This window comes from Dreissena polymorpha, chromosome 2, assembly GCF_020536995.1.
Source record: "Dreissena polymorpha isolate Duluth1 chromosome 2, UMN_Dpol_1.0, whole genome shotgun sequence".
Classification (NCBI taxonomy): Eukaryota; Metazoa; Mollusca; class Bivalvia; order Myida; family Dreissenidae; genus Dreissena; species Dreissena polymorpha.
The window spans coordinates 14,726,962-14,863,340 of record NC_068356.1 but is presented as its reverse complement, the minus strand read 5'-3'; the positions used below and the strand labels follow the sequence as shown (position 1 = coordinate 14,863,340).

Here is a 136,379-nt window from a genome sequence, read left to right as displayed (position 1 = left end):
AAACATGGGAATTCTTACTTCATCTCAAAACCCTGAGTGCTATTAAGACATGATGAATGATATGCCGACAGAAACGACTTAATTAATGACAACAAAACTGCCTAGTTTTTGCATTTATAACATATATATAATGAAAAAAATGTAGTGTTACATCGTAAACTAGCGTGATGTTGTGCAGTTGCTTATTATGATCCTCCTCAGAATGCACGTCGCCTACTGTATTAACAGCCAATATAGCATACACTTCATGCAGATCTATAAAATTGATTTCATGCACCAACAGAAAACTTTTACCACACGTAAATATGACTATAAGTACGCTCATCAATCCTACACACTGCTTTAAATGATCCACTGGGCTTTGCATATAAAATAATACTTTACTTCTTCCCCAAAGCAAAATGTCCGGTCGAATTGCTTGGTTAATTATCATGGAAATTCGATTGAATTCAAAATGAATCTTATTCGGGGCCACGGCATCAAACATAATTGTCTTGACATAAAGAAATCGTATAAAACATTTATTCCGACTTGCTGTCAATGAGAATTTGTTGATAACAGCGATACAACCCAGAACCCCGACCGGCCGCCAGTTTCTGTCCCGTTGATTTCTCTAACAGAGCGATGCCGCAAGAAGATTGCAACTCGTGCATTCTGTTGGCTTATGGCGCAGTGTTCTAGTCATATCTGTCCATACCGATCTGCTGTCACTAAAAGCCACGCTATTAATTTATTATACACGTTCGTAACTTTGTATAACGGAGTACTGATTTATTACTTATTATACATGGTTAAAGAATATAATATTCATATAACATTATTCTAGCGTGTATTTGACTATGCCTCCCGCTGTGTTTATCTTTTTAAACAAAGTTAGTTTCGATGAAGTGTTTTATGTATAATAATATTTATCATTTATAGACGACAGCTTCTGGACGCATGTTTATCTTTCGCTTGAAATCACATCAAATACTACAAAGAAACAAAAGTAGCAATTTAATATTATATTGCCCGTTATATATATATAACCATATAATGTAATGATTTTCACATACAGCAGCTTTAATTTTCAGACGTCTCTTGTGAAGTTTGTTTTAAAGATGAAATTTTCGGTGCATTGCAAATAACTTTCAATTGTTAATGTCTGTGAATAACGATTGCAATCATGAACCACTCGATTTAAGAAATTTAATGGAGTATCTGCATTTCAACGGCAAAACATGATGTCGGTCCTGTCTGCTGTAGCTGTTTTGGGGGAAGCCTCCTCTTACGGTATGGCCCCAATGTATGTCTACAAATATTGTAGTAGAAAAATTATATTGTGTATTACTGATGGCATCTGTAAAGAAATTGAATGCGAATTTGAACGAACCCATATATTTAGACGGTCTGTCTACATCTAAATCTGTCTCAAAAGTTAACGTACATGTGTCGGATTAAATTTGCAAGTATATAGTTCAGAAGTACTCAGACTCCTCTTCCTGCTGCAAACAGAATGGGAGGCAAGATCACACATGACATGCAGCATATAGGATGATAATAACTATTATTGTCTGCTATAATCTACAGCGAAGTCAGTTCGGCCAGATAAGATTCAATGAGCAAATGCCCTTTAATTTGAGGAAAATGATATTTAAAGGGCTAAGGAACACAAAACTCGCATTACGATGGTTATATTATATTTTGATATAAAGTACGTAACGTAAATTAACTCATCGATCGAAGTAACTTTCCTTTTAAGTATATGCATCATATTTTCCATAGATTGTCTGAACAAAAATACAATTCCCATGCCCATAAAATTTGGTACCAAATAACCATATATGACGGCTGATGGCCGATAACGATGATTTAAAGTCGTGTCCCGTGGCATTATACTAATCGTCCATAGTTAACCTCCAATAACTCAGTGCCGCCACCAAATTAATAAGCGAAGTGGGTCTGGTCGGGTTAAGGGTAATGCACTTTGGCATGTACGCGCTTGTCTTGACATTTTGATTAAATTAAATCCGGAGAATTTGTCGCCATGTCGACCAATGGACAACCACATGACAAAGTCACGTGGCTGAACACTTCATAGCCCGCATGTTTGTCGCCTGATTTAGGCGATCATTTTTAAGATGTTTAAAAAAAGGATGACTTGTCACAAGATGGTCAATGAGATACACTGCTGTGAAAATAACAGGCATTGTCAATGGCAGCGTTGGAGATTATATTCTCATTGTCCTACTGTTTGCAAACAACAAGGAAATGTGTTATCAATGTTTACACATTCGCATCGACACAAAATAATAAAGTGTTTTATCAAAAATTGCCGTATAAGTTGATATTGTTTTGCGTACATGCTTAATGACTCTTTATAAATACTTTCTTACTAAGTATATAAAATTCAAATCAGGTACTATCGCATGAACAGTATCGATATAATCGTTGATTAATAGTGCTCAAACTTCAGAATAAATTATACTGTTGTGAAACGCATTACACGTCTATACTCATTGTCAACGCATATATTACAACCCAAATAGTTGACATACCTCAAAAAGCCGGAATGCCACCCAACACCCGAGTACGTACGCGATAACCGCCTTCTTAAAGTATGAACAGAAGGCAATAAATTACATGGACAAATGACTGTCAGCCTCTGTCAGACGTTGGTCCAAGAATTGCCAGTTACAGATACCAAGGGAGCGACTTTGTAGAAATTTAATATCCAGTTCTACAATTCGCAATGACAGTCCACTCTAGATGAATGCGTGCGATTTCCATAGCTGGCCGCGGCAAGAATAAATATTACACATACATCCGCAAAATTGCTACAGAAGATCGAGTGAAGCGCCGTAAGTAGATGAATCTGACATTTTCACATATATCTTTCGTTTTTATTGGGTACTAAACTCTATACAAAATCTTGAGGGAAATTAACGGCGACATCTAAGTATTCTTTACTTACATTTTCTCCTTAACATGCTCAAAGCACTGACAGCTTTCTTAATATGTTTGTCTTCTGGAAAACATAAAACGATGGCAACGAATCTGTTTGGCCTTGGTAGAAGCGCATCAATCATCCGCCACATTTTTTATTCGGAATACTTCGGGCAAAATGACGGTTTTAATTAGCGAATGGCTACATCAATTGTGTTTCCAAGCTTAAGAGAGCAATTGTTTTTACTCAGTAAGTTTAACGTTAGTAAAAGGCGGCCATAAAGTTGCTCATTGTTCACTTTCGCGACGTCATCGGCCACCGGTTTAACGGCTTTACATGTAGCACGATGGTTACAAATTGAATTAGTGGAGTATCCGATATTTAAAACAATTGATCGAAGAGTAGTATGGCGTTTGTCTAGTTAAGTAAAAGGAAAACAACGACCACGATGGTTTGTGTATATGTTAATTATAATCACGATTGTTGTACAATTAGGTATAATTTAAAGTGAAACATGAACAATAACAGGTAATACAGCAAAATAAGTGTTCAAAACATCAGATACAGAACGTAAATTGAAACTGTACACACTTATATATTTGATAATAAAATCCTCTGTCATTTATATTTTTAAAAATAAATTTAGTGGCTTGGTTTAACCTCCAATAAATTGCATAAGCCTTTCAATGGATGTGGAATAAGCATCATCGTTATTTTTAATGTTCTGTTGCAAGTTGTTTCCTGTATTGTGGAGGCAACGAGTCACTAGCCTTTAATGAAAGCAGATTGCAACAAAAATGCACCTCTTGATATAGCTCACTGAGTTTCAGTATTCCTATATTTTATCCGCGTTTTGGTAAAACCGGGCGTAATTCATGTGTATTACGTGCGTACCCGAATACCCTGTGCAGTCGGACAATTTCGGCCTTAACTAGAGTTTCGTTTTGAAGTCCTTCCCATTTAACGAAAAAAAATCATAAATGCCGTAGTGTCATCCCTGATTAAGGACTGCGTAAGATAATCTTTGACGGTACTTTACGCACATCAATTAATCCCTGTTTCCTAGGGCGTTGCTCACTTTATTTATATGAATATCGTTTACATCAATATCATTTTTTGTACTTTTTTTTCATTCCATACATCCCATACTTGGAGATCATTAGTTAAACCTGATATTCTACTCCGTTTGAATGCCATATATCAGTTTTATTAATTGTCCTTACAACTTGTTTCTCGTAAAAGCATGTATGCCATCACTCTTTCTTTAGTCTTTTAAATGCACGCAGTATTTCAGTCATACAAAAAGTGACACGTGTTGCTGGATGAATAATATTTAAATTAATCATTTGTAGGCCCGTGCTTTGTAGCGGATGCTGTCTGACATTTAAGACCTCATGAACAGTTTATATGAAAAGAAGTTGACCATGCATCAAATGCTCGTAATTATTTATTTTTTCATACAAGCAAAGGTCGCAGGAACACAGTCATTATGAAGTGCACCTGTAAATAATGGACAGGAAAAAAGCACGTGCACATGTCTATGTTTTCGCGTTGTTTTTGTCATTCATATTTGGGTTTATAATTTAAAGTTTCAATAAAGTGCCACTACCAATGCAGGTCATGCTATTGAACAATTCTAGCACAATCTAAAAAATCTTGGAGGATTTCACTTACCACTGAGGAGTGTTTTTCGCGAGAATGTTCCTTTAAATTTAGTTCACGTAGTGTCCAGTTCTATTATACTGCTCGAATTATTTTTTTAAACGAATACATTCATTGTCAACGTCATCGTAAGCTCACACGCATGTTGATGAACAGGACAATCGTGTCGTGACAGCTGTCCTAACAGTGATGCATGCCTCTGACCTCCCACATGGTGGAATTTGTGGTCCAATGTTCTGGATTGTCGCCAAATATATGATATCTCAGCGTAATATGTCGTTGATCCTTTGTTTTTAATGATCAATTTGATCTACGATCCGACATGTAACAGATGTATGCCACGAATGGATGAACGATCAAAGAATCAAATAGTTTAAGTAAAATGTATCATTGTTTATAGCATTGCTTTATATCTTATTGTAAAGATATCCATGCGGATAACTTACCACCTTATAAAAAGCGCACAAATACATTGGTACAGTTCATGAAGATATGAAAATAATTGGAAGCCAAACAATAAGTTCAAATACTTATGCATGCAGTATTTTTGGTGCGACTTTTTATATCTTAAAAATACGCTACAATATGAGTTGTTAGGAGAATAAAAATATAATTGCTAAGTTAAACCTCCAATTGTTCACCCCCACAAGTATCCGTATACCTAACTGAATATTAAAAAACGCATACATAAAACAAAATAGCATACATTTTTACAAACACGAAGAATGGGTTGTGATAAATACGCTCAAGCCAAACATCAACAAATAAAAAAATCACCATTAAAACGCACAACACACTTCACACTTCACAAGGGAACTACATCCGTTATGTTGCGCCTCTAGTTGGAATTATTTACACGTAGTGTGCGTGTGACTATACAATGTTTTCTGTGATTGGCACAACGAAGATTTACAATCATAAATACGTAATACCGTTGTCAGATGAAAGTCAGCGTAATGACCGGGATGTGTCAGATCAATGGCCCAGTGTGTAATATACAGGCGGCAATTAAAGTTTAAAAGAGAAAATGTTGTTAACGCGGACATTGTAAGTCTTAAATGTTGACATTTTCATGGCCGCTCATTGCTTCCGCTGATGGGTTCTCTGTATTGAGCGCGTTTCCACGCCGTTTGAAATGTGTACAAAAACTTCTAGGAAACACATAAAGCGTCTAATTAATCGAACATCTAAGGGAGCGACATTCTACTGCCATGATTTACACCGAGTTCTGTTTCATGACCATTTCCAGACGCGCGCAAGGAAACTGGCAAATCGCAATTAAAATGCGAAGATCCGGATGCTGGCAAGCTTTTTAAAGATATAAACCTGAAAATACTGCTATTTTGTGCAACTAATTTTTTGCGCATTTTGAGAAGTTTATTTTTTTCCTGTACACATTTATTAGTTTATTCTGTATGCAATTTTTCACGTTAATTATTGACAAATAATCTTTTTGATAAGGGTTTCGTTAACCTTATTTATATTTGTGGAATCATGCCAAAAGTTACCAAAAAATTTGTTAATATTACGTTCGTATGGTCTGCTATTGCAGAATTTACTATTTTTGGTTCTTTAACGCGTATTTTAAGAAAATCATTGTTAATGTTATTGTGATACGCTTGAGATTGCATCAGCATGAATATGTGTTTTCAGTGTTCATTGCGTATTTCTTTTTTTTATTTGATAGGCAACTGTAGGTGAGACATTGTCATTAATAAACATTACCCATTCTTTCCACATTTAGACAGATTGTTCAAAGACAGTACCTTGATTTATCCGTTTTATCTTAAACATTTTTCAAATTGAATAAACAGTTAGAGTTTCTCAACACGCATAGCCATAGTATCGAATTCAAAGGCGGTGTTATGTTATAATGGACCCGAAGTAATCTTCTGTCATATCGAATAACAAACTCGAACAATTACAGACAATAGGCGCGTCATCTTGTTTTATCCACTGGTCGTCCCCGGTCACAAGGCTATTCAAAATTGAGAGATCGTGTTTCGTACTCAAGACATTTCGTAACAATACCGATGACATCTTAAATTATCTATAACGAGATAATACAAACAAGCCATACCGGGCTTATGCCAGGCTTTTCATAGGGAGGACATTAGTACATTATTTACTGCTTTTCCAGAGGTGCGTTATGGTATGCTGGTATTGTTTGCTATACCGGCGTATTATGCTATTGCCCATCGGCTTCGCTTTTTGCTTCTTTAACAGTAATATTGATTATGCTATTGATGCACGCGCATAATCTTCCAGAACACAAAGTTATCTCAGAGTTAACTAACCAATATATTCTTGCCAGTTTGAACGATACTGGTAACGATGTAATATTATTATTGTAGGAGATACATTTTTCGAACGACGCTGTTTATTGAAAATACAAGGCACAATTGTTATAGAAAACAGTTAGTTTAAAATGTTTCCGAAGTAAATGTTTTTTGAGTAAACACTCAAGAACAATAGTTTCAAAACTGGAACTGTTCACACTTATAACGATATACAAATAATACATTTTTTAAAGTGAACATTGAAAACAAAAGCCGACAATTCAACATACTAAGGATTATCTTTTTAAATGATACATAATTAGTTCGTTTATTTGTTAATTCTAAATCATATTGAGACATTAATAAACGTGTTGTGTGTTTGTTGTTTCAAGTACATGCGTTATGCTACCACCTGTATGCTAACAATTGCAAGTGCAGACACAACAAACATCTCGATGACGCTCATGGTTATTGACCTAAAGTAATTAAAATAACGTTACCAGGTGACGGTACAATAAACGTTGACATTAAACAGCATAAGCGGAGGACGTAACGTTGACAATATTTACAGTTTCTTGACGTTTTTGGCGTTATTGATTGTCCTACGTTGACAAATCAGCACATACCGCCATCACTCATGACAGTACAATAATTAATAAACGTTTATCCAACGTCTGTTTTGACACACGCGGTGTGACTTTGGTCACCCTAGTAACGTTAATATTTATAAAACGTAATAGCCGTATCACTCACATTGATAAATGATGTGTCAGAGTAAACGATGCAAATACTATACATTTATTATACAAATAAAGGTTTTGCGATCCATCACTTATGTGGTTTTTCTAAGAAAGTATGCTGTTTGCGAAAATCTATAATTAGACACACTCAAACTAAATATATATAATATTATTACAACGTTGTTTACGATTCATAACGTCCAACGTATATGTTGAGGTAAAACGAAGAACGGCTGGATGTTTTGACTACTGACTTATGGGTCTACGCTGTTTGTCAATGCCTTTTTTCTAGACACTAGGCATAAATGGGTCAAAATAAACACGGGTAAAAGAAATAACATCCCGCCTAAATAATAATTGTACTATCATACGCATACTCATGTGTAGGTACATATTGGATGTATATGAGCCTAAGAATAGTGCCTACATGCATCGGCATTTCATCTTTTCTAACACTTATTTTTTAAATATGTGCATTGAGTATAGACATTATCCTAACCGTGTATTATTTAAAAAAAGTGCCACCAAAGCAAGCTACTTATGATGTTCGTTTGAACATGAAAATGACGAAACAAATTCGAGAGACGAGCGGAATTGATGATTGTCTCTAAAGACCAGTCATTCAATGTTATTCTAGTAAGATCACGGTCCTGGACCATTCTGGACGGAACATTCCTAGCGTTTTGTTGCGCACGAAACGCCAGAGTGCGTTCGAGGTGGAAAGCTAAACCAGTGTGACAGATATGTTCCTTTAGGGAGCAGTAAATGTCTGTAGTCATGGAGATTAAGTGGCAGGTGGAACGGCTGTAGAGGATCAAAAGTTTTTATGTGCGTTTTTTATACCTAGACTTTTTCTTTAATCACTCTTCCGATGACTTCGGAGAAGAATATGTTATTACATTTACACCTGAAGAAGATGTAAACAATTTAACCATAATACAAAAAGACAAATACTCAATGCTAGTGGTTTCCTGTTGATTCCTTAGGAAGATATAATCCGCTGTATTTCTTTGTAAAACAGATTGACGTGGACAGTGTTTTGCAATAAAGGAAAAGAGAAGTAACTAATGTGAGTGCGATTAACAAAATAAGTGTGTTCCTGCAAGGTTTTATAATACAGTACATGTTACTTTTCTGGTCAAGCTCGATTTCAAACCTATCTATCCATAAACATAACGTTACTGGTCAGCATCTAATCCAAATAAAACAGATCTCAAATTGTGGATCAAAATTTCAGGAAATGTTGTATTTGTGGCACTAAATTGACAGCTAATATTCACGACAGTCCAGATGACGTTGAAATTCGGTTTAAGAGACAGGCCTAATAAGTTTGTCAGAAAATTAGCTCCGAACTTATAATTATGATGTCGTAAAATGACACGGCGTCCCTCCGGAGACCAGACGCAGAAGTCAATGCCAATAAATAATTTAATGATAACAAACGTTGTCAGTTCCATTTAAACACGATCCTAGTGCGCGATTGATTATTGAAGCATACCAGACAGACATACTAAGCCTGGACAGACGTTATAATTTAAAAAAGACTCACGATTATAAGAACGAAATACGAATCTATTTATCATTTGTATTGATGAAAACTTATGTTTTATTATCGTTTTACAAGAGATACATAAAATGCGATATTGTAGTGACAACATTAAAACAATACACATGCCATCAAATAAGTATAACTTACATTTAACAGGAAGTTTTAGCAACTTTATGTAAAACCATGTTTTTAGTTTTAGCATTCGCCATCTTTTGTCACATTAATATTTATTGAGCCATAAATTAGTCTCATAATTGTTGCTCTCTTTGTTTATGACATTCACGTTTATTAAAATATGGACCCATTCTCCAGAATTATATTGCTTCTTTAGTCAGCAATGAATATTCTTAAATCTGTAATTTGACAATTTTATGGACATTAAAGTTCTCATTTTATGAATAATCCTACTTAATCGACAATATTTATATACAGAATTAAGCCATTGTCTGCTTTAAAACTGCCATATAATCCGAATCCATATCTGAGTTATTGCCCATACAGTGCTTTTAATTCCATCGAGTTATTTTTGAAATAAAAAAGTCCCTCATAAACGGCGCAGGACTACATAACAAAAATCTGAAGTGGCGTCATGTAAATTTATTGCATGAATAACAATTAAGCAAAAACACGGTTTGAGTTCTTAAATATGTTCTTTAATCCAGCCATAGATGCGTTGACTTGACAAGTCTGGGTAATCGTATTAAAACAAAAATTAAGTTTGTAACAAATGGCTTTACATAATGCGACAAAGTGCATCTGCATTTATTTACGGGTGAGCAATTGGTCTAAATTCACTTGTTTAAGTATATTTCATGTACATAGAATTAGCTTGATTTCAATTTTTTGTCAAAATGAGCTAACGTATCAATTTAAATAGTTCTTAAATTAAGTGAGCTATAAATTATTAATTTACCAGGATAATAATTTATCAAAGTTTTCATTGATCACGAACTGAGCCTCCCGACAAACACAGAAAATCTCAAACATGTGTTTAGCATAATAAATGACAAAATTATACAAGTTCTATTAACGTTTTATCGATACCCGTTTAATTTACGATGTTTATAAAACCCCGCAATACAAAGCGCGTGCACATAAAACTGTCGGGCTATTTGAGAGGCCTGTAAATCACAGGGTTTCGCTTCAAATACTCAATTATTTGCACCTATATAAAACCTTTACCTCCCACTTGCAGATGCGGGGTAAAATTTACAACCACTTTGCATGATCCTAATTCAGACTTGATTTAGGGTCTTGTTTCAATTTCTTTCCCCTTCTTGTTACGAGGCCTGATTTATGCGAGCGCCTCAACGCCACCAACAAGCGAGGATCCTATGGGCGGCTGTATTGGCGTGACCCGGTGCGCCCGAACCGGCTACAAATCAACGGGCTTAACACAGAAAATAGACGAGATCAGTCAAACATGAACAGATTTACATGGGTAACCTCTAATCATGAAGACATAAATATCAACAAAAAGAGGCAGTTGTCAACTATGAGACTTAAATTTCGTAAATGTTCTGTTCGTCCAAAAGAAAGCGATTCAACGGCAAGATCTCTGCCGTGCCTGTTCGCTCGAACAGGTGACGGCTAATCTAGATTAAAATGTTCCTGCGGGTCGTGTATGTTACTAGGCATTAAACGTGGCCTCAAGTTGCGCGAAATATGGCTCGGTTTACAATAAAATGACACCACACCGATGTCACAACCTGGGTGATGTATAAGGAGTGACAAAATGTAAAAGTACTTCTGCAAATTTTGCTGTGCAACACAGCCCTTTTACGTTACTAGTTGCCTCATTGGTTGTGTAATATAACGATGTTTACATCATACCGTGTATGTCAATTATAACAGAAACGTCGTTATACCTAAAGAATTCATACACAACGGTTTGAAAAGTAACAAGCAATCGTATGTATTTCTCTTCCGTGTATTATGCGTTACGCAAAGACTGCGAAAGTAAACCCATACAAATACACATTTATTTACGGTGACGTAATTTTGTTTATTTTTGTTTTTCAAACCTTACAACGAAAACCCAATCTTCTGACAGGCACTCACATGTATTATAATCGATTGTATTGCCAGAGGATCTACTTTTTTTCTCGGAAAATGTTTTCGAATCGATCATTTGTAATAAAACTCGATATGGGCAATGAAATAAAACACGTATGTAACGCATTGCTATTTAAAGTAGCGCAGGGGCGGTTCCAGGAATTTTGGTTCGGGTTGGGGGGGGGAGCGGGATATTGAAAGATTTGCTGGGGATCTAGGGTGCCGGTAGGGCCTCTAATGGCTGCAGGGCAAAGCCCTGCTTGGGGAACATGGGGGGGGGGGGGGGGGGGGCGATGCCCCCGGAAGCTCCACGATTTTAGTGATTTTTTAGGCTTTGACAATCACTTCTCGAGCATGTCACGCCTTATGTACTTTCATCAAAGTACCTTCTTTGAATGCCAAAGTACATTGTTTATACGTAAAACGGATGGATATAGCCGGAAGAAATTCTATAAAGAAGAACACAAGCCTTCTCAAAGTATTCTGCATTTTCGCTCGTCTTGGCGTTGGCGCATCCATCTTTGTTGACATAAAATGCAGCGAAAAGAGAATCAATGTGCAAAAAGAGGGATACATCAGGATTGCAAAGTTGGATTTGAAAAACCTGGCGACAGAGAGTCCAAAGTTAAAACATTTAGCGATTGTCTGTGATTAGTGGGAAATGTTGTGTACGAAAAAGAAGAAAAATGAGTTTAAATAGATGATTTAGATATAGTTAAGTGTAAAACATCAAATGCAAATGGATCCGCCTGTGTAGCGTATTAGAGAGGCTTTACAAGATATTCGTCAATGATCAGCCGATTTGGAGCCTCGTCTCCCTTGTCATTCACTACAAACACCACAGTCTCTGAGTAGCAATGCTAGCATTTGATATTCGTTTTATCTGAGCTTGTTTTTAGAACATTCCATAATGGTCATTATTCCCCCCTTTGTTAACATCGTGTGGAAATATAGCTCAATTAAGACTTGTTTGGAACGTTATGTGTAGTTATACATCGCTTTATCGCTTGCGATCAGAGTTTTATTTCACCGATTGATTAACTGATTGCGTTAAAATCGTTTATTCCTCGTTTTCTCGACACCAACCTTTAATATTTAATCAGCGATTGACATGCATAATTTTCGAGTGTATTTCCCGGATCAGCAATATCGCCAGGGTATCCTAGGAAAGTCGGCCCCGCTGCTCTTAGAAGCCGGGATGTAATGTGCGAAATGTGCGTGATTAATGGCCGTAATTGCATGTTTAACTTGCATCACAGACAACCAAGATATCGGAATAATGCATTCTTCGAAATTGACACAACCTTTTCTATGTGAACACGATCTGGCCGTGAATATCAACAGCCTGCCGTGAAGATCAACAGCCTTATGTTGCTTTATTTGTCGGTGCGGAGTGTTCCGACCCGCCAGAGCCAGTATGAACCATCCGCCAGCTTTAGCTACGCGTGCACATAACACGTGTCTGTTTATAAACCCCGTTTAATCAACAAATATGATATGCATAGTCTTTGTTCGTGATTCACATTCTAAACGAAATAAATAACATATTATTTAAGGAAGGGCGTAGCCATACTGTAGGCAGTTTAGCCGAGTCAGTCTAAATTTCAAAAACATGTTAAACGCGGATTGAATGGTGTGTGAATGTCTGATTTCTTGACAGGAACTGGTCAGCCGTATTAGTAAAGCATAGTTTAGACATTTTAGCAGCTGAAATAATTAATAACAATTTTGTACATCACACGTTTATACACCGCTATTTGTAAGGAGGTGCATCACCACGTATCACAATCGTCCGTCCAACTGTTAATCAAGTATACATGCATTGAAGACGTATACCTGTTGAAAGTGAAAAACATCGGATAAATTAATCTCATTGAGTGACAAGTGTATTGATTTGTAAACGCTTCAATAACAAAAGCCTTTGCCATAAACTCTTGTTCATAAGTTCAGGTATAAAGCTTATTTATGTTTCGAGAAGTCAATGGTAGTTAAAGGGAGATAACCTCGAGCAAATAAACAACACTGCCTCTTAACATCGGGTTGCTTCAAGGGCCATATCGACGGTGCTCCCTCCCCCACCCTAAATATATAGGAATTAATTTAAAGAGTTCAAATGTCCTCTTTTCCATTAGACATTTGTCTTGTAACAGTGTAATGAATATATGAAATCTTAGAGAACACATGCTTACGATATCGGAAATATGTCCATGTACGTTCTTCTTGTCGTAACCACCTTAAAAGTATATTAGTGTAAAATTTCATAAACATTTCCTTTATATAAAAGTCGCAGACATTCAAGGTCATATTAAATTTGGATATCCAATGAAGTAACTATGTCATTTTTTTTTCGAATTGGAAAAAACAGGTCACAATTTACCTTTTACTTTCGAATCAGTTTATAATATTGAACATTCGTGAAACCTACTGATATGGAAGCAGGAATGGGAAGGAATGATCAACGAATATAGACTTTGTTGACCAACGTGAAAATGTTCAGACAAATGAACGAACGAACGATTGCAGCAACAAGAGCACGTGATACGCACAAGGATGTGTATGAAGCATCACGTGCAGATCTGAACATTCGCACGGAGATAAACCAGAAAAATCACATGATATATTTATATTTTGCCAACTGCAGACAAACACCTATACAACTCTGCTAAGGTAGACATAAATTGAAGCCATATCGCTGTGATAACTATCAAAGCTAACAGATTTTGACAGGTGCTGAGAAAACTCAGTAGTTCTCCTGACATCATTTGACATTTGCAATCTTTCTCCGTGTTCGTAGTGACAGGCCAGGGATATCAAGTTGACGTGTAAAACCAGGAACCCCCCATCTTGAGCCTATCGTTTACATCTCCTGAGCCGTTACGCTATAAATAAGCGTTAACACAGACGGGCAGCAGCGGCGCTGTTTAATTCAGAAGTCATTAGTTTTAATTATACAGATGGTGCGATAACGGGTAAGAAAATATACAGAGTGTAAAAGAGATACCCGCATATACAAGACACACAACTAAGCAGTAACATGAATCGTATCTACGAACGATAGGTTGGTGTTGGCGTGACTTGTCTGAATCTGCATATAATTGCAATTAATATTGACATCGCCCTTATATATTTCTCTCAAACATTTAATTGACTTTGCTATGGACTGCACAGTCACTCAATAGTCCGCATACGGATAATGTAATATTTCCGCTGTTGCTCGTTAGTGTTAGCATGTTCGACACTTACATATGTTTTCTGAAGTTTTGTTTCAAAAGGTTTACCTAGTAAAAGTAAGCTAACTGTTTGATCAGCATCCTCAAACATACACTATTCATTATAACATTTATGTAATTAACGTTTATTTTTTTCCACAGACCGAAGTGTTTTTCTTGCGAATTAACATGTTGCTGTTAGTTCTGAAAGATATACGAGAACGGTAGTCCTTTACTACAGGAATTAGACACACCAGATTCGTTGCAACACATTACCAACCAGAACCCAAAGTTTTGACCAATCGTCGATCAAAGGATTATGATAAAACCGCAATATGATACAATGAGTATAATAGAAATCATGAGTTCTATATTACATGGTTCGGTCTGATAAATTTCCAAATAACTACCAGACGTGCGTGCAGGGTTCGATAAAAGTTCAGTTTTCTATAAAGGGGGACGACTCCAATATTGACCGTGTACAGATGGACGATTTTTTTCATGCTTTGATTTTCATTAACAACGGAACTAAGACAGTATACACATACTATAGAAATAGTAAATGATAAACATCATAAAACCCTTTATCGATATTTACTACAAACATGACTGGTATAGCACGATGAGCGGATGTGTATTGTTTATTCGTTATTATCATGAGTCTTACTGAAGACAAGATGTTGCAAGCACAAAACTAAACAACTTGACATACGTGGAAGCTTTCTGCATACTTTGCCAATTTAGCGGTAAGTGCTCCCGTAATGCATTAACAACGTGTTACAGGATGGCGACCCCAGGTGATGACTTTGATCTCTACCATGGGCCAGTTGTTAAAACCCGTGTTAACAACTTCGCATTCATTGGAATAATTGTAGAGGGCAAGACTGCTTTTGCTGAGACGCGGTTTGTGTGAACTTTTTACACTGACAAGCAACTGTTGACAATTCAAACAGTTAAACACGTGTCCACGAGGTGTGGATCGACATCATCGTCTAAATCGACGGCATCTATCCCGTCATCACTACAATATAAACTAGTATATCGATCAAAAAACGTAGCGTATTCAACCGTTCGTGGGTTTAGACGATAGGAACATAAAGTTTCTCATTCGATAAAAGTGTAATTAATATTTTAATTGTAAGAAGCCGAGAGACTAAACGCTCTGCTAATCATCTGGTTATCCTGCCATTTATATTTTATGATGCAATGTCATGTCACAGTTCCTGTTCACATGTAAGTAATTCTGTCTGACCCGCCAGCAGGCCTTTCTCCATTCATTGCTCACCGTTCAAGACCCTTCCTCCCACCCTGCCTGTGATTCTGCTGGTTTCACTTTGATTGTTGACTTGTCTTGTGTCATCATAAGACGTTGATAATGAAGAAAACAGTTTCGTCTAGTGGTTGTGTATTTAATGAGACATATTTGATTGTTTTTCATGCATTTAAATGCGCTTCCTATGGACATATCATAGCAGTACCAGTTAACTGATATTGCTTTGCGATTGATTACTATTCGCACGCATTCCTACGACTTCAATGTCAATTTCGGCGCGCATTTGGTTCATGCAGTAGCGAGCATGTACGAAATAAGAGCTATATTTCACAAAGTATATTTGGCGTGGTCTTTCGTTTTATGTTTATGCACAGTTAAGGACTCTAGAAAACAAATTGTTCGTGAAAATTATTAATATTGTTCGTTTAACCTAATGCACGCAAATACTTAATACGACTTTCCCACCCGTTTGTATTATTCGTGTTTTGACATATTGCGATCGATTTTGTTAAATGCCCTTACGTCTGGCGATATATTACATCATAACATTTTTTACAAAAATTCAATCATTTGCACACTTTTCATTGCAAAATAATTATATCACAAGGTGTTTCATAGAACAAACATATGCGCATCGATTGTCACACACGATTAATTTGACGCGGATTTTGCAGCAAATGTATGCTATGCTGATGATAGGGTTATGAATTACCTTGGTAACAGGTTTGGAAATCATCAAAGAGCCTAAGAGCTGCCTCATTGACTCAGCATGCTGTTCGCTGTTGTAAACGTACATGTACTGTCATACTTTGGTTTATAAAAAAAGAACACTTCCTGTTTATGAGTTAGTTCGTAGTAAATATGAGCAGAGCCGCGTTCTGAGAAAACTAGGCATAATGCATAGTGTCGTCCCAGATTAGCATGTGCAGTCCGCACAAGCTAATCTGGGACGACACTTTCCGCTTTTATGCTTTTTTTCGTTCAAAGGAAGTCCCTTCTTACCGAAAATCTTGTTTGGCGGAGAGTGTCGTCCCTGATAAGCCTGTGCGGACTGCACAGGCTAACCTGGGACGACACTTTACGCACATGTATTAAGCCCGGTTTTCTCAGAACGCGACTCATATGTTTTAATCAGATATCGTATTGGAAGAGAACCTGTTTGTAACAATCCTGATGAGTTTTACTGCCGAACAACTGCAAACGAAATCTTTTATCAACTGTTGCTATCAGTCGTTTTCAAACAGTGTACCAATTCTGAACGCATTAACAGCTTCAATGTAGCCACGATCAATTAACCCTGATACAGCGTATATTTTGAGGCTATTAACACAACCAAAGAAACAATTACTTAGCACATTCTGTAAAGAAATGAATGAATATTTGTGGTAAAATAACTTGATTTTTGTCCCAGTAGTGAGATAAATACCCCGGACACTGAATGGAGTAATATGCAGAAAAATTCCACGATACACATTTTGACTTCGAACAAAGATTGTTGAGAACCATGTTGCGATAGAAAACATTTGGTCTTTCTAACACAACAAATACAACACATCCGTAAGTTTGAGTTTCAGAAACTTGTGTATCAGCCAATGAAAGTCTGTTGCAACGATAACAAGCAATTTTGTTGAATTGATATCCCCGCAAATTTCAAAATTTTGTGACAGACGGATGGACAACGCCAATTCTATAACACTCCGCCGTTGGCGGGGGAAAATAATATGGATGGACAACGCCAATTCTATAACACTGCGCCGTTGGCGGGGGAAAATAATATTAAAGTAAGTTGAAAAGGGGAACGCTTTTTGAATGTTTAATGCAGGATGATACAAAATCATAAGGAATAATGCATGCATGTTTAACTGTTGTAAAATGAAGGGTCACAGAACTTCATGAACAAATTTGTGTTTATTGACAGACTGACCGATGCCCATGGGGATTTAAAGATATCACATTTACTCTATATCAGGGGTTCAAAAACGCAAAACATCCACTGCAAGAATTTGCAAGGTAACGCAATATTGTGTAGAAATGTACGCAACATCGCATCAATGCATAACAGGGGTAATAAATAACAAACACGTGAATCAAAGTCATACTGTACATGAAAATAAGTCACATTTTCGTTATCTATATAACGCACATACAAGTCACGCAAAGAATAACGCTCTAACATACTTCAATTTAATCATACACCCGACATGCAATCAACCATTCAAAACAATTCCATTTAACGGTCAAAATTATACTTACAAATGAATTATATTTTTTTATACGAAATGGAACCTTGAACTTACTTGATTATATATGAACAAACCCAAACCGCTGTTCTAAAATCTGATTTCTGACGTAATTCATATTAAACAAAGTTAACAAGTGTAATACATGATTTTTTTTTCACAAAATAATAGCCACATTGAAACCCTCACAAAACTTACAATATTTTATTTAACTGATGCGGCTGAAGTGAAGCATTTTAACCTTAATAAGCATAGGAAACAATAACCATATCTGACACATTAACATGGAAAACATGCTCTTTCTGGTTTTTACAGTGTGTTTAGTTACATAAAACAACAGAAGAGTTTTGTTATACATGCACAACAGCAATAATTTAATTTACATTCAACAAAATGTATAATAAAATAAAACATAAAGAAGTTAATGCATAATTTGTGACAACTCATAACCAAAAGTTCTAAAGAAAAATACAGATGAGATTGATTTGCAGCAATTCATGCACTTAGTTTAATTGATGTTTAAACAATACAAGCATTTATTAATCATGATAACAAAACACTCCATTAATTGCAAAAACATATCACGAGTACAATATATCATCAAAAAATGGCAAATGTAACTGCAGTAACAATTTTGACAAATGAAGATCAATGATAATGGGACGAAAACAAAATAAGACAAACACCCGTTGATGCAGCAATGCTAATTTCTTAAACATGGTGAAGTTCAAAGTAAAGGTCAGGTTATGTGGGTGAGTAGGGAGTAGTCATATGTAACCACTGTGTTAAGTATCAATCAGTTGTATCAAGCAGCATTGATTCCAGACCAAACAGAACAATTTACTTAAAATATCACATAAGGATAAATTGAATTATGTCCAAATGATGTTATGTCAAAATGAGATCAAGGTCAAGGTTAACATGAAGTTTGATGATAAAGGGGGATTGGGGACAGTCATAGGCAGCAACCTATCAAAGTGAATTGGTGGATTTGCTGTTTCACGACATGTACAAATCTAGTTAACCAAGAAATAGCCTACTTGAATTAGTCGAGTCTGAACTAGGTCAAGGTCAAAGTGTAGTAAGGTTACATGGGTGGATGGGGAGCTGTCATTAGCAACAACTGTAGAAACTAATTTATTAACAAGATGTAGAAATCTTTGTTTGCTTAACCCTTTAAGCGCTGGAACCGGATTTTGAAGGCCTTTGTAAACAGTTTGGATCCAGATGAGACGCCACAGAACGTGGCGTCTCATCAGGATCCAAACTGTTTGCTATTCTGATGGTATTCTTTGAAAAAAAGCGAAGAAAATGCTTATTTTATAAATTCAGCAGACGACATTTTAGCAGACAACAAATTTCCCAGCATGCAAAGTGTTAAGACTAAATGGTAAAGGCTAATCTGACTAGCACAAAGGGATAGACGGACAAGAACATTGCTGTAAACAATAGGAAGCAATATGATACAAACAGAAACAAGAGCGCCTGAAAGGCCCAAAGTCGCTCACCTGAGATTCAAAGGAACTGACCTGTTCTGTGCAGCCCAAGATGTCATTAGAACAAAATGTTCTTACCAACTTTCATGACTAGTGAACACCCTGGCAGCCACGTTTTTTAACAGTCCATATAAGGAAAAATGCCCCGTCCACTGGTGGCCATGATTTTCAAGCAACTGGAACCATTTTGGAACTTGTCCAAAATATCATTGGGACAAATCCTCGACACAAGTTTCATGATGAGTATACAATAAATACGGCTTCTAAAGTGTTAACAAGGTTTAACTATAGCTATATAAGGAAAAATGCCACGCCATCTTGGCAGCCATGTTTTTCCACCAACCGGAACCATTTATGAACTCATCCAAGATATCATTGGGACAAATCATCTCACCAAGTTTCATGATGATCGGACAATAAATGTGGCCTCTAGAGTGTTAACAAGGTTTTACAAAAGCATGATATATAGCCATATTAGGAAAAATGCCCCACCCCCTGGTGGCCATGTTTTTAATCAACCGAAACCATTTTTGACTCATCCAAGATATCATTAGGACAAATCGTCTGACCAAGTTTCATGAAGATCGGAAAATAAATGTGGCCTCTAGAGTGTTAACAAGATTTTACTATAGCCATATAAGGAAAAATGCCCCACCCCTGGCGACCATGTTTTTCAACCAATCAACATCATTTTTTAATTTGTCCAAGATATTATTGGGATGAATCTTCTGACCAAGTTTCGTGAAAATCGGACAATAAATGAGGCCTCTATAGTGTTAATAAGATTTTATTAAAGCCATATAAGGAAAAATGCCCCGCCCCTTGGCAGCCATGTTTTTAAAGCAAACGTAACCCTTTTTAACTCATCCAAGATATCATTGAGACCAATCTTCTGACCAAATTTCATGAAGATTGGACAATAAATGTGGCCTCTAGAGTGTTCACAAGGTTTTACTATAGCCATTTAAGGAAAAATGCCCCGCCCCTTGGCAGCCATATTTTTCAAGCAAACGTAACCATTTTCAAACTCATCCAAGATAACATACAGACCAATCTTCTGACCAAATCTCATGAAGATTGGACAATAAATGTGGCCTCTAGAGTGTTAACAAGGTTTTACTATAGCCATATAAGGAAAACTGCCCCTCCCCCTGGCGGCCTTTTTTTTCCACCGATCTGGACCATTTTCGAACTTGTCAAATATTAATGAAACCAATGTTTTGACTAAGTTTCATGATGATTGGGCAAAAATTGTGACTTCTAGAGTGTTCACAAGTTTTTCTCTATAGCCATATAAGGAATACTGCCCCGCCCCCTGGCAGCCATGTTTTTTCAACGGACCGGAACCAAATTTTGAACTAAACCAACATATCATTAAGACAAACATTTTGACAAAATTACATGAAGATTGGGCATCAAATGTGACTTCTACATTGTTCACAAGGTTTTTCTTTTATTTGACCTAGTGACCTAGTTTTTGACCCAGCATGACCCAGTTTCAAACTCAGTTGAGGTATCAATGGGACAAATGTTCTGACCAAATTTCATAAAGATCAGACAATAAATGTGGCCTCTAGTGTTCACAAGGCAAAATGTTGACGGCGCACGACAGACAAAAGGCGATCACAAAAGCTCACCATGAGCATGTTGTGCTCAGGTGAGCTAAAAACTCCATGACAACAATTACAGCCAACATAAAAATAAATTAATGGCTTGAAAAATACTACAAATCAATTACTACATGTCTCTACCTGATAAAGGGGATAGAAATAAATGTGTTTCTAAACATAAATATATACTTAAATATGGATATAAAGTAACAAAGCTTAATTCCATACATTTTATTTGTTTTAGCCCAACAATCAGTGACTTACTGGAAAAAATAACAAGTTGTTGGTTTAATTGTCCATTTCACTGAAAACAACACACTTGAGGCTTTTTAAACACCTATTTGCATCACAATGTCACTTCTGATATTTTGAAAATGGCAAAATGCAATATTACCAAGAGTCCATAATTTTGTGAAATGAGTGTAGTGACCCATACTTGACACAGAATTATAAGGCCTTAAATAATTAATGTAAATGTGGTAGTGAAAATCTAAGCCTATATTAGAATAAAACTTTGAAGCAAAAAACTTTCAATACACCAGTTTAATATAAATAGAACAAAAAATGAAAAAGGAAAAAAGTTAACATCACCCGGTTTAAAATTATAAAAATATAAACATGATTGAAAAACTGTAGTCAATAAAATCTTTTTTTTTTAAATTTTTACCTGCTCTGAACTTGATATGATGAAAGATCTAAGAACACGTTAGCTTATAAAAAATCATGGTATTCCTTATAGATCACAAACAAACGCTGTTTTTTTTTTTCATTTCAACATTACCTCAGTACACTTTTAATGCAGCAATTCTTCAATATAATATATTACAACAGCAAATGCATTCTATTTATATGTTATGAGATGTAATTGAGCATCTACTTCAAGAAAACATTCATTTTGGGATTAAAGAAAAGAGATTAATCTAAGCGATAATTAAGAATGTGCAATAACTCTTCTTTTACTACCTATTAATGTCTTTAATTACCGACATAAAAAGCAAGGATCAAAGTGCTGCACTCAGCAAAAAAAACTGTTTACTATAAAAAATGGCAAGGTTTGAATTACCGTAAATATTGCTTCATGAGTCCCCCAGTAGGCATCTAAATACATAAGCTTCCCTTAATTTAACTGAAATTATTAATGGCAACTTGAACCAACTGATCTTGTTATTTTAGAGTAATAAACTCAGCAAAACTTAAATGGTTTTACTTGATATAAATTTTCAGTTCTGATGAACACTAACTAATGGTGGCAAATTTCAAGAAATTTATCCATGGCATTTTCTAAATATGATTCATGTTCCAAAGAGCCTTGGTTTCAGAAAGCATTATTTTTTTCGTTGTTAACATTCACTTATGAGCCTTGCACTGTGAAAAAGGGGTTAAATGCATGTGCGTAAATTGTCTTCCCAGATTAGCCTGTGCAGTCCGTTTTTTATATTTTTTGTTTAAAGAAAGTCACTTCTTAGCAAAACTCTTTTTAAAGCGGAGAGTGTCATCCCTGATTAGCCTGTGCGGACTGCGCATGCTTATCTGGAATAACACTTAACGCTCATGCATTAACCATCTTTTTCACAGAGAAAGGCTCATATTATATACATTTTTTTCTTATTATATTTTTTTTTAGAGTATTGCAAAATACAGTAAAATGCTGACTTAATTTATAACATTATCAGAAGAAATCCAGTTAATAAAATTTCAGACATGAAAGAATTTCATAGGTATGCATTTGAACCTTTCAATGCATGGAAGATGATGCACATAAAGGTGAAATATGGTTAGTTCGTAAATATCTAATCTGATAATTCTTGTAATTAACGCTGATATTCACAAACCATAAATTTTATTTCATTCTAATTGCAACAAACCAACTTAAATGTTTGATTAAATATGCGATTACCATAAGATTACAAAAAGTTGCTTTTAATTCAGAATTAATATATGTTATACTTCTGTGTCATAGCAATTTATGAAAAAAGCATGGTTTTAATAGCCCAACAAAGCTATATTTTATTCCCCATGAAAATCATATGACATCTGATGTGAACGATCTCAATTTGAAATTTATTTGTATCTTGGTCTGTCAGAGAAATTGACAATAAGTTAAAGCCATCACATATGACTATGCATATTCATTTCAAAGAGATTTTAACATGTGAACAAAATTTGTGGTGCATTTTTTATTACAACTGACATAATATGAGTGAATGTTTGTTGTTGTAAGGTCAGTCTTGATGCACTAATAACACCTAGAACACCTCACAAAGCTCAAGGGAGACAAAAAGTTCAATTATTGTTTTCAGAATATTGCATGTAATTAAAAACTCTGCTTTCTACACAAATTGGAAGCATAACTTGGTATTTGGACACTTCTTTCTTATACATCTGCAAGTTTTTCCCAAATAACATTTTGTTTAAACAAAGTCTACAGCATTTGATCTGACCTCTTCAATTGCCAAAATTAATAAAATTACGTAAAACTTTTATAAGGTTACACCAATTCTGTTTTTTCGTATCTCATAGCAAAGTAAAGCTCTGACTGCAAATTTATACAAAATCAAACTGCTTACAAATATTATTGCATGGATTTCGACCCTTATGCACATCTTGAAAAAATTAAGTTATGGATCACAAAATTGCAAGAGAAACTCTCAGTCAATTCATTAAAAATGAACATGCCCCAAAGCAAGCAAGATTATAATTATGATATGTAATTTATTACCATTACAAACTGGATAATTGATGAGTTGATCAAGTTGTAAACAAAATGCCCCATCTATCATTAATGATTCTTTTTTCAAATTATGCATGAAGCATTTATATGAAGTGTATTGCAATGTCAGTGAACATTATTTGCATTGTTATGCCTTACACAATGCTGATTTGTATATTTCCTCAAGGTGAAACACAAGATAAATGAGGTAAACAAGTCCTACAAATGAACAAGAGGGCCTGAAAGTCCCAAAGTCGCTCACCTGAGATAACAAGATATTATTGGGACAAATCTTCTGACTAAGTTTCTCAAAGATCGGAAAATAAATGTGGCCTCTAGAGTGTTAACAAGGTTTTACTATAGCCATATAAGGAAAAATGCCCCAATCCCTGGCAGCCATGTTTTTCAACCAACGGGCATCATTTTTTAAACTCGTCCAAGATATTATCGGGATGAATCTTCTGACCAAGTTTCATGAAGATCGGACAGTAAATGTGGCCTCTAGAGTGTTAACAAGATTTTACTATAGCCATATAAGGAAACATGCCCCGCCCCTTAGAAGCCATTTTTTTCAAGCAAACAATGATTTTCGAACTCATCCAAGATATCATTGAAACCAATCTTCTGACCAAATTTCATGAAGATTGGACGATAAATGTGGCCTCTAGAGTGTTAACAAGGTTTTACTATAGCCATATATAGCCATATAACGAAAAATGCCCCGCCCATGGTGGCCATGTTTTTAAAGCAACCAAAACCATTTTCGAACTCATCTAAGATATCATTAAGACAAATCTTCTGACCATATTTCATCAAGATTGGACAATAAATGTGGCCTCTAGAGTGTTCACAAGGTTTTACTATATAAAGCCCTAAAAGGAAAAATGCCCCGCCCCCTGGCGGCCATGTTTTTAAACCAACCGGCATCATTTCGAACTAGTCCAAGATATTATTGGGATGAATCTTCTGACCAAGTTTCATGAAGATTGGACAATAAATGTGGCCTGTAGAGTGATAACAAAATTTTACTATAGCCATATATAGCCATATTAGGAAAAATGCCCCACCCCTTGGCAGCCATGTTTTTCAAGCAAAGGTTACTATTTTGAACTCATCCAAGATATCAGTGGGACAAATCTTCTGAGCAAGTTTCATGAAGATTGGAAAATAAATGTGGCCTCTTAGAGTGTTAACAAGGTTTTACTACAGCCATATAAGGAAAAATGCCCCGCGCCCTGGCGGCCATTTTTTTCAACCAACCGGCATCATTTTCGAACTCATCCAAGATAGTATTGGGATGAATATCTGACCAAGTTTCATGAAGATCAGACAATAAATGTGGCCTCTAGAGTGCTAACAAGATTTTACTGTATCCATATATAGCCATATACGGAAAAATGCCCCGCTCCTTGGCAGCCATGTCTTTCAAGCAAACGTAACCATTTTCGAACTCATCCAAGATATCATTGAAACCAATCTTCTGACCAAATTTTATGAAGATTGGACAATAAATGTGGCCTCTAGAGAGTTAACAAGGCAAATGTTGACGCAGCACAACGCACAAAAAGTGATCACAAAAGCTCACCATGAGCATGTTGTGCTCAGGTGAGCTTAAAAGAAAGTTGATGGATGCATATTGATTGATACAAAGGTTTCAATTATGATAATTCATGACCATACATTAAACAACTTGAAGCAAAGTGGTCACTGTGACCGAGACAGATATCTTAATTTGGAAATCATATTGAGTCATCCTTCCCAAAGCCTAGCCAACATCAGAGTTCCAGATAATTTTTTAAAATAAAGAGTATTTCACTCATGACTTTTTTAGCTGATGAGTAAAATACAAAATCAAAGACTTTTGCTGGCGTATTTAAAACACTCCCGCAAAAGTCTTTGATTTTGTATTATATTATATTGTTATACATGAACATGCAGAAAACATGTATTAATAATAAAGAACATCTACTCTTGTTAACATAAACATGCATTTTGAAATGGCTGATCAAATAATACGAATTGGGGCACTGTTGGTCCAACTGATAATTGCACAAAATGCGTATGCCAATTGTAGAAGCAGTGTTAATGTTACAACCCCTTATGACCTTGATCTTTGACATGTTGACCACAAAATGAATAGGAATCCTTCTTTCATCCAGAGTAACCAGCATAGCCTCTAAGATGACCAAATGCTAGATATTGTGCATAAACAAATTACAGGATAAAGCCCTTGTGACCTTGACATTTGACCTGATTACTTTAAACTTAAGGTCTTTTACTTCCAGAAAACAACTATACCAATTTGCATGAGCATTGGGTCAAATTGTACTCAAAATATACTGCACAGATGAATTTCTTGTTACAAACCACTATGACCTGTAACTTTTAAATGGTTACCTCAAAATCAATAGGCATCTTCCCTTTCAACTATACATAGTTATCACTATACAAATTTGCATGATAATAGATTATAGAACTTTCAAGATATTGTGTTGAAACAAACGTACTGTGACAAGCCATTGTGACCATGACCTTTTCCCTCACAATCAATAGCGGTCTTCCTTTCCTCCCGAGTAACAGTCTTAGCCAAAGGAAAATCTACCAGAATCCCAAAACATACGCTAAAATGAGAAACTATGACAGGAATATACAGTTTCATACACAAAAAATAACATAGATTTTTATCATCCCTGAACTTTACGTTTAGACTTTATCTAAATATTTTACAAATAATAATGATAACAAAATAGTGACAATAACTGTTTTACAATCAGTGTCTTTAATTGTATTCAGCTACTAACAATCAATTATATACACATGACAAATATTCAGTTTTACTATAGTTCTAGATTCACTGTATGTGCCGTAGTTTATTTCTAACACCGAGTTCAGAAAAATGACCACCATTTTGTGTGTTGTTTGTCATTTTTTGCTGTATCAATGTGTAACCAGCATGCAAGCATTGGACCCTGGTTCTCACTGCAAGCACTGGAGTTCAATATACAGAATCAAAGAAAGCTCCCAACCGCAAAGTTCCACATTTTTAGCAAAACTAATTGTTCAGATTATACTAGTTCCAAACGATCACTACCATACAGTGTCACATGATTGGGTTATGTTTCAAGGATCTCTATCACACGCTGTATGGATCACTACCATACAGTGTCACATGATTGGGTTATGTTTCAAGGATCTCTATCACACGCTGTATGGATTTGCCTCCAGCGGACTCAGTTCCACTCTGAAATAGACAAAGTTTCTGATGTTCCAACTTCTAGAGACACTAATCATGCAATTACTATTGATACACAAACAATTAGGTGAGATAGGGCAACATGTTATTATTATGCTATTATGTTGTCTCTGTTAAGGGCAACTTCACATTGAGATTTGACATTTTATGACTCCTAAATTGATTGCAGCTAAATATTATCCATACACACCAGAAACAACCAAATAATTTACTATAAATTTCATATTCACTCATAAAGATTTATTTAAGCAGTGAAAATGATTCAAAGTGTACAAGTCTGCGTAATAGATACTAACTATGGCCTGCAAAGCTCACTTACTGTCAGGTTCATGAACCCAAGGAATTTTTTCAACATGAAGATCATTCCGTCAAATTTGTTATCAGGAAGGCGACTTTTGATCGTGTCCTTGCATTCCTGGAATAAGCCACAGATTTTTCATACAGCTTATCATTCATATTAGATTATGACAATGTGTAAGAAACCATTTATATATTTGATTTGTATTATAATGCTTTTTTGTGCAATAAATGAAATCTTATTGGCTTAATGCTGGATTAGGGCATTTTTGGTTGCAAGTTTTACAGACGATAAAGGTAGTAACCTTGGGTTAGACCCCAGGATTTGATATAAAAGAAAAAAGGGAGGAGACTTTTTATCCCCACGCTTTTTGAAAAGCGTGGGGATATTGTGGTTATCTCCGCCGTCTGTCCGGTTGTCCGTCTGTCTGTCTGTACGTCCGTCCTGGCCACTATCTCCTCCTACACTATACGCACTAGAACCTTGAAACTTACACACATGGTAGCTATAAGCATATGTGCGACCCTGCACTATTTGGAATTTTGATCTGACCCCTGGGTCAAAAGTTATGGGGATTGGGGCGGGGCCGGGTCAGAGATTTTCACTCATTTGATTAGGTTATTTTACTATAATTTCTTCATTTCTACACCGATTGTCTTCAAATTGATACCGAACCTCTTTAATGACAATATGGTCAATCTCAACTATGCATGGCCCCATTACCAACCCTGGGGCGCCCCGCCCACATAGGCCACACCCACCCAAAATTGCAGTTTTACTATAATTTCTTCATTTCTACACCGATTCACTTCAAATTGATACTGAACCTTTGTTCTGTCAATACGGTCAATCTCAGCTATGCATGGCCCCATTATCAACCCTGGGGCACCCCGCCCACATAGGCCATGCCCACCCAAAATTGCCTTTTACTATAATTTCTTCATTTCTACACCGATTCACTTCAAATTGATACTGAACCTCTCTTATGACAATACGGTTAATCTCAACTATGCATGGCCCCATTACCAACCCTGGGGCGCCCCGCCCACATAGGCCACGCCCACCCAAAATTGCCTTTTACTATAATTTCTTCCTCTCTACACCGATTCACTTCAAATTGATATTGAACCTCTTTTATGACAATACAGTCAATCTCAACTATGCATGGCCCCATTACCAACCCTGGGGTGCCCCGCCCACATAGGCCACGCCCAACCAAAATTGCCTTTTACTATAATTTCTTCATTTCTACACCAATTTACTTCAAATTGATACTGAACCTCTCTTATGACAATACGGTCAATCTCAACTATGTATGGCCCCATTACCAACCCTGAAGCACCCCGCTCATATAGGCCACGCCCATCCAAAATTGCCTTTTACTATAATTTCTTCATTTCTACACCAATTCACTTTTAATTGACTGAACTTCTCTTTTGACAAAACGGTCAATCTTAACTATGCATAGCCCCATAACCAACCCTGGGGCGCCCCTGCGTCAAACATGCGGCGTGGTGATACGCGTTGGCCTCTGCCGCGCCACTTTTAGTTTCCTTTAAAAGCTTTTTTGTAACAAACCATTTTCTGACAAATATATCTAAAAAAAAAATTGATGACAACATTTAAAACAAGAGCACCGCCTTGCGGGTGCAGACCGCTCATCTATTTTCTTTTTAAAGGTGAAGGGACTCTCATTTTCAATCACAAATGAGGGAGGGGTGGAGTGAAGAGGGGTGCATTGTGTGGGGGCTGGGACATTTATTACATTATCTTCGAAAAAAAGGAAAAAAAAAAATCGGGGGGGGGGGGGGGGAGGGGGTGGGAGGGGGGGGGGTGGGGTGGGGGTATTCTTGGGTGCGATGGTTGGACGGTATTTCAAACATAAAATAATAAAAATAAATATTTGTGTTTTTTAACCGTCTCAAAAAAAAAATGGGGGTGTGAGGTGGGGGGGGGGGGGGTATAGTGTGAGGGTGTGGTGGTTATTTGTGAGATGATCTTACAAAAAAAAAAAAAAAAAAAAAAATTTAGGGGGGGGGGGGGGGGTAAAAGGGTGGGGGGAGGGGGGATGGGATGGGGATTCTTGGGTGCGATGGTTGGACGGTATTTCAAACATAAAATAATCAAAATAAATAGGTTTTTTTTAACCGTTTGAAAAAAAAAATTGGGGCGGGGGTGGGGTGGGGGGGGGGGGGTATAGTGTGAGGGTGTGGTGGTCATTTGTGAGATGATCTTAAAAAAAAAAAAAAAAAAAAAAAATAGGGGGGGGGGGGGGAATTCGGGGGGGGGGGGGGGGGGGGATTCCGGGTGGGGTGGCACGGGCGATGGTTTGGGGTGGCGTCTATTGTGGTATGTCAGGTAAGAGTAGTTTTGTCAAAGTATCAATCAAATCTAATCATAAATAAAGAATCTAATCATAAATAAAGAAGTTATGGCAATTTTAGCAAAATTTAATAATTTGACCTTGATAGTCAAGGTCATTCAAGGTCAAGGTAAAATTCAACTTGCCAGGTACAGTAACCTCATGTTAGCATGAAAGTATTTGAAGTTTGAAAGCAATAGCCTTGATACTTAAGAAGTAAAGTGGATCGAAACACAAAATTTAACCATGTATTCAAAGTTACTAAGTCAAAAAAGAGCCATAATTCCGTAAAAATGACATCCAGAGTTATGCAACTTGTCCTTTTACTGTACCCTTATGATAGTTTGCGAGTGTTCCAAGTATGAAAGCAATATCTATGATACTTTAGGGGACCAAAACACAAAACTTAACCAAACTTTCAATTTTCTAAGTATAAAGGGCCCATAATTCCGTCCAAATGCCAGTTAGAGTTACATAACTTTGCCTGCATCGTCCCCTTACGATAGTTAATAAGTGTTGCAAGTATGAGAGCAATAGCTTTGATACTGTAGGAATAAAGTGGACCTAAACACAAAACATAACCAAATTTTAAATTTTCAAAGTATAAAAAGGACACATAATTCTGTCAAAATGCCAGTCAGAGTTTACATTACTTTGCCTGCACAGTCCCCTTATGATAGTTAGTAAGTGTTGCAAGTATGAAAGCAATAGCTTTGATACTTAAGGAATAAAATGGACCTAAACACAAAACTTAACCAAAATTTTCAATTTTCTAAGTATAAAAAGGGCACATAATTCTGTCAAAATGCACGCCAGAGTTATCTAACTTTGCCTGCCCAGTCCCCTCATGATAGTAAGTAAGTGTACCAAGTTTGAATGCAATAGCATTGATACTTTCTGAAAAAAGTGGACCTAAACGCAAAACTTAACCAAAATTTTCAATTTTCTAAGTATAAAAAGGGCACATAATTCAGTCAAAATGCACGACAGAGTTATCTAACTTTGCCTGCCCAGTCCCCTCATGATAGTAAGTAAGTGTACCAAGTTTGAATGCAATAGCATTGATACTTTCTGAGAAAAGTGGACCTAAACGCAAAACTTAACCGGACGCCGACGCCGACGCCAAGGTGATGACAATAGCTCATAATTTTTTTTCAAAAAATAGATGAGCTAATTAACACAGTTTATAGCATTTGCAAGCACTAAAACTGGTGATATACCATTATTTTTTCCTTTTTAACCCAAATTTAAATCAGCTTCGTGTAAAGCATGCTATATAAAATCAATTCAAAGATAAAATTTGAATGCGAAGCAATCCTTGACCCTTCTCGTGTGATGTAAACAATGCTGCTGCAACGAGAGTTTTAAGCATGCAGGTTTTATCAGCCTTGTTAATTACTCTCTTCCAGTTGGGTTTATATCAAGACCACTGTCTTCCAGTTGGGTTTATATCAAAGCCATTCTCTTCCAGTTGGGTTTATGTCAAGGCCACTCTCATCCAGTTGGGTTTATATCAAGACCAATATCTTCCAGTTGGGTTCATTTCAAGGCCACTCTCTTCCACTTGGGTTTATATACTCTATAAGTTTGGTTTATATCAAGACCAATATCTACCAGTTGGGTTCATTTCAAAGCCACTCTCTTCCAGTTGGGTTTATATCAAGGCCACTTTCTATAAGTCTTGTTTATATCAAGGCCACTCTCTTCAAGTTTGGTTTATATCAAGGACACTGATTCCTACTAAGCTGGTCAAGTCAGTTGAGCTTAACCTGTACTATTAGTAGCATTTACATCACAGCATTTTATTACATCCCCCCATCTCCACCAGTTGAGCAGATAAACCCAGCCCACTTGGATGGCAGTTGGTACAACTGCACGCTGGGGTTTAATGTTTCAGTGCAAGTGACAAATTGGTAGGTCAGGGTAAGTGGGACTAAAAACATAGGACCCTGTTTGTTGTGATGCATTTTATTTCCATGGATTTACTACTTAAATTAATTTGTGCAGTTATTTAGCCAAGAGGATCATACATCATGCAGTTTTGTACCTGATTATCCTGAATGAGGCAGCCCACTAGCAGGGCTACATACGCTGCTACAATACTGTTCTCCATGTGCTTGCCTGCCTTGTGAAGGGCTGCAATGATACAACACAATCACATACTGTGAAACCATTATTATTCGTCAGACATTAATTTTCGTCTTTTTCGTCCTTCGACTGATGGATGAATTCAAGATCTTAACGAACAAGCATGTCCCATATTTGAAACAAAGACTGAATTACCGTAGGAATGAGGCATTTAAATCCAGGGTAATCCACGCATATACACAGGGCTCGAAATAAACACTCGCAAAATGCGAGGAAATAAGATTGCAAGGTAAGTTATAAGCCACTAGTATTTTTTGCAAGTAAAGAAATAGTGGAAAAAAAACGAGTTATATTGCTAAATGCGTTCGACGGCGTGAACGCTAAACCGTAGGTCAATTTTTTGAACGTCTGAATACCCATATGCGGAAGCGCGCACCTTGTTTGTTGACTGGTATACTTATAGTACAGATACCCGTATGGTATTGATACAAAGAACATGAAACAGTCGACTATTCACACTCAAGTTAAATCCGGTTTTGACACAAAGGGGTGTACATTATACAGTGTACTGACAACTGACATTTCCTGTAAAACGCAAATGCAATAAGGCTTGGTCGAATGCTTGACTTTGTTTAGGTATAATAGTGTTGATTAGCGCTAATTGTTAACAACTTTATTACACATTGTGTGTATTGTGTTTTTCGGGGTGTTGCAGATTATACAGTCAACACGCGGCGAATCCGGATTAAAGACAATACTATTAAACGCAATTAAAATATGACGATGTGTGATCAACACCTGACTGAAATATATTCTGCGCTTTGATTACAAATTAATAAAGAACATATTGATTTGTGTTTGGTTGTCCGTGATTGTAATGGAAAATGACTAATTGGCAATTGGCTTCGTTGTTTAAAACACTCGTTAATGGTTATTCAGTCCCACTTATCCGCTAATCATAACAAAGAACGTGTCAATGACATTAAATAATAAGGGACAGTTACTATCAACTGAAATAACAGACTTGTTAATTGGCATATGCCAAACAAGGCCCACCTCCTGCAAGTGACTACCAAGTGTCACCCCTCTTTCCCCAGCACGATTTTTTTCGCAACCGCGTATTACATGTTTTACAAACATTACAAAAAATTTGGACGCTTTTTTTTTCTAAACCAGAAATGGACGAATTTAAGTGCTGACGAAATAGTCATTTTTTTTATAAAAAGGACGGAATTCTGTGCTGACGAAAATAAATGGTTTCACAGTAGATACAACAAGTAAGAACAAAAACTGTAATATAGAAACTCATCAAGAAATGCAAATCAAAACAGACAAACTGATAAAATGTGTAATAATCTTTGTATTTTTTAACATTTTTCTTGTAATTTTCAGAAAATATATTAAGATAATGATTTAAAAAATTAATTATTATAATTCCTTTAAATGTGTATGAAAATGCTTCTTCAATTACAAATTGATTATAAATAAGGTCTATATTCATTTGTATAGTGCCTAGAGGGAAAAACAATGACTTGACAATGTTACTAATATGTTCATGATAGACAGTGTAAATGTTTGATCACAATGCTAAAATAAAAAGTATGACAGTAGTGAATATTACATTTCTTCTGTATATACCATTTTTTAAGCATACCACACCCTTGTAAAACAAAGCCAGCCCATTATAAGCCCACCTTTAGTAAATGTTTCCTCATCTTCTAGATCCTTTTCCTTATTGTCGTCTCCAGGTCGTCCCGGCTTACGAGCTGAGCTCTTCTTGGCCGAGTCAACGATCCACTCCATGCCGGAGTCTGACTCGCGCCACTCCCCGCTCTTGTTGGGTGAGGTCTCAGGCGTCTTGGGCTCGTCAGCCTCCTCAAGGTTCTGGGCAGCTTCCTCCCGCTTCTTGAACACCTGGGGTTGTGTTGAGTATATATGAGCCTTACTCTGAGCAATGGGAGTCTAATACATGTGCGTACAGTGTCGTTGATGGGAGTCTAATGCATGTGCGTACAGTGTCGTTGATGGGAGTCTAATGCATGTGTGTACAGTGTCGTTGATGTGAGTCTAATGCATGTGCGTACAGTGTCATTGATGGCAGTCTAATGCATGTGCGTACAGTGTCGTTGATGGGAGTCTAATGCATGTGTGTACAGTGTCGTTGATGGGAGTCTAATGCATGTGCATACAGTGTCATTGATGGCAGTCTAATGCATGTGCGTACAGTGTCGTTGATGGGAGTCTAATGCATGTGCGTACAGTGTCGTTGATGGGAGTCTAATGCATGTGCGTACAGTGTCGTTGATGGGAGTCTAATGCATGTGCGTACAGTGTCATTGATGGGAGTCTAATGAATGTGCGTACAGTGTCATTGATGGGAGTCTAATGAATGTGCGTACAGTGTCATTGATGGCAGTCTAATGCATGTGCGTACAGTGTCATTGATGGCAGTCTAATGCATTGGCGTACAGTGTCGTTGATGGGAGTCTAATGCGTGTGCGTACAGTGTCGTTGATGGGAGTCTAATGCATGTGCGTACAGTGTCGTTGATGGGAGTCTAATGCATGTGCGTACAGTGTCATTGATGGGAGTCTAATGAATGTGCGTACAGTGTCATTGATGGCAGTCTAATGCATGTGCGTACAGTGTCGTTGATGGGAGTCTAATGCATGGGCGTACAGTGTCGTTGATGGCAGTTTAATGCATGTGCGTACAGTGTCGTTGATGGAAGTCTAATGCATGTGCGTACAGTGTCGTTGATGGGAGTCAAATGCATGTGCGTACAGTGTCATTGATGGGAGTCTAATGCATGTGCGTACAGTGTCGTTGATGGAAGTCTAATGCATGTGCCTACAGTGTCGTTGATGGGAGTCTAATGCATGTGCGTACAGTGTCATTGATGGGAGTCTAATGAATGTGCGTACAGTGTCATTGATGGCAGTCTAATGCATGTGCGTACAGTGTCGTTGATGGCAGTCTAATGCATGTGCGTACAGTGTCATTGATGGGAGTCTAATGCATGTGCGTACAGTGTCGTTGATGGGAGTCTAATGCATGTGCGTACAGTGTCATTGATGGGAGTCTAATGCATGTGCATACAGTGTCATTGATGGGAGTCTAATGAATGTGCGTACAGTGTCATTGATGGCAGTCTAATGCATGTGCGTACAGTGTAGTTGATGGGAGTCTAATGCATGTGCGTACAGTGTCGTTGATGGCAGTCTAATGCATGTGCGTACAGTGTCGTTGAAGGCAGTCTAATGCATGTGCGTACAGTGTAGTTGATGGCAGTCTAATGCATGTGCGAGCAGTGTCGTTGATGGCAGTCTAATGCATGTGCGTACAGTGTAGTTGATGGCAGTCTAATGCATTTGCGTACAGTGTAGTTGATGGGAGTTTAATGCATGTGCGTACAGTGTCGTTGATGGGAGTCTAATGCATGTGCGTACAGTGTCGTTGATAGCAGTCTAATGCATGTGCGTACAGTGTCATTGATGGGTGTCTAATGCATGTGCGAGCAGTGTCGTTGATGGGAGTCTAATGCATGTGCGTACAGTGTCGTTGATGGGAGTCTAATGCATGTGCGTACAGTGTCGTTGATGGCAGTCTAATGCATGTGCGTACAGTGTCGTTGATGGCAGTCTAATGCATGTGCGTACAGTGTCGTTGATGGGAGTCTAATGCATGTGCGTACAGTGTCGTTGAAGGCAGTCTAATGCATGTGCGTACAGTGTCAATGATGGGTGTCTAATGCATGTGCGAGCAGTGTCATTGATGGGTGTCTAATGCATGTGCGAGCAGTGTCGTTGATGGCAGTCTAATGCATGTGCGTACAGTGTCATTTATGGCAGTCTAATGCATGTGCGTACAGTGTCGTTGATGGCAGTCTAATGCATGTGCGTACAGTGTCGTTGATGGCAGTCTAATGCATGTGCGTACAGTGTCATTGATGGGTGTCTAATGCATGTGCGAGCAGTGTCGTTGATGGGAGTCTAATGCATGTGCGTACAGTGTCGTTGATGGCAGTCTAATGCAAGTGCGTACAGTGTCGTTGATGGGAGTCAAATGCATGTGCGTACAGTGTCATTGATGGGAGTCTAATGCATGTGCGTACAGTGTCATTGATGGGAGTCTAATGCATGTGCGTACAGTGTCATTGATGGGAGTCTAATGCATGTGCGTACAGTGTCGTTGATGGCAGTCTAATGCATGTGCGTACAGTGTCGTTGATGGCAGTCTAATGCATGTGCGTACAGTGTCGTTGATGGCAGTCTAATGCATGTGCGTACAGTGTCGTTGATGGCAGTCTAATGCATGTGCGTACAGTGTCGTTGATGGCAGTCTAATGCATGTGCGTACAGTGTTGTTGATGGGTGTCTAATGCATGTGCGTACAGTATTGTTGATTGGAGTCTAATGCATGTGCGTACAGTGTCGTTGATGGCAGTCTAATGCATGTGCGTACAGTGTCGTTGATAGCAGTCTAATGCATGTGCGTACAGTGTCGTTGATGGGAGTCAAATGCATGTGCGTACAGTGTCATTGATAACAGTCTAATGCATGTGCGTACAGTGTCGTTGATGGCAGTCTAATGCATGTGCGTACAGTGTCGTTGATGGCAGTCTAATGCATGTGCGTACAGTGTCATTGATGGGTGTCTAATGCATGTGCGAGCAGTGTCGTTGATGGGAGTCTAATGCATGTGCGTACAGTGTCGTTGATGGCAGTCTAATGCAAGTGCGTACAGTGTCGTTGATGGGAGTCAAATGCATGTGCGTACAGTGTCATTGATGGGAGTCTAATGCATGTGCGTACAGTGTCATTGATGGGAGTCTAATGCATGTGCGTACAGTGTCATTGATGGGAGTCTAATGCATGTGCGTACAGTGTCGTTGATGGCAGTCTAATGCATGTGCGTACAGTGTCGTTGATGGCAGTCTAATGCATGTGCGTACAGTGTCGTTGATGGCAGTCTAATGCATGTGCGTACAGTGTCGTTGATGGCAGTCTAATGCATGTGCGTACAGTGTCGTTGATGGCAGTCTAATGCATGTGCGTACAGTGTTGTTGATGGGTGTCTAATGCATGTGCGTACAGTATTGTTGATTGGAGTCTAATGCATGTGCGTACAGTGTCGTTGATGGCAGTCTAATGCATGTGCGTACAGTGTCGTTGATAGCAGTCTAATGCATGTGCGTACAGTGTCGTTGATGGGAGTCAAATGCATGTGCGTACAGTGTCATTGATAACAGTCTAATGCATGTGCGTACAGTGTCGTTGATGGCAGTCTAATGCATGTGCGTACAGTGTCGTTGATGGCAGTCTAATGCATGTGCGTACAGTGTCATTGATGGGTGTCTAATGCATGTGCGAGCAGTGTCGTTGATGGGAGTCTAATGCATGTGCGTACAGTGTCGTTGATGGCAGTCTAATGCAAGTGCGTACAGTGTCGTTGATGGGAGTCAAATGCATGTGCGTACAGTGTCATTGATGGGAGTCTAATGCATGTGCGTACAGTGTCATTGATGGGAGTCTAATGCATGTGCGTACAGTGTCATTGATGGGAGTCTAATGCATGTGCGTACAGTGTCGTTGATGGCAGTCTAATGCATGTGCGTACAGTGTCGTTGATGGCAGTCTAATGCATGTGCGTACAGTGTCGTTGATGGCAGTCTAATGCATGTGCGTACAGTGTCGTTGATGGCAGTCTAATGCATGTGCGTACAGTGTCGTTGATGGCAGTCTAATGCATGTGCGTACAGTGTTGTTGATGGGTGTCTAATGCATGTGCGTACAGTATTGTTGATTGGAGTCTAATGCATGTGCGTACAGTGTCGTTGATGGCAGTCTAATGCATGTGCGTACAGTGTCGTTGATAGCAGTCTAATGCATGTGCGTACAGTGTCGTTGATGGGAGTCAAATGCATGTGCGTACAGTGTCATTGATAACAGTCTAATGCATGTGCGTACAGTGTCGTTGATGGCAGTCTAATGCATGTGCGTACAGTATCATTGATGGGAGTCTAATGCATGTGCGTACAGTGTCGTTGATGGCAGTCTAATGCATGTGCGTACAGTGTCATTGATGGCAGTCTAATGCATGTGCGTACAGTGTCATTGATGGCAGTCTAATGCATGTGCGTACAGTGTCGTTGATAGCAGTCTAATGCATGTGCGTACAGTGTCATTGATGGGTGTCTAATGCATGTGCGAGCAGTGTCGTTGATGGGAGTCTAATGCATGTGCGTACAGTTTTGTTGATGGCAGTCTAATGCATGTGCGTACAGTGTAGTTGATAGCAGTCTAATGCATGTGCGTACAGTGTCATTGATGGGTGTCTAATGCATGTGCGAGCAGTGTTGTTGATGGCAGTCTAATGCATGTGCGTACAGTGTCGTTGATAGCAGTCTAATGCATGTGCGTACAGTGTCATTGATGGGTGTCTAATGCATGTGCGTACAGTGTCGTTGATAGCAGTCTAATGCATGTGCGAGCAGTGTCGTTGATGGGAGTCTAATGCATGTGCGTACAGTGTCGTTGATGGCAGTCTAATGCATGTGCGTACAGTGTCGTTGATAGCAGTCTAATGCATGTGCGTACAGTGTCATTGATGGGTGTCTAATGCATGTGCGAGCAGTGTCGTTGATGGCAGTCTAATGCATGTGCGTACAGTGTCGTTGATAGCAGTCCAATGCATGTGCGTACAGTGTCATTGATGGGTGTCTAATGCATGTGCGTACAGTGTCGTTGATGGGAGTCTAATGCATGTGCGTACAGTGTCGTTGAAGGCAGTCTAATGCATGTGCGTACAATGTAGTTGATGGGAGTCTAATGCATGTGGGTACAGTGTCGTTGAAGGCAGTCTAATGTATGTGCGTACAGTGTCGTTGATGGGTGTCTAATGCATGTGCGTACAGTGTCGTTGAAGGCAGTCTAATGCATGTGCGTACAGTGTCAATGATGGCAGTCTAATGCATGTGCGTACAGTGTCGTTGATGGCAGTCTAATGAATGTGCGTACAGTGTCATTGATGGGTGTCTAATGCACGTGCGTACAGTGTCGTTGATAGCAGTCTAATGCATGTGCGTACAGTGTCAATGATGGCAGTCTAATGCATGTGCGTACAGTGTCGTTGATGGGTGTCTAATGCATGTGCGTACAGTGTCATTGATGGGTGTCTAATGCATGTGCGTACAGTGTCGTTGATAGCAGTCTAATGCATGTGTGACAGTGTCATTGATAGCAGTCTAATGCATGTGCGAGCAGTGTCGTTGATAGCAGTCTAATGCATGTGCGTACAGTATCATTGATGGGAGTCAAATGCATGTGCGTACAGTGTCGTTGAAGGCAGTCTAATGCATGTGCGTACAGTGTCAATGATGGCAGTCTAATGCATGTGCGTACAGTGTCGTTGATGGGTGTCTAATGCATGTGCGAGCAGTGTCATTGATGGGTGTCTAATGCATGTGCGAGCAGTGTCGTTGATGGCAGTCTAATGCATGTGCGTACAGTGTCAATGATGGGTGTCTAATGCATGTGCGAGCAGTGTCATTTATGGGTGTCTAATGCATGTGCGAGCAGTGTCGTTGATGGCAGTCTAATGCATGTGCGTACAGTGTCGTTGATGGCAGTCTAATGCATGTGCGTACAGCGTCGTTGCAGATAAGTTCCGCGCAGGCTAATCAGAAACGAGTCTTTCCACTTTTATATTTTTTGTTCAAAGGAAGTCTCTTCTTCGCAAAAAATCCATTCTAGCCAGAAAGTGTGGTCCCTGTCTAGCCTATGTGGACTGCACAGGTAAATCTGGGATGACACATGCATTAAGCCCCCTTTCCACAGGCTGAGGCCCATATAAAAGCTGTGATTGTTGTGAGCAAAATGTTCATGGCACCAAATTTTAGCGTGCATATTTTAGCTTTGTCATAAATTTGTAGCTACTTTTGATTTGATAATATAAGAAAGACAAGGAGAAAAAGGCCAGAAGGCACTCCCATAAGAGCCCAGAGAACTAAACTGTTTTAAGCAGATAGTTTTTACTAGGTTTCACAATATAACTAAACAAACTCCTGGAAGCCATGTTTGGAACAAACTGCAAGCATTTTCAAACTAAACCCAGTTAAAACAAAACAAGGGGTTGTTAAATCTTTTTCGAAAGTTTCATGTGGAGTAGGTTACAAATGTCACTTCTAGAGTGTGCAAATGGCTTTACTATGGCCATATAAAAAGACCTCGTCTAATGGCCGCAATGTTTTTCAATGGACTGAAATCAAATCCCATTCGTATAAAAAATAGTTATACCAAATATTCAGAGCAAGTATCATGAATTTGGACAATACGTGTGGCCTCAAGAGTATTCAAAACATTAAATTAAACCTTGTGACCTAGTTTTTGATACCACAAGACCCAGTTATAAACTACATTGAGATGTAACTGGGACAAATGTTCTGACAAATTATCATTAAGATTTTGCATAAATATTGCGTCTAGAGTGTTCACAAGCTTTTTTCTATAATCATACCTTATGTCTGAGATATCATTAGAAAAAATGTTCTATACAAGTTTCATGATATTGTGCAAAAAATCAGACTTCTAAAGTGTTTGCAATAGTGGTTTCACAATAACAATATATGTATTTCAAAGCCTGGAAATATTTTCTTGACCGTTATATCATCAGGATGAATGTTCTAAGTAAGTTTCAAGAAGATTACTAAATAAGAAATCTAGAGAATTCCAAAGGTTTTACTTTAGGCATAGAAGAAAAACTGCCCCAGCCCTAGGCATTTCTTTAACAACTTCCTGGAACCATTTAGAACTGTGCTGAGATATCATAGGGGATGAATGTTATAAAAACAATTTCATGGTTATTTGACAAGAAATATAATTTCTGGAGTTTTCTCAAGCTTTTTCTTTATGTTGACCTAGTGATCCAGTTTGTTACCCCATGTGACCCACTTTTGAACTTTACCAAGATATAATTGGGAAAAATATACCCATCAAGTTTCATGGCGATTGGGCAATAAATGAGGCTCTTAATTGTTCCCAAGGCAAGGTAAATGTTGAAAACACACAACAGAAAAAAAGGTATCACAAAAACTAAACAATAAGAATGTTGTGGTCAGGTGAGCTTAATAGATGTATTTTCAGCAACTTTGTTGTTTTACTGGTAGCTTTTAATATTCTAATGCAAGCAAAATTCCCTCACTTATGAAGCAAGTTCTAGATACCTGTGCAATGGGAGAGAATATTTGCAATACTATTCAAGTTCCATTAGATAGTAACAATAAACATAAACATTTTTCAGTCAGAAGAAAATGGCTATGTGCAAACAGCATAAAACCAGAACAGCCTGAGAGTAACTCGCAGTCTGTTCAGGTTTTATGCTGTTTGCTGCTCATCAGTATCTAAGGTTTGGAGATAAAGCCTTTAATAGTTGAATCTAGTAAGAAAGGTCTTAAATTAAATATATCTTTCTAAGGGACTACAAATGTGTGACAATATGTATCTAAGTAGTAAAGGGTTGATGCATCTCTGCAGTCAGTTCTGGCTTCATAAGACGGTAACATGCAAAGGCACCATACAAAAATAAACTGCAGCCTGTTGTTACCTCAACCAGTGAAAGATAGGCCAGCATCTGTGAGTCTGAGTTCGAGTCCTGCTCGTACATGCACTGAGTCTTCATTGTGAGCAAGGCCACCCTGTTACCATCACTGTGCTCCACCAGGTTGATAAGCAAACCAAGCGCCTAGAAATAACGCTCTTGTAAATAAAATTGTGTTAACTTGCTGTAGTTATAAACAGTACTTCAGCCATACTATGGCAGTAAAAAAACTAACTTCTTGTGGGCGAAAAATGGCCCATTGAAGTGATTTCATAATATTAGAGTACAAACTTGTGCGAAAAATCTGCAATTTTCCATTGAATGCTTATCATTTAAATTTCATTCTTCAAAAGGAAAATAGTATACTTTTCAGTTTCAACTGCTTACTTAATGACTGTATATTTAATGGTATTTTGTTATTACACACTGTCATATTCAATAAGCAACATAAATAGACAATAGGAGTATTTTCATTCATACAATACAATATCATTATCTGCAATAATACAAAAAGTCATATATTTCGATTTTTCAAAAGTATTTATTTCAAACACCTCTCTTTATTGTAGTTTCAGTCAGCTATATGTTATTTGAACAAAATGCAATCAACACAGGGATTGATGAATGTCACAAACATGTATGATGATATCTATTGACTAGAGTATTACTTTGAAAACAAGACAATCCATTAACAACAGATGTGTTTGTCAGAAACACAATGCCCCCTATTGCGCCGCTTTGAAGCCATAAATTTGACCTTTGACCGTAAAGGATGACCTTGACCTTTCACCACTCAAAATGTGCAGCTCCATGAGATACACATGCATGCCAAATATCAAGTTGCTATCTTCAATATTGCAAAAGTTATGAAGAAGGTTAAAGTTTTGGTTAAAGTTTTTTAATTTGTTTGTTTTTTACCTTTGACCTTGGAAGGATGACCTTGACCTTTCACCACTCAAAATGTGCAGCTCCATGAGATACACACGCATGCCAAATATCAAGTTGCTATCTTCAAAATTGCAAAAGTTATGACCAAGGTTAAAGTATTGGTTAAAGTTTTGGGACACACACACACACACACACACACACACATACAATGACAGAAAGGCCAAAAACAATATACCCCTTATCTTTCGACCGGGGGGCATAAAAATTAAAATTGCCACTTTATGTGATGAACTATTTAAAGGCCAAACTGATTTTGGTCAATACAGTATGGGAGATTTTACATTTTTTATTTGGATCATGGTGTAGTATGTTTGCTATTGATAAACTACCTTATATCAAGACCTACATACATCATCTGTATATTTAAAGGATAATGATATTCAGTTACAGCAATCCATAAACCTACTAAATGTTAGCACAAACAGCGACCTACCAGCACATAAAGGTCAAATCTCAGGTCCACTGGTATGTGCTGTGGTAAGGTCAGGATGCAGAGCAGAACCGTCTCAATGGCAGAGCTCTGTTCTCCAATCTTTGTACAACCTGTGTCTGAATGAGAGAAACAATTACAAGATAATCATAATTAATTTCACCAGTGGGTTCTAGTGAATCAATGACTGAGTTTAGGAATTATAATTCCATACTTACGCAGTAAGGCCAACATTTTTATATGTTCTGTTTTACGGGACCGCCGACATAATTTTGGCCAAAATAAAATTCAATAACCTTTATTTTGTTTTCCTTTTTCCCGTCGACCGTGCAATTTCATAACGTTGAAAAATAAAATTCGTCAAAGACTTGTACCTATTCCCTGAAATGCCCGGATAAAAAATGGACTTAACCCGACGCTTGCTTAGTATCGGCTTTTCATTAGTCGTTTGACTTACGTATTGTTCGTGGATTTAGCCGAATACGATTTTACGTTGCTATCCACACACTTCTCTCTATATTGCGGAGGATACCCACGATAGTCAATGTATCCCGATGTTTTAACACACGTCCAAGATGGCGGCAAGCAGACGAGAAATTTGCAATGAGCGGCGGAAATGATAAATTACATTCAAATTAACAACGAATATCATATGGTTATTAGGGAATAATTTAATGCGTGTGTCATTTAACGCAAAATACCATGTTTGAGATAAGAATACAACAAATATTTATTAGAAATATGCAAAGTGAATGTGCGTCAGGGAAATCATTGTTGGAAAATTGGAGTCAAGTCTACTTACAAAGTTAAAGCATTTAAGATGAGTATCGTTCAAAAATGGAAAGAGACAAACATGATTTGATTTATATGTTAGTGGATCTGTGTATAATCAGATTCATATGCATATTCTGCTTTATCATATTTGTCATGCTGTACAGTTTACTGAAATAGCATTGAAATGAGGATGCCAAGTGCAAGATATTGAAAGGTAAACAAATTAAATGTATTATTTTAACTCCATTTAATACATCATTAACACAGCAAGAACACTAAAGCGTGTTTGTTGATATTTGTTCATGTTTTCACCATGTGATATTTAATTTAAAACAATGCTGAATTAATACTCTTAAAGAGGTTGTGATTAAATGGTGTATTGAAGAATCTATAGATTATGACAAGTTTATTATGCATGTGGGAGGATATTAACTAAACGCTGTCTTCATTGTAAGAAGACATTAAAGCAACACTTTATAATATAAAAATGCTGTCAAACATGCACTTAACAATTTTAATTCTGTTCTTATAATCATATTTATAATGTTTATCGTGCTAATTTTCCAAATCCAAATGGCACAGGCTGTAACAAAAAAAAGCAAATAAATAACTGACTTTTGTTGAGTGTTTATATCAAACAACATAGGATAGAAAGCCCTGACACTTGCTCATCCTTAACATAACGCTTGTTTGCTTGCTATCACACTGCTTGATAGTTAAAACTGCATAGTAAAATTTAATTTTTAAACAACGAACATCATTCAAATTAAAAAAAACACTTAAATAATGGATGAGATGTATGCCACAGCAAACCAGCATTTTTCAAGATGGCATTGCAGGCTTGGAACAGTCGAGGTGCTACATGTAGAAAATCTAGTGTAAGAAGTACAACAACATCACCACTACTTCACTATACTACACTACACGCCCGGCGTGTTTAGTCTCTATTAAAGTAATATACATGCAAAAGGTCCTTTACCTATAAATATATTTTAAAGTATGTCTACTATTATTATTAAAAGCTTCTACAACAGTGTAATTAGATATATAAAACACTTAAATGTAAATGCAAGTATACATAAGGTTAAATTGGCCGAGATTTTAATTAAAAAAAAATAAAAAAATATCGGTTTAGACAGTTTTATTTTTATTTTTTTGGTCGACTGCTCACTTTTCATGCTTTTATTCCCCCCCCCCCCGACTCAGTTGTTTTGAAAAATATCCCGTAAAACAGAAAATAAAAAAAAGTTGGCCTAAACAATAGGCTAGCACAAGTTTGCAAAATCAAATCAATTTACTGCCAACAATTTGACATACAAACATTTTCTGACTACTTTATTACCAAAGAACTTTATTTAATACACACAAATTTTAAAATCCACTGATTGACTTAATACAATTTTATTTTAATATGATATTTTCTTATTACAACATTACAATATGATCAAAATACAATGTTACAATCTATCATTCTTGTGCCAGCACAAGCTTATCACAGACCTGTTTACCCTACCAATTGCTTCTCAGTAGTATGGAGGGCATCTCTCATTAGTTTGGGGCTGTTGTCAGTAGTTTTAAACTTTTCAATCATTATGAGCATTAAAACATCATGACTTGGTCACATATCAGTTTAACAGTACATAAAGCATTAGATGAATTTACTTGCTAATAATAAAATTTGTTAGGTGATTTTTTTTTGCTTTGATGTTTTACAGCCTGTGCCATTTGGATTGGGAAAATTAGCGCAATAAACCATGAAATCGGAAAAAATAACTCGATAAACCATGAAATTTGTAGACATTAAGCATTATACATATGATTATTAAGTAACAAAATTAAAATTGTTTTTAAGTGCATGTTTGACAGCATTTTATATTATAAAGTGCTGCTTCAATGTCTTCTTAAAATGAAGACAATATTTAGTTAATATCCATCCACATGCATATTAAACTTGCAATAATCTTTAGATTCTTAAATACACCATTTGATCATAAGCTCTTTAAGAGTAGCTAATAATTTAATTCAGTATTTAAAAAAAAATATCATAAGGGGAAAACATAAACAAATATTGACAAACATACTTTAGTGTTCTTGTTGTGTTAATGATGTATTAAATGGAGTTAGAATAATATATTTTATTTGTTTACCTTTCAATATCTTGCACTTGACAACCTCAGTTCAATGCTATTTCATTAAACTGTACAGCGTAACAAACATAATAAAGCAGAATATGCATATGAATCTGATTATACAATGTTTGTCTCTTTCCATTTTCGAAGGATATTCATCTTATAATAATAAATGCTCTAACTTTGTGAGTAGACTAAACTCCAATTTTCCAACACTCGTTTCCATGACGCACATTCACTGTGCAGATTTCTGATAAATATATTTTTTAATCTCAAACGTAGTATGTTGCGTTAATTGACACACGTATTACATTATTCCCTAATGACCATATGATATTATCCGTTGTTAATTTGAATGGTATTTATTACTTTCGCCGTTAATCGCAATTTCTAGTCTGCTTGCCGCCATCTTGGACGTGTGTAAAAACAGGCGTGCTCAATCCTGATACATAAATATCGTTGGTATTCTACGCAATAGAAAGAGAGATGTGTATACTGGATAGCAACGTAAAATCATATATATTCGGCTAAATTTGTGAACCAATACGCAAGTCAGTTCGGTGACGACTCAAGCTCGATCAGCACTCGTTCCCCTGGAGGCTTGAATTTCAACGTTTTTGACTACGCATGCGCCAAAATGATTATGATTGATAAATTACCCGTTAAGACCGAAAATAAGCGGAAGTATGATTAAAATCTGAAATTTGACCATTTTGGTCGATTGATCCGTAGTTTTTCAGTACAAATCCGTAGTGCGTAGTTTAGCCAAATAATCCGTAGTAACTACGGCGAATCCGTAGAAGTAAACAGGTCTGTTATCAGAGACTTTCCGCTTTTAAGGAAATTTCCAATTATAGATAGTCTCTTCAAAATGATAAACCAGTTAAGCGAAAAGTGTCGTCCCTGATTAGCCAGTGCGGACTGCACAGGCTAATCTGGGACAACACTTTACGCACATGCAAGTGTTACCATTATCGTGTGTGAGGTTAAGCAGGACCCTGAGGACGGCCAGTATGCAGCTGTAGATGACCCAGCCGAAGGACTCCTTGTCCACCTTGTGGCTCTGTGGGTCCTCCACCAGTGGGTAGATGGCCAGGCACACACGGCTTGCACCCAGCGACCTGAACATTGCAATATAGCAATGTATATAAATAAGTAGAAATGAACGCAGGTGATGGTCATGACTAATCCATAATTTCCCAGTCATTGGTCAACACGTTCCGAGTGTCACTGATTTCAATGAATGCAGATACCAATTTTTTTCTCTTGTAACAAAAAAAGGTGACAAATATATATATCGACAGGGCAAGTAGTGACAATGAAATATGATTTTGGGGTGTTGCCAGTTTCACCCTAGGGTTATTATTCCAACATACTAAGTAGAGAACCAAAATACAAAGTAACATACTAAATATCAAACCTAAACCCCTTGTGGTCTTTGATGAAAATAGTTTATCATATTTTTTATAACTTTTGATCTCTTGAGGGGATCAGTTATGACCTCAGCGTCATGATGAAATTAAGTAAAGGTAGCCAAGAAACAATGATACATAACAAAAATAACAAATCTCGAAGTTGAATTTCTCAGATATCTATATTTTTTTCTATTAAAGTCATCAGAAACAACATTAATGTTTTCAAAAAATTCCATTTGGAAAAAATGGTATTATTTTGGTAATAAGTTCAGGTTAATTACATCACGGTTAAAGTTCAATATTATCCAATCATTGGGCAACCTATAAAATGTTGAGTTGTGAATTTGTTCCTACCGAAAAAACGAGGGAAATTTGTGACAATCAATAGAAAGATATTAATCCATCAACTTGCAAAAGATTGTAAGCCACATCAAATGATAGTTGATGTCCTTAAACTTGGAAACATTAGCACAGTAAATTTTATGATGAAACAAAAATAAATATACCTGACAAGTGATGGAATTAACACAGAGTCTTTGTAGGCTATCAAATAATTCTGGTTATCAGCATTCATGTACGTCACCTGTAACAAACAAACATACAAAGAAATCCCACAAGATATACATGTAAATCAAATGAAGACACATAAAAAACAATTATTGGTCTAGATGCCAGCAAATGCTGTACATATGCAAAATAAAACTTTGGATCACAGACAAACTGTGGACCCTACTGTCGTGCCAGATGTTCTCTAAGAATCTGTTGTATGCCAATTTGATACAGAAATATTTTGCATTTTCTCCTAAGAAACATTACCCACTTTGGCATCTTGACAATACTAATATTAAACATCCAGTAATATTTCAATGATAAACTGTTGAAAATAAAATTATGTCAGTTAAATCTATAAGAATATTCTTGAGGTAATCATAATCTCTTTAACCTTTAAGAAGTCTACAGTTGTTAACATCCATATTTCAAGACTGTTATCTGAATATTTTACAGCTATAAATATTCTTACTAAAATAACAGATTATTTTCACAACAAAATACAAGCTACAGCATAAGCATTTCATACTACACAGTGTGAAATCTGCATCTTTATTCAACTGCTAAAAAGCACAATAGTTTTATGTGTGATGTATGGTAAAAATCCATGAGATTCTGAATTAAATTTGGACTCAAACTTATTTAAGACATGAATGATATACCTTCTGAATTTTGAATATTATACTATGTATTCATAACATCTTTTTAAAACATTTGATTTGCATTCATGAGTAAATGTATCAATTTCAAATACAATTATTGTTATTATAATTTATTTTTTTTTATCATAAGGAATGATAAAATAATTTCATGACTTAGGTGTTCCTGTGTATTTTACTGGACTCATTGATTGTAAGCCATCATTTTCCACTATAACAGCACACAATCAACTCATGAGATACAATACACCGGAGCACCATAGTCATATATTATTTCATATGGGTCTAACATGTATGTACTTATGTATGACCTGCATCATGCAAAAAAGGATCTTATGCTATATGCATCAAGCTTAACTAAAGACGAGCCAGGGCATTTGCACTACCTGGTAAGGAGCTACCATGTTTGCTAATGAGACCACCATACTTTGTTTGACATTGTAGTGAACAGTGCAGCTCCAAACTAGAATGTGCTCATGTGCAGGTTTGTCTGGAGTTAAGCTGGCTGCAAATGGCATAAGGCCCGATTTTTGCATGGCATGGAGATTGTTTCTTTAACAATCAAGACATTGCATCTAATACAACTATTACACTTACATTTTCCATGACCCTGAGACATCTATCCACCTTCTTCAGATTTTCAATATTGCTGTTGGTCAGAACACTCACATTCACACCAATGGCTTCTATACATGAACACACTGAAAATACAGGCACAGTTAACATCTACTGAATAAAATAAACAATTTTCTAAATGTACGTCAACTATACAAATTACATTGTTTCGACTAACGCAATAAAACTTTTAAGATAACACAAGTTTTGTAGGCGAGTATGTTTAATCATGCATGCTTAGATTTTGAGTTATAATTTGGCAGGCAAGTACAATTTGTTGCTGTCAGTTACAATAACAACAAGCAAATTCGTTGAATTGATATCCCTCGTCAATATGCTTCTGGACACAAAAGTGTTATATTTGACACTCGGCTAAAAAGGCATTTTTTTAAGATACAAAGGGCCATATTTTTTTTTAAGATACAAAGGGCAATAACTCAGGTATTAACAGATGGTGTACAATGTCATCATCCTCTTATCCATATAAATACTCATACCAAGTTTCAATGAAATCCGCCAAAGCGCTTCCAAGAAATGGCTCTGGACACAAAAGTGCCGGATGGACAGACAGAAAGACTGAAGGACGGACAGAGATGGACAATGCCAAAACAATATCCCTCCACCTATGGCGTGGGATAACAAACTGCAAAAGCTTCCTCAACAATTTGCCAAATAACCTTTACATACAAAAAAGCCAATTTGACAAAAGGAAAATTAAGTTTGGCTAATATCCTTAAAAATCATCGAAATCACACACATTTCGACTTACTTTAAATCTGACCCCAACTGTGATTAAAGCAAATAAAGACAGGTCTGCCTATGCAAAATTTTGATGAGCAGATGACAGCTTGCATACACTACTTCAACCAGGACCCTACCAGTTGACCATTTATTCCCTTTTCCCCATGCCGTAGCTACCTGTATCCACAATGTGGTCGAGGGCTCCCAGTGTCCTTAGTTCCTCCTTGAACCACTCACCAGCCCGACGAGATGTGAGGCTCAACAACGACTCCATTGCCAGATTGCCCGTCTGGGGGGAAACAGGTAATACAGTAAGCATACAGATACACATTACAATATCAAACCAGCATCAAAAGATATATATCTTTGAAAATCTTGAATTTCAGCCATGAAAATATTAGCGTCTTCCAGCTTTCAAGTTACCCGACAACTTTGCAAAGCTATTTTCCCTGACAACAATCCAGTGGCACAGAAAAAAAAAAATTAATCTGTAGGCGTTTGAAGCAAATAAAGCTTTCCCAGTAATGATGTGGCAATTTTGTATTATGCTATAATGATAATGTCACAGAAATTTTAAGTTAAACAATACGTGTCCTTAGGAGACAGATGACCCTGCATTTCACTTTTGTTTGCGAATTTAACCTTTGACCCCTTGATGTGATCTTGACCTTTGAGGTAGGCAGTCTGTGGTTACATGTGACATGTTGTCTAATATTTTTTCAATTGAGCAAAGTTATTTTAAAATTCATGGATATGTCTAAAAGTTATGACTGAGACAGGTATTTTCAAATTTAACTTTTTATCTAAAAATGTGACCTTAACCTTCAGATAGGAAGAAAGGTGTTTCACACAATACAAAATTAATCTTATGATGGTTAACACTTGTGCCAAGTTTGAAAAAAAAATCAAGATTTTTCAATGTTACGGAGAAGACAGGAAAAATCAGGTGTATTTATGGCCAAATTTAATCTTTGACTTCTGAGTCTGAGGTCCAGAGGATTACAAATGGTTTACATTTCATCTTAATTTATTGTAAAATTCATCATTTTTTATATGGAACAAGAGATGTGTTTGTCAGAAACACAATGCCCCCTAATGCGCCACTTTGATTTTGATTTGTTGTTGTGGTTGACCTTTGACCTTTAAGGATGACCTTGGCCTTTCATCACTTAAAATGTGCAGCTCCATGAGATAACCTGCATGCCAAATATCAAGTTGCTATCATCAATATGGCAAAAGTAATGACCAAGGTTAAAGTTTTGGGACACATTTTATGACAGACACATACAATGACAGACAGACAAGCCAAAAACAATATACCCTGAATCATTCGATCCGGGGGCATACAAATCTAGGTTAAGACACAAACTTATGGATGGACATCCCGACAGTGTGACAGACGCAAAGTGCATCTGATATATACTTTCTTGTTTGAAGGGGGCATAAAAATGGGCACAGTTTGCAATTTTTAAACAAGAGGGCCATGGGCCCTAAGTTGCTCACATGAGATCCAAAGGAACTAGACTATTCTGAGTTCATGCTGATTCATAAAGATTGGACCAAAAAGGTGACTTCAAGGTTAACAGACATAAGACTATCACAAAAGCTAACCAAGAGCTTCATACTTAATGCCCCCAAGTTCATGTCGGCATAACATCACAACAGTTACAAACAAGCAAATTCTTTCAATTGATATGCCCCGCCAATATGCTTCTGGACACAAAATGGTTATATTTGACACTCAAAAAAGCAATTTTTCAAGATACAATGGGCCATAACTCCGCTATTAACAGATGGTGTACAAAGCCATTTGGCGTGCATCATCCTCTTATCAATATATATACTCATACCAAGTTTCAATGAAATCCACCAAAGCACTTCCAAGATATGGCTCTGGACGGACGGAACGACGGAGGGAAAGATGGACAGACAGAAAGACGGACGGATAACGCCAAAAAGATATCCCTACGCCTATGGCGTGGGAAATATCCCTCTGCCTATATCGCGGGATAACAAGACATGATGTGTACGATCACAAAAAACAACACCACACATACTGATAAACACTCAATATCCAGTTCCTGCTTGGTTCCAGACTGCTGCAGGAACTCCTTGTAGACCTCCAGCACGCGGTCCTTGTTCCGCTTGAGCGCCCTCTCGGCGGTGGAGCTGAGCGTTGTTGCCATGTCCTCTTGCTGGTCCACGCCAAGCAGCCGCAGCATCAGGTTGAGGCTCTCCTGGTCCAAGTCCATGTTCAGCCGGTCACGGCTCAACATAAACATCAGTGCTGAGGTGCACAGCGCTAGACTCTGCAATCAGGAGGTTAATACTAAAGCTGCGTTCTGTGAAAATGGAATTAATTGCATGTGCTAAATCTTGTGTCTCACATTAGCCTTTGCAGTAAACACAGTATCATCAGGAACACACTTTCCGATTTTATTTAGTTTTTCTTTTAAAAGGAATTTCTCCATAGCAAAAATCCTTTTTAGATGGAGTGTTGTCCCTGATTAGCCTGTGCCCACTACGCAAATGCATTAAACCCTGTTTGCCTAGAGCAAGGATCACTTATGTCTTTCATTCAATGTTCATCAGCGTCAACATGTTTAAGTTAAGAAGTACTATTGATTCACTAACATAAAACTCAAAATCCCAGGCATGAACATACTGGTTTGATGGACATTACAACTTTAAAACTATTTTTTTCTACACTCAAAAGGCTCAAATTCAACATATCAATTTGGAATTTGGGTTGGGCAAAAAACATTTGCAATTGTAAATATGATCAAATTACAGCTATAAAATGAACAACAAGCCCTGTAAATGTATAGTTGCATCAGAGGCAAAGATTTCTTTGCGATTTTTTTCTCAATTTTATAGTGAATACCACATTTATCACAGTTTACAATATAACCCTACTTTATGTTGCACAACCCATGCAGTGAGGCACAGAAAGGGACAGTTAAGTCTACACAATGTGAACTCACAGGGTCACTAGCAGCGTCTTGCAGGCATCCAAATATCTTGGTGACAGTGCCGTGGGCCCTAAGGTGCATCCGGAATGCTGGAATGGTGCACTTCTGGGCCAGACCCACACAACTGGGAAAACAAAGGAGCACATTATCATCAATAACTTACCCCACCACATACAAGATAGACAACTCAATTATTTTAATTGATATCCCCCGCCAATTAAAGTTTGTTTATGGATGGGTGCAAATCCCATGATATATGGTATAATCATAAAAAAATATTTAAGTGTAAGGTAATTGTTTTTATGCATTGCAATTCTCCTCACTAATATTGATACACCCATGAAGTTTCATGTCAAAAACTTGTGGCTTATCTGAGATATAGCCCTGAAAAGTTACACAATACAAAAACAACAAAGGGCAATCACTCTTATTTAAGAAAGTGTAAGGTTGTGGTTCTTGTGCATGGCACTTCTCCTCATCGATATCTATACACCCATAAAGTTTTATGTTGATATCTTGTAAAGTTTCTGAGATAAAGCCATGAAAAGTTTTGTAACTGACGGACAGACAGAAGGATAGACTGACTGACGGACGGACAAAGCCAATTCACCTTTGGCGGGGTATAAAACAACCTAACTTCCAAAATTATATATAAACCAAAACAATCTCCAATATTGAATGGTTATGATGAAATAACAGTATAATTCTTATTTGATGCCACAAAAGTAGATCTTTGATTCTTGATAAAAACTGCCAAATAACATAGTAACCAACCATTTGATTAGTCAGACAACTTCAGGGCCTTAAATACCAACTGAAAGTTCAATGTAAGCCTTATTTTTCACTGTTTAATTTTTTTTGTCGCTTTTCTAACTTCAACATACCTGCCAACAAGATATAAGAAGGAGCAGCATCCCTATTTTAAACATCTTGTGAAAATGATTTTTTTAAACTGAAAGCTGAGAAACATTTGCTAACACAACACAAGGCATTCTCACTTACATTACGCAGATGCATATGAAATACATCTAAATAAATAATAAAAGTGCTTCTCATATTAGTTTTCAGTTATAGTCTGTGCATGTGTGTCACAAGTTAAATGACTACATACCTGTATGTTCAGTGTGATACTCTGTTTATTTTATTTTACTTGATTCAATTACGGAAAGTAATGTGTTCATCATGCTGGCATTAAACCCTTAATCACTTCCATAAGTATTTTGACTCATGTGTAGTCTCTTAGAAAGTTGAATTCAATTGAAGACCTTTTTTTACTGACTCAAGTTGTTACGGCTTCATATCCAACCCTTAGATACTGATGAGCAGCAAACAGCATAAAACCTGAACAGACTGCGAGTTACTAAGCCATTTTCACCTAGCTTCTGAGTGGGAAAGGTTTAATACATTAATGCATAAAAGCTATAGCTGCAAACAATTTATTAGAAATTGAGCCGTGTTCAGGGAAAACTTAGTTTAATGCATGTGCGTAAAGTGTCTTCTCAGATTAGCCTGTGCAGTTGCCACAGACTTATCAGGAATGACACTTTCAGCTTTTATGGAATATTTCCTTCAAAGTAAGTCTCTTCTTCATTAAAATCAAGTCAAGGCGGAAAGATGCGTCCTGCACAGGCTAATCTTGGACAACACTTGACACACATGCATAAAGCCTAGCTCCCCCAAAACGAGGCTCATTTCATCAGCAGCATCCGTACCTAAGGCACCTAGTGGACATTGGTTCGATGGACTCAATACCGGCCAGGAGGTACTCAATGTCATCATCAAACTCCTGGGTCTCTCCGTGCTCCTGGCACTCATGGGCTTCCTTCACGTTCTTAACCACTGTGAAAAGCTGAAGTAACACGTGAGTGGTTGAAACAATTCTAAGACTTAAGTAACAGTTAATGGGTCAAACAATGTCTAAAACTTAAGTTACAGGTGAATGGTTTAAACAATGTCTAAAACTAAAGTAACAGGTGAATGGCTGAAACCATGTCTAAAACTAAACAGGTGAATGCTTTAAACAATATTGATAGCCATATTATCAGATGAATGGCTAAAGTAACAGGTGAATGGCTGAAATAATGTCCATGGCTGAAGTAACAGGTGAATGGTTTAAACAATGTCAATAGCTGTAATATCAGGTGAATGCATGAAAAATGTCAATAGCTGATGTAAAAGGGGAATAATTGATGTAAAGTTGAAATAATATGTTTACAAATAAAGTTAATCTGCAAAGAGCATAATTCCAGACATGATCAGCTGAAGCAAGATGTTAACAGCTGAAGTTAAGATGTTAAAAGCTGAAATAATATGTGAAAAGCTGTAGCAAAATGTAAGCACCTTAAGCAAGATGCAAACATATTAGTAAAATGGGAAAAGATAAGTAAGATGTGAGCAGAAAAGTAAGACGTGAACAGCTAAAGCAAAGAAACAGATGAAGCAAGGTTAGGACAGATTAAGTTAGATCTGAGCAGCTTATGTAAGATGGGAACAAGTTAAGTGATTAATGTATGTTAACCTATTCAGTAAGATAAGGAAATGCGAACAGATGAGCACAATGTGTACAGATAAGCTTAACTGAACAGATGAAGCAAGATGCAAACAGATCAAGTAACATGTGAAAAGAAAGCAACAATTAACAGCAGAAATAAATTGTCAGCAGCTTAAGATATAAAGAGCTGACATTAGATGTGATCATTTGAAGTAACATGTGAAAAGATAGCAATAATTAACAACAGAAATAAATTGTCAGAAGCTTAAGATATAAACAGCTGACGTTAGAAGCAACAATTTGGAGTTAAACTTGAACAGCTCAATAAAAATGTTATCAGCTAAAGTAGATTCAAGCAGGTGAAGCACTCTCAGCAATGGAAGCAATATGTGTAGCATTGTGTGCAGCTGATGTAAAATGTGAACAAATGTTGTAAGATGTGAACAGCTGAAATAAGAACAAGAAATGTGTTTGTCGGAAACGCTATGTCCCCTTCTGTGCTACTTTGATTTTTTTTTTAACCTTTGACCTTGAAGGATGACCTTGACCTTTCACCACTCGAAATGTGCAGCTCCATGAGATAAACATGCATGCCAAATATGAAGTTGCTATCTTCAATATTGCAAAAGTTATGGTAATGTTAAAGTTTGCCAAAACAAACCAACCAACCAACAGACAGGGCAAAAACAATATGTCCCCCACTTTAGTGGTGGGGGACATAACAATAGGATATAAGTCTGCTGAAAACAAACCTTTATTCTTTTTAGTTATGTCCAACACAAAAATTTACAAACAGGCAAATCTATTTTCTAATTATCCTCTCCGAAAGGCTCAGCACAAAAAGCATGTAGCATTAGAATTTTGTATTTACAATTTTCCTTTAAACAAGGTATTTGTTATTTTCTGCTACAGTGTCACTACATGCTTACATCCTTATGCTCCTTGCTGACGTGTACAGATGTGTAAGCATCATCATCATCATGTTTCTGCCAGTGCACAGCCCGGGTCAGTCTTGGCATCTCTGGCTGACTCACTCGCGCAGGAAGACTGACGGCCTTCTTCACAGCAGGCTGTGTACCGGTATACCAAACAGATATACTGCACTCCAGCATTTATTGTTTTTTGACTGGTAGGTCCTCAAAGTGTTATAATGTCTTTAAAACTTGTAAAATCATAAACTATATTTCTTAAATAGAACCTGTTTTTATGTGTAACAAGAGTGCCAAACTGTCACAAGATGCTACCGTTTCAAGGCTTTGGACAACTTGATAACTTGACCATGACCCATATTTGAACTTGACCTACATATCATCTAAACACAACTTCTGACCAAAGTTGGTGAAGATCTGATGAAAACTACTTCAATTAGAGAGCGGACACCTTGCTAAATGCTTGAAATGCACTAAGTGACCTCGTGACCTAGTTTTTAACCTGGCATGACCCATATTTGAATTTGACCTACATGAAGATATTGTTTAGACACAACTTCTGACCAAATTTGGTGAAGATCGGATGAAAACTACTTGAATTAGAGAGCGGACACCATGCTAAATGCTTGAAATGGTTTAAGTGACCCTGTGACCTAGTTTTTGACCCGGCATGACCCATGTTCAAACTTAACCCCTAATATTGTCTAGATACAACTTCTGACCAAGTTTGGCGATTATCGGATGAAAACTACTTCTATTAGAGAGCGGACACCATGCTAAATGCTTGAAATGCACTAAGTGACCCCATGACCTAGTTTTTGACCCGGCAAGACCCATATTCAAACTTGACCTAGATATTGTTCAGATACAACATCTGACCAAGTTTGGCGATTATCGGATGAAAACTACTTTATTTAGAGAGCGGACACCATGCTAAATGCTTGAAATGCACTAAGTGACCCTATGACCTAGTTTTTGACCCGGCATGACCCATATTGGAACTTGACCTAGATATTGTCTAGATACAACTTCTGACCAAGTTTGGTGAAGATCTGATAAAAATTATTTGAATTAGAGAGCGGAAACTGCTGTGGACGCCGCTCGACCACCCGCCCGCCCGACGCCAAGGTGAAACGTCCCGTTTTTTTAAAACGGGCGTATAAAAAGGAATGCTGTATATAGGGGCAGGTGTACAATTTAAACTTGCTAGTGTTGTCCTTTTTTTATACCATACAAATTCATAGGAAGCTGCATAATTTAATATTAATTATACACAAACTCTAATATATTTGTTATATTATAATAAATTCATTCAATCATGCATTTTTTTAACTTTTGTGAATGTTGTTGAATGTTACCTTTAACTTGGGTGGTTCTGGTGGTGCAGGGGGTGACATGTCTGTCATGCCCACACTCGCATCTGAAATGTCAGGCATAGCCATGCCCTGAAATATCAGACACAGGAAAATTATATTCAGTAATAGTAATGTATACTATAACATGGCTCTATACGAAAACTGAAACCATTGACAACAGCTTAAAATCTCAAATGAACATTTTATATGTTCTTCAGATAAATCTCCAATTATTAACATCACACTAGACTTAGTCGATTTTATTGAAAATCTAAAGTAACAATGGCCAAAATAAAAAGTTGCCCATGCTTGAGAAAAAGAAATACAGTAAAACATAAGTAACAAGAGATTGCCAAGTAATACGGTCCCCTACCATTGGTAACAAGAGATTGCCAAGCAATATGGTCCCCTACCGGTGAAACTCCACAATTGTCAGTAAAAAAGTAAAATATTTTTTTATTTGTTGCCATAGCAACCAGAATTTTTGACGTAGGCACAAAATGAAATGACGTGCATAATCTCCATATTGCCATCTATCCATGTTTCAAGTTGCATGACAAAATATTAAGAACTTTTAATGTTATCGCGGGATCCAGGAAAGTGTGACGGACTGACTGACAAGACAGACAGACAGACTGACAGACGGAGTGCAAACCATAAGTCCCCTCCGGTTTCACCAGTAGGGGACAACAAGACTATTGTCAATCAATATGGTCCCCTACCGGTGAAACTCCACCTTTGTCAGATTTTTTTATATTTGTTGCCATAGCAACCAGATTTTTTTTTACGTAGGAATAAATTGAAATGACGTGCATAATCTCCATATTGCTATCTATCCATGTTTCAAATTTCATGAATAAATATGAAGAACTTTTAAAGTTATCGCAGGATCCAGAAAAGTGTGACAGACTGACTGACTGACGGACACACAGAGCGCAAACCACAAGTCCCCTCCGGTTTCACCGGTAGGGGACAATAAGACAGCTAGGGCTCAATGTTTTAACAATGTTAAATGCTGAATGCCCCCAAAGCACCATTTTTAACCCAAAGTGTGATCTTGACCTTCAAAGTTGGGAAAAACAAACAAGTTGTATTTGTTTTTTGACAAACAGAAACTTAAAAGTACTCTATTGATATATAACGTTTAATTACAATAAATTTTACACTAATATTTTAACTCTGCACAAGAAAATAAAACAAAGGACAAAAACTTCATAAATACATTGTATGATTTATATTCTACACCTCATCTTAAAGTCTTCTATCTTCATATGAAGTTCATTTGAATACTTAAATACTTTTTGTGTTCTGGCAAAAATCACAAAAAAACTGTGTAATATAAGGCTCTTTACACGAAATAAACCAGGAAAATAACTCTAAAAACACTACGGAGAAAGTTATAGTTCCCTTTGGAATTTTGAATTTTACCGTAATTACTCTATGTTCAGACACTTAAAAATAATTATTTTGTTTCGTGTCCTAAAACTTAGATACGAATAATATTAAAAATTACAGGTGTCCGTAAAACTTAAGAGTCGAAAATTGAAGTGACCTAAAATAGCGTTAATTGTATCAACGACTACCGGTAATAGCACGCGCTTGTAAAATACCATGCCGTATAGTATAAATTGCAGTTATATATGTTTGCACTTCATTTAAAATAATTTTAAATGTTTAACTTATTTGACAGAAAGTTACTATAATGTTGTACTTTGACCAACGAGTTCAAAAATGAGCATGTTATGTACCGATACTCGCTAGTATGAACCTGTGATTAACGTAAAAAAGGAAACTATGTATTATTTGTTTTTTCATTTCCGATAGCTGTTGTCTAACACCTTCCATTTTTCGAAGAACTTGTAATAAATAGGGTGCATCAAACTTTGAAGTGTTTAGTATTTGTGACAGTTATTTTACTGAGAAGGGGTAGTACCATTGCGGTAGATAATTGAACTGTTAATTGGCACTACCCCTGGTAATTGTCATACTGCTTATGCTTTCGGGCGAAACCATTGTTTAATACCGATTTACAAGGTTATTTACCCAATAACGCAAATGTAAAGGCCCGTTGCCCTCCTGCATGCACCTGTCATGTTTTATGATGTTAATCTGGTTGTAAAACCCCATGATCGAAGTGTCATTACATATTGAAAACAGGACCAAATTTTGGTAAAATAACCCTGTAAAATATACTGTCCGAAAACTTAAGAGACATTAATTATGGACAAAAACTCGTGTGTCCGAAAATTAAGTCACGTAAAATAATTATTTTTGTTAAAAAAGGGGGTGTCCGAAAACTTATAGTGTCCAAAAACATAGAGTAATTACGGTAATCTTAATATCACTATATGAAATCTTTATTTGAATACACACCAGAGCCTGCATGCACTGGTAGGGTCTAGGGGAAGAAACTCAAAAAGTGGAAAAGAGAAAAAATATCATGCTAATACAAATAAATACATGATTGGCAGCTGCATTTTTCTGTTCCTGCCCAATGCCAAAGTACCAATATTTCATGTTTTGTCACCTCTCACCAACATTATTGGTACTCTATCCCCTCCCCCCACGATAACAATTCTTTGAGTTTTGATGATCTAAAAACTGGTTAGAGAGCCACTAAATCCGGATTTCTAGAATATTCAGAAATTTTACGACTCCTGTTAAAAAATATACAATGTAATTTTAAATGCACACTATTCTTCATTCTTAAATAAGAACTGTGGACCCTCGTTACAAATGCAGGAACATCCAAGCTAAGATATGGGATGCACAATTTTGAACCAAGCACAACTTGATTTCAGTAATTACTCATGTTTTATAAAAAAATGATTGTTTACTAATGTTTGCAAACAGGCATTTTCATTACATTAAAAAGTTAAAGAGCAATGCCAATTCCTGTATTTGTCATATAGTTTGTCTACACTTTCTTGTTCAGGTATTTAGTATCTTACATAGTACTGATCAGCATTAAGGAAAATGTATAGATGATATTAATTGAACATTAATAAATCAATCTTATATTGTCAATTCAAGATAGTGTAGGTTATGGTTCTTGTTCATGGCACTTCTTCCAATTGATTTATACACAGCCATTAATTTTCATGTTGAAATCTTGTATTGTTACAGATTTAGCCTTGAGAAGTTTTATCATACAACAAGAGATGTGTTTGTCAAAAACACAATGCCCCCTTCTGCGCTGCTTTGAAGCCATATAATTGACCTTTGACCTTGAAAGATAACCTTCAGGGTTCAACATTAACTTTTTTTTACAGCAAGACCATCAGACCAGCTCCTCTAAAAATGTACTAGCCCGAATCTGATGTCTACTAGACCTTAAATGACATAGCAAATAAACACAATTGTGTCATGTAACTGTTTAATCGGGATTTATCAATAAATAATCAGTGTCTGTGAACATCAAAAAGTTATTTTGATGCATAGCGTAAAACAATAAAATAAAACTAATTTTTTTTGCTTTTCTTATTCTAATCAAATTCAAGCCTTGAGTACTGACTTGATTTCCATTTAGGATAAAATTGACGTTTTCTTTTTTCTTCATATTTACGTTTCCTGTCAGTTTTACAGACGGTTGTTTCTTTTTTAACCGATTTGTCGGACGAAAAAATCAGATCTTGAAAAAAGCCATTCTTTAAATTACATTCTCATGTCTGCTACGCAAAAATGTTTACATTAACGATACTGATTTTTGATAGAAGTAGTAAAATCATGCTGTAAAGTTTTATGACACTGCAGGAAATCAGTAATATCCATGATAACTTGACCAATGGAAACAAGCAAATTTCTGCGGGAAGCTGTCCTTCGCATCTAAAAATAGCGATCAATCATATGAATGCTCTGCATTTATTTCAGTGTTTTTTTTTCACCTAAAGGGGAATGGTGGCGGGGCCCAGCCAAAGGGGAAAAAGGGAAAATTAAGAAGTCATTCTTTTATATGTAATGATATTTATTATATGAATACACTTGTATGTATAAATGTAATATTCACAGCTGAATGTCTCTGTTCTTTTTCTTAAATATATATCAATGATTTGTTCATTAGTTTCAGTCAGTTCAGCCGTCATGCACAGTATCAGTTTTCCAAGCCAATGAGAGTCTAATTGGGATTTTTTTAATCAATAAAATGGCAAATTTGAGCATTTTTTATCCATAAAATGAGCCAAATTGAAATGTTTTTATCAACAAATATTGTCACAATATAGATACATCAGGCCTTTTCTTGTCCACGGATTTGGGAAAACCTAATTTAATATAACTCTTTATAATAATAAACAAGGGACAAAATTGTCACAAAACCAGGTTTTCATTGTGAAAAAAAATCTGATTAAGGGAGACAACTCAAACTGAACTTTTGAAATGAACAAACAAAATTAACCCCCTTTGTAAGTTTGTTTCAAAATAAATCTATTTTAAGTTGTGGTGACCTTGACATTGGAGAGATTGACGTGATTCTTTCGTGCGACACACCGTCCCATGATGGTGAACAAATGTGCCAAATAATTGTAAAATCTCACAATGAATGACATAGTTATGGCCCAGACAAGCTCATTTATTGCCAATTTTGACCTTTGAACTCAAAGTGTGACCTTGACCTTGGAGATATCGACATAATTATTTCGCGCGACACACCATCCAATGATGGTGAACAAATGTGCCAAATGATTTTAAAATATGACAATGAACGACATAGTTATGGCCCGGACAAGCTTGTTCCGCCCGCCCGCCAGCCAGCCCGCCCGCCAGCCAGCCAGCCAGCCCGCCCGCATTCGTCAATCTAATAACCAGTTTTTTCCTTCGGAAAACCATGGTTAAAAATCATATCAATTATAGTTGTATACCTTGTTAGATGTATATAAAATGAATTTGAGATATATCTATCATGAGGCAGTTGTTTCTAAAAAAAATTAAAACAATTTTTTTTCTTTTTTTACTTTTGGGGGGGATTTTTTCAAAAAAATTGGGGGAAAATATATACTATTTTTGGAGGGGAATGGGGCCGAATATCGGCTCCGAAATTTGCCATAAAAAACACTGTATTTATATACGCTAGTTTTGTTCTGATGTAAATAACGGATACGAGAGTAATTTTACACATTAAGAAAAAAGGTATTCACAGCAGTTAGTTATAGTTATATGAATTAGTGCAGATTTTTTAATGTACTACCAGTCGGACAAGCTAGCCCGCAGTTTTACTAGCCCGACCACCGATCTTACTAGACAATGTCTGTTGGACGTGCCTTAGTTTCGAACCCTGACCTTGACCTTTCACCACTCAAAATGTGCAGCTCCATGAGATACACATGCATGCCAAATATCAAGTTGCTATCTTCAATATTGCAAAAGTTATGACCAATGTAAAAGTTTTCGGAGAGACAGACGCCATATATTTGACTGTTGACCTTGAAGGACGACCTTGACCTTTCACCACTCAAAATGTGCAGCTTCATGAGATACACATGCATGCCAAGTATCAAGTGGCTATCTTCGATATTGTAAAAGTTATGACCAATGTTTTCGGACAGACAGACTGAAGGACAGTTCAAAAACTATATGCCACCCTTCGGGGGCATAAAAAACAACGAAGGGACAAAACTCTTATTTAAGAAAGTGTAGTTATGGTTCTTTGGCATGGCACCTCTCATTGATATCAATACACCCATACAGTTTCATGTTGAAATATTGTATGGTATCTGAGATTTAGTCCTAAAAAGTTACATCATACAAAACAAGAGCTGTCTCCATCGGAAGACTTATGCCCCCGAAAAACCCCTTTTCTAAACCTAAACGCAGATTTTGAAACCTAAACGCGGACCCTAAGTTCAAGGTCAAGGGGGTCAAAATGTTTGAGGGGATGGAAAGGCCTTGTCCATATACACTTGCATACCAAATATGAAGGTTACATCAGAAGCGACATATAAGTTAGGCCAAAAAAAAAAAATAGTCTTGGTTCAGGGAACATGGCCAGAAAAATGTAGGAGGGTAGGTAGGTTTTTTCTTTTATTTTTTTTTTTTTTTTTTTTTTACCAGTCGACTGATTTCAGGGTGAAAAAGGGTCAGTTAATGCACCCATGATTGTTTAAACACTGACCAAATGATTAATATTGCACATGTGGTATTTAGTCGTTGTATATTATTCAATATTCCTAGCTCTTTATGCACTTCTTCAGGGCTAGCGCTGGCCCAAAATTTCTTTTAGCCAACCATTTTTTCTTTGTCTGTCTGTGATAGTGTGACCTTCATATTCAAAAGTGAACAAGCCATCTTTATGAGTCTCTGGTGTTTGGGGTGTGACCTTCAGAATTTTTTTCATCATGAGACCTGACCTAGTCTCCGACAGGTGCTCAAGAGTCTGAATAGTGGCTGTCAAAAGGAGGGTAACCTCAGAATAGCACAAGTCTTTCTTCTGGTACATTTTTTGATAAAATGGCAATGGGTTTGAGCGCATCGCACAGGAAGTGAGCAGTGTACATAAATTTGAATGTTGCTATTGGTTTGTACAGGCTAAGGGCGTCACAGTACATTGATTTTGATTCATTATCAAAGCGAAGCCAATTGTTGTCAAGTTTCCATGACTCTTTGAATGTTCTAGTGTTTTGTGTTTTAATTATTTTTTTTTGTTATAACTCTTTCGTCGAACAACGCTTTAAGGTTAAAGACGCCATGTTAGCGACTTTAGAGACAAAGTGGTTACTTCCATTTTTATAGTAGTGTAGATGAAGGACTCTTCCTATGTGTTAAAAATTTGAAATGTTAATTAAAATTAAACCGCGCGTGTTTTTCACATTTTTATTTGATTAAAATACGCTGCTGTCAGTTAGCATAGTGTGCGAGTAAAACAAACAAATTAATTAATTATCATCTTTTCATTTCGATCGGAAATTGGCAGAAAGTTGTAACATCATCGACATAGAACTAATTATTTAATTATCACTTTTAAATTCAGATCAATAGACAGCTTGGAAATAATTAAAATATTGTCACGCTTCTTTTCATTTTTAATCTATAATAATACGACATTTGCGACCGGCCGCTATTTTGTTTGCAGACGACAATATTAACTGTGTATTCAAAGTGCACAGTGTCTGCGCATGAATGACCGAATATTACTCCATAGCTCCACCCATTTTTACATTTCATTTAACAACGTCATTTCATGTGTAAGCGAGCTCAATGTTGATTGGCCAGCTAGCATGCGCACTTCAATAACAATAAGGTCAAGCGATACCTCGTATACACGTGCAGACCGGTTATTGTTCACTGTTCAAATTGCGAACACTTTCATTGAAACAAAGAGAAAAATATAGAAAACCAATCCAGGTTAAATTGGTGGCTGTTTTCAATGAAATTTTACGAGATTTTAGCATTTTCTTCATCAGATTTTTTTCCATGGACCAAAAAAATCGTTAGGGTCGGGGGCAAAAAATAGGGTCGGTCGGGTTCCCTGAACCAAGACTATTTTTTTTTTTGGCCTTATGAGCATTTTTCGAAACCTAAACGCAAAAGTGTGACGGACAGACGAACAGACAGTGCGATCACTAAATGCCCTCCTTTGAGGTCATAAAAAGGGCAATAACTCTCACATAAGAAAGTATACGGTTATGGTTCTTGTGCATGGCACTTCTCCTCATTGATATCTATACACCCATTAAGTTTCATAATGTTTCTGAGATTTAGCCCTTAAACATTCTGACAGATGGTCAAAGGGACAGACAGACACATGGACAAACAATGCCAATTCTGTATCTCTCTGCTCTCTGCCTATGTGGGGGGGGGGGGGGTAAAAATGTGCCCTCTAGAGTGGTAACAAGCTAAAAGTTGACAACACACAGTACCTTGAACATACAAGGACAGTGACATACCTCTTCATTATCCTGCCATGATCTCACATTGTACACAGCTGCTGCCTGAAAACAACAACACATTATTGAGCAATCTACAGGGTTGATTTAGTGACAGGTTTCCACCGTCATTAAAACAAATCAAATGTGGGGAATTCCAAATTAGTTTCAACTACAAACAAAATTGATTTTATGTGTATGTCAATATTAGTTTTTTTTCTTTTGCTAACATACATGTGCAGCATTTGTTATTGTATTGCATTTACTAACAAAACAGCTACAAGTCTTAGGTCCCACACATTTTTTCCCCGGTCAAGTACCTTTTTAGGACTTGAAAAGATCTTTTTCTGAGCACCAGCATTTTCACTTTTGGTTCCTCTAGCCCTGAATATTTTTCGTTCTGCTGGCGGTGTCTTTACCATCCTTGCTTTCTTGGGCTGTGGTTCAGTGAATTCCTGCAAAAGCCATTCAACATGAAATCCAACTGACAAATGGGCGTAACCCTTTCCCACTCGGAGGCAAAATGAAAATGGCTATGTACAAACAGCAGAAAACCAGAACAGCCTGTGAGTAACTTGCAGTCTGTTCAGGGTTTATGCTGTGTGCTGCTCATCAGTATTTAAGGTTTGGCAATGAAACCTTTAAACCTTGAACCTAGTAAAAAGGTCTTTAAAAAAATATAACTTTCTTAAGGACAAACACATCAAAATATGTATTTAAGTGGTTAAGGGTTAAGAATCAAGAATATAAATGTACCTGTATGTTGGTATTGGAATTACAAAGATGTCTTTTTTTTATCAGGTCAATAGGAGATATAACAGTCAAAGTTTGGAGGTACAGTCCACTCTCGTTATCTCGACATCGGATATCTCGATATTCTCGATATGTCAAAGTAAGCTAAATGTCATAACTTTTTTCCTTCTTTATCTATATAAATAAACATCGCATATCTCGTTTTTCGTTATGTCGAATAATTCGATATCTCGATTTAAAATTTTGTCCAGAGTCCCGATTTTACATGTATTTACTGTGGTTTATGTGCGAATAACTGTTCCAGTGTCGGCAAAAGGTGCGAATTTTTTTCTTTGATACTTCACCGTCCCGCTTCGCCCGGCTGCTCCCGATACTATGCGGTAGGAAATTGATCCGTTAATTGCATCAATGATCATACGTGTGTAATGTCGTTAGCCATTAACACTTGAGTAAGGCCTGTCACTTTAACTGTCACATTAACATCAATTAACTGCAATTAATACAAAGCCTGCTGAAAGATTAATTGTTTTTTACAAACAACATTCCAAAATGCATGGAGTTATATTTTTGCGTATATAAACCGTCGCAAATTCGTCTTGATTGGACGTCAATTGCATCATAACTTTAAATAACTACATTAACGGATGTTTACTCGACAGTTTAGAAAAATTATAACCGCATGTGTTCATGCAATTCTGTAATACTTAAAACGTCATTTTTAGCATTTAAATAGCAAAATTAATCGTGTGTGTCATATTACTTATGATTAACTCTGAAGTGAACATTTTCATTATGTAATCAGATTAAACACACCCAAAAACTTGATTCAAAGATACACAATGTTAGCGACACAAAAAGCAAGAAATGCAGCATTTTTTTTTTTAAAGATGCTTGATGTCATGATCAACAAGTTAATTGTCATACAAAATATTCATTCCTGCTTAAAATGCAACATCATTGCGAATATATTTTAATATTGGTTTAAATGTTAAAGCAGGGTGGAATGATAATTAATGAAAAACAGGTTACTATTCTATTGTTTTGTAATATATCTGGCTTGCAGAAAAAAATATATATAAGAATCATATGATAAAAATGTAACCAGTATATATGATGTCTATGTGAACATTTTATTCTCACAATCTTAACATAATTAATGTATAAAATGAGGAATGGTTACAACTTACTGGAATATAAAATTAATAAATAATCTTTAAATGACACCATCAATCAAATATTGTTAACTTCAATGAGCGAATTTTCAATGATAACAACACAAATACTTGTATCTGTTGAGGACAAAAATTGTGTCCATGAGTCTCATGAACAAATCTACAGTTATTAATGGGGTTTTCTCGACATGTTTACATGACATAGCTATCTCAGTTGTACCGCAGAAAATTCCAATTGAATAAAATAGTACTTGTGTTTATTTTCTGGTACTACCTTTTCTGAAATGATATTCTCTTTTTTTATTAATCAGTGTTTTTGGTTAAAAAAAGTAATATGATCATATACATTCAATTTAAGAAACGAGAAGGCAGTAACCTGTTACTTTATAATCACAATTACAACTAATGCTGCTTTTATTAAATTATAACCCACATCTCCATCTAAATAATGATGGAATGAGACCTGGTCAAAGGCATATTAGGCCCTGCAATTAGACAATTATACGATAAAACAGTTTAAAGAAACATTCTTTATTCTTCGACTTTAAGTTACCGGTATTGTTGTTGAATATGCACCCAGACATATTTTTGGACCAATTGAACGCAATTTTAAATACTTATCACATTTCATGCACATATTTTATTATGTCATGTTAACAAAATGTTAACTCTTTAATTTTCTTTGGGTACATGTACAAACAATAATTTTATTTTGAAACAAAAGCGGTTTATGTTACACACAACTAATGATTAGAGAGAACTACAAATGTTCAAGGGTGCCTATAGACCATTAATTTAAAATATCATCACACTATACCGATCATGCACATTTAAATTATTCAGAGTAACCAAAAGCTATGACTTTCGATATAACCTAAAACATAGATGTAAGCTGTAACTACATTTCAATACTGTTCAATTCAGGCAGGAGGATTTTGACCCCAAGGGCATGATTTGAACATCATATTCATAAGTATAGGACCACAAAAAGATGTTTGACACCAAATATTGAAGACCTGATCCTTGTGGTAACAGAAGATCTTTGAAGTTGTTTCTTTTAAAACTATTTTAGCTTTGGTGGCCTACATATTCAATTTCAAAAACGAATGAAAAAAAAATTGAAATAGGATCTCCAAGGAATAAATCTTTTTGAAGTTTCGTTAAATTCTGGCCGGCAGAAGAGGAGGAGAAGTTGTTAGAAAAAAATTAATTGGACTACCCAAGGACTGAAGGATGAAGGACAAGTTATCCTTAAAGCTCCCCATCAGCACAGAGCCACTTTGAACTCAGGTGAGATAAAAATTATACCAATGGTTGATTTTTATAACCACTCATACCATTTATGATTTTATTAATGAAATAAACATGTTATACAAGCAAATTTTCAAAACCAAACTATGTTAGGACAGTGTTATACCTGAGAGGAGATTTCTGCCTCTGTCTCCTGGCTATCGGCAACACTGGTTGTTTGAGAGCTGTCTATGTCGCTTTCAGTCACCTCTTCTGATTTAATGACAGCTGAAGTTACATACTTGAGTTATACTTTTTTACATTTCATTTTGATACTTGAGTTAGTGAAAATTTCTTACTTCATAATGACAAGGGCAAGAATATGGGCTTCTTTATAGTTGTTCATAAGCATCTTCACAATTACAGTATATTTTGAGTTCAAGTTAAAATTAAACTAGGGCTGTTTGTAAAACATGCATGCCCCCCATATGGGCTGTCAATTGTAGTGGCAGCCATTGTGTGGATACCTTTTTTGGCACTGTGACCTTGACCTTTTACCTAGTGACCTGAAAATCAATAGGTGTCATCTGCGAGTCATGATCAATGTCCACATGAAGTTTCATGATCCTAGGCGTAAGCTTTCTTGAGTTATCATCCGGAAAACATTTTACTGTGTCAAGTCACCGTGACCGTGGACCTTGTGACCTGAAAGTCATTAGGGGTCATCTGCGAGTCATGATCAATGTACCTTTGAAGTTTGATGATCCTAGGCGTAAGCATTCTTGAGTTATCATCTGGAAACCATTTTTCTAAGTTGAGTCACCGTGACCTTGACATTTGACCTAGTGACCTGAAAATTAGTAGGGGTCATCTGCCAGTCATGATCAATGTACCTATGAAGTTTCATGATCCTAGGCATAAGCGTTCTTGAGATATCATCCAGAAACCATTTGACTATTTCGGGTTACTGTTACCTTGACCTTTGACCTAGTGACCTGATAATCAATAGGGGTCATCTGCCAGTCATGATCAATGTACCTATGAAGTTTCATGATCCTAGGCATAAGTGTTCTTGAGTTATCATCCGGAAACCATTTTACTATTTTGGGTCGCCGTGACCTTGACCTAGTGACCTGATAATCAATAGGGGTCATCTGCGAGTCATGATCAATGTAAATATGAAATTTCATGATCCTAGGCATAAGGGTCTTGAGTTATCATCCGGAAACCATTTTATTATTTCAGGTCATCGTGACCTTGACCTTTGACCTGATAATCAATAGGGGTCATCTGCGAGTCATGATCAATGTAAATATGAAGTTTCATGATCCTAGGCATAAGCGTTATTGAGTTATCATCTGGAAACCATTTTACTATTTCGGGTCACCATGACCTTGACCTTTGACCTAGTGACCTGAAAATATATAGGGGTCATCTGCGAGTCATGATCAATGTACCTATGAAGTTTCATGATCCTAGGCATAAGCGTTCTTGAGTTATCATCTGGAAACCATTTTACTTTTTCGGGTCACCGTGACCTTGAACTTTGACCTAGTGACATCAAAATCAATAGGGGTCATCTGCAAGTCATGATCAATGTACCTATGAAGTTTCATGATCCTAGGCCTAAGCATTCTTGAGTTATCATACGGAAACCATCTGGTGGACGGACAGACATACGGACCGACATGTGCAAAACAATATACCCCCTCTTCTTCGAAGGGGAGCATAAATATTAAATTTGAGCTTTAAATTGAAAAGATGACACTTTTTGTGCAGAAATATATACCATGTTGTTGGTCATGTTGTCCAACAACCAAAACCATTGTCTTACTCTGCCAAGTTTTCCTCAGAAAAAAGCTTTGTGCAAGTTTCCTTTGGATTTGGAATAAGACCTTAGTGTTCACAAGGAATTTCTAGAGCCATTAAGGGAAATCTGCCTCCTGGCAGCCATTTTCTTTGACTGAACTGAACCTTTTTCAAAGCTGTTGAGATAATGTACGAACATATGTTCTGACCAAGTTTCATGAAAAATAGGCAAAACATTTAGACATTATTGTCTTGATCACAATGTAGATATTGTTAACAAAAATGATAAAAAAAGCCAAACATGAGCACAAGTTATCTTAAACTTGGGTCATAACTCTGCTCAAACAAAAAAAAATAAACCAAAATAAATGATTCATATGCAGGTACATGTAATGTTGTGAAGCTTTATCCCTTCTTGACGTTTTGAGTGATGTGAAACACTTATCCCAACAGATGGACATAAGGAAACCCAAGAGAAAATCTATATGCCATCCTCTTAGAAAATACAAAATATTTTCAGTTAATTTTAGAATAAAAATACACTATAAAAGATGCTAATTTCTATTAATACATCAATAGAGCTTACCCTCATCTGTCTCCTGGCTGCTAGGTTGTGGTGTCTCTACTTCCATAGCTGTTTCTGTCTCTAGCACTTCATTTTTGAAAGCTTCAGCAGGCAATTCTCCATTCGACTTTGGACTTTCGATAGAGTTTGGCTGATTAACAGCAGGAGCCTTTCCTTTCTTTTGAGTTTTCGGCATAACAGCTTTAGGTATATCAGGGGCCTTAATAGGTGGAGAAGGGGTCTCAGGCTCTGCATTTGGGTCCATGTAACCCTTGTTCCGAGAACGAAATATTTTATGATATTTCCGAGGAGGTGCAGTTTTGACCTTTGTAACAATGTCGTCAACATCGATTGGCTCTTCTTTTGGCTCTTCATAGTGGACATGCTTTTTAACCCTGCCACTACGAGTTGTGTAGGTTTCTTGTGAACTCTTTTCAATGTCAGATGAACTTGGAATGGGAGATTCTGATTCCTTTTTTACAGAACTGTTATCTTTGGAATTTGTGGTTTCCTTTGTATCTTCATCCATTTCAAAAGGATCTTTATCTGGTGTCTTGCTACCCCTCTTATTTTTAGTTAGCTTTTCAACTGGCTTGTTTTTGGATTTTGCGAGATCTTTAACATTATTCTTAAAATACTTTGATTGAGTGTTTGACTGCTTTATTTCTGAATCAGCAACTTTTGGAGAACACACAACAATTAATGTGGTCCCTGAATCATGTTTCAGCACATTCTTATGCACAACTTTACTATTTGAAAGACTACCTACTGGGTCCTTGGGTTGAATGTTTTCAGTGAATTTTGAATAAACTTCAGGATTAAGATATTGGCTACGGAATCGCACCATAACCTCATCACCATCTTTGTTAGTAACATTCTGACTAGTATATTTTCTAGGCCTATTGAATATGTTTTCTTCAACTTTAGTAATAATGCACTCTGCAGGTATTTCACTGGCATTTGAAGATCCATCATCAGGTTCGATGTACAGTCCTTCATCTGCATCATCTAGATCCACAGATTCTGTGTTTTTAGGAACCACTAGAGTGGAGTCTTTTTCTCGCTTTGATATCTTCTCATCTTTTACGACAGTAACATCTGGTGATTCTGTCCTAATTTTCCTTCCAGATGACTTTGAGTATGTTTGGACATTTACCTTTTTAACAGTAAATTCATCATCAACGTTGTCATCAAGTTCTGACTTAACAGAAGATGGTTTTCCAGGTGACTTGGTCAGTGGAGGTGTCATCCGAACAGCTGGCTGTAATACAACTGTACGAGAGGGTTTGGGCTGTCTTTTTTTGGGAGATCTATCAGTATCTGTCTCAAAACTGAATGGATCTTTATCCTCTTCTTGCAGCTGTTCTTTTTCAGAATTCTTGCCATCATCTCTTTGCTTTACATAAGACACATTGCCCCATTTGGCTTGCTTGGGTTTTGCAAAGACTTCATCAAACGCTTTGCTCGCAGCAGAATCTTCATTTGGAGATTTGCCATAAGTTTTGCCACCAAATCTTCTTACTTCAGCCATTTGATATTCTTGGCTTTTCTATACTGCAGAAGTAAAATGAAGAACAATACTAAATTTTTTTTAGAAGTAACTGTAAATTAATTTATATGGAAAAACATTTCTCTATATTTTAAGGCAGATTGGGACGTTTGGAAAATATCCTTATGTATTTCTAAAATGAAACTGACTGGAATATGTAAGGGAGGTTTTGTCAGACTACCATGTCTTTTATACTAATTGTATAAGATTTAAAGGTAGGTTTCCTCACACTGATATATTGAATACACAATGGTATTGGATATTAGAACATAAAATTCAATTGCGAAGTTGTGTTTGTTATGCAGATTTTTAAAAAATATTTTTAAATGAGTCAAGTGTTGGGAGTATAAATCCACAATTAAGGATGTCAGCAAAAACTCAAGAATCTATTAGAATAATAATGTCTAAAGAGAATAATATGAATGAAAAAATAAAATGATTCTGAAGTTGCCAATGAAGTTCTACTGTTGTTCTGTGATCAGTTAACATTATTGCATGAAAGTTAACTATGACTTCATCCCATGTTTGCTGACACCTATTTTTCATCATAGACTATAAAGAGTGTCATGTGATCATCACCTAAAGAGTGTCATGTGATCATCAGCTAAAGAGTAATGTGATAATCAGCTTAAGAGTGTCATGTGATAATCAGCTAAAGAGTGTCATGTGATCATCAGCTAAAGAGTGTCATGTGATAATCAGCTAAAGAGTGTCATGTGATCATCAGCTGACAGTCCCACTATATTTTACAATTTCCAGTGTGGACTACACTAGGGTCAGATTAAGGCTTAGAAATCAGCAATGTTTAATTAAATCACAGTTGATATAAAATTAATAAATTAAAGAGAATAGGCACCAATATAAAATTTAATCATTTTTTTTTTAAAGACCTGCAAAATTTCTACGATCACCTTTTTACAAAAATACGATCCTGATCCTACTAAGCGACCTGAATACAGTTCATAATTTGACATGTGCATAAAGCACTGCAGATCGGTACTATCTGGATTTGCAGTACATAGATCACCATTGTGATTTATCCTCATCACGATATAAAATGTTTGCTATTTCATTTAGATCAGTGTATGAAATTCGCACTAGCCCGATAGCCCCGGGCTAGTTGATCTCGTTTTGGGCTACTGAATTTCCCTAGGTACTTGCCCGATTTTTCCAACTTTTGAAAATTAACAAGGGACAAAATTGTCACAAAACCAGGTTTTCATTGTGAAAAAAAAATCTGATAAAGGGAGAAAACTCAAACTGAACTTTTGAAATGACCAAAAAAAATTAACCCCCTTTGTAATTTTTTTTTTTTTTAAATCTATTTGTAGTCGTGGCGACCTTGACATTGGAGATATTGACGTGATTCTTTCGTGGGACACAGCGTCCCATGATGGTGAACAAATGTGCCAAATGATTTTGAAATCTCACAATGAATGACATAGTTATGGCCAGGACAAGCTCATTTATGGCCATTTTTGACCTTTGAACTCAAAGTGTGACCTTGACCTTGGAGATATCGACGTAATTATTTCGCGCGACACACCGTCCAATGATGGTGAACAAATAAGCCAAATGATTTTAAAATCTGACGATGAACGACATAGTTATGGCTCGGACAAGCTCATTTATGGCCATTTTTGACCTTTGAACTCAAAGTGTGACCTTAACCTTGGAGATATCGACGTAATTATTTCGCGCGACACACCGTCCAATGATGGTGAACAAATGTGCCAAATGATTTTAAAATCTGACAATGAACGACATAGTTATGGCCCGGACAAGCTTATTCCGCCAGCCCGCCAGCCAGCCAGCCCGCCCGCATTCGCCAATCTAATAACCAGTTTTTTCCTTCGGAAAACCTGGTTAAAAATGCTCAAATATTATTTTCATCCATCGTTTGAACCATATCTACATTTATTTAGCATTGTATCGCGTTTCCTCACCTTCCTGATTATGTTGACATGAAGAGAGTTTGAATGACGTTTTTGTTTTGACACTGTGCGTTTAGAATGCGGATCTACTCAGGCACATGGTCTATATTGAAACGCACGCTTTCCAGGCGTGGAACTTTACTCTGTCAGCAACAATTATGTGCTCTTATTAAATTACGGGTTTTACATGGCATCATGTATAGTGAATGGTGCACATGCGTTCAAAGGGACTTAAAAATATTATCACGTGGCGGTAGAAAAATTGTGTAATTCAGTTCTATAAATGGACATGATGAAATATACTTGTACTGAAATTAAATTGCTACCACATACAATTTGTAACGGGTATTGTTTTCACAAATTACTCACCATAAGTAATTAATCGCTCACCATTTGCTTTCAACTTCTCATAAGGAACAATTGTTGTTTAAGTAATTGTTTACGATGAAAAAAGTGTGATGATGATACCCGACACCGTCTTTAATGTACTGTTTATTAACCGATGGATATTATGCAAATTTTAAAACTGTTATTTCTTGTAAATCAATCTGCGATAAACGCCAACTTCAAGACTGACGTCAATCAAAAATAAAGATCGCCAGTTAACCCTGCCCTTATACGCATTCTCGTTACCGATTGCTTTATTTGTTTTGGCGACTGAAAGTTACCAGAGAATTTTTCGTGTTGCATCTGTGTCAGCATACATGGTTGTGTAATGTGACTTTATTATTCGATACTTTAATATCTCTTATCAGTGGGTGATCTATTACCTCATGTCATTTTTATGGCGATTAAGCGCAGAGCGCGGTTAACAGAATGAATGACCAGATTAACTGTTTGTGATTTGTACGTCCCGTGTATTAGAAAACAGATGCAGATTATTGGACGTTCAAGTAACTTCCACCATTTGTAAAATAGACGTACAACTGCCAGTTTGGGGCATTATTTACGCCCAGACGTCCATTAACGGAAACGCTGGGACATACATAAAGATTTTGCAGACAATATTGGGTACTACCGGTGTAACAAATTTTAGACGATTGGCTAGTGTACCTTTAGTTATTTGTCATTTTAACACTGAAACTATCAATATAGACATTAGCTATGACACATGACGCCAGACTAAAAATGAATACATGTGACAATTAACACCAAATTGTAATACTTTATGTCCATCATTTGCTGGGTCCAGACTGAGCAGTTTGGGCTAGTAAACTTTGGTTCGGGCTTGTGAAAAATTCCATCTGGTAGCCTGAATGGGCTAGTGGTTTGAAAAGTGAAATTTGTACACTGTTATATATATACATGCACTAGAATATTTGCTGGAAACACATTATTTGCATACCCCTTTATTATAATTTAGTAATGTTTTTGTGCTTGCTATTTGGATCAGATAACGTTTATTAATGAACATATACATTACCTGATCAGTTTATGCATTTAACTGTAGGTGTAAACATGGGAAAAAAGCTGGGAGCTTGTTTATATATGTATTAAAACAATTCAGAAGTTTAAGTTAAGATTTCATGCATATCAAGGTAAATTTTGGAACATGTAAGACACATCTGGTTTTATTTATAATCAGTTAGTTGATATTACACTATGTTGTTATCCAAAATGATGGTGGTTTCTACATCATAAATGGTCTTCTCACATCAAGCATTCAAGCAAAGATGTAAATTTGTCAGGGCTCGAATTAAACACTCGCAAACAGGCCATTTGCGAGTTTATTTATTAAAAACGCGTCTAAAATGCGATTGCACAATTTAGGTACTCGCCATTTTTTGCGAGTTGGGGAAAAACAAACAAATGTGCGGATTCACAAAAAATAATCGTCTGAAGATCGAGAGGATACAGTGGTCCATCTATGTTCTTTGCCGTCGATCATAATCTTCTAAGTTTATAATGTGACAGTTCCAAATCTGTTAACAACATTGTTTACCAGGGAGGTCAATCTGGCCAGTTTGTCTGCGAGGATTTACTTCTCGGTCGATGCACGTTTCTCTGTACGTCTCCGGGGCATAGTTGTTTCTGGATTTGTAAATACTGCCTTTATGGTACTCGATATATTTTGGAGAAAAACATAACCAAAAGAAATTAACGACTGGCTCAGTTAGAATTAAAATTTGAAAAGTGCAATAGCAAACATGAAATAAAAAAATTTATTCGTGAGTAAACTTTGTACACTGGACGTGAACGGAGTTCATAACACTGCTGACTATTTTAATAACACTAGTCACGTGACGTTTAAATTGTCGTCTACTAAAAAATACTCTTTACACTCAATTGTGTTACCCTGTTGCCTTAAAATTATAAAAACAAGTTTTTAGTTAAAATAAACATTGTTCTACCAGTGTTATATATTTGTGTATCTGTTACCACAGTATCACTACAAGTTCAGGGCTTTATTTTTCGAGTTTAGAACTAACAAAGGATGTATTTTTTTTGAAAACTTGTATAGCGATTTGGAAAGAAAAAATGCGAGTTAAAATTTTAACAACTCGCATTTTTTTGCGAGTTGAATAAAAAAAATAATTCGAGCCGTGTATGTATATAAAAAAACAGCCTTCTACTTTAATCTTCTAACAAGCTATGTGTCTCACTTGATGTTAAACATCTGAAGTGTGTCTTAGTCTTACATGTATTTTGTAAATAGACCTCAGATTCAGAACTCATCTTTTCAAATCCTAAACATCTCTTCCATCACAAACATGTTTCAACAACTGTTTCTCATGAAATTTTCAACTTGACAAAAACTATTAAAAGAAAGCATTTGACCATATACAAATCTTACAAATTCAATGGAAACTCAATGAAAAAGGCAACGACCATTTTTTACAAAATATATTTCTTTCTCACAATAACATAAACATAGTGAAGAATGCAATCAATACAGGTTTATGCCATTTGATGTCAGTTATATTCTTAAGCTCATACTTACCGTATATTATCAAATCGATGTCAAACACGGCGTACTTATTGTTCTTTTTTTCACAATTGTAATCAAAACACAAAAACTTTTGTATTATTGGGCGCCATATTGGCCGATAGTGAAAATGGATGATGCGCATGCTCAAGACGCAAAACATTCAAAACTACATGCAGATTTTTAGACGCAGTTGCGAATTATTAAAGAGAGAAAACTCTTGTATGTTAATAAAATCAATTGTGTACGAGTTATCTTCCAATTATTATAATTGTTTCCCTTTTAGGTTCCACGTAGGGCGGGGGTCTGTTGACTAAAAAACCAATGAGCTGCATATGTCTTATATTTCAATTTTGATAGATACCGTGTATTTTCTACTCATGTGGGGTGTTCCTTATTTGAACATCATTAAGATAAGATAATATTTATTTTAAGTCGGCAAGTGAATAAAACAACAAACATAAGCTATGCAGCTTGTACAACCGACTAAAAACATGATGAATACAGATAACAAGTTTATAAAAGCTGAAAGACTGAAACCAATTTGTAAATAAATAAGGCAAATATATATAAAATATAAAGAATTATATTATAACATCATTATAACATCAGATACGGTAATTTAAAAAGATTAGATTTGTCTGCTTAAAAGTCAGATAAATCAGGTATGTGTATTAATACACATACCTGGATAAATTAAGAAAAAAGAATAAAATATCCACTAAATTTCTTGTAAATAAATAAGAGGTTTAAACAAATATTTCAAGTACAGAAAAAATATATAATACAGCGTTGTTACTAAACATTTAACATATTATAAGCATATATACGTAAAACAGCACATTTAGTCACCAATAGACAATGCACACTAGCTTGGATTTCTAAAACACATACATGTAAAGCACGTAAAAATAAGGCAGAAGCTAGCACATTTAGTTTGCAGAGCATACAAAGCAGCAACTTTAGTTACCAATAAACAATACACAGTATCGTGGGTTTCTAAAACACATATAAATAATACAGAGACACAGCATCCATAAAAATAACAAAAAAATAAGCAAATTCGTTGAATTGATATCCCCCGCCATTACAATTCTGAACACACAAGTTTTCTGGACGGATGGACAACGCCAACGTGCATCATCCTCTTATCCATATATATACTCATACCAAGTTTCAATGAAATCCGTCAAAGCACTTCCAAGATATGGCTCCGGACACACAAAAAAGCATTTTTTCAAGATACAAAGGGCCAGAACTCCGTTATTATCCGATGGTGTACAACTCCATTTGGCGTGCATCATCCTCTTATCCATATATATACTCATACCAAGTTTCAAGGAAATCCCCCAAAGCACTTCCATGATATGGCTCCGGACACAAAAGTGCCGGACGGACGGACGGAAAGACGGACGAACGGATTGACGGACAACGCCAAAACAATATCCCTCCGCCTATGGCGGGGGATAAAAACAACAACAGAAGCTTGCAGATTTAGTACACAGAGCATACACAGACAGCGACAACTAAGCTAAGCAGAGACTAGCAACATATAGTAAAACTTTAGAACTAAGTGATGCTCCCTTGCTGTGGAGAACCCACTCAATCTACAACTTTTGCACATACAGATTTTGCCATTCCATGATCCAATTAAATTTTTAAATTGCGAAAAATTAGTGCATTATATAAAGTCTTCCGGTAGGGATTTCCACAGCGAGGGGAAAGCATATATAAAGGAATTCTTACCATATGTTGATGTGCGTACTTGTGGCATCTGTAAAATATTTGTGTACCTAAAATTTATGGTTGACTGTCTCTTAACAACTAAATCGTAAAACAAAGGTGGAGAAATTTCATTTATGATTTTAAATGTTTCATTGATCTTATACGTCTTATTTGCCAGGACGGAAGGTCTACCCCTTGTAAAGATCACTATATGGAGTGCTATAGTCGTTACATATAAAACGAATTGTCCATTCCTGAAGTTTTTCCATCTTTTAAATATTAGTTCCTGAATAGAAATGCCAGGTCATTGGACAAAAATTAAAATTTGATAAAACAAAAGTATGGAAATTAAAATCTTGTTTGCTACACTTAAATTTCTGCCAACTCTTTTTAAGATGTTAATCTGAGTTACAGCCTTCTTACATAATCCTTGTATATGCGTATCAAAATTAAGTTTATAATCTAAGTCAATACCAAGTAGTTTAACGACTTTTTCACAAGTAATATCAGCATCACCTATCTTTAATGAGTTTTTTTTTACTAGAAATTAGTTTTCCTATTGCAAAAGATTGAAATTCGTCAGGGTTTGCTTGCTTCTTATTAAAATGAAACCAATCAATAAGAATGTTACTTTCTTGTTGTAAGACACTTATAAGTTCATCAAAGTTTGATGTGTAAAATGAAAGAGTATTATCATCTGCATAATTAAATAGGGTAGACTTGTTTATAAAATAAAAAATGTAATTAATAAATACGTTGAACAGTAGGGGCCCCAGGATAGACCCTTGGGGTACTCCTTTTGTTATACTGGCCCATGTACTAAGTGTATCTCCTATTTTAATTGGCTGTTTTCTGTTAGAAAGGTAAGACTGGAGGAGTCTGGTTGCAGGCTCTGACATACCATATGCTGACAGTTTTGGCAATAGAATATCGTGTGGCAGGCAATCGAAGGCCTTGGATAGGTCCATTATAATTGCGGCATTGGTTCTCAAATATAAAAGCTTTAAGGGGCCTTTTCACAGATTTTTTGGCATGTATTAAAGTTTGCCATTATATGCTTTATATTGATAAATGTAAACATTGGGTATAAAAAGCTTCAGTGAAAAATCAAGAATAAAATGTAAAAAACAAAAAAGTAACCCTCAACAGGGCTTGAACCACTGACCCCTGGAGTCCTGGAGTAAAAAGTTTACCCCTTAGACCACTCGGCCATCCGTGCTCATAAAATGAAGGTTGTATTTTATACTTTATGTAAGGAATCCTCGTAGTTTCACAAAATATAACGACAACAACAGTACTCTCCAAATTATTCAATCGTTACGCGTTGCAACGCTTGATAATTTTCAGATTTTTAAATCGTCAAAAGATGCATATATAATGGGTATTTTAGAGCATGGTTAATGTTTAGTATTACTGTTTCCTCACAAATATCATAACTAAACCGAAAATTTGCGAATCTTAAACAATTTTTTTTATTTTGTCAATTTTCCGAAACGTGAAAAGGCCCCTTTAAAGTGGCCTAGTAAGAATGGGGAAGTGGAATTTGTGCTCACAGCTTAATACGCGGTCATCTTTGGTGCCCATTATCTAATCCAGGTACCTATAGGTTCCTGTCTAATCGTTATCGCTGAGACAACGCAATTAGAGGGGCATAGGTGTTACTAGATGGCAGATCATTTAGGGAACTACGATCGAGATAACAGTTCCACATTCGCCATCGACAAGTGGATCTTCATCGCTCATTCGAAACGTCACTTTTTGGAAAATCGCTGTGAACAATTGGACACGATTTGGGGGATGACCACACTCTTTGTCAATTTAAAATGAACAGGGCAAATAGGCCCCTGAAATGAAAGTCTAACGGATCTGGTTTGGCGAGCAGTAATACAGCTTGCAGTGCTGCAACACGTGGACATATCCTCTGAGTTTTTTTCTATTCTCTTTTTGAGTTTGAGGTGTTTTAGTACTTTGATTATTAACTAGTGTAGGGAAAATGGGGATTCGGGTGACAGAGTGTTGCCGATCTTTAAGGTCACTTATGACTGTTCATATGGTCATCATTAACCCATTTATGCCTAGCGTCTAGAAAAAAGGCCTTGGCAAACAGCGAAGACCCAGATGAGGTCGCTGTTTGCTTAAAGGAATTTCTAAAAGAAATATTCTAAATATAGAAATAAATATACTAGACATCCCTAATTTTGGAAATAAATTGATCCAATTTAGAAAGATGGGAGAGTCTACTAGGCATAAATGGGTTAAATTATGTGTATTTTGATGATTTCTAGATAGAATTTTACGAATAGTTGTAGGGGGAATTACTTTGCATAGTTTAGTCACATGTATCCCAGTTTTTAAAACAGGGGTCATGTGTTCAATCATTTAAAGACCAGATCACAGCCGTTCGCTTGTGTTTTTTTTTTTTTTAGTGTAGTTAATTTTGCAATTTAATATTAATAAATAAAATGCGATAATTCTCATAACGTTTGGTTTAGTAAGTTTGCAGTTTAATTGACATCTAAAGATAGTTATTTAAATGACATATAATGAATATTAAAGATTTGATCAACCAAGCATTAAATATGTGGTGATCAGAAAGTCATTGCGCAATAACACTTTCGGCAGATATTAACCCATTTATGCCTAGTGAACTCTTCCATCCTTCTAAATTGGATCAAGTTATTTCCAAAATTAGGGATGTCTAGTATATTTATTATTATGTTTAGAACATTTCTTACAGAAATTTCTTTAAGCAAACAGCGCAGACCCTGATGAGACGCCGCATGATGGGTCTACGCTGTTTGCCAAGGCCCTTTTTCTAGACGCTAGGCATATATGGATTAACCATTTCAGTACGTTTATGAGTGTAACGACTAAATGTGATATTGTCGAAGCAATATATTTATCATCTTGATTACATAACACATTTATATACGGACGGATATGAAAAAATGACATTGTACGAATAGTTTGATTACATAATACGTAACAAAAGTTTACACAAGGAAACCGATATGAACAAAATCACAATGAACGTATTATTTGTTTTAAAGTGCACAAAAAATACAAATATATACCACCACCAATACATTTAAGTATCAAATATTCAGTAACACTATACACATGGAATTATATATAAAGGTTCTCATCATGCAGCATTGACTATAATAATGTGGAAAAAATCGAAACATTTACAAAATAGCAACACAAACGTTCTAATTTTCAAAATAGAAAACGAAAAGACAAATATGATCTTAAAGAAAAGATCAATAAACCATGATAAAGCTTGAAACTGCGTAACACCGAAAACACTGCGAATATTTGATAATCAAAAAGTTTGTTTTTAAATTAAAATTCACTGTGAAGCGATCTACGTCAACTTTGCCCATGCTGTCTTGGCCGGGCCATGGCCGTCATGTGATCTGAAACGATAATACATAAATAATTGTAAGTAATATTTTACTAACACTAATTGAAATTGCTAATCTTATACAAACAATGTATACAACTAATTGTACAACAATAAAGTTTTATTTAATTAGTTTACACTGTCGCGAGAAAGATGCATAGGCAAATGCTCTATTTACCCGTTTTCGTAAACTTGAAATTTTTCCATCGAGCGACTGACAACCTCCACTTTGGACTTTGCTCTGGCCTCACCGTCCTCTTCCTCGGAGTCCAGATCAGTGCACGGCGTTTCACGACTGTCAACGCGACCTGCTCCGGCTTTGTTTTGGCGAAATGGCTTGACGGCGTTGGCGTTCTTCTTGCAGACGACAACTATCAAGACGATGACGATGACAACTAGGACACCTCCAGTAGTCGACAACGCTGTTATGATGGTCCAGGTAGTGGAAGCTTGGGTATATAAAGAATAAGATGAATTGCGTACACACAATATTTAAGAGAAGCTAGCCTGCGATTCAAATGTATTAAATATATAGATTAACAGCGGGTGTATTTCACCATGATAGTATGATATTTACATAAATTCTCAGTATACTGAAGTGTACTCAATAAACAATAATAAACTGTTCCAACAATACAGAACAAACATGTTTGCTTCACGCATACGAAAGTGTTACTGACATCTTGATTCAAAAGATATATTGATGAAACTGAATACTCATTATCGTATCCATATTTTTTATATTTAAAACGATACATACCATTTTGCGTTTCCAGAGGTGTTGTAGTCGTTTTTCTGAAATTTCATATCATGTTTTTATATATCATATACCAATACATGGGACAATGGAACGAAGTTTTGTCATTATAAGAACCTCGATCTATGAAAACTGGGCTTAATTCATCAGCGTAAAGTGTCTCTCCAGAAAAGCCCATGCAGTCCGCCTGGCCAATCTGGGACGACACTATCCATTTTATGGTCGTTTTTTGGAATAATCTTATGTTAAGCGAACATCCAGTGTAAGCGGAAACAGTCGTCTCTTATTAGCATATGCAGACTACACACAAAGACAACAATCTGTGACCGATGATTTTCGAACACAAAATTGTACATGAAGTATTATAAAATTAAATAGAAGCGTTTAATGCAGTATGCATTTATTATAATCAAACGTAAAATAAAAGCTTCCCCGAACACAAATTTAGTTCACCTGCACTTTGGAAGCCCTTCTTGCACTACACAAAGTTCATCTGTTGCGCATTCTTCAATTGCCAACATTGCTTGGCACAGCCGGGACTCGTGTATGCCATCGATTGAAACTAAAACAATGAGATCGAGCAGCTGTAGTATTTGATTATGTGAACATTTAAGTATAAAATTTCATAAAATTATATTATACTTATATCATTAATTATATAAAATATGCACACCAGTAAACAGTTTCCAATTAAAGATACGTTTATATAGTTTAGATATTGAATTTTAATTGGAGTCATACTATCAATATCACAAAATTATATTTTATTCAATAGAAACAACAACCGCACTTTATCCCCAATCACGATGCATGCATGTACCCTTTTCCTTCCCTACGTTCACGCCGGAAGGTGTCACCACGTTGCCAAGTATCGATATCTCCGCACGATCAAACAATGCCACTGCCTCCAGCAGCGCCCCTTTAACGAAGTCCTCATTGTAGTATATGACCAAATGGTCCACGACAAGACTACCTTGCCTACGGAATCACAAAACACAATACATTTTCGTTTACTCGAAACCAGTTACCGGTACATGTAGTATCATTTTGAAATCACAACCCGTAATCTGAATGTTAATCAACGACGGTTCGTCAACGGCACATTTTAGGCCATCAGGCGAATAATACAACAAAATTGTTAGGCAAAATTAAAAATCTGCTTCACATGAAGATGGACAAGCTCACACCGACGTACCTAACTGACAATATAACAACCTTCCAGAGTCCTTTCCCAAGATGATCTCTGTAATAGTCTTCCAACTGGAATACACAATAGAATTTGTCAGTTTCCTTTTTGTACATGTAACTCAATTATAAATGGATAAAGCTACCTGAACACTAGATACGAGGAAATTTGAGACGATCTTTGGGAAAACACGGCATAGTGCATGTGCGTAAAATATCGAACCAAATTAGCTTGCGTTGATCGCTCAGGCTAATCTTGGACGACACGTTCCGCATAGATTGGATTTTTTGGAAGAAACTTTCTTAAATGCAAAATTGCATAAAAGCGGGAATAGTTGTACCTGAGTAGGCTGTGCGGAGAGCACATCCTTATGTGGGTCGATTATTATAGTTCATCCATTAAGCCCGGTTTTCCCAGAGACGGTCATTTTGTTTAAACACTAGTGGGGTGCTTGTTACAGCAGGCCATTGTCGTTGGTCAATGCATTCAATGCATACCATCATGATGGATTTGTCAGAAGACAATCATAAAAGATGGGTTGGTTATATATTATTATAAAACTATTCATAAACTCTTCATGTATTCGTATACATGCGCTTGAAGTTATTGGGCATGCATTTCTATGGGATTTAAAAAAATGTTTTACTGTTTTAATGTAAAGTAAACGTACGGCTTTGTGAAGAATATCTGTGTACTGCTTGTACGTTCTTGATGACAACAAGGTACGTCCTTTTGGTATGGCAAACGGCAAAACCATTTCGACTCTGTACTTGGCCTTGTCGGTAGAATCTACATAGAGAATTTAAAAGAAACATATCTTTTTAATTTTGTGCTGTATAAAGCTACACTCATTTTTCTCTTCAGACTTTTAAAATATAACGTTCTTATACACATTCATGTATTTGACTGTGAACAAAAACAATAGTATTTATAAAAATGATAGTTACATAACAATAAAAGTTAGTTCAACGTCACCCTGTTGTAGAATATTCTCACATTATTTACGTATCACGTAACCTGTATATTGGTAAACGATAGTTTTTATTATCATAATAAATACATTAAATGCTAAAAGCAATACTTTCGGGAGTATTTAAACCGTATTTTATGTAAATATTTCAATAAACAATGATGATTAAAAAACTATGTTTTACGTTTTTCTGTTTCTTCGTCAGTTATTGCTACCGAACCGTCTGAAACAGAATGCATTTATTGACCAAATCATTTATATGACTTTAACTTAAGCCAAACATACACTTATTAATCATATGCTATTAATTGTCTTCGACATAACACAACCATTAAACGCTTTATTTTAACAACTATTACGTTTGCATTGACTAAATAACAACCCGTGATATTAAATTTACCAATTTTGAGACTTAAGGGTTGGCTAGCTCTTCTTTGAACACCACCCGTTATGTTATTGCGCAATGACGGCACTTCATTCAACAACTTTCAAAATAATTATAATCAGCATAATTTGTTATATGGTGTGACACGACAACTCCTGTTACATCCACTGACATTTTTATGCGATAAGGCAACTGTAACCAGAACACAAAAAAGATAGATAAAAATGATAAAAACTGTTTTATTTGAGATTGAGGGCATTCACGGAAAGTGTATCAGAACGAGAAGATTCGATTGTTCACGGATAAGAAAACTATTTTCCATTACACTAAAGTGTGCTCACCACGTTCACATCCTCGCTTGTTTGCGGCGTACCCAACTCTACATGAGCACTGTACAACGTCTTCTATCACCTCGCAGACACCGTTTGGCTCGTTGTTACACACAGTCGAACCCTCGCACGTGGCTTCTACTGCAGAAACACAGACAATCGGCCTATATACAGTTTATAATGGCGTTTTCCTAGTATGCATACAATAATTGTTATAAAGTGTAATGAAAGCGATTATTTAAACATTTGTAGAATAACTTTTCCTTATACGCGTAATTTGAGAGAATTTGGTTAAGAGCGCTTTATTTTGCCTAACAGTTGTTAGTTTATACATAGAAGGAACACTAAATGACACTGTCCTTAGTGGTCATATTTTGTTAAGTTTCATGTTTACTACGCTATGCCATCATTTGAAAGGCAGTGATTTCTCGATCACGACGATGTTATAACAAACCAAATACTAAGCTAGAAGACGACTTTTCACATAATTGCACAACCTTTTACAGTTTTTTAAAAGACAAATGATCTATTAATCTTAAATTGTAAGTTTTGCATAGCCATCTAATTGTGAATGCAATATCCGACGAATAATGGACCGACCTGCACCTGGTAAAACACTTGGTGACGATACATATGACGACCACTCTAACTGCGAAGCTGACGGGTCACATGTCAGGTTTTGTGAAACATGCAAGGATCCATTATGGTAACATTTTCCATCTATGAAGCAGTGATCATTCTGAAATGCGAAAACAACAGTATGCATTCAGATATTCTAAGCACAACGAAAACCTTGAAAGAAAAAGCATGTTTTTTTAATTGAAGTTACAAAAAGCTTAAGAAAATAAATTACCTTCAAGCGGAAGAAGTATTCTGTGCCATTTTTGCTGTATGTTTGACAATATGAGTTGTAGATATAAGCGATTTGTTCTTGAGATTCGGTGAAATTTATTCCATCGTTGCTCACGGACACATGTAGTCTGTTAACAAACGGATTTGCTTGACCGCCCGCTTCTCTTCTAGTCCGTACACCTTCCAGAGGACACACAGTCTCTATCAGGGTTTCTGCATGACCTTTAACCATCACAGTTGTGTGGGTGTGTTCATGACCACTGGCATCAACCTGTTAGTATATATGTATGTTCACCAGGAAAGATTGGAGTTAATTCATTATACTCTTCAAAATAATTATGCATATATGTATTTGTCTGTAGATCACCGTTGCCAGTTTGAACTATGCCTTCCGACCATACGTCGAGCCCGTTGTAAAAAACGTATGCAAAAAGGCTGATCAAAAGACCTGACAAACGCAATTCCGTAAAGCGTAAAGACGAAGCTTCAAATAAGCGCCATCACAATATTTGTTCTTAAGGTTCCACATTTTACTTCAATATTTGAGATCACACCAATTTACTGCTCGCAAAACAAAATCACCAAGTGGTTTCTTCTGTGAAACGCTTTTTTCAAATCCAAAGGACACTAGTTCGAGCCTCGTTGCATATTAGATTTTGAACTGAATAGTGTAAACAATGACGATGACGACTTGATAATAATTATGGAACTGACAAAATGCTGATGAAATATACACAACGAAAGTGCGTTTTGTTTCACTATATGTATGTACTACTTTAACGCATCAAGGTCGTTCTTTGATTTTGAAAAACAGAACTGAGTTTACACCAAAACGCGGTACTACATGCGTTCGGTTTACAGAAGAGCGATCAACTGCAGTGTTTTGATGAAGTAAGTAATTAAACAATAGCCCGAATATAATGCATTAAGTGCACGGCTTGCACTCATTTACGCACATAAATAAACATGCAGTTTGTACATTCTTGGTAAGGCCAATACATTTACTGTAATTTCCATATTAAACAAGTTCGTCAGAGGTAATGTTACATTGGAAATACTTACGTGAACTGATTTCAGTCTGCACGTCAAATTCGTATCAGTAAATTCTCCGCCGAAGACAAAAATGCGCGAACAGTCAGTGTGGTTCTTATCGCAGAGACCTTCGTTGAGTATGCCAGTGATTATAGGTGCCTTGGTCAGATCCAAGGAACAATCGACAGACCCATACCCGTTCAAACAATGGCAGGTACCTTGAATGATGCATCTTTTAAGTATTTTTTTATGGCCCAACAGCTTTTTTGATCCATGGTAAAAGACAATCGCGTTGCTAAATATCCATTGTACGTATGCTTATCCAAATCTTATCCATTTGCCCACATTGCGTTATAATAAAATAAGTAACCGTATACGCTTGAAACTTTAATACATTTAATCGTCATCCATGATTGTGCTTTAAATTCAAACGTATATTTACCATTAATGCATTCTCCTTTATCGCTACAACTATGCATGCACATGTTATCTACTTCTTCCATGTTATTTTGCAAAACACGCAGCATCCGTAATTCCTCCGATGACTCTTCAGATCCATTTGCCATCAGTTCTGCAATGCTGGCTTCAATAACTGAGCTATTTCTTGCCACCTCATTCTTACACGTATCTTGCATGGACTGATTTGAGAGTGAGGTCCATAGAGTATCGTTGGAGAGCTAGAAAGTACGGACATCGTTAATACTGTTTCAAATACATTCCATATGAAATACGTTGAATTACATATATCAGTATAATACAACTACTTCTATAAAACGAAACACGCGGTTTTAATGACACAATGTAAACCACAATTTTATTTATAAGCTTACAAGAAAGTCCAAAACACAGCTATTTATTGAAAAGTTCGTGTGCGCAAATGGTATCTTCGAACAAAGATTTTGTGTTGAAGTCAACTCTGCATTGCAATGCTTTAATGCCGCTTCTTTGTCAAAACGAATGGTATCCCGCTGAAATAAAATAAGCAATATTAAGCGTGTTGATGATACAAACACATTTTTATGCGGTATACTGCACTTATGTTTTTATGGAAATCTGCGATGGACGATGCGTATTGTGATAATGTTTTTAAATATATAAATGTAGATGCTATTAAGTAATTTAGCGCTTCAATCTCTCGAAGGAAATTGATTGCAATGTTTTAAACAAATTATACACGACAAACAAGAATTAAACCTAGAGTAAATGTGAAAAATAAGTTATTTCACATACGTGTAACTGATGTACGAGCTGTGTCAAAAATACACTGATTAAGCACTACACATGAGCTTTTGCTCATACTAATACATTGTTGTTTTACCTTTGTTCGCACGTATGTCCTTTGATGTAGCACAGGTATTTTAACTATGGGTATTGGTCTCTTCCAGCGCAGCGACCTAAGAGAACGACTGTTGAGCAGTTCACCACAACCATGGAACCCGGTGACTGTACCTTGTGCACATCCACCCACGTTCGACTCACATGTAAAAGTGCTGCTTCCATTATTTGGCATCTTGCATGTGCACGATTGAAACACCCATGGGTCAAGTTCCCTTCGGTACATTTCGTGAGAGAACAACGAATCGTTTTCGGTTACTTTCCATTTCTGTATAAATGTGGTCTCGTTGTCAAAGTCATCGCGAGGGTCCTGATTCAAACTTCCGCACAGACCTGTACTGTTACCACTGCCGTCCTTAATGGATGGGTTGACCGAGATATCGAGTACCCGCCCCCCCTCGCGTCCCATGAAAGGCGCCCTGTCAATCCGTGCCCTTACTGCTGTACCGTACGGTAGATATATCTGAACGAACGGACACTTATATTTCCAGTAAATGCATTTTACACATATACATATTTAGTTTCTCAGATGTTGGAAAAAGCGAAGGTTACTTTGTTTTTTAATTTGTTCGAGCAACACCTACAGTAATGTTAATTTGGACAATTACTAGAAATATATACAATTTTTTGTCAAAAGTAAAAACTAGTCAGTCCTGTTTAAAACTATCCTCTGATATAATGGACAAGCATTGATTATTGTTAATTGAAATGAATATTCTAACATTTCTACGAGAATTCAATTTCAACTCAGCGTTTAATACTTGTATTAAAATAAAGGCGCTGATTCCATTAAACGGCCGTTGGAAAGAGAAACGTGAGATATGGAGTCTAGAAATGAAATTTTCCATAAATAAAATTTCAATGTAGAATAGTAAGACTGTGAAAAGCAACTTATGCAGACGGAATCTTAAATTTATTCACACGGTCAACATATGAGCTAATACTGAATGGGCTCCATCTCAGCATACCCAATACAAAAACAGGTTGCGTGATTCAGTCTCTCCGAATCGCACCACTAACAAAATTGGACTTCCGCTTACAATCTCTAAATGTTCATGCCATAAATGTATACATTAACAGAGCGTCTTGGAGTCTTAAATATGTTGTTAATTCGACATATCATATCAACAAATTGAAAAGAAACTTATTCCTAGATCTTTTTCAACCAAATAAGTATTCGATTTTACCGTGTATGTATAGTCGTTTTCCTTTTTCACCGTCAATGCTTTATCCCAGCACTGCCTATAGCCAATGTCGATGTATCCGTTACAAACGTTAATGACGTATACGTCACGTCCGGCCTTTACGGCAACGCCACAGGTGCATTTCGCTTTACTATTACCATCAGTACAGTTGGCTATTCTATGCTGGATCTAAAATTACAAAATTCACAAACGAGTGTGTTCAATAATAGGCTTAAGTTTAATCTATACAGGAGTACTGGCTATTTTTTAAAACAATTAATAAAAAACTCACCTCGACATTTTTGTAAATGTCATGCCTATAAAGGATGTAATCTCCCTCCGCTTCATGGTGTTCATATTCACTGTAACATATATTTTAAAAGTCAATGTTACGCAAAACATTTTAATATGAAAGCGCTTCATGACAATTTCTAACTGATACATCAATCCAGAAGGTTAGGGGTTATTACCGTCCATCAAATGTGTACATGTGGGGGTCATTTCTTGCTGAACATATTTTCCCTCTCCATTGCTTGTTTTCTTCTGGGAGGACTTCAACCTAATTTTAATATTATTTATTATTAAGAGGGATAAACCATTCAAAAGAACATGTGGCCCATTAAAGGGATCTTTTCACGGTTTGGTAAATTGACAAAATTGAAAAAAGTTGTTTCAGATTCGCAAATTTTCGGTTTAGTTATGATATTTGTGATGAAACAGTATTACTGAACATTTGCCATGGTCTAATATAGCCATTTTATGCATCTTTTGACGATTTATAAACCTAAAAAATATAAAGCGTTGCAACGCGAAACGATTGAATAATTTGGAGAGTTCTGTTGTTGTCGTTTAAATTTGTGAAACTACGAAGATTGCTTATATAACGTATAAAATACGCACACTATGTATGCTTGGCAGGATAGCTCAGTTTACTAATGCGTTTTTACTTCAGGATTCCGGGGGTCACTGGTTCGAGCCCTGCTGCGGGCTACTTTTTTAAATTTTATTTTTGATTGTTTACTGGAGCTTTTAAAATTTAATGTTTACATTTATCAATATAAAGCATTTAATGACAAACTTCAAAACATGCCAAAATCTGTGAAAAGGCCTCTTTAAAGCAATAAGCCTTATGTAGCATCACCAACGACGAATAGCGTAAATACATACCAGGATAACATAGAACACAGATAATTTTATATTGCAAGACTTACTAACAGAAACTAGTGGATATGGTGAACATTTCTATAACTCGAGCCAAAACAGAATGCACTCCCGTACAACGTCCAATGTTAATCAAATAGTAGCACGTCATGGAATAGTTTAGATATCTTATTTAATGTATACCAAACATAGCTAATACTTGTCATCGGAAGTTGTCTAAGCAAATTACCTGCATTTAACAAATATCTTTGACGACGATTTTCTACTTTTGTCCATCGATTATGAACTACTGGTATTTATGCAATCATGAAATATTGGTATATAACGCAGGAAATATATGATTACCTCTATTACAGGCAATTTGTATGGTACAGTAAGCAACGCAACGCCACGCGTTTTTGGTATTTGCATATTAAGGCTAAATTTTCCTGCAACGCCATACACAGATGACTCGGCCGCGCTGACATCGACAGAAAAGATAGATCCGAAATGCCCAAGGTTGAGCTCCTTGGAACATCCAGTAGGAAAATTGCCAACTGCATCTAGAAATGAACAGTATTTAAATGATTTTCTTTTCGCATTTTTGTCCATGCCGCACAGCAAAAATGATAATAAACAATACTAGTAAGGCGTTTATCATGTTATCAACAATACTTAGGAGCGAATCATTACTTATAATAGAAGATCATACGAATATAAAAAAACATATAAACAATAATATGTATTCTAATAAGCTTTTTCATTAATAGACTGTTTTCAAATTACCTGGACATGTTCCATCATCCGGGGTAAAATAGTCTAAATGAAGGTTGCATTGTGGTCCCTGTGACGTTAACATTGCACTACAAATTATTGGTACTGTCATTTTCATTTCAACTGATTTGACTTCTCCACGGTGAACTGTAACTCTGGGCGTGAGGATTTGGATTCCTACAAAGAAGGGCGCCGACAATATAGACATCTGACCCGGCTGGCCCCCTGGCGAATTGAAAGCGCGGACGGCACAAAATACCTGCAAAATATCCACGTGCATGCAGCAACGTTCCTGCTTAGGGTATTTTGATCAAAGTATAAACGCACTCTGAATCTTGTTTATTAAATTACAGAATATCAATGACCCGTTTGTAATGTTTTACTTAAAATGCTTGCGGTCAGTTTTATAATATACGTTTATATATTTTATACAGTTGATATTCGTTTGTGAATGATAAAAAAGTGTAACAGCATTTGTTAAAAGCATCTCGTAAAAATATGACTCGTAAGTGAATTATTTTAGTCTTAAAGCCCTTTCAGAGGCTGTGAAAAATTATTTTGCTAATTTTGAAAAAATAAACGAGGTATGAGCTTTAAGCATTGCAGAGTTATTTAACATTCAATCTGTATTTTTTTAAAGGTTGACGAAACAAGAGGTAAAAATTGTAACGTTACTAACGAAAATACCGATGGCCAAATAATAAACGTTCACAACTAACACACACTTTAATGAACGGTATGTTCAATCCACAACCAATTTACAAACGTAGTTTTATAAACTGTATGCACTTTCTTAAGTATAAGTTATATTCCGATATTAATTGTGTGTATAATTTTATTACAGAATAATTTGAACCAGAAGGTTACATTTGATCCCATTCCAACGTTAATGTTTTCCATGTCCGTATGTTGTAAATTACACGTCGTCATATCTGTTGCGTTGCAAAATTGCTTTGTGACGATTTGTTCAGAATTGCCATCAACATGCCATTCCACTTGATAGACAAGGTTTTCGTTCTGGTCGTGATTGAATTTGCAAATGAACCATATTGAGGTATCATTGTAATTCATAACTGTTTGAATTGAACTGGCAACAAACGAAGGTGGGGGCACTGAAAAAAAAAACTTGAGTTAATATTAAACATTTGGGGATAATTTTCACAAGAAATAAAAGTTAAGCCGTGCATGGAAAGAATCCCTGTCATTACAATTGTCATTTTACGATAATTCTCAGTTTACAATTTGCTTATGCCAGCCCAATAATCATACCTGTGGATCCGATACCTGCAATACAACAAATTTCGTGTATTAATTTTTTTCTAAGTGACTTTCAAACAATTGTTTAACATATATTCTTGTTTACTGGAAATATATGAAATGTTTCTCAATGTATTCAAACGAAAGCAGGAGTAAGGTAGACGTAAATAAAATCTTTAAATAAGACCAACTAGTCGAACTTTAAACCTCACCAATAAAAACGTATATGTGTGTTAATGTGTTTTGCTTTGTTGTGTTGATACCAATATAAATTAACACGTATCATGAGTTGGTCAATTACAATATAACAATTAAATACTAACCAAAACAGTAACCACTGTCTTTAGTAAAAGTAGGCCCGAGTCGGTACACAAAGAACGCGCCACAATTCTTCGCTTTTAGGTCATACGTTACCGTGTTATTCGCTGCTTGTACAGCTTTAATCGTTTTTATACCATCATTCACATTAGGACTAGGATCTAAAGGCAAGCAAACATTAAAATACAATATCGATCACACTCCCTGGCTTTTGTCTATATACAAACCAAAGTTTGTTTATGATATATGCTTTAAAAATGAAATTATAATTCAATTGTTGAGGTACATTACATATCCGTTTTATGATTGATTATACTCATACCTGTGCTAAATATTGGATATACTGTTGCACATCTGTTTAGAGGTGGTTCTTTGTCTGGTAACGTGTTGTTCCCAACATAGTACCAATTAAGAGAGAGTTTGTTATCGTTGATCGGTTTGGCGGTAGTATTGTAATTTACTACGCGCAATTCCAAGTTCGGAAGTCTTTTGTAATTTTCTTTATCACATGGATTTATGTTCGTTTGATTATCTGAAATATGTTTTAATAACATCACACGGTTACACAGGGTTTCACTTGAATAAACATAAATTGTATGATTATAGCGTATTATGATGTTTAATTTCTTAGTTTAAGTTAGAAAATAAACAAATATGATTACTTACTGCACGTAATCGATACATCCTCGTCGTGGCGACAATTGTGAGTGCCCCATTCCCTAGCCTTACATTCGGATACATCTGTTTCTACACCGAGACATTCCAAATCATCAATATTGATAGTTTCATTACCCGTCCGTTCGTATTCCATTTCGGGTTTGAACACTTTACTGGTGACAAAAAGTATCTGACAGTTTCAAGTTAACATCTTTTTTAATAAATTATTTAATTTTCTTTACTTATTCTAAGTTATTTAAACATTTTTCGTAAATTATGATCCGGAAGATGAATCAGCTATCATAAGAAAGGGTTTTGGAGTTTCTAAGAAACGATACAACTAACCACTAGTTTAAATCAAAATTTATATTCAAACAGCTTTCAATAAAACGCAGAAAACTGTTTTCCATGTCTTACCCAAAATCGAACCCCTTCATTGAACACAACACCAAGGCATCCTCATCCCCAAACTGGTCATCACATATGGTCCCCCATTTGTCATCACGAGATTTGTGCAACACGTTATCGAATCTTTTGTATTGAACTTCCACTCGGCCTTTGACTGGCAGTTTGCTGTAATTTGCTTCCACTAATCCATTCATCAGTCGAAACCCTGTATTGGCACCTACATTAATGAGAGCGAAGGTTACCTTTCTAGCAGACATCGAAACTTTATTAAACAAGAGCTCCGCGGTCGGAGACAAATGCTTCTCACTTATCTAAGAAGCTAGTTGACACAGAATTATGAACGTCTGTTAAATCATCGTTATAGTAAACGGGTTGAGGATATTAAAGTATTATTACTAGGGCTCATGTACTGTCCAAGGCCAATGTACAGGTGAAGTATCAGGCTAAGCGGTTGAAGATTTATTGATCGGAAACGATTTTCACACTTATTGTGACAGTGACCTTTGACATAGTGACCCCAATACACAGGGATCATATACTGTCCAAGGTCAATGCACATGGGAAGTATCAAGCCAATCGGTAAATCAGTTGACGAGTTATTGATCGGAAACGATTTTTACACTTAGCGTGACAGTGACCGTGACCTTTGACCAAGTAACCCCAATTGCAATAGGGGCCATCTTCTGTCCAACGCAAATGCACATGGGTAGTATCAAGCCAACCGGTCATTCCGTTAAGAAGTTATTGATCGGAAACAATGTTCACTTTAGTATGACAGTGACCTTGACTTTGACCTATTGACCCCAATTTGAATTGGTGTCATCTACTAGAAAAGGCTAATGCACATGGGAAGTATCAAGCAAAGACAGACAGACAGCAGACAGACAGACAGACAGGCAGGCAGGCAGGCAGGCAGGCAGGCAGGCAAGCAGGCAGGCAGGCAGGCAGGCAGGCAGGCAGGCAGGCAGGCAGGCAGGCAGGCAGGCAGGCAGGCAGGCAGGCAGGCAGGCAGGCAGGCAGGCAGGCAGGCAGGCAGGCAGGCAGGCAGGCAGGCAGGCAGGCAGGCAGGCAGGCAGGCAGGCAGGCAGGCAGGCAGGCAAGCAGGCAGGCAGGCAGGCAGGCATGAAACAGGCAGACAGACAGACAGACAGACAGACAGACAGACAGACAGACAGACAGACAGACAGACAGACAGACAGACAGACAGACAGACAGACAGACAGACAGACAGACAGACAGACAGACGACAGACAGACAGACAGACAGACAGACAGACAGACAGACAGACAGACAGACAGACAGACAGACAGACAGACAGACAGACAGACAGACAGACAGACAGACAGACAGACAGACAGACAGACATACAGACAGACAGACAGACAGACAGACAGACAGACAGACAGACAGACAGACAGACAGACAGACAATCAGACAGACAGACGGACAGACGGACAGACAGACATCAGACAAAACAATATACCCACTCTTCTTCGAAGTAGTGCATACAAATAAAGAACTCAGCAAGTACGAGTTGTAATTCCGTATAAACAACATAAAAGGGACCATATAAAACATGTACGCGCTCGTAAATAATGTTCCAAACTACAAGGTTTTTTTTTTTTATAACACTGTTTGTTTTATCCAAACAATAGAGTAAAATTGCCGGTTGTCGGTAAAACTTACGGCAATTAAGGGCCACATTTTGTCTACTCGGACACGACTGGGTGTTCCAAACCCACTTTCCCGCCCCGCACTCATACAGGTCATCTTCGTTTCCAAGGCAACCAAATCCACCTACGTGTGTTTCGTTAAACCCAATGTTAAAGAATTGTTCATTGTGTATGGTGATGTTTCTAAAACAAAGACTTCATGCATATTATCCATCGATAGTGATAATAAAACTAAGTTGCGTTGACATAACCGTTTAAAAAATCAACGAAAACATAAACATTAAGTAAACCAAAAACATTAACGTAGGTATTCGAAGAATCTAGGTGTAAAATACCCGTTGTAGTTATCAATTTTTCCTGCTTGTTTGCACAACGCCTTGGAGTCTTGAATCGTAAAATTATCTTTGCAGACCCTTTGCCACACACCTCGAATGTAGACTTCTACGACCCCGGAATAGATTGTCCATCCTTCACGCAATCTTACAGGCGTATCTGTACATATGTAAAATATACTTATTTGCATTGATTTGATCGATCTTAAAACAACTTTTTATGTTTAATGTTTTGTTGGTTATATTGCCCTGTGATGTAAAGTCACTTTATCGCGCGTCTTCAATAATACATTTACAGGCTGTCAAGTTACCTTTTTTCAAAAAGTAGGAAAAATAGGAATTAGTTTTGCAAAAAAGTAGGAAAGAAGTAGGAAAAAGTAGGAACGTTTTCCTCAAAAGTAGGAATACATAAGTCTTACCTGAGTCATGATAACGCAGTATTTCTGTACTCACTATACATGACATCGTGCACTGCATCTGGTTGAGGCCCAACACCCATATCTAACTGTCACTGGCAACCTAAAATGTAAAAGCTACCTTGTTAAAGAAGTATAATTAGATGCTGTTCATTTTGGTGTATCATCAAATAAGTGGTTAGAGGTCTTCTGTGTATGGATATAAAAATGGTAATATATTGTGCATATTATATCTTTAAGCAGAAGACCAAATTTATTTAGTGATACACCAACTTGTTGTCCAAGATTAATACGAGAAAATAAAGCAGTGACAATGCTATGCTACAGCTACATTTTGAAACCTTTAAATTGACAATAGGGTGCAGTTATAATGACTTAAGTTACATTCAAAATGACTGGTCATTGCAGAGCAGATTATGCAACTGGAGATAGGACCTTATCACCTGACATCTTTTATGACATCGTTGATTGGTCAATGAAACAGTTGCACTACATTGTTTATTCCAGCTTCAAATAATGTTTTGTTACATCATTGATGACGTCGCGGAAGTGTAATAATGCCGTTTAATATTTTTAATACTACGCTGTAACACCTTGAAGTTACCTCACTAGCTATGGCATCAGAAAATGTATCAGGGCATTTAGGCTATGTGCATTTATCTTTAATTTCTCGACATGATGTACCTATGATATCAATAGAACATCATATCCGTTGTCATGTAATACGGAATTTATTACATTCATTATTTGTAAATGATAAGAACTCGGCAAAGCATCAGTTTTATCTTTTTCAAATAACTTGTGTAATAAATTCCATGTTACATAACCACTCATACAATACATTTATCTCTATTCTATATCTCTACATTCCAAACAGCAATATAATGTAAACATGCATCATGTTTGGTCAAATTGTTGTCAATGGAAACAAAATAAAACTGTAATAAACAATGGGTTCCCTCAGCTCTTGCATCACTGGGAACTGTGTAAGGTATTGAAGTCTGCAGTGTACAAATGATAAGAAAGTAAACAAGGCACTACTGTTACTTAAAAAAACAACGTTTGTCAGTAATTTCAAAAGTTATATAAGAAATAAATATATATGCTTACATGAAGAGGTGCTAGCAGACAGTCAGCATGGGTTGTCAGGTCTCATCTAGATGAATGCACCTTAACAGGGATACAGTCATGCCATAGATTCATTCATCCTGCAAGTTTACTAAATAAACTCTTAAAAAATATTTATTTTCTCCATTGAAAATGAAAAAGTAGGTAAAGTAGGAAGATTTGGTAAAACAATATGAAAAAGTAGGATCATGATGAAAAAGTAGGAAACAGTAGGAAAAAGTATGACCGCTTGACAGCCTGCATTTATACCAGGGGATCATAGCGAGATTTTCTCTCTTGATAATGATTCAAGAGTTTCATTGATCTAACGTTCATACCACTATCCTAGTATTTATTTAACTGTATTTTTTTTCTGTACAAAACAATCATACATTTAAGAAATGATACTTGGATGTCACTGGTCGTTGTCAAATAACCCACGGACGGAAGTTTAGATGCGTAGAGGTTAAATCAGAAGTGCGAAGTACAAGTAATATGATACCTGCTCAATTTTCTGCCGTGGGTTATGCGACAACACACTTTAATCGAAAAGTATTATTTCGATTCTTACACGGCTCAAACTGACTATTTACCCAAATATGCTACGTTTTATTTCGTACAAAGCTCCACCCATAATTGTAAGTTACGTTGTTCCGTCGATTGATTTTACTCACAGACCAATACATAAAAAACGTAATAACTTGTACATTCAAAAACAGGCAAATGGATACATAAATTTAATAGATATACATGTTAACTGTTCGTAGCGAGCTGTAAAACAGTGTTTGACGTGAATATTGTATAATTGTATCAATGCACAGGCAGCAACAACGAAGAAAATGAACCTTCAAGTTATCTACTACATCAGCGGAGTGGCTTGAATCACAGCACACCACCTGTTTAAAAAGCGTCTTCATATTTTGGATTTATATTTTGGATGCTTATCTTGATTGTGCAAGAGCTATTCAAGCATGCGAAGTACCACTGCCTTTGTTCACTGTAATTCAGCGCTTGACTTCAGTTGAAAAATGTTTGCAATTTTCACACTGGAGTTATTTTTTAGCGCGTTCTTAGTGGGGATATCTCCTCAATTAATTATTGCACAATAACTTAGATTTTCGTCTTTGTTTGCGTGTTTTTTTGCGCGTACTGTGTTATAATTATAGATATAAATATTCAGTATTTTGATAAGTTCCCATTGTTTCATTAACGAATAACTTACTGCATTGAATCGCGACGTCGTTCACGTGTGAGCACAATTCGCTAGGGTTTCCCCATCTAGCCTTTTCGTCCGAAGTTCGATTACCGACCGCGCATTCAGAAATATCTGGTTCTGTCCCTTTGCATGCTAGATTTGAAATGAAAACGCTACCGTTTCCATGCCCATAGAACCCGTTTCTAAGGACAATGAGACTCCTGGAAGTTTGATAATGTCACAACGATAATTATTGTAGTCGGCATATACACAATCGGTTAAGGAGTGGGTTGATACACAAGCATAACAATTCACACGCATGTAAACGCACGTAAATGCCAACATGGATAAATTGTTAACTTGTTAATACATTTTTTAGACAAAATAAAACATTGTTTATCTCTACATGTATGTATATATATACACAGTTAAATATATGAAACATAGATTTTACTCAGTGTTATATCCTTTCATTCTGCATATGACCTTAGCATCGTTGTCATCAAATTCTCTGTCACAAATCGTCCCCCATGTATTGTTGTATTCGATTTCAATAATACCAGAATACGTATTACCACCAACAAGTCTGAGCGGGGTTTCAGGACCTGTAACATATGCGAGATCGGAAATAGTATGATAGTTATAACCTTATGTTTAATATTTGGCAATTTACATTAAGGAAACTTAGACAGAAATTCAGAAACACAATAAATAATTGTTACACCCAGACTAGGTACATGTTCTGCAACGTCCAAATATTGTTCCATTTTGTGTATTAAAGATTTGTGTTCCCTCTTACACGAGCAATTCATTCATATAAAGAGGAATTCGAAAATCATTGTACTTACGACAATTAACTCCAACATCTCGTTCAAGCAATGGACAATTCGTCGCATTTTTTGTCCATGGGTACGATGCACATTCATCCAGATCCGATTCGTTTCCTTTGCACTTCAACTCGTCTATTATCAGCGAACCAGAACCGCTGTCATATTTTGTAGAATTATGGATGGTTATGTTGCCTGATCTATGTGAAAACATCATCCATATTTGAATTTATTGGGTATTGTTGCGAGTAATTGCAAACTTGTGTATAACAGTGATGAAGCGCGGGGATGGGGTTATACATATTTCATTTTCTTAATTTGCAAAATCTTATTAAAAACAATATGCACATACCAGAACGTCAATATAAGAAATACATGCACGGTGCTTTTAAACCGATTTTTAGTCATTTAACATGCTTGTGATAACATTATGCCACACTTGAGTACTTCTGTAGCACATTTACATGTGTTGTCATTAGTTCTTGATCTCAATATTTACTTCTAATTATATACCTTGGACCTGAATATCCACCCGAGTTGCAAATAACCGTTGCGTCATTTTGGGTGAACCTATCAAAGCATACGGTTCCCCAAACGCCTAGGTACTGGAACTCCACACGACCCTGATAGTCATTTACGTCACTGACCAACCTCACTCTCTGGTCTGAATTATAAACGAAATACACTTGAAGCTAGCTGGCTTCATTTCGAAAATAATCTTGGTGTTAACCATTTTATTAAAAAGCACTATAAGAGCGACTTATTACTTACTGCTGCATTTCACTCCAGCACGTATATTGTAATTTGTGTAATCTGAGTACTGTGAACATTCTCCAGGAGTCCATGGATAGCGGTTGTATCCCCATGGGCGAGTTGTAAACTCGCATTGAGATATATCTGTTTCGTGGCCACCGCAGTCCATTTGATAAACCAAGGCACTCTGTGTGCTTAAAATAACGCTTGGGATCCTACAAATCAAAATATATTATTAAATAACGTTATTTTATTTAAACAATACCACGCCTCTTGTAAGCCATCACAATATGCAGAAAAATACGTCTATAACGGTTAAGGACAAACCCCACTTTGAATCCAAGACTCTGGCACACTACAGCTGCCTCTCGTACACCAAATGTACCGCCACACATTGTATACCGCTGTCCCTCAAAGTATATCTCCACTAGACCGCTGACAGAATCAGGACCCTTCAAACTTACGTTTGTCTGGGATTCTAAAAGTATATTTGATATTATAATGTTTATATACATATTTGTATTACTAATAGCAAGTTTCAAGTTTCTACGTTTATTGGCAATCCGGCATTCTGCGTTGGCCAAGTACATACATAGAAAAGAAATATGAATAAGACAGGGACTTATACAACAATACAGTTTAAAGATGAGCAAATATGTCAATCATAACAAATTCTAGATCTATGTGTAACTATTAATTACGATTATGTTTGTTAGCATGCAATTGTACAACAGCTAGGCGATTTAAATTCTCAACTCTAAGTTTGAACAGTTTGACAAAAAATGATGCCATGTTATTTACCTTAAGAGCATTAGTACAATACATCAATGATATGTAATTACTTATGGTAGGCCATGCTGTGCGGATATATTTTTTTTAACGGAATTCGTTATAGACAATAGTCAATATAATAAAGAGCGATATTGGGATTTTACAAAATACTGGTTACATAGTTTACACTTGCGTTCTGCTCGGGACAACCTACTATATCTGCCAACGTCTATTTCAAAACAATCAGAACTTAATCAAAATTGGTTCATTTGGATTCTGGACTTTTATTGCTCCCCCAAAATTTATAGCTATATAGCATATAGTCGCCACTTCGTCTGCCCGTCCGTCCGTGTGTCCGTCCGTGCACAATTTTTGTCCGGGCTATTTCTCAGCAACTAATGACCGAAATTCAATGAAACTTTATGGGAAGCTTCACTACCAAGAGGAGTTGTGCATATTATCAGCGAGTTCTGGTCGGATGATTTTTCGCAGAGTTATGGCCCTTTGAAATTTTCCATTAACTGTACATATAGTGCAATTCTTGTCCGGGCTATTTCTCAGCAACTAATTACCGGAATTCAATGAAACTTTATGGGAAGCTTCACTACCAAGAGGTGTGCATATTATCAGCGGGTTCTGGTCGGATGATTTTTCACAGGGTAATGGACCTTTGAAAATTTCTATAAAAAAATCTTGTCCCCCAACTACTGTGTCCTCAAGTCGTCCCCCTTTATCTGAATATATAGCGCAATGTTGTGACAAAAAAAATTTGGTGAGCATCACCCGTCTCCGACGGTGTCTTGTTAATTTAAGGTAAAATTCCAATTCTAAAGTATCGCTCCACTCTTGAGCAAAGTGATTTTTATTCTTTGGTTTACCACGTATAAGCAATGTCGCACGTGAAAGCAGATGTATAAAGTAAATAGTCCAAATCAAGATTGTCTAAAATTGATTTCAAAGCATGACACCACAGATTATTTTTCGTACAGTCGAAATTGGTTATAACATTCATCTGTTCTATAAAAACTTGGTATACGTTATGATAATGAAATTTGGTTATTTACAACTTTCACCAAATAATGCAAAGCTCTAAGTGTACATAAAACACCTAAAGGAAATCTATCCAATTAACTAAGAACGGCATTGTTAAAAGTAGAAAGTTTTACACAAAGAAGATTGTTGCAAAATGCGTGATGTAATGTATCAATATTATAGTTATCACATATGCCACAGACTTCAGAATCATACAGTATGATTGGTGATACTAATGAATCAAATAGAGCTAGTTTGGTTTGGCATCTAATTTAACACGGTCATTAATAGTTACAAGATGATGATATGCTCTACGTGCGTGTTCATTTAATATGTTTACAGTATAAGACATATTTCCCGTGTAGAGGAATTTGATACCCAGATATACAAAACTGTCGACAATTTCAGGCACTCGTTATTGATATGTACTTGCAGCTGCTTTTTCGTTTTTCAGATATGCATATTTTCGTTTTATTAACATTAATTTTAAGACCTCATTTACAAGAATAAAGGTATACGATGTTAAGTTGGACCAGAAGGCTTACTTGGTTAGAAGAAAATAATACAAAATCATCCGCAAATAACAGCATAAAAACAGATAGCAAATACTAATCGTCATTTGTAAAATGTTGAACATAAATCAAATTTATCATTTATAAACAATATAAAAAAAATAATGCCGACAGGGGTTCAAGTTATTTTACACCATGAGAGACATCAAAGAAGTCGGTTTTGTCATATCATGTATGTTTTTTTTTATACATAACTGAACATTCGCATACTCTTCCAACATTGTTATCATTTTGGAACTTAGACCTGATTGAAATAATTTTATCCATAATGCTTCGTGGAGTACTGTATCAAACGCATTTTCATAATCATTTTCATAACGCATTGATAATCATCACAAACAAAGTCGACCGATTGTATGAAGCATAAAATAACTTATTTTTCTGCAAAAGAACATTTTTTATAATGCTAAGATAAAGATACAATCGGTCGTACTTCGTTTGTCTCTAAAACCGAATTGTAAAGGATTAAATATATTTTTTTCAGCAATTGATTCTGATTCGTAGAAATTATATTATTTTAGAAATTATATTAACAAGTGTGATTCCTTTATACGTGGAAGGCGTTTTCTGATCACTGTTTTTTTTTTAAAAATTAGTATCATTGCAACTTTACGCCAAGAATATGCATAAATACCACGATCAAAATAATGTTTTTTAATAAGGTATGGTGAGATACAATCATTGATATCAATAGCAATTGCTTTATGCTATATATCGTGTTTCTTACATCTTCTACATTAAATGCACAATTGAGCGTTTCAATAAAAGGCAACTAACTCGTTTGTATTACATGTACTGCTATGTGCAGTATCCGATGATTGTTTAAAACGGTTAAAAATGATCCATGTTGATATCATTACTGTTTAGAACATTTTCTTTTAATATTTATTTATATATTACCCATTAGTTTTGGAATTAGTATTGCTCAGCTTAGCTAATATATGACTTTCTTTTTTGAAATATGTACGTTTTGTCTCCCTTATAACGCGGAAAATTTATTTCTGGAATGTAGAAATCTTATCGTGTTAGCGTCACAAGAATAACGTTTATAAATTATTTTACATTCATAAAACTCGTTTTGTTTAGTCTACATTCCTCGTTAAACCACAACGATTTCGTCACACCTGCCTTTGTGTAAAGTTTTACCGTTAGGCTGAAAAGAGATTTTAAAAATAGTTACAGTTATCAATATTGTCACGGTCCGATAGCAATTTATGTGTTATTTCATCGCAAATGTATATTTCATCTTCTGGAATACAATTTAAAATATCTCTATTATTTTTTTCCCAATTTATCTTTATAAATCTGTGCCGTTGATTTGTTGGTATACATGTATCACAAAGTAAAGTAAATTCAATCGGACAGTGATAAGAAAATTCAGGCAAATAAAGTACATTATAGTGTTTATACGCGTGTACATATTGTAATTTACGATCACATTGTCAACGGTACTTGCACCGACAATATTTCATCAGAAATTATAACATTTATAAAGGCCTGGTTCTAAACGCCTATTAGCAATAAAAACACTTTTTTCTTTACAAAGCATAATACCCGTATGTCCGTTGCGGTAAAATATCAATAGGTAAATCAGACTCAGGAATATAAACATAGCCGTCGAGATTTAAATCATCTACCCGATATGATGTTTGACCTATTCCTGCGTTTAAATCTCTCGTTAAAATAAAATCACCAAGTTGGGTATACATTTTTAAATCTTATGATAATTAAGAATAAATAAATATCTTGAAGTATTGAATTTACATTACTGTACACAAGAGAATCAGCTGGTTATATATGGCAACAACAAATATATACATCGTTTTCAAGGCCGAAAAAAGATATATAGAGTTTACATCAAATAATCCCTTTGTCATTTATATTTAGAACTTTAATTGTTCATTATGAAAAATGTAGAATAGTTTTCAAAATGTTACGTACGGCAATTTATTGTTACAGTTGTGTCACCGGCCTTACACAAAGGGTGACTTTCAGTCCAGGGCTCCGACCCGCATTCTTGGACATCCAGTTCTTCCCCAGTGCAATTTAAATGTTCGATTACGAAATTGTAGTGCGAACCATATTTGTTATTCTTTATAACGGCTGCATTGCTGTGAAAAAAATACACTATACAAAAAAGTGGCAAGAAATATTGTTTTGAAATGCGTTTTTAAGTGAATGTTATAGTGTTCTACAGTTCAGCAATTGATCGCTTATAGTCAAGCATTACATGATACTATGTAACGCTTAATATACACTGAAGGATATTTCTATCATTCATGATAACTTTAAAATCCTATTTTGACCTTATCATTTGCTCACCTTCTAGTCGGAGCACCGATTTCGTTACACATCACTTTTGCCTCATCTTGACCAAACCCTTCCGCACAAACGGAAGCAAACTGTGTACTATAGAAGTCAGGATCAAGGAAATAAACCCTAATCCACCCAAAGTACGTGTTCACTCCAGGTTCCAGAGTGATGCGCGATTCTGCAATAAAGCAATATACATGTATGCTTTTATTTTATCAACGTTTTAAAAACAAATGCACCATATATTACATCTAAAAACTATGAGATAATATCACACATGAAACAAGTGCTTAACGCATTTTTACTACACAACGAACGCTGGTAACGAAATACTAGTTTCATACGATAGGTTGAACATGGCGCTCATGAATATTCCGTTCAAATTTGCTGGAAAGAGCAGCCGATTCTATATCAAGATAATACATAGTGTTGACATTTATGACGGATGTTTGAAGTACTATGTTTAGAACCTACAAAAGGTATTATTTTTTGTTGTCTAGTTCAATATTGAAAATTGACTAAATTTTCTGTTTGTTCGTATTCAAGTATGTGTATATGATGTAAACGATATTTTGGCCATAGATATGTGTAAAAAATACTACCTTGGTGAAAATGTTATTTGCATTATATTACAATCGTATGTATACTACTGATACTGCTGGAGTAGCACCACTGAGCCAAATATGCGAATAAGATGTTCATGCCAGTGTTGATCAATATATCATACTCTAACGCGCGAACGCAAATACATTTGTTCGTCGATATTCGATTCTAGCACTGTCGAATGATTGACGATAATAAAAGAAGGACAAGCTTTAATCTTAATGTATAATAATACAAAACGTATACATTATAATTGTTTTATAACATTCTTTTAAAGATGTCTAACTTAAGTCACATCGTTACCAAACCGCATATTCTTAAAAAAAACACTACATAACGTTTATGTTATTATCAAATTATTCGAAATTTGCATAATAAATTAAAGAGTGCATAATTATACTTACTGCATTCAATCTCTAACGGATATGCTGCGTTACATGTTGTACTCATCCACGGATCAGAATCGCATTCAGTAATAGACTTTTCAAAGCCAGTACAGCGCAGATTGACTATAGTGAAATTAGTGGAAGTCTTATACCTGTTCTGGAAGTTAACTGGGTTTCCATATCTATTTAAACATAGAAAAGATGCATACTAACTTAGTTTCGTAAGAACTATAACTTTTACTAAGAGTTAAAATCAATAAATCGTCAACAAAAATGTAAAATGCGAGATACTAATAATCATTCCAGTCAGTAAAGGCTTTTATCCATGTACAGGCAGCTCATTTAATGTTTAGTTCAGTATATATTGAAATATGTATACGTATATTTAAATCCTGCCGAGCGACAAATGACTGTTCCCACATTGTACACATCCGCTGGTGGACAAATTGACGCGTTTGTACCGTTGTAGAAAACTTCAACCCATCCTTGGCTCTCAGAAAGCCCATCTCGAAGCTTTACTTGCGCCACTGTTTTTGCAAATGTAGATAATTCTTATAATAAGCTGCACATACCTCTTTTTAATATATCAAAGTGTAAACTCTCAATTTTTAGAATAACTTAAGCTCAGAATTTAAAAAAACATCGCATAAAAAGTCATACATAATACTACAAAACATACAGCTTAAAGTATAAGATATTGTATAAATATAAAATTTTCGTTGAAATCGACTCATTTCTTTAAACTCTTTCGATTACAAAAGTCGTGGACACCGCACACCTTCACTTACCGCAGTCTATCTTAACACCTTGAGCGCTTGTACAATTGTATGGGACCTCAGTGTATCCTCTACACTGCGAGATGTCAACTTCGTCGCCTCGACATTGCAAGTGGCCGTTGAAGGAAGTCTCGTTGCCAACAACGGACGAATTCGAATTCACAGCGTTTCTTGTGAAAAGATACTTACGCATGTCAATTTAAGTGTATAACTTCACAAGCAACATACTACATCAACATTTGGTATGGTGTTCGTTTATCATAAATACACCAATTGTAAACTAATTCAAATGTTAAAGCACATACAATTTTATTTAATGAACCGCGGAAGTGCGTCTAAATTAAACAAATTTTGGTATTTACCGCCTTTAAAATAAAACGGTTGATCATCACTAAAAACATAAAAAAACAGAACACAACATACTGAACATGTTTATGCCCCAACATACGACAGACCACGTATGCATCCTCTATTTCAAAGCCCTCGGAGCATGTGGTGTACCAGGTTTGCTGCACCTTTACGTTTAATACACCATGGATGTACGGTTCGCCGTCTGTCAACTGGATTGCTGTTTCTGCATTTAACATTTCACACTTATGCCAATTGTGATTCACGATTAGTAAATTGCATTTATCATATACAATACATGCACTGAACGTCTCGTAACGAATCTAAAAGCGTGAACGAACAAATATAATTTCTTAATGCGATTTGACAACTATAATATATAAATTATCATACGATAAAACTGAAGAAAGCAAAAAAGAGCATACGGCAGTTAATTCCTAAATCCATTTGATAAGATTTTGCATCCACTGTGCTCTCTGTACACTCAGCAATGTCAGTTTCATTTCCATGACATCTCAATTTACTTACGACCGAATATATATCTTCATTCATAAATTTATTTCGAAGGAAGTCTTTAGCTGGGTTTTGATTAATATCGCTGGAATTTCAGATACGTTTCTACACATTATTCTATACATTATTCTACAATATTTAACATGATATACAATTATTATTATTATTACTATTATTATTATTATTATTATTATTAGTATTATTATTATTATTATTATTATTATGATCATAATACAGTATGAATGAATTGTTAACTAGTAATACAAATATTATGAAGAAGTTAATAAAATAACATTCATTTACCGTGTGAAATTGTAGCCCAGTAATCTACAAACCGTCTTTATGGTGTTGGAGTCTGCAAACCCTAGAATTGGATTTGATCTTGAACCAGTTCTCACTGTTAGCGTGCCCATGTATTTAGTTCTTCCATTCACGAGAGACATGTCAGTGGCTAAAAATATATAAAAAATCGTCTCGTGAAATGGAAATCGAATACAAAGTAACAGTGAGTGTACACAGATATTATTTATGTTTTAATTTACCGCGTACATCTCTTCGAACATCTATATAACAAAGATATTTACGAAGAGCAACATAATAACTCATTCGTAAAAACATTATATTATACAGTTAAATAGCATACTTAATTATGACGAATGTTAACACAATTAAAGATTGTTTTCATCTTTAAGGTATATACATTCAGATTTCAGTTCTCACATTCAAAGCATTTAAAACTTTATTTGTCAGTGTTAGATATTTTTGCTCACTCCTCATCAAAATACGTCTCCGTACTAGTAATTCGTACGGTATTTGCTACCTCTATTTTAAATAAGCTACACATATACATTAATTGAAGGTAATTGTTTGATCTCACAGTACGAGTACTTACGGCAGGTCACTGCAATGATGCGCGAACACGGTCTAATGGTCACATTTCTGCACCTAGCTATGTCAACTTCTGACCCGAAGCAGTTCATTGACAAAGAATGTGTGTTGTGTGGTGTAACAAAAGTTACATTCGATAAACTAAAATAATATATATATATTATACACAATCAGAACAAATTCGAAATTTATAGAATATGAATGTTGTTTGATAGCTATATGAATCTTGATCCGGATGATTCAGTCTCATGTAGTGAACCATTTTACTAAAATGGACCTTTTCACAGATTTTGGCAGATATTGAAGTTTGTTATGAAATGCTTTATATTGATAAATGTAACATTGGATATTAAAAGCTCCAGTAAAAAACAATCATAAAATTAAAGAAAGAAAAAATGTAACCATAAATTGGGCTCGAATCACTCACCCCTGAAGTAAAAGTCTAACGCTTAGACCACTCGGCCATCAGTGCTGATACAATGAGTGATGTATTGTATACTTTATAAAAGCTGTACTCGTAGTGTCACACAATATAACGACAAAAACATAACTCTCCAAATTATTCGATCGTTTCGCGTTCCAACGTTTTATACTTTTCAGGTTTTTAAATCGTAAAAGATGCATATAATGGATATTTTGGAGAATATTAAATGTTCAATAGTACTGTTTCCTCTCAAATATCATAACTACAAAGAAAATTTGCGAATCTGAAACAATTTCGTTTTAATTTTGTCAATTTACCAAAACGTGAAAAGGTCCATTTAAGTGTTATATTTGAACAGTAACTGTTGTCGTTTTTAATATCAAGTGAACGTTATAAGTAAGTTTGTATTCATTTTTTATATGAAAGCGAGATTTTGACTGCATAAGCCCACAGGCGATAAATGTAAAAGAATTTTAGAAGAGTATTCATTGGTAAGTTATTGCTATTGACATGTAAGATATTTTTTAGTAATGTTTATAAGTAAGAGATTACCTGTTACTAAATCCTAACATTAGACACACGACATGTGCATTGTTAGTGTTTTGTTCCGCAATGCCGTTATCGAAACAAACATTTATCCAAGACGAATTTTGGTATATTTCAACGATTCCAGTATAAATATTCGTTGTATTTGTAAGTCTTACAGGAGAGTCTGAAAGGATAAAATTTAGGCAATGTTAGGAAATATGTAATAATCAAATAAATTGAAAAATAAAGTTCTTTTTCTATGATAGATTACCATAATATGATAACATTTAAGCAGTGAATATACTCAATAAATGTAAATTAACTGAACGTAAATAAAGGAACGATGGGCACAATATACTTCAGCTATGAAAGGCAGGAGAGCCTCAGTTTACGGAGACAGCGTTATAATACTTTTCAACTTGGATTTATTTAGAGCACTCTATTGAACTGACTTACTGCATCGAACGTAAGCTGGGTTTCCGCTTTTGCACTGTGTTAGATTCCAATTTGAAGCTCTACACTGCTGAAAGTCCTTTTCATCGCCAGAACATTGAATATCGTTCACTAAGTTATTGTTATAGATAAAACCTGGCCGAAAGTGTTCTTGATCTACCAGGACGTGATTCCTTTATGAAAGAAAGACTATTTAACTAAATAAAGATTACCTCATTAAGCAATTGACACGTCCATTTGAAGATTTATTAATAAATACAAAAATCAAACAATGCGCAGCAAAATATGCAATATAACATGGTTGCAATATATTTGGTTCCACTTACAAGTTGCCTCTCAAATGACGTAATGGAAATGTTACCTGGAAAAATTGTAGTCCAGCATATTGCAAAATACTGTTTGCATTTCTGCAGTCAAGTTGTCGGTACAAACGCTGCTAGTGACGCGTTTATTTGTTATTTGAACATAACCCATGTAATCGGTCCAACCGCCATTAAGTTGTATTGGAGATACTACAAAATCACGGATAGACAAAATACCTCAATATGATTTTTAATGCAAACACATTTTGAGACTATTTATTGCATTAAGTATGATGTGCATTTTACAACCGCCCAGTGTTAATATTAAATAGACTTTGTCTAAACATACTTACAACAATCAATTGCAGTATAATATGATGATGAACAGGAATAACTGCCCCAATCCGACGAAGGGCACAGTGATATGTCGCTCTCATTTCCTTGACATGATAAATCATGAAACAGACTCATTCCATTATAAGCATACACATCGGTCAGGTATCTGGCGTCACTAGAATTGAAGTTTTCATTGACACATTACAACTCTTGTACTATTAAATATATGCGCCTTCATAAATTAACAAATTAAACACTTTAATAACATAACGAAATTACCTTGAGATATTGTATCCGAGTTGTTGACATAGTATTTCAAGGTTAGCTTGCGTCTGTGATGAATACTCGCGACAATATGACATCCAGTTGCCTTCGTAGAATATATCTACTCTTCCGGAATGTTGTGTGGTACCTCCAAATAACCTCATAGGTGTGTCTATTACAGAAATTGACTGTTTATTTTTAAACAGAGATAACCATGCATACACAAAACATCTAACTCAGTTTGAGCGTATTCATATGATTTGATTTTGGGATTCAAAGAATTATAAATTTAACAATGAAGTTGTGAACTTTTTATAATATGCAATACACACCTTGCACTCTACAGTCCACCGTTGCAACATTTCCGTTACCACAGTGCGTGACATTCCAAGGGCTTGACTTACATTCGGAAAGATCGGATTCATCGCCTTTGCAAGAAACATTATCAAGAATTTGATCATACACACCGCGTCCGAAAGGAGAATTCAGCAAAACTGAAGCGTTCCTGTGGACAAAACAACAATAATAAAACTTAATTTGTGTACATACATGTATGTAATGAGCATATTACATGCCATTTCAATATCCCCAGCGTGATCGGTATTAAATCACGTTCATATTTACCAAAGTCTTATCCCGGCCTTTCTGCATACAACATTTGCATCCGAAATGTTAAAACCGTCAGAGCAAATAGTTCCCCATTTTCCCCGATGAAGGACTTCGACCCTTCCCGAGCGTGCACTGCTTCCGTTCACCAGGCGCACGCTGCTGTCTGTATAATAATTACATTTACCGCTAGACACATACGCGGACTTCTCTTTTCCATAACTGATTTACAAACTAGAACTTGTAAAATGGACACTGGAGCCATAAACGCTGATGCCACAACCAAAATTTGTTAATATATACAAATGGAGATATATTTATTTATATAGTTTCATCTCAATTGATTTTTCATGTTTGCGTTACACATGACCCAAGTTAAATAAGGGCCATATACATCCATTGATGTGTACAGTAACACGTGCTTATGAAAATGTTGTTTTTTACATACAAGACATAACACTGTTTTGAGCAACGTTCTACAAAAAAACGACATTAAGAATAAAAAGTGCATATATGAATACCGAATGCCTCCTTTTGAAGTATTGGATAAAACAACATGTTTGTATTAAAACATTGTATTGTATAGATATAGGCTCTTATACATCACTTAAAGTACTTGTACATTTTGGCCATAAAATGTCTAGTATGTATGAGCTTATATGCTTTTCATGACATCGGTGTAAGTAAGCCCACTGCTATGTTCTAAAATACAGTATCACGACAGGGTTTTAACGATATAAACTCACTGCAAGCGATTGTTTCCGGAGTACAATTTGACATTACACCCCAATTTTTAGATCTGCAGTCGGAAATGTCACTTTCGGTTCCTCTGCATTCTAACAAACCTATTCCTTGTTGTGAGCCATATGTACTAGGCACGATTTGGTACCCGCTGTGGAAAATGACAACATTATGTATGAAATATAATCCTGCAAGATGTCTATAACTGGACATTTATCATGAACATTTGACACAATTTCTCGAAAACTCCTAAACATTTCATAACATTTCCACAATTTTCACGAAAGCAATTATGTAAACTGCACTGCACAATCTCCATATGAAGAGGATATTGCGCGTAATTGGTTCGAACCGCATAGGATGAAAAATATACAATTTTCAAAAGTGTTTGCGAACAGGTTTTTTTTTACAAGATTAATAGCAACACAATCAAGAGAGATCAGAATATATTACCCATGTTATATGCAACCATAATCATATTTATGCGTAGTCTCAGAGTAGTTAAGGCATCGACGTCATATTTGTAAAAAATAAACTGTACGTATTTGTATTACCTCATAAGAGTTTCATCTGCGAATAGTATGGCACAAATCGGTTTTGGAGAGAAATAAATTGTTTTTGTACGTTTCAATTCATGCTTTATTAATTATTTCCAAACCAAAACAAGTTTTCGATGGGAAGTGAGTGACCATATTAATACTTGTAATGTTCTCAATTCGAGATGGTTTTGTTTTCATACACATTTTGTGAAAAATAAATGGTTCGCGAACGCGGAAGTATGTGGCCTTACGTTTACACTATAAACTACTTTATTACTTACTCCTAAATTGACAAAGATAACATTATATCCAGAGTGAAATACTTTGAGTCTAAATTGATCCTCTGTAAATAACAATTCCTGCACAATTCGTGCTGTCGCTTTGTTTTTGTATTAGCAAATCGTGTGACTGTCAAACATCACGAAAACTTACGTATCTCATTCAAACCACTTTACAGAATTTCATAATGGGTATCTTATTTTCCTTTAATTTTATTGAATTTTCATTTACCGCATGTTTTTATGATAGTTATGAAGGAAAACACAACTATACAATAAAATATATGAAATTGTGTAAACTATTACAAGAATTCGTAATAACTATAAATTAAAAAATACAAGCCTTTGGTTGAAACCCAATTGTCTGCAAATAAGATCAATCTCTCCTCTGTCCATCTCACTGTGCCGACAGACTCTTATCCATGATCCGTTATACAAGACTTCTACACGCCCAGATTTAATGGATGTCCCATTATACAGACGTAGTGTGGAATTTGGAGCTGTGAAGACAATTTACTATGGAAACCATCTGGTAGGTTTTAATATAACATGTATAATATAACATAAAACATGTATTGCATGGCCAGAAATGATAAAAAGCGAACTATCTAGCACGAATAGATTTTTATCCGCGCCTAACATGCATCTACGTGTATATTTATGCATCGCATGTTTTTGAAATACTTTGTGACTCATTTCAGCTTAACGCAGAACCAAAGCTGCGGAAAAATGCTAACACGTAAGAAGCTTAAATTTGTTTTAATAACCATTTTTGATATGGCTTGGTTAAAAGTAAACACACGACCACAAACACTAAACGGTGGTGTAGTTTTACTTCGCCGCTTCGCTATGTTAATAATGTGTATACTTGTTATGCTAATTATTTTTTATGGGATAAAAATTGAGAATGAAAAATATATTTCACGTGCGCACCACAATTGATTGCAGCGTGTCTACTGTTTGGACAGACAGGGTCCTCATTCCATTTGTGTTGTGGCACACATCCTGATACGTCCGTTTCTGTACCGTTACATCCCAGACCGCTTAGTAGGGAAAACACGCCACCGAGTTTGTATTGGTCAACAGCATCGTGAATGGTCGGTGTCCTTGAATCAAGACACATTCCATGAAATATCATTTTATACATCTTAAATGTATTAATGGACACATAGCAAATGAAGTCAATACCACGTAAACCTCGTGTTAAATCAGGAATGAATTTTGCTATGTCGTTGTTCAAAAACGACATGTGCTAGCATTTTTTAATGTGTTGAATATTTTGGAATGTATCAACATTATATTGTTTGCACTGAACTATACATGGTTTGGATCGGTATTAAATAGTAATAGAAAAATAAATCAGTTATTTATTATGAACAGACGGTGTTTCCTTTATGGTGGTTTTGTTCAAACATCTTACCAAAACTGTGTTGTTTTAAGAGTGCAGAATAACGTTTGATACAAATATTGACAATTATCTCATATGTTCTCATTGACGTTTGTGCTTTAAATCAGTATCAGCGAAATATTGTACGAAGGGCGTAAGAAAAGAACATGTTCTCACAAAATGTATTCGAGTATACTCAAAAGTCTAAAGTTTAAATGTACAGATGATACAGTTAACGAATAAGATGACATGAACAAGTCCTTTTAGATAGTGGTATCACATTGTCTGAGCATTTTACTGAAGAGAATACATTGAGATAAAACAAAAGAGCTTAAGTGAAGTATAAGAGCCGTTCACGATACAATCAGATAAAATAGTTGTTGATAAGTAGCTCTTAACGACCAATGCGTATAAGAATTTCACTTCATCGCCATTGAATTGTATTATTTTAAACGTTTCACAGATACTTACGTTGTTGGGAATCCCAGCATCTTGCACAGTACAACCGCGTCTCCAATCTTAAGGGTAGCAAAGCACAACCCCTTCCATTGACTTGGATAAGACAACAATATGAATTAGGATTTATCTCGTCAACAATCTTTAAGAGTTTATGTTTAAATAGCAGATTTTGAATTCGAGGATGGTTAAAAGTTTATATAGGTGATACCGAAAACGAAAAATGAATGAAAAATATCTTTACAAATATGAAAAATCTAAAATAAAAAACGAGTGTCAAATTAGTTGAAATTTGGGTATAGCCTTTGTTGGTTAAAAAATATGAATTATACAACTATTATACACATATTAAATGTTTTTTGCATGCGATTGTATTCTTTTGTGTTTATCACTGAAAATTGTTATAACGTCATTTGTTTTAGTCTTAGTGTATATGTTTTATTTGATATTCATAGTATTTTTTTTTCTTAATTATACAATTGAACATTAAATCAGTTACATAAATATCGCGTTTCAACGAACATTGCACCTATTACCCTGATAAAACAAATACGCTTCACTTATTTCTCTATGAAGTTTTTTGTTTGCATTAGCTTTATTCTGCGTTTATTATATAATACCATCAACCGTGAGTTTAACCATATCATTATTATTTATTTACATGTTTACAATGCGCGCCTTTTAAGACCTAATGCTTACTTAATCAAATTATTAGAAATACTTTTTACCCATTGGATGACGTAAGTGTCTCATATATTTCCACTCTGCCATTAAACATTGTCGTGCCATTCAGAATTCTCAAGGGGGTGTTGGAATCTATTAACATAAACACAATAAATCTGCATTACGTTTAATATAATCTTATATACTCGAATGAATAATGCATTCAAAAGGCTAAACATGCGATAAATACATTTTACCGTTTATTTTTACAATCGTTTGAAAACCACGACCATACTTGTGCGAAGAAAACGCTTATGACAATATTTGTTTTATTTAATGAAAAGGTGAGTTGGATACAAATTAAGACCTACAGCAATTGATGCCGACTGCAGTGCAAGGTAAGCTGACATTGGTGTGCTTGCAATTGGCGATGTCCGTTTCGTTTCCAGAGCAAGCATATCCATGGTTAATCATTGGCGCACCATTTCCGTGAAAACGTCCATCCGTGTATATAGAGATGTTACTTTAATAGACAGCATTAACGTAATATTTATTTATGGCGTGTTAAAATGCAAATTGTAGTAATGCTGAAATAATATGATAATGTTAAGTAAATGTACTTTTACGTTTTAAATATCATAATAGTTTCTGTTGTTACATAGGAAACATTTAAGTTAACAACATTAACGTCTACATATGAAATAGCTTACCTTCTTTCAAATCCAAGCATGTTGCATACGATCTGCGCCGTCTTGTTATCAAAGTGATTAGAACAAACCGTTTTCCACTCCGATTTTTGACGTAACTCAAGGCGACCAGAATATTCGGTTGGGCCATCTATTAATCGGAGTTCCGTGTCTGCTCAAGGTACCAAAAAACCCTCAATTTATTAAACCATAATGATTTAAGGTTTTTGTTCATTAAAATGTGATATCAATTCATACACGTAAAAAACAATAATTCAATTGTGTGATTGCGATAAAGATGGTTTTAAAATAGAAACAAAGCAATGGATTATACATAAAATACTGTATATACATTTATAAACACCATTAAACGTTTGAACAACCGGTTTATTTCAGATTGACATACTGCATTCGACAGCTGCATCCTCGCTGTGATGACAGGTATTGCTTGTACCCCAGGGTCGCGATTTACAATCGGATATGTCGACTTCCTCACCTTGACAATACATGTCATCGACAACTATTTTTCCTTGTCCTTCGCCGTAGTAAGCCCCCGTCAAGGATTTGGCATTACTGAAGTCACAATGCACAAATGTATATGCTTGCATTATGAGGATTGTCATCGTGAAAAGAATAATGTGAAACCAACGAATATCTCTAGGCAATACATTAAACAGTGTCATTTAATATTAGTGTGATAAACATATAACTATGTTCCATTCTTCTAACCTAGTACCGAATCCGAGCATGCGGCAAATCACTTTGGCTTCCATGTCGTCGAAGTTGTCATCACACACTGTTCCCCATGCGTCATTGTGAAAAACTTCCACGCGACCGGATTGCTGGCTGGTACCATTCACAATTCGAATTGGGGTTGCTAAACAGAGGGACCATAAATAATGCAGTTTTCCTGCGTGTATATGCGTTTTACTGACAGATTAATCTATAAGTGGGCATAAACCCATATTTGTTCTTGTAATCTTACAAAAACCGTTATGTTTTGATTTTTTTATATTTGTGTTTTCGTTCTATTTGAAGCTAAGATAAAATATTCGGATCGATAATTCGTTCGTGAGAATCATCAAAGCATAGCTCAAAAGTAGATAGAAAAAGAACGTAAATCGAAACACATGTCATCAAATGAAGTCAACTCACTACAATTTACTGCTGCAACAGTTGAAGCAGAGCACGTGGCTAGTCGTTTGCGACACATGGATATATCGATTTCGTTTCCGGTGCAATTATACGCTGTTGAACTAATTGACGACAAATCAGCTGTCGACCTTGCAGACATCACATAGGATCCACTAAATCAGTAAATACATAGACGTATAGTTTGAATCCCAGATACCACTGTTATAGTTATAGCGAAGCGCAACACATCTAATATACTGATTTGCGACGGAAGTTTAGAAGCAAATATAGTTATGGTAATATAATTATAGTGAGAAAACATTGTTTCTATGTTTCTACAGATAGCATTTTATTATAATATTTGCCAAATTACTTTGCACTGTATCCCAGCATTCGGCAAATAACATTTGCTTCAGATTGTGTAAAATTATCAGCGCACAGGGGTTGCCAAATGCCGGTAATGTTCACTTCAACTTGCCCGTCATGCGGCGTGGATCCTTGCTCAATGCGCATATGCGTCCCTGCAAGGTAATTTAAAGTGTATACTATTTTTTCTTAATAGAAGACAATCAAACAGACATGTAGCGGAATTCGATATTTTAAATAATTCGTATTATTTAACAAGATAGAAAAATAAACATCATTTGGGCTGATGTGTTTTTATTTCTTAAGTGAGTCATTCTCCACTTGACGATGTCATGAATTGTGTAAGTTGTCAAGGCCTGTTTCTAAGTAACATTCAAACATTCTTCACAATTAATTTAATTCTGGTATAAATAACAGAGTGGGTTACATAATATTATTTTTTATGAATGACTAACGAAACTCCGGAATATTATCAGAACAAAAAATCCTATAAGTTACACATTGCCTAAATGAATTAAACTGACGGAACGATATACAGACACGACGCCATTTGAAAAAAAAGTCATTTTACCCTCAAAACGTATTTCCGAGTTGTCTGACTATGAATACTAATGTAATGCTAAGACATGTGCACGACCAAACACTCGTAGTGAGTGTAAACACGGCCGATACATTCAAATCATTTTGTACTTCACACTTATTATATATCAATATGCAATAAAAGTCAAACATATTACGGCAATCGACGCCAATATCTTCTGAGTTGGAGCAGTCAGTTGCTTCCCAGGCCTGGTGTGAACAGTCCGCAATGTCAGTTTCATTACCAAGACAATTTAAACTGTCCAGAAGTATGTTCCCGTTTCCAGGCCCATACACGGATGGTTGAATATATTTTGCTGTTCTATGATTTAAATATAAATACATTTTTGAATTTTGTAAATTGGAAAGCATAGTTAACTTATTATTAAAAAGCATGCATTAATGTACATTGTATTAAAAACCAAATTGCAACCATTTTGTTTAATGGGAAGTTTAAATATGTGCCAATTAATTTTACTTTTCAAGTTATAAAGTTATATAAGTTTAATAAAATAATTTTATCACGTAGTAATTTCGCCCGTCAATAAATATTTTAATGAAACTTATGCTTTATTCTTTAATTTAATTTAATTTGTTGTATTACTCTGTGTCCGTGAATCCGAGCATTCTGCATACGACCTTGGCGCTATTGACTGTGAAATCATCATCACAGACTGTTCCCCATTTTCCATTGTACTTTACCTCTAAGCGACCGGAGTACGGCGTCTTGTCGCCCACAAGGCGGATATCAGTGGCCGACACTTTAATAGTATTGATCAGCTCAGCAAAGACATGAATAAATTATATTTGTATTATGAATATTTGCCCACATTGTAATATATGCAAGTTAACTTAAGGCTGTTTACATAAATGTTGAAACAGTAATTAATATAACATACTCCGTAGTTGATATTAATTAGCTGCTGAATGGAAATGTATAATATATAATCGTACCTGCGTAACACTGCAACAAACCTAGTACGGTAAACACAGTTGGCTTGACAAGCATCTTTGCGCTATTCCATTTTAATCATGAGCAATGTTGGCAACACTGCCTCTTATCCTAATTTTATATCGGACGATATGAAAACACTCGACCAATAGGATTTGAGCATTTCACGATGGACTGATAACACAAGTCACATGTTTATTAAACGCCGAACCACCTCTTCGCTATGATTTTGAAAGGCGGATATCAGCATGTTGTGTGAAGTAAAGTTTGCTATTTGTTTCCGTGTAAATATTATCGTTGTCATGTTTTTAAAGATGTAAATATAAAGATTTGTTGCCGAATGATTATTGACCCTAGTGGTTTTGTGATCATCTCTAGTATGTTGTGGGGTTCGACATCATATCAACCAGTTTTAAACAAGCCGAATCTTTTGCAGCGTCCGTTCCTAGGCAGTACACACCATTTTAACGGTTATTCTGTTTGGTGTTATTATGCATATGTTCATCTCTTTTGTAAATTCAAGTCTAGCAGATAGCAGATGATGAGAATGTCTCTTGAGTGCCATGTTCCCACTGTTTTTATATTGTAAGAATACATTTTAATTATAATTAATAAGGCTGCAATCTAATATCCTTACTTACACGATGTAAATAAATGACATATTAAACAGTAGTGATTTGTGAAAAAAGGCATGCTTTTGTTTAAATCATAATCATCGAACAAATGTATTGACATATATTTTGCGGCCGTGGTTTTAAAATCGGAAATGTACATGCTAGATTTATTAAGATACTAAAACCTGGCATAGGTCTGATTTGCTTGTGCTTAAGTCCTCTTTCCTTGTGTTTTTCTGTTTACATAAAAGGTAAGTATATCTGCTCTTCAGTTTCTGCCCAGAATAATGAAGAGGAAGTGACTTAGAAACAACTTATGCGCCTACGATTTGAATAGAAATGTTAACGTTGTAAAGTATACTTTTTGATTTTGAGCAACGTCAAATGGAGTAAGAAAGCTTCGTTGTAAAAACGTATTGATGAAGTTTTGAAATATTGATACGTTTGACACACGCTAAGAATTATTCTTATTATCAAAAGCGTTATTTTCTATCACATGGTAATTTGGCTGCTCAACTTGAAATATAATTTTCTTAATTTTCTTACTTTACAAAGAAATATCATGACAAACCATTATTTCGTCAGGAATTGTTGATGATAACGTAACTCATAAAGATTAAATGCTTCACATGCGTTTCATGTTTAAGAACACGTGAAAACAAGATTGAATTAACGTACAAGTTTTGCATTCGTGTGGTTCATTCTGAAGTAGTCTTACTGAACAATTAAAGTGTTGTTGACAAAAGTTCAAATCGCTCGTTCGTGTAAATGACATCCTTTTAGATTATACTATCTTGTTAAATAGTGACATGTTTGTTTTAAGGATACATTTTAAAAATTATCTTAGACTTACTTAAAAGCAACACCGCAAATTATTTTGTACATTGTAAATAAAAAAGGTATATAATAATAGTTTATTCTCTAAAATTCAAGCGGATGGTTACAATAGTTTTGTTCTTGGTGATGTCTCTGCAATTTATGTTGTCTAATATTTGTGTATCATCGTTTTCTGTGAATAAGTGCTTCGATTGATTCGCATCATTACACACTGCATGGCATAGTTTGATGCAGATTTTGGTTCTATTTTTAAATTATATAATACAAGAAGAATTTGCAATTAATAAAACAAATTGTCTGTTTTAGCTGAAATTGCACCCAATCTTTAGCTATTCATAAAGTCAACAGTATTCCTTCGCTATCAGAAATTTTCTAATATCACGTGGTTATCAAACATATGACATGGAAGCGCTTCAACCAAAGTAAATATACCTGTCAAGTCTACGGGTATCTAGAATCACAGGTACTTGAACAAAATTTTTTGGTCCTTATATATATATTAGTACTCTTATTATATAAATAAGGACCAACATTTTTTTCAAGGAGCTGTGTATAGAATACTCATAATTGTGGCATTTAAATGTAAATATAAAAAGTGAGTGCCAAACAAAAAGGCCACATATTATAACAATATTATTTTTTTATCGGAAAATGCCTCAAGTATTTTATTGACGATGCTGCGAAGCAGCTCGTCTAAGTTATCATACCATGAAAAATTTCTTCACAATGGCGACCTATGTAAAAGATTGAGATAGCTCGATTTTTCTTATCGGCATACCTCGCTGATTATCATTGATAAAGGTAAATATTAATAGAACAGCATATCCTGGGGAAACAGATTCAATAAGTGTATCAAAACGTTGATTTTAAATTAGTAATTTTACATCCATTTTATCTTTATCGACCAATGAAACAACTATATATTTGCTCTATTGTGTTTGATATTTGTTCTCGGTTTTGCAAATAAATTGCGAATGAAAACATGTAAAATTAACTTTTTACGCAATCACAAATCTAAAGAATACGAACAATTTCGAACCTGCATATTGTAAACGCTGCACTGCTATGATGTATATAGATAAAACAACATTTCTTTGAGTAGTTGTCTGTCCCGCTTGCACAGTGGTCAGCACGCACGCTTTTTCACCTCTACGACACCGGTTCGATTTCCGCTCCCGGCGCAATGTTTTGTTTGTTTGTTTTGTGGTCACAATACCGGAAAAGTGGGGTTTTCTCCGGAAAATCCTATCCCCACGCAGCACAAGACTATATCTTAAATTAAAAAGTATTTCAGTAAAAAAATAAATAGCTGGAAATTAGACTTAAAAAAGGAAACAAACTCACGTGCGGGCACAATCATTTTAAATGTACACATTTAATACGATATTCTAACAGAAATTACACAACCATCTAAGTGTACATACCATGTTTGATAATTCGTTCGTTTGTTAGATTTCAGCATATATAAGGTCATATCGCTTTGGTTAGTTAACTTATCCATATGTTCCTGGGCGAACTCGGGTAGTCAAGTGCTCTTACGATTGAGCTCACCTGGGCCGGCTATGTGCTTATATCTACTTTCGAGAATCATCATGAAAATATTGCCATACTTAATGAACAAACATGCCTATGCGTATTGAACTTAAATTAACAAACAATATTCAACAAAAAAAAGCATATATACATGCCTAGGGCATGTGAAATCACGTCCGTACATATAACATTATTAAATTAAGAACGTAAACAACGAAATAAAGGTAGGGTATGATGAACAGGTGTTATTAACGATAATGTCATGTTTTGTATATATCAGCTAAAACGTAATTTTAATAACCCACCAACATTTTATTGTAATAGAAAGTTTTTACGAAAAGTAGTACAGAAAAATACACGCCGATTATCTTTTTAAAGATATTTCTTGTTAGATTTGATCGAGAATGTAACCCGCCTCCCAGTTTCGTACCCAATTTGTTTTCGTACCCAATTTTTTTCGTACCCAAAATTTTCGTACCCCTTTTTTTTTCTTACCCAAAATGTTCGTACCAACATACACAATTGTGGTGATATAGATATACTTAAATTGATGCTTTTATATCCATACTCTTCAAAAGCATCGTCACACCAGTCCTGTCAGTACTTTGATTTTTATTTAAGCATGTTGTATACTTCATTATCTGCAAAAATTATTTTGTCCTATTGAGCTTAAAGACAGCAGGTTTTTTTTAGGGTCACTATAAATGACATAGTCCCTTTACGGGACGTGCCATACGATCACATATCTGCAATAAATTGATTAAAATGCTAACATCCTACGGTGTGTAATAGTGGACGAAGATAAAACATAAGTGCTTTATTTATCCAAATTACAAATGTTCGCCAGTGCATAGTTCGGTTGTTACGTACAAAAAATGAATATTAATTTCATTGCGAGCATGATTTATTAAACTCGCATTGAGCTATTAACTAGTTAAATAAAATATGTTATGAAGTTAAAAATCGTTAGATCCTTTTATGACATTACCCGACTTTGATTTTATGTGAGTACATAGAAAGAGACGCATAATGTCAAACACAACAACAGCGTGATTTTGTTTGATTTTTTATTACAACGTTATCAAACATTGTTAACATTAATGGCACTGGAAAACAAAATGAAAACACTTATATCTAATTTACAAATATGCATGGAATATCATACTACCAACGAATTTGCACAAGTAATGTAGATTGTATTGGTTGTGATTACTTGTTTACATTTATAATGTTTTATTGCAAGTTTTTGAAATGATGTTGCGCATACCTTGTAAATCTTTCTCTTTTAAACAAGTGCAATGTTTGTTTTTATTTCGCAACTACCAATACATTTGCACCAAACGCCTGGTGATGCTGCTTTGTCATGAGGTTATTTAAAATGATAGATTTATACAGACCGGTCAGAATGACTCATGTGAGTGGTGAATGTTTGTATTGTTGGCAGATAACACTGTTTGTATCTAATAAAAACTGGAATTTATGGAGGATATACCAGGCCTTCTGATATGTAACACTATCTAACAGTCAGATTTCATGTTTAGCAAACAAAAAAGAACATTAATTGAGGACGTGAATGTATCAGTCTGAATCTTAATGCTACTATTTAACTATAACTTACGTTAATTTAAGCTTATACATGAATAGAATTAAAGATTATGACAAAGACCTAGTGATAGGTTACTAAATCCCATGATTTTCTTGTTTTATACTATAGCTGCGTGGTTAATTTAAAATAATGTTAAATTATACGAACGGCGCTTATTGAAGGTTTGGAAATTTTGATGAAGACTGTTGCTATATTGATCCTAAAGGGATCTTTTCACGTTTTGGTAAATTTACAAAATTGAAAAAAGTTGTTTCAGATTCGCAAATTTTCGTTTTTGTTATGATATTTGTGAGAAAACAGTAATACTGAACATTTACCATGGTCTAATATAGCCATTGTGCATCTTTTGACGATTTAATAACCTGAAAATTAACAAGCGTTGCAACGCAAAACGATTGAATAATTTGGAGAGTTCTGTTGTTGTCGTTTAATATTGTGAAACTACGAAAATTGCTTATATAAAGAAGAAATACGTCCTTCATACATACTTGGCAGGATGGCCGAGCGATCAAATTAGTTTTTTCTCCAAGACTGCGGGGGTCACTGGTTCGAGTCCTGCTGCGGGCTACTTTTTTTTCCTTTTTTTAAATTTTATTCTTGATTTTTTATTGGAGCTTTTTAGATTCAATGTTTACATTAATCAATATAAAGCATTTAATGTAAACTTCGACACATGCCAAAATCTGTGAAAAGGCCCCTTAAAGCACGGGGGCTCGCTTGGCATCACTTGTGACAATCACTGTAGGGCGCACATCAACGACAACAAATCAATATTCTGTAACGCAGACAATCTATTGACAGCACTATGTTTTCAAACGAATTGCATGACACATTCGACAAATATCATGTGTTTAAAAATTTGAAAATATCCCCGTTGTCCTGTTAATATCCTATCAGCAAGCATGTGTTGGCGTATATTACGGCCATGTTTAAGCGAAATCACGTGACGTGTGACTATATAACCCAAAACTTGCTGATTGGGTTCACAAGTTGCTTTAAACTGAATAATAAATGGACTGACAACTTATTTGCAATGAAGGCATTTCAGTTTAATGCGATTGTGTTTTGGTTGCTGTTGATGCTACCAACAGGAAAATTTGCCTTATAATTTGTAAAGAAGAAAAATAAAATCAAACTTTAAAAATGTTATTATGATCATTAAAAATACAAAATAATTCATAATAATATTATATTATGTTATACAAGTTTTTGTATAATAGCTAAAATATTAAAAAATTCAAATTATCAACTAACTTTCCTATAATTTTATTTGATGCATTAAAGTTGAGGACGATTTTATATAGGTAGTATCGGACTGAATAGTTTTTTTGAACATTCAAACGATGATTAATTCATGTTGTTGAACCATGATTATTACAACAACAATTTTAATCTATAACATTCAGCTTTAAGAAAGAACATTAAATTGAAGAACATGCCGTTAAAGTTAGTTAAATCACATAAAAACTTTAAGGGACCATATTATGGTTTGCATATTAAAGGGGCATTTTTACGTTTTGGTAAATTGACAAAACTAAAAAAAAATTGTTTCAGATTCGCAAATTTTCGTTTTAGTTATGATATTTGTGAGGAAACAGTAATACTGAACATTTAACATTCTCTAAAATATCTATTATATGCATCTTTTGACGATTTAAAAACCTGAAAATTATAAGGCGTTGCAACGCGAAACGATTGACTTATTTGGAGAGTTCTGTTGTTGTCGTTATATGTTGTGATACTACGAGTATTGATATATAAAGTAAAAAATACATCACGCATTGTATCAGTACGGATAGCCGAGTGGTCTAACTGGTAGACTTTAACTCTAGTCCAGTCAAAATATCCCCAAAATAGCCATAACCTTAAAAAATTGCAACAGAAACGAAACCTTTAAATTTACCATCTAGTATCTATTATATATCAAATAAAAAAAATCTAGAAAAATCTAAGCAGGGAAAATATTGTAAAAAAATGAAAATATTTACTCGGTAAACACTTAATATTTCAGATAGAAATTGCCTGCTACAGCTAAATAGTGTTCAGAAGAGCAGTTTCATTTCAATATTTGAACATAATCCGGTACACAGAAAGTAGCAAATAATATAAAAATATATTCTTTTGCTATCTGTGCATGTATTTAAAGCGAGATAAATATACATGAAACATTATACAATAATGAAGAAGTGGGTGGGGCAACGAACATAACCTCAATAGGATATATGACTGCCACATTACGTTCATGTTTGACCACAAGTATCAGGCGCATGTAATAAAGTCTTTTACACAAATGTTAAACCAGGTTCTTATAATTCCAAGTCTGAGTCAGAATCGTCTGATTCCCGTCTACATGTTGTGTTAGTGCAACTAACACCCTGGCACTCTGAACATCCAGTTGTACATTCAAGTCCGTTTTTTCTACATGTGCATTTTTTAGAATCGCAATTTCGTTTGCATCTGCATTTAATCATGTTAAGAAGGTTCTCTGGGGCAGGCGGTAAATCTGTTTTCAATGGTAGAAGTCTGTCGTTATTAAGAGCCCAACCCCATTCAGTTGGCAGCAGTCGTGGGTCAGCTCCTATCCACTCCTGGACTTGAAAATATGAGCGCACGCTGTGATACCTTGCCGACCTAGAGGTAGGTGGTAATGTTTGGACCTGCACATGGGTTGTACTTGTCATTACCTTCCGCGTAAATTTCCTGAAGCGTAACATGTCTAACCCTTCCTCATCCAATCCACCATACAGACTAACAAGTATCTTTTCTCCATTGCTTACTATGCTTTCTTCAGTGGACTGTTCTATGAATGTCTCCGCAAGTGTAACAAGATCTGTATTACCCAAAAACTTTTTCAGTGCCGCTCCTTTGCTTATGCCATACATCTGTAGGTAGTATCACATCCAGTGAGGGCATGTATTACAGGCAGGATATGGGAACAGCTGAGACCTAATACCCGTTTTGTCTTCTGAATATGCCAAACTCGCAATCCCTTGGAGGCTGTAGCACTGGTTGCTGACTTGAAGAATACCGATCTGCTGGGTGAATTGAAATGCAACAGAAGTACAAGTAAATCCGTATCTTCACCAATAATGGTTACATTTGATGTTTCCGCTAATTTGAGAGAAGTTTCTACAATCAACCGATCAGCATCATGGACAGCGTGAACACAACGATATCCGTGTCCTTCTAATTCTGTTCCCAACATGAAAATGAAATTCTGTTTATTTTCTGGGTTTGACAAGAACTTATCTTTTCGTGAAGCCAATGGAGTGCATTTTGTAAAGTAGACTTTTGGTCCAACAACACCATGCGTTCGCCTGATATGTGCTGTGTCTTTTGTTGTTGGTCCTGACAGATAATCATCAAACACAATCACTGCATTGAAATACCTTCCAGCTATGTAGCTTATATAGGCTTTACAGATTTCAGCAAATGTCATTCCCAACTTCCACGGCAAATGATGAAGAAGAGATCCACCATCAAGCACATAAGTTAAGTTTACAGTGTCAGATTCCTCACATGCACTACAGTCACCAAGTTTCCATATCGCATCAGCCAGTAAGGACTTTTGAGACTTTCGAATGAGTCCAGTAGTATCAAACAATGCAGATGGTACACTACAAAGCTCATATGAAAATATACTGTAATGTCATCAGCAAATCTTTGGGCTGCTGTAGATAGTCTTTGAAACAGTAATTGTGGATCAACTTTCACAACGTCATCTGTCTTGTTCCGCTGTGCAGCGTCCAGAGTAACCGCCCTTTTGTTCCGTTTAAATGTGATTTCAAAAGCATCTTGTCCCATCATAGACTGGACAATACCATCCCCAACATTTTTAGCCTTATGTACATTCGCGTTTTCTGAGGAGGTGACACCAGTTTCTATATTGTACAAAAGAGGATCCTTACGAAATGGGGTTCTTTCTTCTAGAAAGGACACGAATGTTTGTGTGTCCTTGTAGTCTCTCTCATTGCGAGTTTTCCCAAATTCCTTATTATGTTGTGGACTGGACTGAAATTCTTTCTCACAGAAAGATTGCATTGCATTGTTCATTTCAACACATGTAGGCATGGATAAAAGCCATTGTGTACGTTGGCTTTCTGACATACCCTTACCACGTGCCATTCCACCTGCAGTTTTTGCACTTCTCATTAGGACTTGCTCAATAACAAGGTCTGGTGACAAGCCTGCCCAGTATCTGTCACTTCGTCTCACAACTTGTAAACCATTTTGAAATGCTTGACAAACATTTGGATGGCTTTCGGGAAGTTTCTTCATAGTTTCCAAATAGTGGTATACAGATTTTAAGTATAAGTTGTGTCCTGCTGCAGCAAAATACGGTAACATTTCATGAAGGGACTGCAGACTCAATTCCCAGTTACCAGTACGCTCAGCAAATACAAACTGTCTATAGATGTCAATTATTTCCAGATACTGGATCCACAATGCTGCTGTTGGGTACACTTTCAGACGAGATTTTGTGTCCAACCAGGATCGAAATAACTTATCTAAAAGTTCATTGTCATACACATCGTGTGGTAGATTTTTACCAGATACAAGCTTTTCATAGAGGTCAGTCATTGTTTGCATGCTGGGAGACACAGTGTAGCTATTTCCTTCAAATGTACTTTCTTCATTATTGCAGTTTTTTTTACTTGGAGTTGCTGGTGTGTTGTTATTGTCATCAATAGGTTTTTTTTACAGAACTAATAATTTCCTCACGCATCAATAGAATACATAGGGCAGTTGAGACTAACGAGTGTCCGCGAACAGCTCTTGCAACTGCTTTCCCGCTCATAATGTGTGGCACAGTATTTGGAGCATACACTGTTTCAAACAATTCATTCAATCCTGTGCCTGACATGAGTTGGCCAATGCATCCCAGAAAGCTCATTATGCAGTGAAATCCGCCTAGTCGAACTACCATGTCCTTTAGCAAAGTACCATCATTAGCTTTGGATACAATTGTTACTGCTTTCCAATACAATGGTTGATCAAATGTGACAACCGCGGTTTGCTTGTACTTGTATGCATGGCTGGAAATATACTGAAGCGTTGTGAAAACGCATGACATGTCGTTCGGATCCATATCAATCATAGGTAGCAGGATAACCGATGATTTACCTGGGTGTTCACCTTTACTTATCATCTGCATAAGTCCGGACCATTCGGGTCCAGGTTTCCTGTGTGGCCAAGTGATCTGCGCAAGAAATGAAATTTTGTTGTAAGCATCATATATACGAGTTTTATTCTGTAATGTTATCTCTGACAATTTCAGTGAAGGCTTTGAATTACATGGTGCTGTGTAATATTGTTTATTTATCCTTCCAATTGACAAGAGATCCTCAGTTGTAATGCGCCTTCTTGTCACTGGTTTATAACTAAAGTTTCCCGGTGTAACACAGGCAATCATACCCATACCATGAAAGGTATTGTGTCCATCCAAAGTCCGTAGATTATGGTCAACATTGTCACCCACATATTGAATGAACATGTCTTCATGATAGTTTTCAATATTTGTATTGTTTGTAAAAACTGCACTTGACTCGAACATCTGCACTTCAGAGTAAGACACACAAAATCCAAGGCTATTCAACACATCAATGAGATACCTTGACGCAAAATGATGATGGAGCTGAACAGCCAACCCCAACTGTAATGGAGCTATGATAGTTCTAGGTCGACAAGCTTGCATAATGGCTTGACCTATTGAGCACAATTTTACATCAGAATCCTTCCCCGAAAATATTTCTCTTAAAAAGATTAATAAGCTTTCAGGCACAAACTGCTTATTGGCGATATCATCCGGATTTGGATGAACTGATTTGTCACTTTTTACATCCTTGATATCATTTTGAATTAACTTAGCTGCTGTTTTTAAAAGAGTCTCTTTTTGGGCCTCGGCATTATCTAACTTTCCTTGTGAATAGAAGTCATGTAATATTGAAGCTGCAGTTCTTGTAAAGGTGACCACATCTACTTTCCCATTTATGTCTGTGATTATAACTGAATCAACAAAATGTTCCTTTAATTTCTGCTTAGTGTATTGTACACCATATGCATTTTCTCCACAAATATTTTTCATTTGGTCAACTAAATCTGTAACTGTTATTTGCTCATCGTCACTTTCTTTTAATGATGAGATCACTTATTGAAAAGCTAGATGTGCTGCTTCGTTCGTGGGTCTGCCTCGTATTGGTGATGTCATCGTCATAGGTTAAAATTGATGCTACAGGACTGGTGGTAAACTGCATCAACTGCTGATAGGTCATTTACATATTCTATCCTGCCCCGAACCTTATCAGCCCAATCATCTCCTCTAGCTGAACACAACTCTTTTATAGTTTTTTGAAACTCTAATGTCCTTACTGGAAAAACATCCAAACCGCGTTTTCTGTCATTGTATTTAGCAGAATGACCACAAAATATACAATGTTCTTGAAAATTCAATACATCAGCTTTAGACCTCACAAATCTGGTGTTTGGACTAAAGTTTTCTTTTGTATCGCGAACAATAACATTAGCCTTTTTGTAAGTCTTTCGACATGCAATGTGAACAAAATTTCCTGGAACAGCCTGAACATTATCCTGTCTCTTCAAGCTAGCATCATTTATTCCACTGCATCCTTTTACTGTAAGTTTAGAGCCTTGGTTGTCTTCAACTGCATGGTGACATATACAGCAAATCATGATATCCATTCTGTAATATAAAGAGGAGACAACTGTTAGAATTATGCTACACACTTACTGAATTATTTTTTTCATTACTGCATTTATTTTTAATAATATTTAAACTTTGAACCTGTACACTTGTATTACACCATATTTATAAGTATAATGTTGGTCTGATTCTAGTTTCAAAATAGGACATGCGTGGTAAGAAGTTATAGCAGATTTTTTCATATTGTTGAACGATAAATTATATTAATTTCATTATTTTGGACACAATAATACTCACATGTCAGGATTTCTAACATTATCCGCAAGACATCAGGTAAATCACTTCCATGTAATTGTCTAAAATACATAATACAAAAAATAGAAATGTTTGTTATGGGAGCAATTTTGTTAGAAAGCAAAATGCTTGTTATCATGTCTGGTAATGGTCACTGTAAACATGAGTGAATCTGGCTGATGCAAGTATTCATGAAGCGTCCAACATGAAAGCCCAAAGAAGGATGACAACAGAAGACCAATAACCTTAATTAACATGAGCTTTAACAATGATCCATTAATGACAATTTCATGTATGTATTTTAGGATGCATAGATAACTAGATTGGCAAAAATATATTGGATTCACTAATTTTCTGTCATTTATTTCAAAACCCAGGAAATACTTACAAAAACAGACTGGTCACCAAATGCTTTGTCAATTGTCTACACATCTGTCACACACCTGCTGGATTCAACTGAAATATAAAGGAAAGGAAAAAAATAAGTATTTTATGTTGTATTGGTAGCTATAGACTTTTTAAGTAATAAGTTAATGAGTAGAATCAAAATAGAAATTTTGACACAAAAGCGCTTCCGTACTTGAGTTTTTATGCAGTAGCTGCATTCCCGCGGACAACGTTTCAACCCGAAAATGTGTGTTTAGTGGTGATTATGATTGATTTTTTTTATAAATGTAACTTATATTTTGTGCGTTTGAAAGAAGAATGCCACTCAAAGCGAGAAAATATTACTAAATAATGTTGTTCAATTTAAACCGCGAAAACATGTGACATTTGTATTTTTGCATTTTAAATGGCTTAACATACTTGTCGCACAAAAGATATGACCTTTAAATGACAAAAACTCACCTGTAAAGTTGTTTTTTCTAAACAAATCAAGCACGAATCCCATTTAAATCACCAACGATCTTCATCGACGCTGTTGTCATCGTTTACAACCACCGAAAAATCCTCCGAGTTGAAGAGTAGCTTAGGTACGGTGGGGTATTTGGGACAATTCTTTAATTTATATATTAGGAAAAATAAACTCGATTATTTTCATATTTCCCCTGCTTCGATTTTTCTAGATTTTTCATATTTGTTTAATAACTATATAAGATCAATAAAAAATGTAAAACAATTTCTGTTGCAATTTTTTAAATGTCAAACTGTAAAATGACTGGACTACTCCAGGACTCCATGAGTCAGTGGTTTTAGCCCAGTTGAGGGTTACTGTTTTTGTTTTTTTTAAATTGTAGCCTTGATTTTTTACTGAAGCTTTTTAGATCCAATGTTTACATTTATTAATATAAAGCATTAATGACAAACGTCAATACATGCCAAAACCTGTGAAAAAGGCCTCTTACATGCACATCTACTGAAATAATACTTTATACAATTGCCTTATCTTAATAATTAAATAAGTATTTTATCTTTAACCGTTTTTAATGTTTGAAGAATTTAGACTTTTAGTACACAGGGGCGGATATTTATTATTATTATTATTAGTGTTTTATTAAAGCGTCGACCACAAATATCCGCCTTGCTGGTGGCAAGACGCCGTACTCAGGCCGCTTGGAGGTGGAGCACGGCGGGCAATGGGGAACAGTGTGTGACGACGAGTTCACAGTCACCAGCGCAAAGGTCGTCTGCAGGATGCTCGGATTTGCAGACACAGGGTAATTGATTTACCCCAAACGTGCTTTAATTGCATAAATGTTTATTAACGCCAATACTTTCAAATTGTGTTCAATGATTTTTATTTTATTCTCGTTGTTAAATGCATATACTTATTAGTTGTGTAAAGCCTTATCAATGATCGTTTTACCTTTGGGGCTTAAACGTACAGAAGGATTAGTTTTATCGGACATCTTGTTTTCTGCATGTACATGTTTGATTTAATACTGAGAACGAAATGATGGGACACGAAATATTACAAGAAATTGAAAAAGTACTTTTCTATACTTTTTGCATCGTTAGAAAATGTTATTAATTTAATATATATGATGCTATGCTTTCTTAAATTAACGCACACTGTTTTAAAATAAAACTACCAGATACAAGCTTGACGTTACATAAGACTTTTAATAACATTAAAATTATAGCATTTTATTTGTCTTCAATAATTTAATATAGTGTCTCAGAAGTACTCTTGCCAAGCGTGCATGGCCCAGGCACTGGGAAAATCATGCTTGATAGCCTTAACTGCAATGGTTACGAAGAAGACGTTGCAAACTGCTCGCATGATAGTTTGCAATCAACTGATTGTTCACACAAAGAGGACGTCGGCGTCAACTGCCGTATGTTTATATGTGTTATATATATCGCGAGACACTTCTTAAGTTACCTGTATTGCGTGGAAGTTTGAAAGTTACCCAAATAACTAATAATTGGCATCTTTTATACACAACGTATTTCTTGATTGTACACATATATATCCACTATATGTGATGCAAAGGAATTCCGTAAAACACGCTGAAAATGATTCATGTATTAGTTGCATTTGTATGGAAGGGAATATCCGCCAGTGCATGCATGCTGCTAAATTACAATTTCATTTTGCTTAATGACAATTGTAGTTTACTTCATGACAACACCATATTACAATTGGTAATACCCGCGATTACATGCATGTTGCTAAATAACAATTGCATTTTGCTTTGTATTATTTGTTTTAAAATAACTGCGTCTTCCTTGCGTGTTTATGCTTTTTTGTATCAGTTAGTGTTAAATTACTTGCATACTTCGTTTTAATGTTTACTCGATCTATGCAAATCATGTATTCTTGCGAGTAAATGACAAATGAATCATTTCTGTTAAAAAGTCCATGTGCCTATCTTCTTGTTGCTGAACTATCATCATTTTAATACTAAGTTATGCGTGAAAATGCATATTTATTGTAAGTTTTTCTAAGCGAAATGACTAACCACAAGGCAGTAGTTCACATAAGGTAAGCCGAATGCCGACTGCATTAAGACGAACGCATTAGTAATACTGAATTCATAAAAGAGACGGGGAACCAGAGTTTTCTATTAATTTTCGGTAGTTATCGGTAGTGTTCGTAAAAATGTTAATTTTAAGCACGGTGTTGTTACATATATACCCTGACAAATTTCCCCATCGCGCCATTTTAAACGTATGGCCAAAAGGTAGCCAGAAACAGAACACGGTGAACTATTTTCATTAATTTGACAAATGTTCAGACGCTAGCGGAAACTGTAGCCAAAAAAGTAGCCGAAAACAAAAGTTTTGTACAATAACCTGTATTAAATGAACAAACTGTCAGCCGCTAGCGGAAACTGTAGACGGACGAACGAACGAACAGACGGACGAACAGAAGAAGTGACGAACGAACGACGGACGGACGAAAGAAGAGACAAACAAACGGACGCACGGAGGAACGAAGGCATTATAAACTCCACGGCACAATACAGTCAAGAAACCCGGTCAGCGGAAACGTCCGACTGCAGAACGAACAACCAAAAGCGATGTTTAAATAGTGTTCAAGACGAACGAATTGACGGACGGACGAACTAATTGACGGACGGACGAACGGACGGACTAAATAAAGGACGAAAGGGCGCACGGACAAACGAAGGAACGACCGAAGGTACGGATGGACATCTGCATATGCGGACTGCACTGACTAATATGGGACGACACCTTACGCACATTCATTAAACCACGTTTTCCAAAAAGCGCATATGCCTAGAGTATTATTCAAGATTAGAGAGATTAGAAAACCGTAAAATTTTTTAATGCGGTCAAGTAGCATGATTTTGAAACCGCATCCTAAAAAAATATTTTCGCACATAAATTTCACAGGCGTTAAACCTGCCAATACAATATTAAACTAACAAAATAGATCTAAACCAACGGTAAACCAGTTATAGTTGATATTAACATGTGTATTTAGTATCCCTTTATTGGCCATATAACTCAATCAGCTTGACACTCATGTATAGGCTTATTATTGACTATACTTGTAATGCCTGCTGTAACAACCTTCGGTAATAGTTTTAATACACTGGGTCATATGAATGACAAGTTGCCTTTTCAATTTTTAAGTAATTATTGGAATTTATGTTTATTACTTTAATAATATATATGATATTATTGTGCATTACAAATGTAATTAATGCGTGTATTAAGTATCGTTTAAAGTACCTATCGAATTTCATTTAGTTTTTTTCTAATCGAAAATATACTCTAGGCGGAAAAGGTCGTCCCTAATTAGCCAGTGCGGACTGCACATGCTAATCTAGGACGACACCCTACGCACAAGCATTAAGCCACGTTTTCCCAGACTGAAGCTCATATACAAATACGAATGTTGCGTGTGATGGGAAAGATATGGGCAGAACGCCATAAACCAGGACGCTGGTGTGACGGGAAGGCGAAAAACAGCATTTTTACCGAAAAATTCATTGGCGTCCTTACTTCGACAATCAGAAATTTCCAGAAACACAATCTTAGGTCGCCGTTAGGACGCCAGTCCGGTGTGACGGGGCTAACGTAGTAACAAAGTAATACAAAACAATCAACGTCTCAAGTCATTTGTTTCACAAAGTCATGTCGAGCCTCGTGGTTCCGGAGTTATTTATTTATTAGCGAATAGGTCTTCAAAACTACTGAATTAGTACATCGGTATATGTGAGTTAGGGGGTAGGTAGTTATAGTGTAAATAGCAGACATGTAACTTGAATACACAATTAGAGGTAGTTAGTTAACGCGAACAAAACATATTCGAAACAAATATTACTAAAGATCGATGACACGAAACAATTAAGTGT

The 136,379-nt window shown here is 35.9% G+C and overlaps 3 protein-coding genes across 6 annotated transcripts; all 3 read right to left on the bottom strand.

Annotated features, from left to right (window-relative positions):
• Positions 1 to 17,780: 17,780 nt before the first annotated feature.
• On the bottom strand, positions 17,781 to 77,530 carry LOC127865960 (wings apart-like protein homolog). 2 transcript variants are annotated; one of them, XM_052406119.1, is made up of 21 exons: positions 77,164 to 77,530; positions 76,165 to 76,253; positions 70,761 to 72,293; positions 68,553 to 68,653; positions 65,531 to 65,665; positions 65,232 to 65,276; positions 57,358 to 57,444; positions 56,000 to 56,140; positions 54,292 to 54,428; positions 52,592 to 52,703; positions 51,665 to 51,916; positions 49,785 to 49,896; positions 48,849 to 48,952; positions 47,550 to 47,626; positions 46,598 to 46,749; positions 42,729 to 42,844; positions 41,354 to 41,491; positions 33,445 to 33,664; positions 31,710 to 31,798; positions 27,322 to 27,417; positions 17,781 to 26,990 (listed from the first exon to the last, which is right to left on the bottom strand). In XM_052406119.1, exons 3-21 carry the CDS (start codon positions 72,268 to 72,270, stop codon positions 26,928 to 26,930), a joined length of 3,687 nt encoding a protein of 1,228 aa, XP_052262079.1. In that variant the 5' UTR covers positions 72,271 to 72,293; positions 76,165 to 76,253; positions 77,164 to 77,530; the 3' UTR covers positions 17,781 to 26,927. The 2 variants fall into 2 exon arrangements, with proteins under 2 accessions (XP_052262079.1, XP_052262078.1); XM_052406118.1 differs by lacking the exon at positions 76,165 to 76,253.
• A 4,220-nt stretch (positions 77,531 to 81,750) lies between these two features.
• Positions 81,751 to 120,196, bottom strand: LOC127865958 (uncharacterized). 2 transcript variants are annotated; one of them, XM_052406114.1, is made up of 64 exons: positions 120,065 to 120,196; positions 119,715 to 119,871; positions 119,269 to 119,432; positions 118,539 to 118,686; positions 118,187 to 118,338; positions 117,761 to 117,908; positions 117,438 to 117,604; positions 117,056 to 117,203; positions 116,717 to 116,868; positions 116,411 to 116,498; positions 115,698 to 115,778; positions 114,773 to 114,945; positions 114,183 to 114,339; positions 113,028 to 113,173; positions 112,300 to 112,447; positions 112,008 to 112,180; positions 111,691 to 111,847; positions 111,429 to 111,586; positions 111,135 to 111,285; positions 110,777 to 110,946; positions 110,345 to 110,504; positions 109,373 to 109,509; positions 108,784 to 108,931; positions 108,393 to 108,565; positions 108,043 to 108,193; positions 107,632 to 107,789; positions 107,223 to 107,370; positions 106,862 to 107,025; positions 105,864 to 106,032; positions 105,483 to 105,652; positions 101,494 to 101,644; positions 101,185 to 101,381; positions 100,927 to 101,077; positions 100,435 to 100,613; positions 100,041 to 100,191; positions 99,614 to 99,807; positions 96,872 to 97,028; positions 96,550 to 96,719; positions 94,873 to 95,080; positions 94,465 to 94,628; positions 94,121 to 94,330; positions 93,804 to 93,959; positions 93,493 to 93,507; positions 93,091 to 93,335; positions 92,236 to 92,482; positions 91,816 to 92,012; positions 90,780 to 90,868; positions 90,602 to 90,671; positions 90,313 to 90,498; positions 89,109 to 89,588; positions 88,621 to 88,758; positions 88,233 to 88,467; positions 87,821 to 88,008; positions 86,760 to 87,029; positions 86,507 to 86,645; positions 85,919 to 86,047; positions 85,377 to 85,415; positions 84,893 to 85,011; positions 84,232 to 84,296; positions 83,857 to 84,014; positions 83,490 to 83,598; positions 83,040 to 83,074; positions 82,458 to 82,728; positions 81,751 to 82,292 (listed from the first exon to the last, which is right to left on the bottom strand). In XM_052406114.1, exons 1-64 carry the CDS (start codon positions 120,117 to 120,119, stop codon positions 82,241 to 82,243), a joined length of 10,035 nt encoding a protein of 3,344 aa, XP_052262074.1. In that variant the 5' UTR covers positions 120,120 to 120,196; the 3' UTR covers positions 81,751 to 82,240. The 2 variants fall into 2 exon arrangements, with proteins under 2 accessions (XP_052262074.1, XP_052262075.1); XM_052406115.1 differs by having other exon boundaries at positions 86,513 to 86,645.
• Positions 120,197 to 125,826: 5,630 nt separating this feature from the next.
• LOC127865963 (uncharacterized) lies at positions 125,827 to 131,674 on the bottom strand. 2 transcript variants are annotated; one of them, XM_052406122.1, is made up of 2 exons: positions 131,611 to 131,674; positions 125,827 to 131,352 (listed from the first exon to the last, which is right to left on the bottom strand). In XM_052406122.1, exon 2 carries the CDS (start codon positions 130,735 to 130,737, stop codon positions 129,337 to 129,339), a length of 1,401 nt encoding a protein of 466 aa, XP_052262082.1. In that variant the 5' UTR covers positions 130,738 to 131,352; positions 131,611 to 131,674; the 3' UTR covers positions 125,827 to 129,336. Both variants share the same exon structure in this region, with proteins under 2 accessions (XP_052262082.1, XP_052262083.1).
• Between the last annotated feature and the right edge of the window lie 4,705 nt (positions 131,675 to 136,379).

Excerpts from the sequence above, each read along its gene's own strand:
- LOC127865960 (XM_052406119.1), bottom strand. The coding sequence starts at position 72,270 with ATGGCTGAAGTAAGAAGATTTGGTGGCAAAACTTATGGCAAATCTCCA. Across the intron at positions 68,654-70,760 it reads CAGCCAGGAGACAGATGAGG|CTGTCATTAAATCAGAAGAG; the intron begins GTAAGCTCTATT and ends ATGTAACTTCAG. Across the intron at positions 52,704-54,291 it reads ATGTCCACTAGGTGCCTTAG|TTGTGTGGGTCTGGCCCAGA; the intron begins GTACGGATGCTG and ends TTGTTTTCCCAG.
- LOC127865958 (XM_052406114.1), bottom strand. The coding sequence starts at position 120,119 with ATGCTTGTCAAGCCAACTGTGTTTACCGTACTAGGTTTGTTGCAGTGT. Across the intron at positions 89,589-90,312 it reads AAAACGACTATACATACACG|ATATATCTACCGTACGGTAC; the intron begins GTAAAATCGAAT and ends CCGTTCGTTCAG. Across the intron at positions 88,468-88,620 it reads GCTGTGTTTTGGACTTTCTT|CTCTCCAACGATACTCTATG; the intron begins GTAAGCTTATAA and ends CGTACTTTCTAG.
- LOC127865963 (XM_052406122.1), bottom strand. The coding sequence starts at position 130,737 with ATGAAAAATATTTGTGGAGAAAATGCATATGGTGTACAATACACTAAG.